Here is a 138,695-nt window from a genome sequence, read left to right as displayed (position 1 = left end):
CTGTTAACACACTTTTTATCTCTAGTATTTCATTTCCTTTTAAATACATATGCAAAATATTTTAACATGAAAACTCTAATAATATTAAATCTTACACCCATGTGTCCAGTAAACAAGCTTAAGAAATAGAATCTTTTTTTTTTTTTTGCTCTTTTTGGGGGATGGGGAATTGGGTTTATTTATTTACTTTTAGAGGAGACGTTGGGGATTGAACCCAGGGCTTTGTGCATGCTAGGCACGTGCTCTACCACTTGAGCTACACCCACCTAACCCCCAAGAAATAGAACCTTATCAGTACCTTTGAAGCCCCCAGGTGCTCCTCCCCTGTCACTTACCCCTTGAAATGTACCTTAGAGGGAACATGAAATCTTGGCCAGGAAACTGAAGAATTTGTGACTGTAGGTAGAGTTTTCATGATTTTTTCCTGTTCTAGGTTGAACTTCAGGGAGGGGGTGATCTGGGAGATAAATGGCTGAAATTCTGCTGGATTTGTGTTTACAGACCACGGCTCTGATACCAGCAAGAAGGGCCTTTGCTAGGATTAGAGTATTTCTTTCTCTCTTAATGGAGGCACTGGGGATCGAACCCAGGACCCCGTGCATGCTAGGCACGCAGCGTACCACTGAGCTGTCCTCACCCTCTGGATTAGAGAATTTCTTAAGAGGCCTGGGAAGAATCTAATTGCCCTGAGTTAACTGACCTTGTGAAGAGGACCTTCAACTGAATCCCAGCACTTCTCTTTGATTCTTAGGATTTCCATCTCTCTGCTTATATGAGCCATCTGCTCTTAAACGTTGTCTGTTTTCTCCATGAAAGTCCTTAGCATATTAATCATGGTTGTTTTTTATTTTAAATTCTTGGTCTGAGAATTCCAACATTTGTGGCCTATCTGACTCTGGTTCTGATATTCGGCCTCTTGTAACTGTGTTTTTTGCCTTGTAATATGCCTTGTAATTTTTTGCTGAAAGGTAGCCGTGATGTACTGAGTGAAGGAAACTGCAGTCAGCAGGCCTTTAGTGAGGTAGTGGTGAGGGGCTGGGGTGGGGGAGGCAGTGATGTATTGTTGTATGATTAGGTCTCAGGGTTCCGGTGGGCCTGTGCCCCTGGACTGTGAACTCCTCCAGTTCTTCCCAGTTTTGTTTTGGTTTTTCCCCCTTAAGTGGGACAAGGTGGCCAGAGGGGTCTGGAGTTGGGATAGTTCCCTCCCCGCAAAGGCTAAAATTGGCTAAAGTTGGGTGTGTCCCTACCCCCACGTCAATTAGGCACCGATAAGACGCCAGCAGGTTAGGCTCTGGTGAAATAGTTTCTCCTGCGGGCCGGCCTTGTGAGGAAGAACAGAATGCTCTGGGGTACTTCAGGGTGGGTCCTCTCCCCTCTCCCGTCTCCCTTCTCTCCTCTCCCCTCTCCCTCTCCCTCTGACCAAAGCAGTTGGGGACTTTTCTCCAGTGTTCGTAGTGGGACCAGATCAAGCCCCTGGAGGTAAAACTCAAAAAAGTGTGAGTCCCTTGCAAAGACTGGGTCCCCCTGGAGGTTTTAACTCTCAGTGTGGTGCACACTGAGCCTCCAGAATTTCGTCATCACATTTAGGTTTCACTGTTGGGCAGTGGGTCCCAGGGAGGTTTCCGGTCCAGTCGGTTGTGACCCGCCTGTCTGTCTCTACAGTTTTGGGGGCAGTGGTTTGCTCTGTGACCTCACGGCTTTGGCTCCTCAAAGAAGAGTTGTTGATTTTTCAGTTTGTTTGGCTTCTTACTTGTTAGGACAGAATGGCGACTTCTGAGCTCTTTATACGCCAAACCAGAAATCTGCTTTGTTTTATTTTTCAATCACATTTGGAAGAAAGCTGGTTGACATATCCTCAAATTTTTTTTTTCTGTTCCTTGTGCTCTCTTCTCTCCTTCTGGGACTCCAGTTACACTTAATCGAGGCTCCCGTGAGTCATTGAGGCTGTACTGTTTTTTTTTCAAAAAATCTTTTTTGTGGGGAGGGTATAGCTCTGTGGTAGAGTGTGTGCTTTAGCATGCACGAGGATGTCCTGGCTTCAATCCCCAGTACCTCCATTAAAATAAGTAAATACATAAACCTAATTACCCGCCCCTCCCCCCCAAAATCTTCTCTCGGTGCTTCAGTTAGAATTATTGCATTCACCTGTCATCAAGTTAATTGATTCTTTCTTCCGTTAATGGCCCATCTTCAGTTAATCCCAGCTGATGAATTTTTTCTTTTCCTTTTTTTTTCCCTAACGGAGGTGCTGGGGATTGAACCCAGGACCTCCTGAAAGCTAAGTAGGCGCTCTACCCTCCCCATGAATTTTTTATTTCAAGTGTTACCATTTTCATTTCCAGGATTTCTATTTGGTTCTTTTTTGTTTGTTTTACCATGTTTACATCCCTCCTGAAATTCCCCATCTCATCACACATTATATCAATTCCACTAGATTCTCTAACATAAAATTTAACATTCATCATTGATACTTTAAGCTCTGTGTCTGCTAATTCCAGCATCTGGGTTGGCTATGGATCTGTTTCTACTGACTGGTTTTCCTCTTGAGTATAGGTCACATTTTTCTGCTTCTTCACATGTCTAATAATTTTGTGTTGCATACTGGACAATTTTAGATGACTTAGTGGGGGGAAATCTTCCTCTGGAAAGTGTTGAGTTTTGCTTTAGGATGTCGCTCGGACTCACTTTGTGACTTTACCGACCAGCCAAGGATTAGAGAAGAGTATTTATAGAGTTTGCTCCCCTACGGGCTCCCTGCTTGCCAGTATTTCCTCTCAGTTTCCTCCTCCTCTGGCCATATCAACCCCAACCTCTGACTCCTCAGGCCAATGAGACTAAAGCTTTCCACTTGAGCTGTGTGCCAGGCGGAGAGGGCTGGGGTGAGCCCCTAGAGGAAGAGCCGTAAATACATGGACGTTACCCAGTGTGGTTCCCTTCTTTCAAGGGTCAGGTATTTTTCCGTTTCTGGCTGCTCTTTATCACTTTCCGTTGCCATCTGGCAGTTGTTTTTTGCGCTTTGATCTCATGTTAGTCCAAACAGCCACTCTCTTCTCTGTCTCAGCCTCATTGAGCCTCCCTCCCCGGCCTCTGTCCCTCCCACCCAACCCCCGCCGTGTCCCCGCCCACCCCCCAGTCTCTCACTTTGCGTCCTCTCTCTCCCTCCTGCAGGGGGAACCTGGCCCCAAAGGAGACCCTGGTGACAAGAGCCACTGGGTAAGCTCTCGCCCAGCACTGACCTCCCGCTGCCTCATCCTGCCCTGGGCACTCAGGAGATTATTTTGGGGTGGGGGCACCCCATCCAAATCCTCTTTGCCACCTGGTCTCCCAGGGAGGAGCCTTGACAGGTCTCAGCCCCAGCCCCCTTCCCTGTCCCATCCGTCCGTCTATCCCCAGTGGGCAGCGCCGCCTTTATCCGCAGACGCTCCACTCTCTCTGTCTTTGCCCCTGCCTCTGCCTTCCCTCTGTGGCCTTTCCGGGCCAGGGTGACCCTGCCTGTTCCTCCTGGGCAGTTCGGGCTGACCCAGTCCAGACTGCATCCCCTGCCTCCAGAGTCCCCTCCCAGCGAGGGCTTTGGCTGCTGCTCCCCTGTCTGCAGAAGAAGGGGAAACATGAAAACAATATCCACAGAGAAGGATGGGACAGGAGGCCTTAGGAAAGCCGTGGAGCAAAGGAAGGGAGGGGCAGAAATGCTGAGGTACACAGGAGCTCTTTGGTAAAAGGAACAGGGGAACTAGACACCACCAGACACATAGGAAACCCATGAATCATAGGAAGGGAGGCCTAGAAACCACCATGTACACATTGTACGTGGTACATGGGGTCAGAAGACCTGGATCCACTATACTCAAAGGACCTACAATTAACATGAGGTCCTAGACACCATCACATGCGTAGGAAACACATTAGAAGTGGGAGGAGCGGCCTAGAAGCTGTCGTACGCATGGCAGAACCATGGAAAATGAAGACGAGGGGATCTAGAAACCACTGTACACAAAAGCAGCCCAGGAAGAATGGGAAGGGAGGCCTAGAAACTCACATACAATGGAGTAAGTGGGAAAGGGAACCTAGAAACCTTCACAATCATGAGAGAGTTGTACTGAATGAATTTCAGGGCCTAGAAATCTCCCCACCCAGGAGACACATGGGGGAGGACCAAAAGCCCCACAAGGCAGGGACCTGGAAACCACTGCTGACACAGGAGACATCTGGAAAATGGCTGGGATGGGGGCAGACGGGAGAGACAACTGGGACGTTCTTTTGGAGGCTGGTTTGTGCCTCCCCGTCCCCCCACCCCTCTCCCCGGTGCAGTCTGGCTGGGCTGCCCTGCTTCCTGGCAGGCACTAGTTAATGAAGACATGGGAAGCACCCAGCGCCTGCCCTGCTCTCTCTGCTCCTGACTGTGGGGTCAGTGACGGATTCAGCCGTGGGAGCCCCCCACCCTGCACGAGCCCTCCCCCATGGCTCTCCATGACTTCTGGGGCCCTGCTACCTCTCTGGCAAGCCTCTCCCAGCCCCTCGCAGCCACCCCGCTCCCTCACCCCCCTCCACCCACTACGCACTCCAGAGCCTCTTAAGCATCCTGTCAGCATGGGGCGGGCGTGAACAGGAGTGGGGGTCAGCCAGCCCTCTACCTCCCCGAGGCCCCTTCACTGGCCTCTGCCAGAGACCCTTGGTTTGGAAACATTTTTCACCCAGCCCAGGGGAGGAGGGAGAGGTGAGATGAAGGCTGAATTAGGCTGAGCAGCTCCATCTGGGACCCCATGCAGAACAGATGCCTGAACTCTCCCAGAACAGGCCTCAAACTCAGGACCACCTGTGGGAGGGGGCCCCCCAAGAGGTAGCAGGGCCCCTGCCCATCCACCTGCCTCCCCTTCACCCATTGTCCTGCCCCTGCTTGCTGCCCGCCTGGGATGGGACCCGCTGGCCTGGGGGCTGCATGAGGCTTTGGGGGCTGGGGGACCAGCTCTGTTGGGGGCAGGTGGGGATGAGGTTCATGTGGGGAAGGGCCCTGACAGCTCCTATGCACAAATCCACCTACCAACCCCCACTTAGTGAAGCTTCTGGAGCTATTGATCTGGCTGTGACTCAGCAGTGACACCCGGTGGTTATGAGGATGCACTGCAGGCACTGCCTCGGAGCGACAGGGCTGAGCTGGCCCATCTACACCAAAGCTTCTACCCCTTACTTAGACAGGAAAAACTGACGCACAACTCCATAAAGCGACTTATTGGCAGAACTGGAGCTGAAGCCCAGGCTTTTCAGCTCCCAGGACTGGAGGAGCCATCTAACTTTCCCCAAGCACCTCCTTGATAGGTGCCAGGCCCCAGGCTAGGCACTGTGGCAATAGATGTATTTTGGACATAGTCCCCACTCTCAGGATGGTCACAGTGGGGTGGGGGGAAAACAGACCAGTACCAGCAGTGACAGGACGGGGGAGCTCAGCTGTGATGTGGGAGGATTTAGCATCTTCCTGGATGAGGGGACCCAGGCTAAAGCCTGAAAGGTGCACTAACCAGACAAAGGGTATGCAGGCAGAGGAGTGGGAACATCACATGCAAGGGCCCTGGGGCACGAGTGAGCCTGGTTGTGATTGAAGAGCTGCAAATACTTGCCGTGGCAGAGTGTGTCAGGCAAGGGGTGATACAGAGGTCAAAGGGGCTTTTAGCACATAAGAGGCCAAGCTGAGGAATTTGAACTTTGCTCTATGGACAGTGGGGAGTCATTGAAATATTTATAAGTAGAGGAATGAAGTGATCACGTTTTTGTTTGCAAAAGATCCCTCTGATTGCCGTGTGGAGAACGGATGGGAGAAGAGAGCAATGTGGTAGCCGAAAGAGAGACTAGGCTGGAGGCTGTCACGGTCATCCTGGCAAGAGACTCTGGGGGCTTGAACCGGGAGGGGGGACAGAGAGGATGGGCAGATGTCAGTGAAGCTAAGAAACGCTTGGGTGCTAGCCTGGCTGTGAGGGGGAGCGAGAAGTTAAGGGAGATGTTTACAATAGTAAAAGAGCCAGGAGATGCAGCCTGCTGAGTTTTGTCCATGGAAAATGGGAAACGTCTGTGTGACAGCCAAGTGGGGTATCCAGCAGGCCCTGGACACTCAGGCCAGGCTGGGAGGGGACTGGGGTGTCACCAGTGCAAACAGCAGGCCACTCACCAGAATTTTTTAAAATTTTTCCCCTAGATTTTTACTTTAAAAAATTTCAAACAGAAAAGCTGTCCCCTTCTACTAGACTGATCAATTATTAGTACTTTGCCACATTTGCTCTATCTGTATATATTTACAGCCCTTGTTCTAATCCACTTGAAAGTAATTTGCAAACCTCATCCATATCTCCCATAACACGTCAGTGTGTCTTGAAAGAATATGGGCCTTCTCCCAAAGAACCACAATACCACTGTGACAGCAAGGTGACATTAATTCATTGAAGTGACGCCTCTTAATATACAGCTTATGTATCCATTTTACCAGTTGTCCCCAAAATGTGTTTTGTAGCTGGTTTTCAAAAAAAAAAAATCAAGATTCATGTATTGCCTTTGGTTGCCATAAATTTCTCTCTAGTCTCTTTCAACCTAGAACAGGCCCCCTGCCTTTTTCTTCTTTTTCTTGTCTTTGTCTTTTTGTGACTATCCCACTGTCTAGATTTGTCTGATTGTTCCCTGGTGATGAGATGCAGGTTCAATACCCTTGGCCAGCGCACTGGTGGGAGATGCAGTGCCCTCTTACTGCATCTGCTCAGGAGGCTCGTGATGTCAGCTTGTCCCACTGTCCATGCCAGCAGTGGCTTAATGTAATTTGTGGAGCCCATCCATTTTTAGATGGAGGTAATGCTTAAAGAGAGATTACTTTAGGGTGCAGCCCTTGGTGACCCTGTGACCCCCCAGGCTTGATGGCCAGTTGGTGGCCTGAGGGTAGCCCCATCCATATGACGTGGACAGAACACCTGGATCATAACGGACAGTCCCAGCATGGCCTCAGTGGGCTCACTTAGAACACATTGGGTTGTTTGATGTTTTTGTGGGAACAGCAACCTTGAAGGTAGTGATTGTACCAAGATGTATATTATACAGCATCCCTTCATTTAACCTGTACTAAGTAAAGGACTGTGAGAGAGACGCCCAGATCTGTCAGGGCTGGAATAGTTTATTTGCCACCCTGGTGCTCTGTCGGAATTAAGAGTTCTACACTCTGGAATAGCTTCAGTCTGGACTAGGGAAGAGGAAGGAGTGAGGGGCTGTGGAGTTTTGACAAGACCATGGACTGGGTGCTGGGGAAGGAAAGGACAGATTGGGAGGGAGTGAAGGTGAGGGCCAGCTGTGGTCCCTGGCCAGAGCCCTAGGCAGCAGCTGGCACCACTTGAGAAAGGAGACTCCCAGAGCAGGGAGGCCAGGGGCTGCTGGCCTGTGGGCTACTGCCGCATTGCTGGGTGTGGATGCTGGAGACTCAGCTGAGAAGAGAGGGCGGGGCTGAGGCCAGGGCACTAGGAGGAGCAGTGTAGGGACCTGGAGTAGTCACAGCTCAGGGAGGTATGAGCCCAGAGGCTGTGGAGGGGGCACCTGGGCCTGAACTTCAGCTTTGCCAGCGTTTAAAGCATAGCTTCCCAACAGCGAAGCCCTCAAACATTTTGTAATTTTACTCGTATGTTCGTTTTGAAGTGAATGGGAAGGATGTTGGTAAATAGCCTGATCCCACTGACGGAGTTAATTAGGATGAGACAAACGTAGTATATAAGGCAAAATTGGGTCAATTTAAAGAATATTAGGTAAACAAAAGTATAAGTGGCCCAGGGATGTGGCAGGGATCATGCAGATGATGTGAGAACAACTGGTTTCAGGCAACAGAGCTGGGGGAGGGGCCAGGGCAGGTTCCGGGGCAGGGGAAGGCAGCGCTGCCCTGCAGACTGGCCTCCTTTGCCCCCAGCGCAGCAGGATTTGCAGGGTTGTGGGGAGAGAGCAGCCAGCTGGGTGGGATCTTACCAGGGGGCTGCTTCCGCCTGCCTTATCCCTCTCCCATCCTCCCCTGGCCTTGTCCCTGCTGTCCGTGGGCCCTGGGCTGCGGCAGGTGGTGCGGGGCTGCAGGTGCATGTCCAGGGCGGGGCATGGGCCACCAAGAAGCTTTGCAGGGCCCCTCCCCTGCCCCCTTCACGGCTGCATCTGTCTCTTTCCTCCACAGGGGGAGGGGTTGCACCAACTACGCGAGGCTTTGAAGATTTTAGCTGAAAGGGTTTTAATCTTGGAAACAATGATTGGGCTCTACGGTGAGTAGAGACAGACAGACGGACAGACAGCCCAGCCCCCGCCCGCCAGCCTTCCCCAGTCAAGAGGCTGGAGAATGGACCTGCCCCAGGCAGGTGGGGGCCTGAGAGGCCAAGACCACCCCTCCCTCAATGACTGACTGGTCCCTTGTCCACAGGTGAACGGAGGCCCTAGCAACCTGGGCCCCTACCCCTGCGGTCAGACCCGGGCCTCTGGGCATTGTGGGTAATGTGGTTTCCAGGCCTGCAGGGGAACCAGTGCTAACAGATTCCGAGTCTGAAAGGAATTATGGGCAATGGAGCCAAACTCTAGAGCAGCAGGGGACTGTGGGTAACAGCCAGACTGCAGCAGTGCAGGGGATTGTGGGTAATAAAGTCAGAGCCCAGGCCCAGCGGAGAATTATGGGTAATGGACCCAAGACTCCAGCGAGGCTTTGGCTGTAGAGAAATTGTGGGGAACAGAGCCAGTGTGCACATCCACAGGGCAACAGACATGGGGCTAGACTCCAGAAGTGCAGGGGGCTGTGGGTGACAGAGCCAGGCTCGGGCCCCAGGAGACTCTGGGGAATGTACCACCCATCAGTTCCGACCCCAGAGGCTCTCACTGAGCAGGCTCTCCTGGCCCCAGCGTTCCCCTTTAGTGGGCTGAGACCCTTCCCCAGGCATTCACCTACCAGTTCATCACCCATCTGGTCACTTGAGGAGCCAGGCCAGTCCCATCCCCACTTAGAAGGAGAGACCAGGGTCTCAACTGAGACTTGCCCAGGCTCCTGCCTAGGAGCCCTGCCCCCGCCCTTGGCTCCCTGGCCCAGACCCCGGAGGCCGGACTCGCACCGTCTGCTCTTCTCGATCTCCCATCAGGCTCCTAGCTTACAGAGCTTCCTGCAGCAGCAGGCTCAGCTGGAGCTCCTGGCCAGACGGGTCACCCTGCTGGAAGCCATCATCTGGCCAGGTAACGGCAGGGCGGGCAGGCAGGGGCAGCCCCTTCCAGGAAGGGCCTGGGGGACACAGAAGGCACCTTCCAATGCTGGACCTATGCTAGCAGACCCTTGCTCTTAGCCCTTCCATCCAGCCCTCAGACAGTGCCTGGCACAGAGAAAGCTCCAGTAACTAGTTCTTGAGTGAATGAGCACAGGCTCCAACAGATAACAGTCCTGGTCTCGTGGAGCTTAGGGTGCTGGCAAGGGAGCCCTGGAACTGGCTGTTAAACCTATGGTGAGGAATATCACAGGCAGCCACGAAAGCACAGAAGTGCTCCTGACATAGATGGGGAGATGGCAGAGGGCATCTAGGGAGAGCTTCCTGGACGAGGAAGTGTCTAAGAGGAGACATGAAAGGCAAGGACCAGGGACAGTGAACAGGCAGAGGAACAGCATGGACAAAAGCCAAGAGGCCAGAGAGAACCTAGAGGGATTGTTCCGTGAGGTTGCCGAGGGGTGAGAACAGGCTAGAAGATCTGGCAGGGCCCTGTTTGAGGTCTTCAAAGGTAGGTTGGGGAGGCACAGAAGGTTAGACACTACCTGGCTGTCACAGTGGGGCTCAGGAGGTCTCTCTGCATTAAACTGAAGCCTGTGGCTGGCCCTGGAGAGAACCAGGGATTGGCGGCCCTCGGGGCTGAGCCCCATTCCTCAGCTACCCACGAAGAGACCCCAACAGCTGCCCTTCTCCCACTTCCAGCTGCCCCATCTCACAGCCCAGTCCTAGCACATCAGTGCACATTGGCTTCAGACATCATGCCCAACCTCGCGTCTGTTTTACAGATGGGGAAACTGAGGCCCTAAGCAGGAAGGAGAGCCAAGGTTAAAGCCAAGCCTCATTCATTCAGCAGAACTGTAGGGTGTACCTACAGCATGCCAGGTCTGGGCAGGTGCTGAGGCAGATCTCAGAGTCCCTGCCTGGGGGAGCTGCCCATTGAGTGGGGGATCCCCAACACCTCTAGAGATGAGGGTCATGGGGTACAGTAGCGCCAAAGGGTGTGTGAGCGGAGAAGCCTTCCTGGAAGATGGAGCCCGTGTTAAGTTATGAATGATCCCTACGTGTGCCAGGAGGAGGTGGGAAAAGCAGCCCTTACAGAGCCTGGTGTGGGCAAAGGCCTGGAGGCTGGAAGGTGTGCGGGGTCTTGCTTCCAAAACTCCTCTCCCCAGGCCACGTGGCTTCCCTAACTTCTGAAAGTGTCACCATCTCCCAGACTTTCCCTCTCACAAAAGAGGGACCAGGGACCAAATCCCAGGCTCTCAGCTCCTTTTCAGGTGTCCCCCACCTCCCTTCTCAGGAGGATTGGGCCAGGAGGATGTGGCCTTGGATCTGTATCCCACCCGCCTTCAGCCAGCTGTCTCCGGCAGCCTGGGGAGGAAGTACCAGGCTCCTGGGAAGGCTCAGGTTCAGTGTGGCCATGAGCCTGAAAGAGCGGCCCCGCAAGCCAGTGTGCGTTGTGGGCCTAGAAGGGGCTGTGTGGGAGGAGAGGAGCAGAGGTGGTGGGACCTCCCTCACTGGCCCATCATACACAACAGGTGCTAAGGGAAGACCCAGATGGGGCTCATGTTTAGATTCTAGTCAATAATGATAATAGTTATCAGCTGTCATACACCCAGCCCACATGCGCTGGGGGATTTACATCAACTGTCTCCAGTCATTGCAACAAGCTTTCTAGGTGGGTGATACCGTGCGCACTTCAGAGATGAAGAAACAGGTTCGGAGGGCTAGCGTGACTCCCCCAGGGACACAGGGATAGTGATGGTGAGGTCAGGGATCTGCCCTAGGCCTGTCCTCTAAAGTGCTGGCTCTTTGGGCTCCATCAGCAAAGGTTCACTGACCCCTCTGCTCTGCTCAGCACTGAGTGGGGCCCAGGCAGGGGAGACCAAGGGCCTACATCTGATCCTGTCGGAACACCATCTCATGACCCACTCACAGTGACCAGACCTGCAGGAGACCGGGTTGAAAGCACACCAATCAAGTGACCATAGTGATCCAGAATTTACTGTGGAAACCACTCTCCACTCCTGGTCATTTTAAACACTTTGTGAGGGTGTGACAACAGGAGTGTCATCCCCATGTTGCAAGTGAGGCCCAAGGATTCTGGGATTTGCCCAAGGCCACTTAAGTGGGACATGGTGGGGCCAGGACTTGGCCCTGGATGATGTGGAACCTGAGCTCTGTGCTGCCCTCCTCCTGTGTTCCCTGGTTTAGGGCACGATATGTTCCTTGACTGTGACCGCAGATACCTGTCTGCCCCAGGGGCCTCAAATCTCAGCCCAGAAGTACATGGGAAGCTACAGCGCACAGGGTCAGGGCACAAGACAGGTTACAAGGGTATAGCTCATTGCCCTGGCAGTGCCTTCAGTGGGAAGCTGGTGCTCCCAGAGTCCAAGTGTCCGTCCTATGAACAGGGTTTTGGAGGCTCAGCCAAGTCCTCCATCCTGGGCCTCTCCCTTGGAAAAAGTCCATCCTCCTGACCTAACACCTCATTTAACTTTGAGAGACTGAGGTAAAAGTCACAGAAGGCTTCCTGGAGAAGGTAGGCCCTGTTCTGGGTTTTGAAGGCTGAGTAGTTTTCCAGATGGGAAGAATGCCAATTATTCAGTTTCACTCTTGGAGGCCAGCTTATTTGCAGGTTAGGTCATATCTCACCATAGCCAAGTTGGAATTGACTTCAGTAATTATTGGAGCTGGCCAGGGCCTCATTGTATTTGGAATCATCCCCCTGGTTTTAGAGATGAGAACCTGAGGCCCTGACAGAGGTCCAAAGCCACCCAGGTCAGTGGTAGAGCCTGACCTTCCTAAACCCTTCCCCACTACAGGTGGCCTAACCCGAGGAGAGAGGAAGGGTCTGATGCCTGACCTTAGTTTACCCAGATGTGAAATGGCGATGATTCAGGGCACATGTCCACCCCAAAATGTGTTAACGAGAAAAAGCCATACTTTTCATGGAACATTCACATGTGCTCATCATTTCAGAAATATGGTGGATTCGCTCATCCCCACTTGACAGAGAAAATCAGAGGCCCTGAGTGTGCTAGCTGGGTTAAGGGCTAATAACTCCTGGGAGGAGGGGCACTAACCAGCTGTGAAGACCCCCGTATTTCCCACAGCTCTGCCTCCCAGAAGCCAGGGCAGAGAGCCCACCCTCCACCCACCGTGGGCCGAAGGGAGGCGGGCCCTGCACACAGATCTCACTAACCCGGCCTCTCTCCTTCCCTCCGGCAGAACCAGAGGGGTCGGGGGCAGGCCCTGCCGGCACAGGCACCCCCAGCCTCCTGCGGGGCAAGAGGGGAGGATACGCAGCCAACTACCGGATCGTGGCCCCCAGGAGCCGAAACGAGAGAGACTGAGGGTGGTGGCGGCCCCTCCAGTATGGCCGGACCAGGCTTCCCTGCCCAGCCTGGATGTGGCCCGCTGCCTCCAGGGTCCGTGCGTCCATATTTATTAATATCCTCAGGGTCCCTTCTGCCACCTAGGCCTTTGGGGTAGGCAGGTCTTGGTTCTGGCACCCCGTGCACGTCTGCCCCATGGGGCTGGGCCGGGACTGGGGCCTGAGAGGGAGGCGAGGCTCAGGGCCCTGGGCCCATTTCCCTCTGTGAAGGGGCAGGGCCGGCCTGCGGGGAGGGCGTGGCAGCCGGCAGCTCCTGTCTCATCTACTGCCTGGCCTTCCAGGCCCCAAGCAGCTGAGGGAGTCGGAACTCCCTCAGGCACAGGCAGGGGTGATGGAGCGCAGTGTCGCCACCCCTCCTCCCCAGCCAGGCCTGGGGGCGAGCCTGTACCTCTCCTCCCTTTGTTTTCCGGTGCTGTTTTCTCTGAGGTCAAGCTACCTGATCTGACTGAGACCTCCTAGTCTGTTTTGACCCCTGAACCCTCAGCCCCTCCCATGGCCGGGTAGTGAGTGTATGGAGAGGGGAGGGCCACCTGCTCCCACAAATGCTTGTGACAGACACCAGGAGGTAGATGTATATCAGCCAATAAAGGCCCCCAGCCCGATTCCCTACCCCCAGCCTGGTCTCTGTGTGCTTAGATAGGGGCAGCTGGGCAGGGCCAGGAGCCTCTCTCCTCTTCTCAGTGGCCTTCGCTACCCACCTGCAGAACAGGGCTTTGAGGCTGGGGCTCCTAGGGGCCAGCTGGGGAGTGAGGGTCGGTGAGCAGCCCCCAGGTGTCCAGTCATGGCTACAGCGTCAGAGAGGCCAGGAGAGCAAGGAGCCACCAGACCCTGGGGTGCCACCCTCCCACCGCCACCACCCCCAAGCCTGTTTCCTCACCTGTGAAATGAGTCTGTTGGCCTGGTCCTCAGGTTTCCCAGTCTGCTTCTGGCATCTGGGCCAGAATAGCAGGGTCGGTCTCCACAGCCCCTCCACTCTGGCTGTGGCCTGGGGTACAGCCCTCACAGGTGACCAGTACCCAGGTTGCTCCAGGACCTGCAGCTCCCTGCACCACTCCTCAAAGTCCAGCCCTCTGCCCTACCCCTCCCTCAAGCCCATCAGCACCTCACACCCAGGCCCCACCCTCTGTCCTCTGGGCTCTGCTGCACCTCCCCTCCCTAGGAGGGGACAAGGACTGAGACGGGCCATGAGAGAGAGGCTACTTCTTAAAAGCTGAGGAATCCTTTCCCCTACATTGCTTCCTGCCCAAGGGGCCCAGCAGTGCGCCACCTCGAACCTCAGAGCCAGCCCTGGGCCAGGCCTGAGGAGACCAACTGAACTGGCACCAGGGGCTGTGGGCAGTGAAGAGATGCTATTCCTGGGGAATCAGGGAAGGCTTCCTGGAGGAAGGTCTCTGTGTAGGCCAAGACCTGGGGATGGGTCAAAATTAGCTGGGACACAGCAATGAAGAATGCTCTTTGGCCAAGGGTCCAGCCCAACAAGGCCCTGAGATGGAGGACATAGCTTCCCACAGGAAGAGGCTGCACAGTAAATAACACTGCGTCTCTGGACATCAGGGAGCTGCTCTGCGCAATCACTGCTCTTTCACTGCTCATTCACTCACCCATTCATCCCCCTGATGCCAACACAGAAGACTCAGACACAACTGCTGCACCCAAGGAGGTCCAGGTTGAAAGGTGAACTGGTTTTTATTCCAAACAGGACCAGGGTAGGGTGCAGAGGGGCCGCTCCTGAACCCCACCGTGACTCTCAGCAGACTTCCCGCCCACAGGCCAGGCCTCTTCTCACCTGAGGGCCTGCCTGTGCTAGGGGGGCCCGGGGCCCTCAGGGTGAGCCAGCCCACCCCTCCCCTGAGTCACCAGTGCCTCGGTGCCCACCTCCCTGCTGACCAGCAGTGACACAGCACCCTCCACACGGCCTGTGGCCGCCAGTGCCACCACTGCCTGCTCCGTGGGGAAGCCCATGCGCTCCAGCTGCTGCAGCCTGTGGAATGGAGGGGCGGGGGAGTGTCAGGGCTGCCCCTAGCCTCCAGACCAGGGGACCCCACCCCTACTCACCCCACCTTACCGCAGAGAGGAGACGGAGGACTTGGGCAGCCAGAGTGGGCTCTCAGGACCCTGGGCTGGCCCCTCGAGGAGCGAGGCCTGGATCCCCTCCTGCAGCATCTGCTCGTCCAGGGCTGCCCACAGCGGGGTCCCTGCGGGGAAGCTGGGCCCAGATCGGGCCAGTCCCACCTCTGAGGAGCCCTCCCAGAGTGGCTGCACAGGCCCCAGGCCTGGTAGGACCAGGGCTGAGCCTTCACGGCAGGACCAGAGGCTAGGGGAGGCCATGCAAGGAGGTCCAGGGGTGGGAAGCCTGGAGGGGCAGAAGGAGAAGGCCTGACTGCCAGCCACCAGCATGGCTTCCACCACCAGGGCCAATGTCCTCAGCATCACCCTCACCTCACTCCGGCAGGATGGGTGACAGGCAGCTCACCCAGGCCGCCTGGGGTGGGAAGGAGCTGGAGTGGCCAGCACCTCGCCAGGGCCCTGCACAGGACACCCTCCTGCAGCACCTGCAGCCGCCGCTCGGAGAGCTCCAGCCACCAGAAGGCCCCGGCTGCATCTGTCTGCCCAGGGCAGGGCAGCCGGTCAAGGAAAACCACATCCAGCCAGGAGTGAGCCCACACAGCGTGCCAGGCCCTGTGCCAAGTGTGTGACAGGCATCCCCATGCGTCTCCTCACCGTGGCCCTGCCAGGTCATCACCCTTGTCAGCAGTGGAGGCTCAAAGAGGAACAGGGACTTGCTCCCCAGCCAGCAGGAGGTAGAGCCTGATGGGCCTCACTCCAAAACCTGTTTCATCCCAATTCAGCCACCCCCTTGCCTGCTGTCCCCTGAGCCCTGGGTGCCCACTCAGGTCTGCGGCTCCAGGCCCACCCTTGGGCCCAGTGACACACCCCAACTGCCCTCAGGCAGGGCAACGTGCCCCCTCCAGGATTCAGCCAGGTGTCCCTAGCACTTAACAAGGAGTGGGGGTCAGCCTGTGCCCACCATTCCCTCCGACTGCACTGTCTCCCCCGACAGGCATTTAAGCACCTTTGGAGCAAAAGCCTGTGTTTAACACACCTGCACCACCAGCCACAGATCGTCCCCCACCTTTGGTGCCCAGAGAGCCCCAGGCTCGTGGTCAGCTGGGCCTTCCCACCCTCTGCACAGTCTGCAGAGCCCCAATGCTCATCTCCCACTTCTCTTCACCTGAACCTGTCATCTTGCACAGTCTTGGGGTAGATGCCACCTCCACTAGGGACATCCAGATGAGGTGCCTCCTTGGGCCCCTCAGCTTCTAGGCTCCCTTTTAAATTGTAATTGGCACCTCTACGTGGCCACGGCCCCCACTTCCCAGCCCAGAGCCAGGCCAGAGGAGGACTGGGAGGTGCTCCTGGAACAAGTGTGTGAGTTTCCTGCATGTGGGGCCTGACCCGCCCTGTGCCAACTCCTTCCCAGGTGCCCTAAGGGCCCAGCCACAGAACCACACATCCACGCAAGCCCTGGGCCCAGGCAAAGGATACAGGCCAGGCCAGCAAGGAGGCCACAGAAGAGCTGCAGGAAGGGTGGCTCAGGGCTGAGCAGTGGTGTCAGGGCGAGCAGCAGCCATGGCAGGAGCCAAGGTGGCAGTGCCCCCCGGGGCTGTCTAGGGTGGTAACCCTGCCCTGCCAGCATAGCCAGGTGGACAGGCATGTATCCGCAGCCACCGGCTGCACTGGACACCCCGAGGCCTGCCAGCAGCACAGCCATCAGCCCAGAGGCCACGGCAAGCAGGGTGGAGGCGTGCAGGAATCTCAGTGTGCCCAGGTGGCACTCTTGCCGCCAGCCCAGTGTGGGCAGGAGCAGCAGGCTCAGGAGCAGGCCAGGTAAGGCCGTGTGGCCCAGCACGTGTGTCAGCAGCCGGTGCACTGGGGGAGAGAAGGAAGGGGCTTATGTGCCAGGTTGGTGGCCCTAACCCCCAAGGCTGTCTCAGGTGTACCAGGTGGGGAATCACCCTCTGCCAGGACCCCCCACTCAGCCAGCCTCCCCACCCCAGGAGCCAAGTCTCCTGCCTCCTCCAAGGCCCATGTGGCCAGCCCTCACCCTGCCAAGGGTCCAGCAGCAGATCTGGGGCCAGGACAAGGCTGGGGCCAGCCCCCAGCAGCCACAGGCTGCTCATTAGCAGCATCAGGACGGAGGAAGCAAGAGGCAGCGCAGGGGACAGCAGGCCAGGGGGGCCTCTGGCATGCATAGCTTGGCTGAAGGTAGTCAAAGGTGGTCTTGGGGCTGTGTGCTGGGGGTAAAGGAAAACAGTAACAGCAGTTATTATTGCAGCTTGTATCAGACTTCCTTTCAGCTGCCCAACAGTGCCATTTTACAGAAGTAGAAACGGAGGCTGGAGAGGCCGGTCCAGCAATTTGGCCACAGAGGAGCTCAGAGCCTAGCCATGGCTTAGCCATCTTACTATCCACTGCCTATGTGTGAGGTTGGGAAGGGGCCAGGCCAAAAGTCCCTGAGCCCTGAGGGTCCCTGAAAAAGAGCCTGGAGTGGGAAGCACCGGGAATAGAAAGCTGAACTAGGGCCCTGGAGTCCCAAAAAGAGGGGTGCAGCCCACCAGGGCAAATTTAGGGCCATCTCCAGGTTTCCTGTGCCTCCCTCTTACCTCCAGCTGCAGACCAGCCACCTTCTGTCCTCCTCCACTCCACTGAGCCCAGACTTAGAGCTCCAGGCGGCCTCAGCTGCCCTTGACCGAGGGGGCGAGGCCAGCCAAAGGGCAGGCAGATTAGGGAGGGGGTGGAGCAGAAGGGCTGGAGGAGGGGCAGCAGGAGTCCACGCCCTCAGCGCACACAGTGACACTGGACTGAGACTTGGAGCCCTGAACACAGCCCCTCTGGCCCACCTTCTCACAGAAAGGTTCTAGTATCTGCTTCCTCCTGCCAGGTATACCTGGGCAAGTTTGGAGCCTCTTGTTCCTCATCTGTAAACTAGGGATTAAGAAAATCCATTCTTCGTAGGATAAGAAAAAGGAATGGACTCAGGCCAGCCCACAGCTCCTGCTGGATAAACTGCAGCTGTCCCGGCTGTCCCAAACAAGGGGAGGCCTCAACATGGAAGGAGCCGCTCCAGCCTAGCTGGTTCAAGCTCTGGCTCTCAAACGTGCCAATTCCCTGCCCATAAGGAAAGGCTTTCTTTTCTCTGTTCTCCTCACATTCAACCTGTCCTCCAGGCCATGCTGGAATCCCCTCCCTCCTGTACTCCACCCTCTCTCAGGACTCCCACTGAACTGATTTCATAGAGCAAGAAGCAAAATCCCAAAGACAAGAAGTCTGCCTCATCTGCTCCCTTATCAAGAGCAGCCTTGGTATGAAAACCCAACCGCCAGTTTCCTGCAGGAAAAATATAGAAAACTCCTGCCTGCAATATCTTTCCCTTCTTCTCTTTAATAACAAACTCCTATTCACCCTTTGAAGCCCAGCTCAAATGTCCCCTTCCCCTCCTCTGCCCCCCACCCCCCCGCATCATGGATCTTACTTTATCTAATGAGCACCGCTTGGTCTGCTTTTCTCTAGGCAGATGGTCTCAACTGGCGGGAGGAGAGGTTCTCCTCTTACTCATGGCCAAGTTCCGCAGAGCGCTCCTAGCACATAGCTAGTGCTTTATATGTGTTCACTGAAAGACACTAGCTTGGTTTCAGGTCCCGCTGAAGGATCTGGGTGAGCCTTGCCCTTCGCTGGTTCTGGGCATCTGCCTAGGGAGACTTGGTTGAGTCCAAGAAGTCAGGCAGGTGCCAGCCCTCCAGGGAGCCAAGGCACCAACTGCAAGCCGCCTCCTGCATCCTCACAACCATCCCCCCTGGGTACTTTAGCAAGAGTGAAGGACATGCCCATGGACAAACAGAACCGGAATTTGAATGCTCCAGGCCTCAGTTTCTTCATCTATAAAATGGGACTGTGCACTATCAGGCTTTGCCTACCTCATCAGGAAGCAGGGAGGATAGAATGGAAAAACAAGGCCGGGAAAGATTCTTCTGGGTGATGGAGACAGTGGGGGTGCCAGGGTGTGGGTGGGACTCAGCTTTGTGACTTTAGGAAAAGTACCCAAATTCCTTGGGCCTCAGTTTCCCCATCTGTAAAAATAAGGCTGTTGCATTGGGGGATGATTAAAGGGCCGTCTCAACCTCGACCGTTACTGCGGGACTCTCGGGCCGGGCGCTACGTTCGGGGCCTCCCATCCAGCCCACCAGCCTCGGCCCCCTCCCCTGCCGGCCCGGGCCACGTGTCTGGGGTACTCACTGCGGAGCGCGCCCTCAGCCCCTAGAAGGCCGGGTGGGGGCCCCGGCTGGGAGTCGCTACTCTAGCTTCCCGCCGGGGCCCGAGCACCCCGAGCCCATTCTGCTCGCACTCGGGCGCGTGACCCCGGCCAACCGGTCGTCGCGCCACCCCCTCCTTCGCCGCCCGCCGATTAGTCAGCAGTTGTTCTAGGCCCGGGTCCCTTCCCCCAGCCCTCCCGCCGGCCTCCGTTTCCCTCCAAGGCAGACTCTTCAGAGACGGTCCCTACAGCTAGCGGGCGTAACCATTCCGAAAAACCTAGCGTCGACTGGAGAATCACGCCGACTTGATACCGAGATCCGCTCACCGGCCGCTCCCGCCCCTGCGGTGCTACTTTGGCTCCGCGTCACATCCGGTGCTCTTTAGAGAGGATTAGGACTAGACTTCAGGGCGGGAAGGACGAGAAACCTGTGATTCATCCCTCCTTCTCCCACCCCTGTAGCCTGGCCCGATGGTAGCGCCCGAGGTTGCGGATTTTGCGCCTGCGCAGTGCGGCGCCTAGAGGGAAAGCGAGAGGGAGACGGACGTTGAGAGAACGAGAAGGAAGGAGAGAAAATGGCGTCCACGGGTGAGTGTGGTGGAACTGCGGTCGCGCTGGCGACTGCCGAGACTCCCAAGTGGGGGGCTGCTCGTCTCTGTGGGTGGCTGGGATGGCTGAGTGGACTTGCCGAGAAAGGTGTGCGGTACCCGCCGCGGCCCGAGGAGCTCGACGGCCGGCGTCCCACTCCACTCCCCTCCCCCCACCGGGCAGGCCGGTTCTGGAACCTTCCGGCGCCCCCAGCGCGCGGGGGGCTTGAGGCGGCGGGGGCGCGCGGGGTCTGCCTTGGCCTCCATTGTGTGGCGGCCGGCCGGCCCCGAGCGCTCTGGGCCGCCCGCCACGTGGGCGGGGCCTGCGGCCTCAGGGGCCTCGCGTGGGGGTTGGGGGGAGGGCTCGGCCAGGCCTCGAGCCCCGCACCCCGAAACCGGCGCAGGGGGTGCCGGCGGCGGCTCTAAAAACCGCAGGCCCAGTGCCCATGTGACTCTCCCCACCTAAACTTCCATTTCCAAGGAGTCAGCCCAAGCCTGGGGGTACAAGCAAATAAACAAAAAAAGGCTTTTCGGATTTGTGAGCCGAGGGGCGCCGACCTATGAGCGGGAGCCCTGTCATCCTTAATGCCGGGTCGGTTGGGGCGACCGGTCGCCGAGTTACCCCCTCGGCGGGTTCCAGCTCCAGGCCGAACTTCTGCCCGATTGGGCTTTCGACGGAGTGCCCCCCTCCTCCCATTTACAGCCACCCAATCGGCTGACTCTTCTGGCTTCATTTTTACCATTATTAATTGTCCTTCCTTACCCAAAAAGCAATTAAGTGGCTTCCCAGGGCCATTTTTCAGTAAACGCCGAGGGAGATCTCTTGTATAATAAGGCCAGCCCGCATTGTGAGGCCAGAAATCCCCACCGAAAGAAATGTTTGGCCTCTTTGACTTAGGAGAAACAAAAGGCCCCAATCGGCATATGAATTTGCTTAAGTAATCGTCTCGCACGTTTATTCATTCGCCTAGGTTAAGCCGAGAGGCTTGTTTATTTCGTGGACTGGTAGAAGAGGGGGGAAGGAGCCGCGTACTGGACTTTGAAAGAAAGCCGGGTGTGGGAACTCGAATATGATGTGTGGGGTGGTCCTTGCTGCTCGGAGTGTTTTAAGAGTGTAGCCTAAACACGACCTGCGGTTTGCAGCCTGTTCCTGCACTAACCTGCGGTTATTGGTAGGGTGGGGCATTTTTGCTTCTGGGGGTATTCTTAGGCAGCCAGACTACAGGCATTAGAAGCAGTTGGAGAAGACCAGAGGGAAGACGGGGAAAGCTCTGGGTCCTTCAGTTTTCATTTGAAACGGGTCCAGAATCCAGCAGAAGGACAGTTTTAAGAACTCTCCCCAACTGTGTGGTCAGGAAGCAGGCAGGTAGATACTGGCTATTAGTGCTAGGGAAAGGGTTCCCCTAGATGAGTACCACGATCCAAGACTGTGTCTTGGTGGGAAGTGGTTTCCTTAGAGCTCTTTGCACCTTCCTTTTCCACCTATCTCTTCCCTGCCATGTTTGAATTCTGTAAGGCGGGAGTGCTTTTCTCCCTTCCTGTTAAAGTTTGGGGAGTAAATACGTGTTCACATTTGTGTATGGCTGGACAGTCCAATTTTTTTTATCTATTTTGCTCAGACTGTTTACTGGTAACCACCTACATACTATATTAGAATTACAGTTGTGGTTTATGCAGGCACACAGTAGTTAGGCCTGGCTGGGGGACCTTTGGGGAGTCATGTAACTTACCTGGACTTTGGTTTCCTTTCATTCAGAATGAAGGAGTTAGGCTAGACCTTTTAAGAGCTTTTTGAGCCCTTAGATTCTGACCTTACAGAAAAGCGTTTTGGCTCCCACGAAGTTGTCCCATAGTGACTAACTCATGATGTAGTCTGGAGCTCTAAATCTCTACAGTTGGGACTGTGACTGCCCTAAAGTATCTTTTAAAAGCCACCACCTTGGATAATGCTAGATGGCTTTCTTCCTCATGTATAGCATATGTAGAAAAGTACTTTAAGTTTCTGGCCACTTGAACAAAAAATTACAACAGACTCCCAAGTAACCACTGGTCAGACCAAGAAATAGAACATTGTGAGCACTCTGGAGGCCCCCCTAGATCACAGCCCCCTCTCTCCTCAACCTGACCTGATTTTTTAGGGTAGTCTTCAGCTGCACGTTTAGAAATTAAAGAACAGCGTAACTACTAAATAATCTGACCAATGTATAGCTGTAGATTTTTGAAGCCATGTAATATTTGTATGCTGTAGATAGATAACATAAGTTCTCATGAAACTCTTTTGCTACCTCCTTTAGCCCACCAGTATGGGGCTAAATCAACTGGTTTCCCACTGATCTGAGATCGTTGTTCCGTATCATCTTTGCCAGTTTTACATTTTACATAACTGCACTTGTGTGAAAAAGCAACATCCTCTTGCAAACATTTGAACTTAACATGTCAGCGATTTGGAATACTTGATTTTTGATACTTCACTGGTGTGTTTATTTTGTGACTACCACGGAGAAGAAGTGATTTGCATTTACTTTTTGTCACATAGAGAGCTAAGATTATGTTGAACAAATCAGTTTGTTCATTATGGATAACCTTTGGCAGTTGATTTGATAATATTGGTGATTCAGGGTTCTGAGTTAAGGGTATACAGAGGAAGGAAAGTGGTCGAGTGAAGTGTGGAGAGGTGAAAGCCACCTTAAAGTGATGGGTTCAGCAAAATGCCCTCCGGCCAGGCCAGGTGACCTGTGAGGCAGACTTTGGATAGAGTAGGGATTGAAACCCCTCTGTGAAGAGCTATCAGATGTTCTTGCAGATGAGAGACTGCTTTGTGATTGGAAAGACCTGGTCAGCCTCAATGGCAGTATTGTCTTCTAACATAGAATAGGATGTGTAATTCTTGTGGAGAGCAAAGAATTAGGCAGGGTTTTTAAAAAATAATTACTTTGACTTCTTTAAAATATATATGTTAATCTAGTAGTGCCATGAAAACTTACTGTTTTTACTTCTTGTAGACACCTCCGTAGACTAGAGGGGGTTATAAGTCCCTTTCTGTGCATGTAAATGTCATACAAAAAGGAAAATTTTAGAATGGTTTATTCAGAAAGAGGGGAGATGGGGAAGAAAAATTGTGGGGGGGGGTTATTTTTTAGTTGAAGTCACTTGAGTTTTTAAAAGATGCTTCTAAAACCAGATTATTCCCCAAAAGATTAAATGCTTTCACCTCTGCCAGTTAGCATGATTCTGCCTGAACTCTTCTTTGCTGGGACTCATAATGCTTTTAGTTTCTTTAGTTATTCTACACATGTAGCCCTGATACAGTCAGCAAACCCTCTGGGGCACTGGATTGAGATGACTGCCCTCTTGTTTTCTGCCCTGTATTTCGCAGTCCTGAGGAAGTTATGGTTGGTCTAACTTGTTCAAGTGAGGGAGTGATTTAAAAAAAAAGTTTTTGAGGAGATGTAGCTACTAATGTAACCATTCTCATGTTCAACATTGTAATATTGTTACATGCCCTTTTGGAGGAGGGTGCAGGGGGAGGTAATTAGGTTTATTTATTTTTATAAGAGGTACTGGGGATTGAACCTAGGACCTGGTGCATGCTAAGCATGCACTCTACCACTTGAGCTATACCCTCCCCACCTACATGCCTTCTTTTTATATGAAGATAAAACTTTAGATCTTCTTGGGTTTACCTTGTTCTGTTAGTCTTAGGATGTTGATCATGTATTTGAAGTGACAGCCTGTGGTTAAGGGGGGTTTGTGGTTATGGGAACATGCAAAGTATCTTTGCCAAATCAGCTGACCTTGATATCATTAGCTAGAGTATATTCAAATTTTCTGAGGTTAACTAGCCTAGACTTATTTTTTGGTTTGGTGTTGAGAGATAAGAGGTACTCATTTGAATGGACCTGTGTTGTCCTGTAGATCCTCTCAATACAGGTTAAAAATACTCATCTTCCTGCCACCTGAATTCCTCCCCTCCTTTTTCCTTGTAAATGCTGGCTTCACCCTATTTTCTTCTCTCCTTGTTTTCTCTAGATTATAGTACCTACAGCCAGGCTGCAGCCCAGCAGGGGTAAGTCAGACTTTTACAACAGTACTTTGGATATGATTGGTTGTTTTTTTATAGAGTACAGAGTTTTGTCTAGTTGTAGAGGATTTAGTAATGGAATCTGGATGTTCTCTATTCAGTTTTTGCATTTAATTTCTCTTACAGCTACAGTGCTTACACCGCCCAGCCCACTCAAGGATATGCACAGACCACCCAGGTAATCTTTAGGATAATTATATGTGGCTGCACCCCGAAGTAAAATATTTTTGTCAGCCATTAAAACAGTAGGTAGCACAGATCTTTTTCAAAAACTAGGTAATAAGAAAGTATAATGTGCTTGTAATCATAAAATGCACAGGCATTTAAACTTTGAAAGGGGATGTCATTGTAAATGAAACTGTCCTCAAACTGGGAGTTACTAGCTCTCCTTTCCTTTCTGGTATTGTTTCTCAAGTTAGGTGCCTTGCTCCATGCTTGTTCCTTCTGCCTATTTTATTATGTTTAAATTTATTTAACTTAATCATACAGCAGTTCTGCAGAGGAAGGTGATACTATGACATTTTGCAGGTGAAAAAATTGCAGTATATGGATACTACACCATTTGCCAGTGGTTGCACAGTAAGTGATAGGTCACCTCTTATGGCTGCCTGACTAGAGGGCTTCTGAGCTCTTTCTAGTACATGAGTCTGTGTTTTAAAGCCTAGGCCAACAGATACTAGAAATTAGCCACCTAGTGTTCTCAGGATCACCTCAAATTCTGAAATTCTGAAATGACTTATGGCATAAAATGGAGACTGATAGCTCTGCCATGGAAACATTCTGGGCCAGGCAGAATGTGATACCTGGCGGATCTTACATAATTGGTCATTCAGATCTAGAATCTAATCTTGCTAACATCTGGAAGAACAGCTTATTCCTTGCCAATTTGACGTATTACTGATGTCCACATTCAGAAGATAGTATTTTTGATGTGCTAACCTTAAGGAGACATGCACTGTTCTTGTTCATTTTCTTTGAAGTGGTGTGATAGGTTTTAAATCCTAGTCTCATCTGAAAGTCCAGCTTTCGGAATTGTCTGACAGATTTTAGCCCTGTTTTCATTTTCTTTCTCTTTGTTCATTTAATCTTCCTAGCATTTGTTCCCATTTGCTAAAATTGTGCTACACTTTAAGTGCTGGCAATTATACACCTGTCGTTGCTTATCATCTGAGGGCATCTTGTATCTCCTGTATCATTAAACTGAGATTTGCCTAGTTATTTCAGGACCTTTTTTGTAGTTCATGAAAACGAGTGGATTAGTTAAGGGGAAACAAGCATGCATGATACTGTAATCACCTGGGGTTTTTTAATCTTTTTGTTAGAAAACATATTTTTGACTTTGGTTTTCCAATTTAGGAACTTAGAAGTCAGTCAGTCCATTTTATTGCTAAAATACACGGTTCATATGTGAAGTTCTTGAATCCTTTTTCTTTGAGCAGGCATATGGGCAGCAAAGTTATGGAACCTATGGACAGCCCACTGATGTTAGCTATACCCAGGCTCAGACCACTGCGACCTATGGGCAGTCCGCCTATGCAACTTCTTATGGACAGCCTCCTACTGGTAAGACTGGAGAGACTATTGGGTCACATTAGCTGGGATGTTTGCTAAGAAGCCTGTTACTTGTGCTCTTGCGTATTTATTCTGGTCAATACCTTGGCATCTGGGAATCCTTTGTTCTTAGTAGGAGCTTGATTTTTTTGTTTTGCTTTTTTCCTTTTCCTTATAGTCTCCTTGAAGGATCTTTTAATAGAATGTGGGTGGGATAAAAACTCCAAGGGAAAAAAGAACTTTTCCTTTTAGTTGTTTTATACAGTGTATTGAATAATCTCAGGACAAAGTGGAGCATATGTAAAAGATTGTACTAATGCTAATACTGGGTAAGAATGAGCCTTCTTAAACTGAGCTGCTTAAAAATCAAACTGATTTTCACATCTGTTTGCTTCATCTGATAGTGTGCCCTCTACTTTTTGTTTTGTGCTTTCCACAGTAGAAGGGACCAGTACAGGTTTGACTATCCTGCTCATTCTTGCATGGGAAATGCTTTCCATCTTGTCTAACCCTGTAATGTTAACCCTTAGGTGTTTCCATTTGTTTAACCCGCAAACTTTCTAACATCACACACAAGGCGCTAAGGGAAAGCTGCTTCAGGTGCCATTTGCAGATCCATGTCCTTTTTCTTTATGTGATTTTGGGAAAGGTTTTACTTTGTTTTATTTTACATTATTTTGTGTCAAGCCTTAATAATAGCTGTTCACCTTCCCAAAGGTATTTCAGATGACTACTCCCCAGCTGATTTCCTTCTACTCCCTAAGGGGTAGATTGCATGATTAGATTTACTTAGAGGAACAGATTGCCACCCTGCATGTATTATGTTTGTCTGTTGGTTGGTTTCCAGTCCAGACACATTTTATTTTCTGTGTAAGTGTTAATTATTTTAATCCATAATGTGTCTTAAATATATATAACACCATTCCAGGGAGCTAAAAAAAAAATTCTAAGAATTGGAATAAATTGTATCCTAATACTGGGGTTGAGAGTAGAGTGTGAAAATTTTACAATAACTTTTTTATGTGTAGTGCTGTGTAACATTTCAGGATCCCTACATTCTCCCCACCACCCATTCCTATCATTATTATAAGAATATTTAATACAAAAATCTTAAAAATGTAAAAACTTATTTTTCAAAATACCTTCAGTCCCCAAGTTATATATAGTCTTTCAGAGTCATTAGTAGGGAGAAATCCTTCTGTAATTTATCTCACTGCATGACAATGTCTTGGATTTGATGGGAGGTACTTCCTAATCTAGTTAATGCATATTGTTAAATAGGATGGAAAATGTTTACACTTTCTGTGGATGTTAGTTGGCAACTATAGGAAAAGCTGGAACTGAATGCAGTTTTTATTTTTAGTGCAGAGTTTTGAAATTGTGAGATGAACTTTACATATTTAAGCTATTGCATTTTTAATGAGATATAATTGACGTATAACATTAGTTTCAGGTGTATAATGTAATGATTCAGTATTTGTGTATATTGTGAAATGATCACCACAATAAGTCTAGTTAACATGAATCACCACACATCCTTTTGATGAGAACTTTTAAGAGCTACTCTCTTTGCAATTTTCAGATACACAGTACAGTATTGTTAACTATAGCCACCAAACTGCATGTTACGTCCCCATGACTGATTCATAACGGGAAGTTTTGAATCTTTTTGACCACCTTAACCTATTTTAAAAACAGAGTCTGAGAATAAATAATACCGTTTTGATCTAGCCTTTGGAGTCTTTGGGTCATTTTATGGGAACATGATAAAGTCATTTATCGGAAACACTCCTAGGTTCTATAGAGCTGTGTGTTCACATTGTCATCGATTGAAAAAGTCCCATCATGACTGGGCATGAAAAGTGTAGGACATTCTAGTACAGAAACCAGTACCCCTGATGAACAAGCGATTGCACTTCATAAGGAATGTTAGTGTAGACTTTATAGTTATGGAAGACCTTTTATACCTCCCCTAATTCTCCCATATACTTTTGGAGTCTAGGAACTAAAATTAAACCTGGTGAGCTAACTAAGGCTGAACCAAACCAAGTTCAGGACCCTAACAGTAGTAAGTAGGTTCAAGTACACTTATTACTTTTTTCCTTACCTCACATTGCATTGATACATAAAAGTCATTGGGTAATTATTAGAAGACATATATGAAAAAGACTCTTTTCTAGAATGTTTTTAAATTAAGGATCATGAGAAGGGGGCTATAGAAATCTCAACTCATTAATTGAAATATGAATCCTAAACTTTAGTTTTTACTGCTCAAGTTGAACAAAAATTTTGGTTGGTGTGATATTTCTTACTCATTTTTCCTTAAAGTAGTCAATGCATAATAGATGTGTTATATTTCTGCTTTTGGTCTTTTTTACTGTTGTTAAATCATATTGCTTGGCTGTTAGTGTGGGTACTACAGATTAATTAAAAGATTATTGATTAACCTAGTGTCTGTTAGTGTAATCTTCAGCATTATAAGGATCTGTTGCTGGATAGTTTTATGACATGCATTATTGCCCTTACCAGTTTCTTGTTGGTTTTTAATTGTTGTAAATCTTATAGATGGCCTGTCACGTAGGGGGAAAAATCTGTGTAGGAGTAAAAGGGTAGGTGGAAATAGATTCCAGTTAAATTTAAATAAATGAGTGCTTTATATGGTTGACATTAGGATTCTGCAAACTTTTAAATTAAATTTACAGTTCACATGAACAGCATGCCAGCTTAAGAAATTTCCCTTGCTTGTGGCTCCCCATTTTGTGAAATACGCTTTCACATACATTTCAACCCAGCAGATCTGAGAGATTACTGTCTTTGTATATAATTAATTTCAGAATTTCCCTACAATATTTGGGATGGAGAAGAAAGTATTATACTCTGCTACAAAAGGTGACACTTAAAGATTGTTCAGAGGGAAGTTGATACTTGTTTTTGGTTAGTAACGTGTACAGTAAAGACACCTTATTCTAACTGAAGTTTAAGACTAAGACCCTAAATCTTAACTAAAATAAACAATCGTCATTCAAGATTATTTTAAGTACTGAAAGTTTTTTACTTCAGTATGATTTGGATTTTCCTTTGATGGACATAAATGCTGACAACTAGACATAATTTTTTATTGCATGGGTTACTTGTGCTCATTGCCCAGGAGGGAGGAAAGCCAAACATCAGGAAAGATTGTAACACCTCTTACAGCAAAGGGACTCAAGTTAGGAGCTGCAGGTTTGAGGGAGTTGGGACTGGAAGCCCAAGTTCCTGATGAAAGGGAACTTCATCTGATTTGGCAGAGGCAGGAACTAGAGAGGAAACCTAGCTTGGTTTCTGCACACTGTGAGGGCAGATCTATAACACTTGGTTAGAGAAATAGCAAGGGGACTACAGGATTCACCTTTATTTATTGTTGAGCAGGGAAAAAGACCCATTAGCTTGTGGTAGGTAAATAAGAGAAATGGGGGGTGGGTAATTTGATGACTAGCCTAGAATCTCAGATGGTTTTATCATGTGAAAAACATTTACCTTTTCAAGGTTTATTTTGGGAGTGTTAAGTTTAATTTAAAATAATTTATCAAAAAAGTTAAATAGGATAACCTTGGTCATGTATACATAAGCAGGTATAATTTGTATATATAATATCTTTTTGTGCCATTTCAAATCCTAGTGCTGATAAGAAGCATTTTCTTAGTTGTTTGTTACCTGAAACAAAATTAGCAGTTCTTAGAGTGTTTAATCAATTAATATCTCTAACTGAAAATTAAATACATGTTTTCTTCAAGTTCCAGTTTCCTTAAACATAAACTGCCCATGGTGCTTGGGACTGAAAGCAAATAATTCCATATGATAGGTTTTAATGCTAAAACTGGTACCTGGATCTTTATTTTATAGCTATTTTAAGATGCTGTGTCATCTGCCTTTTATCTCCCATTCTGGGACATTTGATTCCTCCTGGGGAAGTTTTGGGGTACTTAAGTACTTAGTTGAAAAACTTAAGAAGGCCTGTTAGCAAAACCAATATAGAATTAGCAGAAGCAGACTTGTCTCCTATTGAATGCTTTCAAGGGAGGCAGAGGGAGCCCTTTTTTCTATACCAGCACTTTTCTATGGCCTACTCTCTTTCCTCCTGTTAGGTGTGGTTTAGAGCAAAAGAGACAGTGCTTTATAGGGAACTGTATTCAGTATCTTATAGTAACCTGTAATGAAAAAGAATATGAAAATCAATATATGTGTGTATATGTATGACTGAAACATGCTGTACACCAGAAATTAACGTATTGTAACTGACTATACTTCAATTAAAAAGAGAGAGAAAGACAGTGCTTTGCTGACAACTAAGTATTTTCAGAGAACTTAGGCTTTTAAATATTGGTTTGTTGCTACTTTTACTGAAGGGGAAATATTTAAAGGGGTAAAGTATCATGATGGTTGAAAGTACATGGTTTACAAATTGTTCTGCTAATGAGCGTGTAGGCAGATCTCTGAGGAGCCAGAAATCTGACATGGCTCTCCTTTGTTCTAGGTTATTCTACTCCAACTGCCCCGCAGGCGTACAGTCAGCCTGTCCAGGGGTACGGCACTGGTGCTTATGATACCACCACTGCTACGGTCACTACCACCCAGGCCTCCTATGCAGCTCAGTCTGCGTATGGCACTCAGCCTGCTTACCCAGCCTATGGGCAGCAGCCAGCAGCCACCGCGCCTGCAAGGTAAGGCCCCCCTCACCTGCTCCTCATGCTGAGGTGCAGCAGCATCAGGCTTTCAGGAAAGAGAGCGACCCTGTACACTTAGAGAACTCGTGACTTGGTTCTTTTTTAATGCTTACTCACATACTTAGGTCTCAACTGTTCTTCCGTCCTTAACAGTCACACCACACATTCTTCTTCATTTAGTAGAGAAATGGTGCCATCCAGGGGCCAAAATGAGGAATGTCACTGAGCGGGTTGTCTTGTTTCAGAAGAGTGGCCTTTTCTTCGGTAAGAGGAGGCTATTGTATTTACTTTGCTAAAGCTGGAAGAAAATTGAGTGGTTTCCTCACAACTGTTATAATTGTACTGTGATGCTTTTCCCTTGGTTTTATTGACCCTGTAAATGGGTAATAGCTTTCTCTGGGAAAAGCACTGTAGTTCACAGTTGGGGGTGGGAGGTGCATAGCATCACGTGTTTTCAAGAAATAGTTGCACGATCCAGTTGTCAGGAAGGGATATATCCATATCCGGAAGTCAAACATTGGTGTCTCAGCTTAAGGAGTTGACATGATTATCTCTGTATTATGTATTGGCTTGGTAATCTGATACCACAGGCAAGTATAAATTCTTAACTGGGGGCCCTGCTGTGGGGTGAATATTTGGGCAAACTAAGTTCATACTCCATGACTGATCAGCAGGTAAACAGTATTAATTACTACTTAACAGAAGATTTCAGGTCTTTGCTTTAGGCAATGCACTTAGGTGGCTTCTGCATACAGTCTTGAAGGAACATTGAAATCTGTTTGAAAGAAGACTTTTTAGGGAGTAAACAAGAGATCAACTTGTAACCTAGACTTTTTGTCTGCTGTAGAGGTAAGAAATTAGCTCTGGCAAACACTGAGATTACTTCTAAAATGCACAGTGAGTAATCAGAGCTACTCGATAGTTTACATCTTCTAGACAGCCTGTGCAGTGGTTAGTGTTAAACTAACTGATTCCTGTAGGGCCCCATTTCAGTTGACCTAGAGTGTTCTCAAATGTTTGAAGTCCTATTGCAACAGTATATCCAAGCCATAGGGGTGGGGGTTATGTATTTACTTGTCTTTGAATTGAATAAATCATCCTTTTTGGTTCTTTTTCTTAATTTTTCAGTTCTTAACACTTTATAACAGCAGTTTATCTCGTGATCAGTGACAGCTACTCCGTTTTCCACTGGAAAGAGGGGGCTTGTGACCCATTTCAGCTCTCAGAGAAACCAGTACTTCCACTTCCTCTCTGGTCTGCCTGCTGATTCTTGGGCTTGGCTTGAAATAGCTCAAGCTCACTTTTTACAGCGCTGTTATAAACTGTTAGGGCTGAGGGGTAGTAGAGACCTCTTTGTTTTTTTCCCTTGGGATTAAGATTGGTTTTTGTCACTTAGCAAGGATATTTCCCAGTTCGTGTGTGTTTGTCTCCCCGTCCCCATGTGTGCCCCTGCCTTACTCTGGTGTTTCCATATGGAGACTTTGGGACATGATTAATTTGTGGCAGTTTGTGCTAGGAAATGTTTTTTCAGTTCTGTTCTTCATAGATGACAAACATAAACCCACAGCTTGTCCAAACTTAAAAATGCCGTGGACTTTTGCAAATGTTACTCTAATCTAAAATTTGTATTATTAAAGTTTCTTATTTGTCTTTAAGTCTTTTTTGAGAAAAAGCATTTTCTTCCCACACAAACCACCTCTCCTCTCAGGTCTCTTAAATTGGCAGCACAAAATACTGTAACTGCCTTTTATAGGTGTTGATATGGAATGAATGGAACGTGTCAGTCTCTTCTGTGAATGTGATTGATTCTCCCCTGTCTTTAGTGTTCTCTTCCAGCAGACAGACCAACACTGGGTTTGATGTAGTTCACTTTACAATTGCATTTCTGTCCAAACTCAATCCTAACATTGCCTATTGCTCTTAGATTGTAGAGTTCTTACCCAAGAGTTTTGTAGTTGAGAAGAAAGAAGTCTCACTTTTTTATTTCTCCTTTTAGACCGCAGGATGGTAACAAACCCGCTGAGACTAATCAACCTCAATCTAGCACAGGGGGTTACAACCAGCCCAGCCTGGGATATGGACAGAGTAACTACAGCTACCCCCAGGTGCCTGGGAGCTACCCCATGCAGCCAGTCAGTGCACCGCCATCCTATCCTCCTACCAGGTCAGTCTCCTCATTCTTCTGCTCAGGGCCTCCAGTGAGCTAATAGAATAACAAAACAGATTTTTTTTTCAGGCTGTTGACCAGCTTGCTTCTGCTTCCTCAGGTGAGATAATGTTATCTGACTCTTCCAGTGACAAGCCTGACCACATACTGTACATTAAAACCTCAGTCCTAGGTTCCAGTAGCATTGCCTGACAGCCAGAAACTCTTCTCTAAATACAAAAACATTTTTACCACTCTAGGTTCTTTCTTTTAACTTTGTTCTTTCAGTTTATTCATGTGAGAAACGGAAGTGCATGAAAGCAGGTTAACAGAACCATAGAAGCCACCTCCTTCAATGCAGTTGAGATGGTAAAGTGCAGGGTATTGCTTAAAAAGAGAAAGAAAGAAACTTCACCTTAATCACTTTATATTCAACTTAATTTAGAGGTCCATTCATGTACCAGTCTCTTAATGGTTAGGCCCAGGCCTTTCTGTCCTTTTGACTAAGGGTTTCCTTGTTCTGCATTTTGTCTTTAACCACACCAGCAGCTGTCCAGTAAGTAGAGGAAGGACTGCAAGTTGTATCACATTTAATTTGATGCAAGTTTTCAAATGAATTTTCTGAATTGTGTCCTAAAGTGTTTGCTTAGTTTTGGTAGAATTAGCAGTTCCCTTTTGTACTCATTTCATTGGTTTATACATTAAAGTGCAGCAGACATGAGCAGGTTTAGGAGCAAATCCAGCTGGCTGGGTAAGTGTCTCTGTTCACCTCGGAGCAGCAGTGGCAGGGCTTGTACAGCCCTCCCACAGGGCCCGCCCACACTGCTATGCCGAGAGCACTAACCTGGCGCATTGAATAGGTACCCTTGGTATGGAGAGAGGCTTTTGGATCCTTACAGCTCTGGTGAAGGAGGTAGTGATAGAGGCTTAGTTTAATTGTACTTAAAATTGTAAACTGTATTGTCTTTTTGTTTTTCATTATCATGGTTTATCCAGAGTTTAGTACCAGTTCTTTGAAGCTTTATATCTGTATAAGAATGTACCTTTGGTTAGTTTCCCTGCTGTGTGGATGACATATGTAAAGATGAGTATCAATCTAATACAAATCTTTCATACAGTACCTTGATTCTGACTTCCCTTGTCTGTCTTTTCTCTATTAATGCTCAGACTTAATGGCTGATGAGCCATGTCTGAAAGTTTGAAACTATGTATACACCAAAGAAATTTGAAACCTAGACTTCTATCCTTAAGAGGCAAATGATCACACAGACACATGCTGAGTGGCCTTGTATTTCCAGAAAAATGGTCATCACTCAAGGGAATTATTGAAGACAACCTTATAATATCCCTTCCCTCTCATTCAGAGCTTTATTCTCAAAACAAAGATATTTGCTTAATTTTACATTCAATGATACGTTGATAGGTAGAAAGTAATTACATTTTGAAGGGTTTCTATGTCACATGCTATGAACGTCTCATATTACAGGACTTGAAGAAATAAGCCACTCCTTCCTAATAAGCTCTTTTTTTTTTTCTTTCAGCTATTCCTCTACACAGCCGACTAGTTATGATCAGAGCAGTTACTCCCAGCAGAACACCTATGGGCAGCCGAGCAGCTATGGACAGCAGAGTAGCTATGGTCAACAAAGCAGCTATGGGCAGCAGCCGCCCACTAGTTACCCCCCCCAGACTGGATCCTACAGCCAGGCACCAAGTCAATATAGCCAACAGAGCAGCAGCTACGGGCAGCAGAGTGAGTTGCTAAGAGAGAAAACCAAATAAGAATGATGATGTTTGGAGTTTTTGAAATGGGGAAATGCTCTTTACTGTTGCATACTTTTGAACTCCAGGATGCATCTGAGGGTCTAATATCCTGGCTTTTCTCCAACTTAGTCATTATTAGTATGCCTTACAAGAAAAGAGTTTGTAAATAACCAGAGAAATGTTTTAGACTGCCAGCCCTGCTCTCTTTGGGGAGGTCACGTGCAGTAGGTGAAGCCAGCATTCCTTGCGGCCTGCCCACCCCAACTCATTGAGAGAGAGAGAGAGCAAGTAGTTACTGAAGAATACTGCAATTTTGATAGTCATGTAAATGCTGTGGGGTTTTGGGGTTGTTTTGGGGGGTTTTTTTTGGTTGATTTTTTTTTGGTTTTTGTTTACATTCATAAAGCCAAAAAAAGAAAACCTCATAGAATATTTAGTGTTACTTATGTGGAGCAGTAACCAAAAACTCAAAGCTGACTTCACAATATAATCCCTCCCTGAATTGTTGTTGTCTTTTAATTAAATTCCAACCATTGGTATGTCTCTTTACGACAGTGAGACGAATAGTGCTACTTGATGGAGACCACCTCCTAGCAACACCCAAGAAACCTCAGCTCTTTTTGTTTCTTGAGTGTGGTTTAAAGAAGCAGCTTTTGGAAACATCTTAGGATACAGAACCCTGTAAATTATTGGCCAGAGTCCCTTTTTTTGTTTGGGAGTGATTTATTCTGACTATATGAGGTTACTTCGGCCTCGATGAACCAACAGTTCTTGTTGAACTTTAAGAAGCCTACTGATTAGGGGTGCTTAATCAGGTGTAAAGAAGATGGTGCCTTGATTAGTGCCTTGCAGTTGAGAGTTCTGTGATTCCAGGAGGAAGTACAACAGGCAGTGGTGTAAATGCTGATCCATGGCTTACAGATGTGACTCTTTCCTCAGGTTCATTCCGACAGGACCACCCCAGTAGCATGGGTGTTTATGGGCAGGAGTCTGGAGGATTTTCCGGACCAGGAGAGAACCGGAGCATGAGTGGCCCTGATAACCGGGGCAGGGGAAGAGGGGGATTTGATCGTGGAGGCATGAGCAGAGGTGGGCGGGGAGGAGGACGCGGTGGAATGGGGTAAGAGCAAACCTTTTCTCCTTTTATCTAATTTTGTTTCATCCATAGGATTTTCAATGGAAAGAAGGGACTGAAAGATATAAGAAATTTATTTCTGCATTTCCATGGATAATCTGATGAGCCCAAGCCATCTTCCAAAACATGGAAATGTCATCTGGGTGGCATATATATATATATATATATATGTAGTGGCAGTTTGGTTTTTTCCCTGCCAATCTACTTGGTTGGGTTGGGGAGAACAAAGAATGGTTTTGAAACTAGAGCTTTCAGTTCCCTTCATGGTTTCCAGAGGTCAGAAGCCTCTGTGGGTAATAGACTTGGGATGGAACACACACAACCCTTCTAACAAACCTAGGTTTTTAACTAATTGCCTCTGAATGATTGTCTTGAAATACCTGGTATATATACTGCAGAAAAGGAATGCAGCTGTTTTCCACAATGTTTGTCCCCAACTTCTGTTTGTACTTGGAACTGTTGAACATAATGATGAAGATCTTGGTCCCATAACCCTTTAACTATGACCTGAGGTGCACCTGGTACACAGAAAAATCCAATAGCTTTTTACACAGTAATGTATATAATTATAGGATCCCTCTCCCCATTGGAGATTTTGAGAAGTCTAAATCGGTTTGACCATTTTGATTGATGGCACAATCTGGTTTAGAAAACTGTTTAGATCAGTAACAAAACCCTGCTACCTGTGCCTGCCCTTCCCCTCCCTCCTCCCACCCTCTTCCCTCCCCAGTGGCTATACTTTGATGAAGGTGAGGTATAATATTGGTTAACATAATCCAGGAGGCTCAGTTCTGTGTGTGTTCTGTCCCTGTATAATCTAATAAAGTTATGCAGAATGTTAATACAAATATAAATTGGACTTGGTGCCACTGTTGGTTCAAGGGAAAACTGAATAGAATTTCTTTTTTTTAGAAATGTACTTCAAAATTAAATTAAAAAGTTGATCTTTAATTTTTATATTAGCAAATCTGTTTACTATTGAATACTGGTTTAAAGTATTGTTTTTCATATTCTGCATAACTTAAAAAGTCTTCGGTGAAATCTTTATTGGAAGAAAGTTATTTTACAATGTGTAAAAATTTATGAATAATTTGGTATAAAGTAAAATTAATCTTCTGATTTGGAGAATGTCATTCCATTATAAAGGTTTCACTTTGTGGGTGTTTTAAATAGATGTAGACACTTGAAATTACTATCATCACGTCTCCAATCACCTAGAATTCTTAGTATTTTTCTATTGCAAAACCAATTTCAAGTTTATTTATTTTAATTCTCCAGAAGTAATAATTCTACTAATTTTGCTAGTCTTTGCTAGCAGAGGGGTTCCCTCTTTCTGGATGAGAAGTTTCTCCTGAAGCCATAGGAAAAAATCATGGCTTTCCCCATAGGTTTTTCAACAGACTGTGAAACAGTCGGTTGGATCCTTTGGGGACAGGACAAGGGCCTTCCCCTCTCCCCTCTTTTTTATTGTGGTGTGGTGATGGTTTTCAGTGTCTTCTGCAGGTAAGGCACTCAATGTTGTTAACATGCCCTTTTTCATTGCCTCAGTATTTTGATATTTTCATTGGCTGTTAAACGTGGAAACTTTTTAACATGCTTTGTCGCATTTATATGCTACAGGTTACAAAGTGAGAGCCTTGTATACACTTCAATACTTAAAAAGTACCCGTACTCAGTACTCAGCCGGCAGCATAATGAAAAGTGGGACTAGACACGGTGTCCATATGGAGAGGAAAAATATACATAGAATATTTTTAACAAAATGTATTCATTGTATAAATGGAATCCTTCTGTAACTTTGGTAACTGCATACTTGTTGTTTGGTAATGAACCAGAGGAGGTATAATACTCTAGAATTGTGTAACATTAAAGTGTAAACTTTTGTGTTTAAAGAGAGAGAACATTTTATGGTGTGTACTTTTAAAAAGGAAACAAAGCTGCATGCAACAGCTTGAAATTGTATATTCAGGTATTAAAGGTGCAATACTGGTTAGAAAAAGCTCAAGGCCTCCCACTGAGGAGCTGCCTTTACTTAATTTTAAAGGAAAAAACCCAAAAAAGTCCCAATTGCTGTTTCTCCCCCCATTAAAATACATAAGGCAGTGATTTTATACTGCCACCTCATTGTTCTCAACTTATAACGTCTATAAAGTTGCACCCCCAGTCCGTGGAGCCTTGGTATTTGTTGTAAATTCTCCTTTCACAGCGATTGTTAAACTCATTAGTGCCCTGAAATGTATGGCTTTATGCTGAAGATCGGCTGGATGCGTCCTCTGGTGTGTGCTGTAGGCCTTTACTGTGGTGTCTCCTGCTTTATTATACTGTTACTTGTTAGGAAGCCCAGGGCCTCACTTGGCTCTCCCATGGGAGAGGTTGAGGGTGCACCTTTATGAACATGAAAGGTTCATCACAGCAGTTGCCCCAGCTTGCTGTTCCTCCACACCAACTCTCCCTGTGTTTTAGCTGATGGGGCGGGTGTTTAGGATGTATTTTTTCCCCAGTTTGCCAAGTATTGCACTATTAATACCAGCCCCCGAAATGAAAGGAAGCAACCACACTGGTGTGTACAATCAGACAAACAAGGTTGTATATAAAGGAAATTTGAGCAAGCTGCCCTGAAGAAAGGCATAGTGACAAGATGAGAGAGATGCATTGTTTGGAGATGTGTTTAGCCAGTGCCCTTCTTCCCCACGAGCCCCCCCAAGGCTCAGAGCGGTACTGGCTTTTAAAGGGAAAGGCCTTCATTTCTTCGTTTATCCCCCCAGCAGCGCTGGAGAGCGAGGTGGCTTCAATAAGCCTGGTGGTAAGTTTTTGAGTATTACCATGGATAGTGTTTAAAAAAAAAATACAGTCAGTTTTTAGAAAACTATGATTTTTTATTAGTTTCATAAGCGGTTTAAAAATGATCTATACAAAAGAGACTAATGGGTACTGCCGGCATTGTCTTAGGGGTAATAAGGTTAACCTATGGTTACAAAACAAAGGGTAACTTGAAGTATTGAGCAACTGCTTTTGTAATATGGGGGAGAATACATTTTTAAATTTGGTTTATTTGGAGGAAAAAAGTTGACTTAAATTTAACACTAATTTGGCACATAAGCATTGAGAGTGTATTTGGTTAATGGTTTAAAAGCAAACCAGCAAAGAAAAAGCAAACCCTAGCAAATCTTTCACAAATGTTAAAGGGGCACTGCTCCATTTTAGCAGTGCGAGTCATTTTGAATTTAAGAAGCCCCATCAAATGGTGGTGTAGTAGATAGTTATGTGTGTTTGTAAGGTTTGTAGCTTGCAAGACGTGCACTAATAATATTTTATATGATCTTTTCCTGGTTGGCAGGACCCATGGACGAAGGACCAGATCTTGATTTAGGTAATTTTGAATTCCTGAATTTTATATTGTGCTTTATAAACAAATAGCACAGAAGTAAGTGCATATTGGAATTCAGCAGCCTGGTAGATTGATGTGATGTTTTTGCTGTCAGGGGCAGTCTGGGGCTTGTTTTATCATGAGTGACTACTCATATTAGTCTTAAACAAAAACAAAGTAAACCAAAAGTTCCATGGCATTCTTTTTAGTATGGTTGGTAGTTCTCTTAGCTTTGTGGTGAATACCAGTGGGCAGCAGTGACCAGTTGGTTAATAAGCCCCCATAGGTACATGGCAATAACTCCTGTGTACTCTTTTCTGAAAGGCCCACCTGTAGATCCAGATGAAGACTGTGACAACAGTGCAATTTATGTGCAAGGATTAAATGACAGTGTGACTCTAGATGACTTGGCAGACTTCTTTAAGCAGTGTGGAGTTGTGAAGGTAAGTAAAAGCATAACCATGTCATCTGGCAGATCTTCCAGCCACAGAGCATTTTAAAGAGACTTGAGAGTTTCTGAAGTTGCTTGACTTTTCCTCCTAGACTGTCCATATATGGTTTGCTTATTAAAATACACGCCCCCCCCCAAAAGCCATTTTTTAATAGGAAAAGAAATGCTAGATATGGTTTAAGCATACTTGATAACTTGGGGTCATTTTTATAATTATCAGTTAATTTGTAAGAACACTTACATGAATACTACTTTTTTGTAAAATATAGAATATAACATAGTTTTTAAAATAATGAACACTTGTGTTTCTGTATCCCAGCATAGGAGGTACAACTTTATGAGTACCTTTGAAGTATGTGGTATATTTCTCCCCTTCCTAGTTTTATCCTTTCTCCCCACTCCCATCTTGAATTTTATCATTCCCTTTCTTCACTTTATAGCTGTACCCTCAGTAATACTTTGTTTTACATCATTTTGGAGAACATTTATTAAATACTGTAAGGCAACATTATTCTGGAATTACACTGGGAACAAACAGATCCTTGGAGTTTATATATAGCGGGGAGCATACTGTAAAAAGGAATATTGTTGTGTGTGTTCAGTGATAGTAACTGTTAAGGAGGAAGAAGTTTGGGCATCCTGTGTTTCATTTAGAAGTATATCACAAGTTACTCATACATTTTCTTAGTACACAGTTGGACTGTTTCTAGCTTTTAAGTATAGAAGCCATGCTCTAGTGAACATTCTTGTACATGTCCTTGGTGCACTAGCTTCTCTAGTGTGTATACGGTTGATTCTTGTTCGTCTTGGCAGTTAAGTTCTGTAAAGTCACTACAAACATTGAATTAGTGACTGCTGAACCACTGCTCCTAGGGGAAGTATGTGCGCAGACATACGTCTCATGTAGACCATAATCATCAACTGTAGAAACAGCTCATCCTGACAGATCTTGTTCACTTTATCTTACAAAGACAACATAAGGGTCAGAAGTGTGACTTGCCTAAGTTGGTATTCAGATTCATCCAACTAGTCCCAGAGCCAGGACCTGTCAAGAACACTGCCCCGTCCCCCTAGTCGCATCCTCTGGTCATTTCTGGAGAGAGCTAGAATGAAAGGGGAGAGCATCACCTTGTTCCTCCTCAGCTGGGAACATGTGCGTCAGGCAGTTTCAGTTTTTCATGCTCGGTGCATGTCCGCAGATAACCACTAAAAGTGCCACAAGTGTTGTTTTTGGAGTTAGAAATAAATTTTGACCAGTAGGCAAATTTGCAGATGACTGAATCCATGAATAATGAGACCTGATTGTACCCAGGTGTAGAACTGCTCGTTCTTAAGGTGTGTACGCTTTTAACCTTGCAGAACAGCTGGTCCTGCCAGTACTTGGACAGTACTCCCACCACAGCCTCACCACTCCTGGGCATCCCCTGACTTTTTTTTTAAACTTTCACAAGTCTGGTAGAAGAATGTGGAAGTGTGTTTTAATTTGCTTTTCCCTGCTTGTTAATAATGATACTCTGATGGCATGCTGTCTTTGAAATGCCTGTTTGTGTCTTATACTCGCTTTTCGTTGGGAGGTTTGTCATTTGTTGATTTAAGTGTAATTCTCTGTACTGTCTGAATGCTGATCCTTGTTGTTGCAAATGCAAGTCTCCCAGTTTGAGGCTTTTTTATTCATTTTCTTTTGAATAATAGGAGTTCTTAATTTTAATGTAGTTGAACTCATCAGTCATTTCCTTACTAGTTTGTGTCTTTTTATCTATTTGCGAGACCGTTTTAGTCTGGCAACATCTTTTAAAAGATCACCTTTTCTCCAGTGGTATGTGATGCTATCACATAGAAAGTGCTATCCATACCTGGATCTATTTCTTGGCTGTCTGGTATACCTTTGGTTAATTTGTGTGATCCTGTGCTAATAGCACTGCCAATTAGTCTATGCTAAATCGTGATACCTAGTAAGGCAGAATCTTCTGTTTTATTCAGGAATGTTTTACTGTTTACTCCTTGCTCTTCTATATATATGTTTTAGAACCAGTTTATGAAGTTCCTTAAAAAAAAAACCCAAATGGATGTTTACTGAATCTATAAGAAATTGACATCTGTATAATACTAAGTAGTCTTCCCTCCCCCACCATTAACATCATATTTCTCCATTTATTAGATCTTTGGTAAAGACCATCTCCTTAAAAGTTCTGCAGATCTTTATTAGTTTTATTTTTAGATTTACTTTTCAGTTAGTGATCTGTTTTGAATAGCATTTTCTGATCCAGTATATAGAAATAGTTGATTTCGGTAATACTTAAATCATATAAGGACATTTTTCTCTCTACTTGTGATTTATATTATGCTATTTATTCAGTATGTGGGATTTTTTCCTAGTTAAAGTAATGTTTACTATCAAAATTTGGTAAAATGAAAGATTTAAAAAATACATATCCTATCATCCACATCACTGTTTTGCCGCATTTCCTTTCAGTTCATGTATCCTTTATGAAAACCAAGGTGTTAGGATGGGCCTGTGTATATAAGTAACTGTTACCTTTTTTTAGCCCTATGAATTAGATACTGTTAAGTATCACTAGATACATAAACAAATGTGGCTACTGAATTCAAGGCACTTGGATCTGGTGTTGAGCTGAAAAACTAGTCATCCGTTCTATCTCTGGAGGAAATACTGGCTGTGCTGAACTTGAAATAATCGAGAATCCTTCTAGCACACTACATTCTGTATGTTGTACTTAACGGTTTAAGGGTAGTTTTTACTTTGTGAGACATGTCTAATGTGATGGCATCAAAGCCTTTCTGCGTCCTGAGAGGTGGCTGCTCACTGGGTGCCTGTTAGTGTGTCACACGGGGTGTTGGGACAGGTGTAAGGACAGGAAAAGATGGCTGGGGAAGGAATGGGACCTGTACTGTTCACACAGTTGGGGACTTTGGGCCTGTTTGGGTCTTTATGATAAAACACATCTTAAGAGGAAAAAGTCATGTAAGTGCGTATTTGTCATAGCAATTTAGGAAATAAGTCACCCATAATTCCACTACTCAGATAAATTAACATCCTTCTGTGTGTCTGGAAAATTGCTGCTTTTGACAGTATCAAGGACTTTGCTGAATTCCACATGGATTTTTTCCTGAAAACTAGTATATTCTTGTCACAGCTTAACTGTTATTTTACGCCTAGATGAACAAGAGGACCGGACAACCCATGATCCACATCTACTTGGACAAGGAAACAGGAAAGCCCAAAGGTGATGCTACGGTGTCCTATGAAGACCCTCCCACCGCCAAGGCTGCCGTGGAGTGGTTTGATGGTAGGGACGCTGGGTCGACAAGGGCGGGCTCCTGGCCTTCTCAGCTCTGCCTCCCCTGGGGCACACGGGGGGGCGGGTCTGGTGGCAAGTGTTGCATGTGACAACTTGTAGGTAAAGAAAGGATCTTGCTCTAATGTATTAATTTTGGCTTTTAGAATGTCGTCCTCTGAAGTGGTTCTAGGGACCAGGGACAGATAGTTCTCCCCGTGTGGCCATAGGGCGTGGCAGGGAGGAGGAACGAGAGTCGTAGGAGCAAGAAGACCCTGTGTCTGCTCTGGATGCCTGTTGGGAAGCTGCTCACCTGGCTCCCCTCAGCCATATTAGGACCTCTTTGCTAACCCTGGATTAAGAGATCCCTTATTTTCAGTCATGGTTGTTCAGATCCACCTTGCTAAAGTTGTTAGTGCTTTCCTAAGCAATGATACCAGAAGGTGCAAAAACCCCACAGCCATCTGAGCCATATACATTTACATGTATCTACGTGCATGTAAGTGCAATTTATATGCATTTACATTAACATTGATCTTGGAATTTCACTTCACACAAAACCAACTTGAAACTGTCGGGTTCTGGCTCTCCTCCCCTCTTGGCCACCTTGTGCTCTGCTGTCCCTGCTTCTCACCCTGGTTTGTTCCTTTTTTTTTTTTTTTTTTTTTTGGTTCTTTTAATGAAAGGCTTTCTTGGCCTTGCCAGTAAGAATCCGAGGGAAGATCACGGGCGAGCACACTGATGGAGTGGGAACGATTGGGTCTGATAACTGGGCGGGCTTGGTGAAAGAGGAATTGTCTACTGCCTGATCCCTCAAGGGGACTAGGAATTGGAGGTCGAGAGTAATTAATGTTCTCTTACCTTGTTCCAGGGAAAGATTTTCAAGGGAGCAAACTTAAAGTTTCTCTTGCTCGTAAGAAGCCTCCAATGAACAGCATGCGAGGTGGAATGCCACCCCGCGAGGGCAGAGGGATGCCGCCGCCACCACTCCGGGGAGGTAATAACTGGACGCTTTCTCTGGGCTGCCTCTGTTGCTTTAAGAGGTCTTTTAGTACACTTACCTTTGAGAAAGTTGATTTCTGTTTCTAGTGAAGGCAAGCCCGTTAGAAATACTGAAAAGGTGTGTAGTAGACTATCAGTGCTGACAACAAAGTTGGGAGTGAAAGGAAGAGAACAAGAGGAGGGGTCAGGGAGGCGGGAGCCATGCTGCCTGGGAGTCAGCCCAGGGCCTGCTGTTTATTCATTCTGCTTTGATCACTCGGTCTGTATGATAAAGTCGTGGAGCTGATTGCAGTTAAGGACAGAGCCCTTGGGCCTGGGGGAGGAATGGGCCCAGTGATGGGGCAGCAATGGCTGTGATCTCTTCTGAGTCCCTTTGATTCATACATCCTGTAGCACATCTGGTGTTGTAAAGAGGTGATTTGTCCTTTTATTTCAGGTCCAGGGGGCCCAGGAGGTCCTGGGGGACCCATGGGTCGCATGGGAGGCCGTGGAGGAGACAGAGGAGGCTTCCCACCAAGAGGGCCCCGTGGTTCTCGAGGGAACCCATCTGGAGGAGGAAACGTCCAGCACCGAGCTGGAGACTGGCAGTGCCCCAATCCGTATGTACTTCTGGCAGATCGATAGCCTACTAATGAAGGTGCCTGCATCTCAGCCCGTTCCCTCCCTGGAGAGGCCTGCTGGATTCTTTTTGTCTGGAGGAGCATAATGATTGCTCTGTTACGGAGCAGGTGGCCTAATCAGACCTTCCCCAGCTGCTTCAGAGCCTTCAGGAGGTCACAGGTCCACACGTACATGGTGGTCCAGACATTTTACTGGAACAAATGCTGGTCCTGTGGTGTGTTGCTGCCAGAGGCTGTGGCTTGGAAGCCACCTTCTGTGGACAGAGCCCTTAGTGGTGTTTGACCCAGGTGCCGGTGGTGGTGGTGGTGGTGCGCAGGCTGTCTGCTCAGGTGGTGCCTGTGCTTATTCAACTTTCTTAGTTCAGTAAGTGATTTTTGTTGTGATGTAACTGTGCAGGGGGTGTGGAAACCAGAACTTCGCCTGGAGAACAGAGTGCAACCAGTGTAAGGCCCCAAAGCCTGAAGGCTTCCTTCCACCACCTTTCCCACCTCCGGGTAGGTACCCTCCTCTTCTTGGTATTAAGCCTCTTCCGTTAACTTGGTGGGCTTAGTAAGTGAATTGCAGGTGCCCGTGGCCAAGAACCAGGTTGGTAGTTTTAGCAAGGGCACCCCTGACTCGGTCTTTTTAAGTCACACTGTTTGACATGGGGGTTGGGGTGCTGACCCTCTCTCTGTGCAGTCAGAATAGTCAGCCCTCCCCTCTGTAACCGCCAATTGTGTAGTGCTGTAGTTCCTATTTAGTGAGAAAATATCAAAGTTTAAGTGGACTCGCATTTAAACCTGTGTTGTTTGAGAGCCAGCTGTAGTTCCATCATCAGTTCTAAATTGTGACCCAGGTGCTGGGGTGAGCCAAGGACCTGTTTCTGCTCTGAGAGAAGACACAGATCCTGGGGGGGCCTCTGCATCACCCATTTTATATTGGCGCTGATTGTCCTCTCCTGTTTTTCCCCTTACCTTAGGTGGTGACCGTGGCAGAGGTGGGCCTGGTGGCATGCGGGGAGGAAGAGGTGGCCTCATGGACCGTGGTGGTCCTGGTGGAATGTTCAGAGGTGGCCGTGGTGGAGACAGAGGTGGCTTCCGTGGTGGCCGGGGCATGGACCGCGGTGGCTTCGGTGGAGGAAGACGAGGTGGCCCTGGGGGACCCCCTGGACCTTTGATGGAACAAATGGGAGGAAGAAGAGGCGGGCGTGGAGGACCTGGAAAAATGGATAAGTACGTGGTGGTGAAAACCAGCTGTGGAGGTGGGATGTGGCCCCTTCCTATCTGTGAACGGGTCTGACCAGCTCTGGGAAGAGGAGGCAGGAGGCTGGGCTCGGGGCTGCCAGAGGGCTTCCTTCCCTCTCCCCAGGTTAACACCTTAACCCCTTCTCCTTTCTGCCCTGCAGAGGAGAGCACCGCCAGGAGCGCAGAGACCGGCCCTACTAGACGCAGACCCCACAGAGCTGCATTGATACCAGATTTATTTTTTAAACCAGAAAATGTTTTAAATTTATAATTCCATATTTATAATGTTGGCCACAACATTATGATTATTCCTTGTCTGTACTTTAGTATTTTTCACCATTTGTGAAGAAACATTAAAACAAGTTAAATGGTAGTGTGCTGAGTTTTTTTTTTTTTTTCCTTTTAAAGATGGTTGTTTAAGACTAAACAATGGGAACCCCTTGTGAGCATGCTCAGTATCATTGTGGAGAACCAAGAGGGCCTCTAACTGTAACAATGTTCATGGTTGTGATTTTTTTTTTAAATAAAATTCCAAATGTTTATAAACAGTCATCCTTCTCAGCCTCTGTTCCGCAGCCGCTGCTCGTCTCCTCGGAGCCTCCCCCTCCACCCAGGTCGCTGCTGGCTCAGGCGCCGTGGTGGGGAGTGTGCGGGGAATCAGGGCCGTCAGGACCAGACAGCGCAGTGCTAGACGCGGTGCTGCCGCCGGCACGGAAAGGGGGTTCGCCCCGAGCCGTGTCTCAGAGCATGGGGACGTTGTAGCCCAGGCCTCTGATCTGCTGTCGGGAGCACTGTGCTGGGGTCTCGGGCTGGGAGCCCTCTGAAGGCCCTTTGTGAATGCCCCTCCCGGCAGCGGCGGGGTTGGGGGCACGTGAGGCTCCACACACTGCAGAACAAGGCAGGCCTGCCTCAGTGACTGACGGCTAAAGATGGGGGGCCATTTTTATAATTTTCTTCCTACTCAGGTTATTGGTGCTTCCTTGATGTTACGGAGTTAGGCTGTTCACTGAATTTTGAAACTCTTTAAAGAGGTTCCTCTGTGTCCACCTCCTCTCCCTTTCTAGAGCCCATTTCTAATCAGGCTTTTGCCTCTACTGCAACAGTAACGACCTCCGCGTACCAGATCAGTGATGGTTCCTTCTGAGCTCTCTGGCTTCTGCTGCCCTCCTCTTCCTGACCTTTAAATGAAGGGGGGGGGGCCCAGGCTGGTGTTGGGGCTCCTCTGACCCCCTCACTGCCTGGCTGACCTCCGGCCAACTGTGCTGCTGACATCACACCTTCCTCCCAGGTGCCAGCTCCTCCTGGGGGTCCAGTGGGCCTAAAGCTGGGCTGGATCCTGCCCTACCCCTTCCTCCACCCCATCTCAGCAAATGAAGTGCTTGTCCCCTTGTCCAGAACCTTGGAGTCTTGACTCCCGTTCTCTCAGACCCCAACCTAAACCATCACGTGCTACAAAATACAGCACAGCCCAAGAGACACCACGCCACCCACCTCCACACTGGCTGGGCTCCCTGGTTCCCTAGGCCCCTCTAGCCCTTCCACCCCAGAGGCTGAATTTTTGACACCTTAAGTCCCTGCCATTCTTGAAACCCTCCAGGGGCTTCTACCACGCTGGCCAAGACCCATGAGTCCCCATGAGAGCAGGCCTCCCTCAGGCCCCTGTGACCTGAGCTGCCCTGCTCTGCTCTCTTCCCTGCAGTCCTGCCATGGGGCCAAGGATGCCCCCACCTCAGCCTTGACAGGCATCAGAGCCAGAGTTCACAGCCCTGAGGCCCAAACATAACCAAAAATGTCAATAACCAAAACATCCCTGGGCCCCTGTGTCTAGCCAAGCACTGCCTCAACACATCCAATTCCTAACCACTCCTGTAGGTGGAGCATATGCCCCTGTTGCTCAGGTGAGAAGGCAGATCTTGCCATCGTGGGAGGATGGGGCGAGAGCTGAAGGCAGCCCCCTGAGATGAGACGCTCCCCTACTTTCCCCTCCACAAGAGTATCTTGTTGCCTAAAAGCTGGGGGACCTAGCAGCAATGGGTACCGATCAGCTACCTCCCCAGCCTGCAGCCACTGCAAGGGAACTACAAGCAGCCCTCACTGGACTGCAGGGACAACCACCACGTGCGACAGGCACTGCCCATCTGCCTGGACCTTGAGGCCGCCCAAGAGCGGCCTCGCGTCCCTGCCTAGAGAAGGGTTTAGGTCCCAGGTGCCCGGGCCTAGGGTGGAGGTGTTGATATCAGGCAGACCAGTTCCTCAGCCAAAAAACGTCTGGACTCACCTCAGATGCCCCCAGGCAGCACGGGTTCCAAGCCCTGTCTCAAAGAAGCCCAGGGATGGGGTGGGAGTGCTGGGAATCCGGTTCCACACTGTGCTCCAACCCCTCAAGTGTTCCTGGTCATTCACACTCATGGTCCCCCAGGGCCACACCCCGCAGGCCCAGGCAAAGGTCGTGGTCAGTGGGAGACTGATCTCTGCCCCACGTGTGGACAAAGGCCCGCAGGGACTGGCTCACCTGCTCCACAGAAAGGATCGTGGCCCAAGGACAGTGCAACGACAAGGCCAGACACCAGGTCTCCCAGGGGCCAACCACTGACTCTCAAGCTTCCCCATCCTGCCCCCTCCTGACAGAGTTGCCAGGTGCAGGGCAAGCAGGGAGACAAAGCGTGATGGCTGGTTGGAAAGCAGGCCTTCCTGGGCTTTCTGATCTTGCTTCTCCCTCATGGAGGACACAGGAGACAGCTCAGGGAAGCTTGGGGTCACTCACCCCACAGCCAGGGCAGAAGCAGTCGCCATGGTTGGACACACATCTGGACGGAGCAGCCTGAAGTCCCCTGCGGGTGACTCACTCATCCTGGGCTGTGCTCACAGGTCAGTCTAGCCTGGAGAGCATCAGGTGCACCCAGCCAGGACTGAGTTGCCTGGTGCCAGGGCTCGGGCCTGCCAGTGAGAGCTTTGCTTGAATCATCCAAGCTCCAGCTGCAACCAAGGCCAGTAGGCTGCTGCTCCCCAGCACCCAGCAGCGGGGGCCCAAAACCCAACCATGCACTCGCTGTCCAAGGGCCGGCCCAAGCCTGCGGGCGAGCAACAGCCTTCTGGACTCAGAGGTGGCCCTCTGGGGTCTGGGCTCAGGACAACCATAGCCCAAAACTCTCATCCCTCTAGTGGTGTCTGTGCTCCCCTTGGTCCTGCAAGGAAGAGGAGAGGTCCCCATACGACAGAGGGAGTTGAAACCAAGGCCCTCCATGGCCTGGGCTGTGGGTCTGGCCACACTGGTGGGCACCACACCTGCCACGTGTCCTAGAATCAGAATGTTGACGTATCTGGTGAGCAGTGGGCCTCTGTGATGGAGGTGGAGAGGAAAAAGTCCCCCCCAACACACACACCCCATCACCACCTCCTCAGAGGAGTAGTGGACACAGCTCTGGCTGCACTGGGCTAAGTAATAACATTTTCACAATTCTATAATGAAACTACCACTGTTGCCCCATTTTGCAGATGGTCCAGCTGAGGCTTAGAGAGCTTAACTGTCTCAACCAATGACCAACAGCAGGGCTTAGGTTCAGTCTGACCTCTCCTGTGTCTAGGTAGACATGAGTAAGAGTCAGATTCCCACACAGCTGCTAACCACGCACATCCCTTGCCCTCTCTGGGCCTCAGTTTCCCTAAATTGTAAAAGAACACACAAAAAAATCCTCTCACATAGGATTATTTTGAGAATTAAATTTCTTACTATTCCGCAACTATTACTACTTTTAGTTGCTGGCCTTCCTTGCTCTGCACGGGGGAGGGGCTGGAGGAAAGGTAGAGTGGGATCTGCACCAGCTGGGTATCAGAGAGAGAGCCCATCTTTTGAAAGGTCATGAGGACTTAGTCCAGATGATGTACATAAACAGCCTGGCACCAGGAGGTCAGGCACACAGTAGGTCCTCAACAAATGCCCCTGATCCTCAAACGAGGGTAATTGTTTAAATCTCGGCTCCACCAGCTACTCTTCTGACTGAGCCCAAGTTTGGGCATAAGAAGTGTCCCTCATAGAGGTGACCCATTGGTTTCTTCAGGTCAAGGGCGCATAGCAGGGCTGACACACAGTAGGGGCTTTATTAAAGTTCTTAGCATTGACCTTTGGTGGTGGTGCTTCCCCTCAAGCAGCCCTGCCCGCCTGGCCAGCAAGGCCGCTACCTAGCCAGGCCTGGCGCCCCGCCCAGCCACAGCTGGGGGCAGGATTTCCCTGCTGGTCCCAGCCAGGGCCAGATCCCTCCTCTGCAGTTTAAAAAGAAACAAGCTCTTCTTAACCCTCCAGAGCCAGGCTGCCGCCCATCCTCTGCCTTTATTCTGTGCCCAACCTGGACAGCCAGAGGTGGTCCAGGACTGGCCCTTCCCTACCACAGCTGGGGCTGCAGCAACAGACTCATGGGCCTTAGCTACCCACCTACCGTTCTGAGCCTCAGTGTCCTCATCTAAGAAACAAGTTCCCCTAAGGTCAGGGTTAACAAAGCGCATTCGATGAGGAGCCAGTCGCTGAGTGGGGGTAACAGAGCCATCTTCCCCTCCCAAGGCCAGCCCTGGGGGTAGGAAGCCCGCCTCATTTATCTGACCTAAGGAGGTCTACTCCACCGGAGGTGACTTTGCAGCCCCTGCCCCTATCGCTTCCTGAGTTGTCTTGGAGACAGGCCGCAGGGCTCACCCAGGGAGTCCATTATCTGGGGAAGGGGTATAACTAAAAACACCCAAACTGCTTCCCAGGAGACCAAGGACGGTGGAAGGGACCCAGGGAACTAGCATGGGTGAGATGGGATGTCTGGGCTGGTAGGGTCGCCTGGGGACTCTGGTCCCGCCTCCGCCCAGGGCTGGGCTGAGTCAGTCCCAGGCCCGCCCCCTAATCAGGAGACTCCAGTCCCTCCCCAACCCGCCCTGCCAGCCCGGGAACAGCGTGGCCCCTTTAAGAGCGCTCAGCCCCGCCTACCCCTCCGGGCCGGATCCGAATTCCAGGGAGGCGGGGCGGAGACGGCGGGCGCGGAGGACGCGGTGGTGGGACCGGATCGGCTGTGACTCGGGAGGCGCCTCCCTGCGGCAGCCCGGCCTGGCTCCGGCCCGGCCGGGGCGATGCTCCCCGAGGCCGCGGGATGAGCCAGGTGAGCGCGGGGACCCCCAACACCCCCTACCCACCGCACACTCATGGGGACCTGGTGGCGGCAGCCACGGCCTCTGTTCCCAGGGCTGTGTGACCTTGGGCAGCCCCGCACCCTCTCTGGGCTGAAGCCCAGAGGGCACAAGGCTGGCAAAGGCTGTTCTGAGTTCCGGCCCACACTCACCAGCCTGGGGCGCCAGGGAGGCTCCTCGGAGGAGGCGGGGCCTGGCCCAGGCGAAACTGGCCGCCAAATAACGCTCCGGATCAGCGATGAGGTGCCGGTCCGCCTGGGCTCCGCTACCCACTCCTCTGCGACCTTGAGCAAGCTCTGCTCCTCAGTTTCCTCATCTGTGAAACGGCGATAATATCACTGCGCACTCAAAGCTGACTATAGTCATTGTGATTACTTTACTATTGCTGCCGTTATGTCGTTGTTATAATGACACAATCCTTAGGGAAAGGGGGCTGAGGGTGGACCTAGGCTCTTTCCGGAGGAAGTGGGATCCACCAGCCCTGAGCAGTGGAACTAATCCCTCTTAGGTCGCGACCAGGGTTCCTACTGTGAGTCCAGGGCTGTGGGCTTCATCTGTCTAGGGCTCAGCTCTTCATCTGTCACTCAGGGCAGTAAGGATGGGTGCCTCTCTGCCCTGGCCGGAGGACTCAGCCAAGTCCCCCAGTCTGCCCCCACACCCCCGCCCCACACAGAAGAACCAAACAGCAAACACTTGAGGACACTAAATCATTTATAAAAATTATCCATTAGTTCCTCTGAGAAACGGAATGTTGTTGTACCCACTTCACAGATGGGAAAACTGAGGCGAGAAGTGTATCATAGCCAGGGCTCAAACCCAGGCATTTGGTCTGAAATGACTGATGGGTTGGGGTGTTCTGCGGCTTAGTCTGTACTGAGCGCTTGCTCGGTCATCACAGCAGTCCTGACCAGCATCCCTGCCCACAGTGACTCGGCTGGCCCGGGCATGGCGGACCCAGTGGCGGGCATCGCGGGCTCGGCGGCCAAGAGTGTGCGGCCATTCCGCTCGAGTGAGGCCTACGTGGAGGCCATGAAGGAGGACCTGGCCGAGTGGCTCAACGCCTTGTACGGCCTGGGTCTGCCCAATGGTGGCGATGGCTTCCTGACGGGGCTGGCCACAGGCACCACCCTGTGCCAGCATGCCAACGCTGTCACCGAGGCCGCCCGCACAATGGCCGCTGCCCGCCCGGCCCGTGGGGTGGCCTTCCAGGCACACAGTGTGGTGCCTGGCTCCTTCATGGCCCGGGACAACGTGGCCACCTTCATCGGCTGGTGCCGAGCGGAGCTGGGTGTGCCCGAAGTGCTCATGTTTGAGACTGAGGACCTAGTGCTACGAAAGAATGAGAAAAGCGTGGTGCTGTGTCTGCTGGAGGTGGCGCGGCGTGGAGCCCGCCTCGGCCTGCTGGCCCCTCGGCTCGTGCAGTTCGAACAGGAGATTGAGCAGGAGCTCCGTGCCGCACCCCCGGTCCCTAACACCCCCACTGCTGGGGAGGACACCGCCGAGACCTCTGCCACCCCTGGGGCTCCTGCACGGGGGCCCCGCATGACACCCAGCGACCTGCGCAACCTCGACGAGTTGGTGAGTCCCCGGATTCAGGGCAGGTGCCCGGCTTGAGTACCCAGCATTGTGTGCTCGGGGCCAAACCGCAGAGCTGGTGCCCACAACCTCCCAGGGCCCACCCGCGCATCTGCAGGACAGCTTGCCCCATGGGAAGGGTGCATGTGTTAAGCACCAAGTGTATATACCTGGCCCCAAGGAGATGAGCAGGCCCAGAGAGGGAGAGATGCTGGGTGAGGCCCTGCCTGGTAGAAAACTCAGCTCCACTGCATGATCTCCTGCTTCCTTCATGTGCTAACTATGCACCAGATAAGTGCTGGGTGCACCTTCATCCAGGGGGCTGCATGATTTGAGCCCCTCCTGTATGCCCTCCCTACACTCAGCTGCTAGACAGTTGCATCTTCATCACTGAGCTTGAGGTTGAATGGGTGCCCATGTGGTTTGGTCCTGCGTAAGGCACCTGGCACACAGTAGGCACTGAGTGAGTGCTGAGGGAGGCTCCCAGGGACTCCCACTCCCCATGACCCTGCTGCACATCACTTATCTGGGAAGCCAAGCCCAGCCTGGCTTCTGCTACTGGGAGTGGAAGTCCTATTAGGAGCTGCAGGATTAGTTCTACTCTGAGCATAGGAGGTGCCAGACCATGCCCTCAGCTCCCTCCTCCTCTTCCTGGGACCTGGATGTCCCTGACACCCCCACAGCTGGGCCAAGAGTTTCCTTCTTATCAGAAGGTTAGGACATGCTGTGCATGTCCTGGAGGTGGGTAGCCGGATGGCTGTGGGCAGAGGCTGCCACCCCACCTCATCCTGGGCCAGGGTCATCCGAGGCTCCACCTGCTCATTTTCTCAGGCGGCTCCGCTGTGGGCGAGGAGGCGGTCAGGGCCGCCCACATAGCCATCCTGGCAGCTCCCCGGGTGGGGAGCATGTGGGCAGATGTGTGCTCGCCGGGCGAGGGGCCTGGTGTGCATGTCGGTGTGTGCATGTGCCCCATGAGTCTATGGCACTCCCGTCTTGTGGTGGGGGTCCCCTGCGCTCGTGGCCTGTCACCTGCCTCCTCCCTGAACCTGGCCTTCTTGTGGGCCTCAACATTCATGTCTCTGAAGTGGGTGAAGGGGGAGTGAGGATGGGCACAGGGACTTCAAGGATGTGCCTTGTTGGGGTCCCTGGCCTGACCACAGCCCCTCTGTCTTATCCTGGCTAGCTCTCTAACCCCTGGTAGCCAATGGGGAAGGAGAGCTGGTGAAAGGCCAAGTGCAGAGGCTGCACTCAAGTCTGGGGCAACACAGTCCATGCCCCTGTTTCCCAGAAGGACTTAACCTCCTCCTGTCCCTGGAGTTGCTGACATCAGGCCCCAGGATGGACTTGACCCCTGACCACCAGCCTCTCCTCTCTGGCCTCAGGTGAGGGAGATCTTGGGCCACTGCACCTGCCCAGACCAGTTTCCCATGATCAAAGTCTCAGAGGGGAAGTACCGCGTGGGAGACTCCAGCCTGCTCATCTTTGTGCGGGTGAGAGTGAGGGGCTACCTGAACAGGCGGCAGCCCGGGAGGTGGGGGTCAGGCCGTGACCTGCCCACGCCGGGCTCCCACAGGTGCTTAGGAGCCACGTGATGGTGCGTGTGGGCGGTGGCTGGGACACGCTGGAGCACTACCTGGACAAGCATGACCCCTGCCGCTGCTCCTCCACCGGTCAGTGCCCACTGTGGGGGCAGGTGGGCGGGCGGGCACCTCTGTGGCTCCAGCCCTCACACGTTGCCTGTCCTCTGTCCCTGCAGCCCACCGCCCGCCCCAGCTGAGGGCTGGCACCTTCTCCCCACAGCGGGTGTCACCTACCCCCAGTCCCCGAGCTGGTAGCCCAGCTCCAGGGGCTGAGCGCCGGGGCTCCCGCCCCGAGGTGACACCTATTAGCTTACGCAGCTCAAAGGAGGGGCTCGAGACCCCACTCAGGTAAGAGGCAGGAGGACTCGGGGGTGAGGGGACCGGGGTTTGCCCACCAGGGCCTGGATGACTGTGCTCCAATGACTCACACCCTGGGAAAAGTTCCCGTGGGTGGGGGTGGGCCTGGCTTCCCGTCTCCAGGGCAACGCAACCAAACGAACAACACAGCTGGGCGGGCCCTGGGGGCTGGGTGGCGGCCAGTCCAACCCTGCTTCCCTCTGGCCTGCCCAGGAAACCAGAGGCCTGGGGAGAGGGAGCTTAGAGCCTTGCTTCTTCCGCTGCTTGGGGTGGTGGGTGGCCCTGGCTGCCGGAAGCCGTGGCAGAGTCTCTCACTTCTCCCTGGAAGTCCCCAGGACGGACGGAAGCCCTTGGCTCAGGCACTCACACACACCACCAGCACCGCAGGTGTCTCCCCTGCCCCCCAAACACGCGGAGGCTCGTTCCTCTCCCTGCCCTTTCTGCGCGCCAGTTGCCTCTGCATTTCCCCATCTCTCTCTTGTTCCCCTGCCCAGGACCCGGGACCAGCTGCCCCCCAATCCCCGCTCCCGCCGCTACTCCGGGGACAGCGATTCCTCAGCCTCATCAGCCCAGAGTGGCGGCCCCCTCGGCCCCCGCAGTGAAGACTCAGGCACTGGCCCCCGGCGGGAGCGGCCTAGCCGGCGGGTGACCACAGGCACCCCGGCCTCGATGAGACGGCCCCCTGCCCCACGCAGCCAATCCCGAGACCGGCTGGATCGGGGGCGGCCGCGTGGGGCCCCAGGAGGCAGGGGAGGCCAGCTGTTGGCCTCCAACCCTGCCCGGCGGGCCCGGAGCCAGAGCCGCGAGGAGCAGGCTGTGCTGCTGGTGCGTCGGGACCGAGATGGGCAGCACTCGTGGGTGCCACGGGGCAGGGGCAGTGTGGGTTCGGGCCGGAGCAGCCCCCAGACTCCCCGTGCCCACAGCCCTGCAGCACTCAGGCCTCCCCGGGCCCTCAGCCCCAGTCCAGAGTTGAGCACCACCCCGGCCAGTGTCTTCCGCACCCCCTTGCAGCTTGACCCAAAGCAGGAGCAGCAACTCTTCCGGCGCCTGGAAGAGGAATTCCTGGCCAATGCCCGAGCCCTTGAGGCTGCTGCTGGCGGGACCCCCTCTGGACCAGCCCCTGACCCGGTTCGGGCCCCAGACCCTCAAGCTCCTGACTCAGCCTACTGTTCCTCCAGCTCCTCCTCTTCATCCCTCAGCGTCCTGGGTAGCAAGTGTGGCCAACCTGGGGACTCTGGCAGGATGGCCAACGGGCTGCCCGGGCCCCGAGGCCCAGCCCTGTCCAGTTCCTCCGATGAAGGCAGCCCCTGCCCTGGTGCAGGGGGCCCACCAGATGCACCTGGGGGCCCCCTGGCCGGTCCAGAGGCCCCAAGGACCTGGGCACGAGGCCGGATGGACACACAGCCAGACAGAAAACCCTCACGCATCCCCACACCCAGGGGCCCCCGCCGCCCATCTGGACCCACGGAGCCTGGGTCCTGGCATGCCCTGCACTCAGTCAACCCAAGGGTGGAGCCAGATTCCTGGATGTGATGGACCAGCCCAGCTGACCCCAGTCCTCCATTCCTTCTCCTTTTCCTTTGTGGCCTTAACCCCTCTGCATCAGGGAGCCCCCTCCCCTGCCTCTTGGGGACCAGACCTCATGGGACCAGACCCCTTGGGACCACATGGCACAATGGGACCTGTTGTACATTCCGGTTGGGGGATGAGCATTGCTATTTAATTACTAATATTATTGAATGCCTTAGAAGAGGCTGGGCCAGCCCAGTGAGGACCTCTCCTGAGGTCCTGTGGCCCTGCAGAGCCTGACAGTAAAGTTTTGTTCCAGCTACTTGTGTCTGCTTCTTGGGGACTCAGCCATTAGGCCATCACACCCATTTGGGGACCCTGATTACATGTTGGGATTCTGGAGTTAACTGCCAGGGGCCAGTGCCTGGCAGCTCTGACCTCTAGGCTTAAGATTATCCTGCCCATCTCAGAAATGCCCGGTGCACTTGAATTGTTTACCCTTTTATTACCTCCTGAGAGGTGTGACTTAACAGTTCGTCCAGTGAAACTCCAAGAGCAGTCTGCGACTTTCCAATCACGTTCATAGCCAAGCCCCTCCATCCAATCGGATCATGACCCAATGAAATCCCAGGAAGGACTAATCTTGTCCAATGGGGCTTGGGGCCTGGCTGTGTCCAATGAAATTCAGAAAGAGGTCTGTCGCCCAGGTGACTGGGTGGGAGCGTTCCTCAGCCAATCAGGGAGGAGAGTCTGTCCTGTCCAATCCCGACAGAAGTTGGGCGATCTCATCCAATCCGGGTCCCCGGTTGTTCCAGTCAAATGGAGGCTCCCCCCGCAATTGGCGGCGGCGTCCAATTCAGTCACATGAGGCTGCAGCGCGCTGGATGCAGCGCCCCCTGCAGGCGCAGAGCCGGGTGCGCAGGGCGTGCGCGCACCAGAGCGCAGCGCAGCAGCTCACGGAAGAGACGCAGCACGTGCCAGTTGTACTTGGCGGAGCACTCGAGGTAGCCGCAGCGCCAGCCCCTGCGCACCAGGGCGGCCAGTGTGCGCCGAGGGCCGAAGCGCAGCCGCTGCCGATCCCGCTTGTTGCCCACCACGAGGATGGGCGCCTCGGGTGCGCCTGCCGGCCTGCGAGCCAGATGGAAATCAGGGTCGCTGTGCCATGGCCGGAGAAAACCTCTGTCCGTGGGTATATACACTCAGGAGCATCCCCTCCCGCGGCCAGAGATCCCCAGTAAACACTATACCCGCTTGGCCCAAAGACCGCACGAGACTGGAGACCTCCCACGGACAGAAGTCTGGCTCGGAGGGCTTGACACCAGGCCCAGGATGGCGGAAGAACCCACCCACTCGCCTCCGGCAAAGGCCCAACCAGACCAGCAAAGGCCCAACCAGACCAGCAAACACTGCTCCCCTCCCCATACGCAGCTCCGACCGCCCCGCACCTGGTCTCCGCGATGCGCTGCCGCAGCGTCTTCACGTAGTCAAAGCTGTCCGGGCTGCAGATGTCATAGACTAGCACAAAGGCGTCCGTGTCCTGCAAGTTCCAATCCTTAGGGTCTGGCCACTCCTGGGGGCGGAAGGCGGGAGTTTCCCTAAGCCCCCTTCCCACTATCCGACGCCTGGACCTTCTGCAGGGCCTTTGACGCTAAATCCACAGTTCATGCTCAGGCCTTGGCTGTCCTCATCCTTGTCTGTGCCTCCTCTCCCCCAAGTTCCCTGGGCCCTACTATCCTCATGGCCGCCTGGGTATAAATTTCCAAACCGTGCCTGAAGCAGGTCAGCCACCAGCCCTCCTTCACTCTTGAGTCTCCTCTCCCCTCACCCCTAGCATCTTCCTTCTCCTTCAGTTTCCCACAGCTCATCTCGGGTCAGGCCCCACCCCTTCCCAGAAGACTTCACTGGTAACTACTGCCTCTAAGCCTAATTACAAAGCCTTGGGCCCGTGTTCCCCGAGCCCACAGAGACCACTGACTGGCGGCAGCTGTACATGGTTAGGCCTTCCTACCTGGAATGTTTGTGCTGCTTAATCAAAACTTCAATCATCCTTCCAGGTTTATCCCAAATACCACCCCCTCTAGGAAGCCCTTCTTAATCCTGCCTACTCTTTCCTCTTCACTTCTCGAAGACATTGGCTCCAAGTATTCAAAGTCTGTCCTGGACTTTGCACAAATTACTGGACGAACCTTTGCTGCAGGTCACAGGAATGAAAGAGCAGAGAATGACCCCCTGCCTAGAAAGTACATCCCTGTGCCTGGCTTCAACCTCTCCCACTACTGCTCAGGGAGGCAAGGCCATGCTCCCCCAGGCATTCATCCTCACCCACCAGCGGAGGCAGGCAAATAGAGAGGCATTTAAGAAGGAAAAAAAAAAAAGCCACTTTGCAAAATCGCCGGGTCTTGGGCCTGGTTTAAGGCAACTTCAGGCGGGCAGAAGGGGTGAGACATACAAATACCAGGACAGACATTCATCCTTCAATCCATGAGCACAGTCGGGCACCCTGGGACCGTCCACGCGGACACGCACGTGTGTGCCGAGCATCCGCACCCAAATGCTGTCACACGCCCCTGCCCACCCCTCGAGCTGCTACCTCTAGACCCCCGGGGCTCTGACCGGGGCCAGCACCATCGCCGTCGCGGATACTCAGGTCGTAGACAGCGCCGTCGAGCAGCACCGCGGGCCGGTAGAGGCGCGGCCCGTCCGTGGGACGGTGGCGCTCGGGGTAGTCACCGAAAAGGAACTGGCGGATGATGGCTGTCTTGCCCACGCCGGGGGCGCCCAGCACGGCCACCCGCAGGCTGCCCCCCATGGCCCGCGCGCGCTGCTGCGCCCCGCGCTGGGAAGCCTCATGGGCCGGCGCCGCCCCGCGCACCCCGCGCGCCCTGCCCCGTGCTCCACGGCCCCGCCGCGCTCTTCATCGCCCCTCGGAGCACCTGGGGCCCCGAGAGGCCAGGACGGAGGACCGATCTGGCGGTGGGCGGGCAGACAGACAGCCGAGCAGGCCGACGGCAGACGCACGAGCAGCTCCAGCGGGTGCCAAGCTCGGGAGAGAGCAAACCCAGCGCGCTGCGTTCAAACACGGCCTCCGCCCCGTAACGCGACCGGAGGCGCCGCTGGCAGCTCCGGGCACCGAGGTCGGACCTCCTCGCAGCGCGGGTCCGGCGGCAGAGCGGGGCGCGGGGGGCGACGCTGCCTCTCGGCGTCTCCGTCCCTCCGTCCTTCTCTCTCCGGCGCCCGGAGTCGCCGCCCCAGTCGGCCGCGAGAGCGAGCGAGGAGCGAGCGGAGCCTCCTGGAGGCGGCGATGAGGTAACCGCCTGCCCGCCCGCCCCTCCCACCTCCCCGCTACCCGGCCAGGACGCCCCTCCCGGGAAGGGTCGCGGGAAGGTGACTGGGGTGCAGGGATCGCAGGAAGGGACCCAGCCCCCTTCGCACTCTGTGCTCCTGTCACCCGCTCCAAAATAGAAGTCCCTTCCCGCCCACGCCCCCGTCCGCTCCTCCAAAACCGCTCCTGCAAGCTGGCTCCTCACAAACCCGGCCCGCTGGAGTCAGCCCGCGCGGGTCGGATTCAGCCCAGCTGTGTGACCTTGGGCGAGTCGCCCGCACTGCACTGACTCCACTCCGCATCCATCAAAGGCAGACACCGTTTCTTGAGACCCTAGTACGTGCCAGGCCCTTTACTAAGCTATTACCTACATGATCCTTACATCGACAGCTTCAACCTGGTGTCTCTGAGGCGGGAGAAAACTGAGGCGGGACAGGGGACTCTGCAAGGTTGAGGGGCAGCAGGTGGCCCCTGACATGCAGCCTTGTGGTCTCCTCTGAGGAGTTCTTCCACCTCTGTCCTGCCCACAGGGGTAAATAGCCAGCACTAAGTAATGTGTCAAATGGCTTCATGGAGGGGGGCTGGGATAGACTGCTGAATCCAAGATGTACCCTGTCACAGCAGCTCAGCCCCAAATCCCTGCCCCAACAAGGCTGAAAGATCAGAAATTGGTCAACACCACCTTCGGCACTGCTAAGGCCAAGTTTTCTGCCTGAGGGTTCACCTGTAGCTTCCCTCAAACCCTGCAGCCTGCATGCTAGATTGCCAGAGCCCTGCTCCCTGGAGCTGGAGGGAAGCTCCTTCCCCATCGGGGCTTGGGAAGTCTGGCTTTACCAGCCTCATCCTCTGCCTCTGCTTGCCTACCCACTGTGGGGTGCACCCACATCTCTCACCAGATGCCCAGGTACTGGACGAAATGCACAGACATCTGTTTCTGCGCTGACCAAGGATTTCACTTCTCTGTCTCTTCAACAAACATCCCCAATCTTACTGCTTGCCAGTATGCTGAGATGGATTTTAAAAAGAAAGAAAAAATCCCTGCCTTAATAGAGAATGTTTTAGAATACATGGGATCCTGGAATTTTATGAGCACAGACAACATGCCCACCCCAGGCTGGGGTAAGTGGAGGAGGGAGAAGGAGCAAGATTCTGAAGTAGGGAAGGGGGCGCATCCTCCAGGGAGCAGGTGATGGCAACCAGAGTGCATTTTCCCAGAGCACACTGGATCAGGGACCTCGGTCTGCTTTCACTCTTCTCCTCAACCACCAGGGAGTTCAGAGTCAAGAGTTGTGGCTACATCTGGCAGGTGTTCCAGGTCTTCAGGCCCAGGGAGTGGGGACCCTTGGCTTTATCTTCCTTTCCTGCTGTGATTTTTCCCTTCACCCGGTTTCCCCTCTGACTTCTTTTCAGGCTTCTTGGTTTTGTGAGCTGCCTCAAGTTCTTTGAGGAACAAGTCAGGGAGTAAATAAACTAGGTCCCCTTTCCCTGTTGGCACTGAGCAGGGTGTGGGGCTGACATCAGGATCCTTAGGGCTGTAGGTGGGGCCCACCCCTGCCTGGAGCACCCTCTCTTCTTGCCGTCACATGTGGGAGCCAACTCTGGGCATCCCCTGGTCCTTTCTCTGGAAACCTTCCTCATTTCACTTTCAGACAGAGCACCCTCTTTCTTGGGCAGGGCTTCCCTGGGAACCACAAACAGGGCTGTGTGTGAGGCACCTCCAGGCCCCAGTGCGTGGACTTGGGATGATGGAGGACACTCTGGACAGGGTATGTCTGAACGCTGCCACAAAGCGGACTCCACAGGGGTGACATGTTCCCGAGGAAGCTCTCCCATCAGCGGCACCAGAGGTCATTCCAGTTTATCAAGGACCTGTGACATGCCAAGCCCTGATCATGGCTGCATGCTCATTGAGGCTCAGACAGACACAATGATTTGCCCAAAATGATCCAGCAGGAAAGTGGCAGCATGGGGACCAGAGCCCAGAACCTTAGGCCACTGAGCTTGACTTTGTGAGAAGCCCAACTTCATCAGGGCCCAGGAGCCCAAAGGGCTTCAGGAGGAGGTCCTGTGTGGAGGGACTTTGAGGAAGCCCCAGTTACAAGGGGGCTGAGCTGAGCTGTGACAGGAGTGGGCAGTCTGGTGCCAGGCTTCCCGAAGACTAGCAAACCAGGGAATTTGGGCTGCCTGTCGGCCTGCGATGTGAATTTGGAAGTTTCTCTCATCGGCCCCCACCCTCTTCCCCAACGAGAGGCAGTGGGCTGCCATCTGTGCCACCACTGCTCCCATGCCCCTCCCATCCAGTGCTCCAGGGAGCATCCACCAGGCATCCAGGCATCTGCTCCTTCAGCACATGGGAGCTGGCCCTTGGCATATGGTCTGCCCTCCATGTCTTGTGAGGGAGACAGACATTCAGCCAGGTGCAGACAGATGGAAACGGTAGCACAGGGCTGGTTCAGGCCTGGGGCGCTGAGGGGACCCAGGGGAGGCACAGCCTGGCTGAGGCGGCGCTTGGGAAGGGCCTGATGACATGCTTCAGCTGAGCCCTGAAGGGCTGAGCCCTAGAGGACTGCACCACAGACAGTGGGTGGCTGAGAGGCAGCTCTGAGGGCCTGGGCAGGGACAGGGCTGGGAGGGGAACTGTGTCCCCCGATTCATTGCCCACAGCCTCCCGGCGCCAGCTGGGTGTCCACCTGCCACCTGACCTTTGTCCCCACAACTCTTCCCCATCCTGCCTGATCCCAGCCCTTCCCTGGGGTTGAGCACTGTGGACTGTGTCCAGCTCCCAGGGGTACTTGCTCTGGACTCCTCAGGCCCAGTCATTTGGGTCAGTCCATCGACCATTCATCATGGTCTGTCCTGCCTGTTAACCCCTTGTCCCAGCTTAACTCACCCCCTGAGCCCTGAATGGGGAAAACCCTTACCACTCAGATGTCTCACGCACGGTGGGTCCTTGGTGGCCATCGTAATGCCACCCACTGATTGTAGCCAGTGCGCCCCCTGAAGGTGGCGGGATCTTACAGCTATCGGGACACAAGGAGGCAGTGTAGGGCGGAGCTTCCAAGCCTGGGGAGTGAGACTTCTTGTGTTTGAAACCTCCTCCCCAGAGGTGTGTCATCTGCACAAGTTACTTAAACTCTCTGAACATGTTTCCTTCTCTAAACAGAGTAATAATGGTCTTGACTTCACAGTTGCGGGATGACACGAGATGATCCAAAGGGGAAAACGAGACAATTCAGTAAGGCTGGGGACTAAATTTACACATACAAAATAATTTCATTTTATATGCAAATAGCCGCTAGTTTACAAAATATCAGGGAGGTGTACGTGCACACACAGGATGTAGCCATTTCCTGGTTCTGTTTACTGAGAGGGACTGGAAGTGCCACCTCACGAGCAACTAGCACACCTGGCACCCAGATCTTGGTTTCTGATACTGAAAAAGCAACCAGGCTCCCTGGAGAAATGGCTGATGTGAGGCCTGGAGCAGGACAGATACAGGTCAGCCTGCAGCAGCTCATGATATTGGAAAGTAAGGAAATCTCAAAAGAAACCAAAGGATGAAACCACGTCAAAGGGACACAGCCAACTTGAAAGAGGTCCCAATCATCACAGCTTGAGCAATTTAAGCAACAAGATAATTAATGCACTTTTGGTTTAAACCCAAATTATATTGTCTTTTTTTTTTTAGTGGAGGTACTGGGATTGAACCTAGGCCCTTGTGCATGCTAAACATGCACTCTACCACTGAGCTATGACCCTCCCCCAAAACCCAAATTATAAAATAAATATCCATGAGTCCAAGCTGATACAAATGATTGAATTAATAAATAAATGCAGAAGAAACAAATTTTCCTTACAGAAGAATTCCCAATATTTTATGTAGCCGCTCCCTGCCTCCATACTCCTCCATGGGTGTCGGCTGCACTTGGTGACTTGCTTCCAAAAAATGGAGTTGAGGAAGGGGAGGAAGTCCCTTCACGGCAGAGGAAGCTGGAAACGACCTTGGCCGAGTGATCCAGGCTAATGTGACTGTGATAAGTCATGTTGATAGCGTGTCCCCCGACACCTTTGTGGTCTCCTTCCTAAAACCCTGTAACCCTAGTCTCACCATAAGAAACATCAGACAAACCCAAACTGAGGGACAGTCCACAGAATACCTGACCAGCCCTCAGAATTGTTAAGGATAAAGAAAAGCTGAGAAACTGTCACAGACCTGAGGAGGCTCAAGAGATAATGACGAGCACATGGAACGTGGGATCTGGGAACAGAACGAGGACGTGAGTGGGAAAACGAGTCAAATCTGCATAAAGTCTGGCGTTTAGTTTACAAGTTATATGTTATATAATTTACGTTATTTATTTTATATTGTAAATATATGTTATTCCTATACTTGTGTGTTTTATATTGGCAAATATATATTTACATAAACATATATATATATATAGAAGAGAATGGAAAAGATCCCACTTATAAAAGGAACCAAGAAATAGAAAATACTCAAAAATCTATGTAAGAATAAATGTTCATGCAAGCACTTGTAAATGAAGAAAATTTAAAATATATAGATGTAAAAAGAAAGCAACGGAAAGACATATACTCCTATATTCGGGTATAAAGATTAATATTATCACTGACATCCCCATGAGGATGTCAATTCTCTGTCAGTTAATATAAACATTTGATTTGATCCAAATAAAAATAACACCATCACTTAAAAATTTAGTTCTAAAGTTCAAATGGGACACAAAGGGTGAAAGAGAGGGCACTATAAATTAAGAAAATACAAAGGTACAATGCTTTAAAAAAAAAAACACAGGGGCCAATGAATACACAAATTCTCTGGTTCAGAACAGAGTCCAGAAAAGCACTCATTTGTGTATGGAAACTGAGTATATGATACCAATGACACTTCAGATCTGTAGGGAAAAGATAAATTATTCAGTAAATGGTCTGGAGACAACAAGGTAACCAACCATCTGGGAAGAGAGGAAGCTGGATCCCTACCTCATCCCTAACATGAAGCCCACGTGGAACAGGCTCCAAATGCAACAGCTAAGACGAGCCAAGTACTGGAAAGAAAGAAGAGATGAAAAGAAGAGAGAAAAGAATTATACAACACAATTTCAGCATGGAAAAGTAAAAACAGTAACAAAACGGGAGAAATAATGACCAACCAGAAAGCCAAGGACCAACAGCCATCTCGCAAGATGGCAGAAACCATGGAGACAGCTCCCAGAGGACAGACAAATGGCTCGGTAACATGCGAACGGAGGTGTGTTTAAAACACAGTCAGATACTGTTTTTTGCCTGTCACTTAAACACGTATCAACATGCTGAGTGTGTGAGGGTGCGGGGGAGCAGGCGTTTCATTCCTGGCCGCTGGGGGTGTAAACTAGAGAATTTTTAGCAGTAGCTATCAAGTGAGGAACACACCTACCTTCGACCCAGCCATTTCCATCTGAGAAATTTATCAACATATGAAAATGAACGTTCTCCGCAGTATCACTTGTACTAACACCACCACCGACACAACTCTGGACATCACGGCAAGGGACGGGTTCATTATGGTGCCTCCACTTGACGGAAAACCACACAGTTGTTACAAAAAGGCACAAGGACGCTCTTGATAATGGATTAATCATGGAAAAGTCTCCAAGATAAAAGTACAGTGCCAATCGGGGCGTGGTCCATGCCACCCTTTGTGTATAAAAAGGGAAAAGACCATATTAGACATTGTTGAGTTTCTTTGGAAGGTAACACTGGTTCCTTTAGGGAGAGGAATGAGAGAGAGGATTATTTCACTTCGATCTCTTTTTGCCTTTTGGATTTTGAACCATGTGAATGCATTACCTTTTCAATACAAGAACAAAATTTTAAAATGTAAAATGCTTCTTTCCACCCTCTGGTCCAGCAATTCCAGGGCTGAATCCTGCAGTTTCATGTGTGTCTACGAGCAAGGATGTCTGTAGGAAGGTATTCGCTGCACCTTTGCTTGGACTCACAGAAGATGGAAACGGCTGGAAAACCCACCTGCAGACACCTGCCCTTCTGCACAAGAGATCCCGAGGTGGGTCTGCTCTACTGATAGGGAAAGCAAAGTGCTGGTAACATCTAGGGTGTGCTGCTATTTATTTAGTAAATACCTCCCTGGATTTGCTTTATACATGCACAGAATTATTTTTGGAAGAAAGCCAAAATGTAACAGAGACCTTTGCCTCTAGGGAGGAAAGCTAAGAACTGGGGAAGTATGGAAGGGGGAGCTTTTAACCTTTGTGTGACTGATCTTACCATGGTCCAGAATCACTCTCTCCATTTAAAAAAAACCAAAGAAACAAGGAGGGGGAGGGTGTAGTTCAAGTGGTAGAGCGCATCTTCAGCACACACAAGGTCCTGGGTTCAATCCCCAGTACCTCTTCTAAAAATAAATAAGCCCAATTACCTCTATCCCCCGTCAAACCCCCCCCAAACCCACAAAACCCCCAAACAAAGCAAACCACTACTTGAAGATAAAAAACGTACAGTGAGGTCACACCGCAGGCCTTGGCACGTGTTGGGTACACAGGGAACCTGTCAGGCCCGTGTTTGGGGGACCCTCCCCAGGAACTGATTGCTGTTGTTGAACTCCCCGACTGGCTGGGAAGACTCAGGACCCTGGAGGATCTTCTGCAAGATGCCAAGGCCCAGAGAGGCATCGGGCGCTGAGACTGGGAGGCCTGAGCACTGAGGACCAGGGAGGCACGTGAGACAGGGTAGGCACATGAGGAGGGTAACTAGGGGGAGGGAGGGGCAGGGAAGCTGAAGGGCACAGACTGGACGTCCCCTGGGGCACTTCTCCTAAAGGCTGGGGCCCCAGGGGCAGCGCCTGGGGCTTGTTTTCCTGATGCAGTGACAAGGGCAGGCCCAGGCTGGGGTTCTTGGGAGTGAGACGGCAGTCACCCTCAGCTGCTCCCTGAGTGCGTGAAGGCGCTGCTGGGTCTCCTCGTGCGGGCACTGTGTGGGTGGTGGTGGGGCGGAATCACGACAGGGTCCCTCCCACAACTACCTGAGGCCCAAGTACAACGAACCCAGGGTGTCCCATGATAGACCAAGGGCCTCTGTCCGACTAGGCCAGCCTTTCTCATCAGCACCTCTTTGTCATCCTGGGAATTTGGTCCTGGGCCTCAGGTCACTGTTATCACGCCCCAGGACAGCTGTCCTACTCTTCAACTCTGGCCCTCGGCAATGGCAGAGTAGGGACAGCAAGTTCCGTGAGATTCCTGGAGGGCTGAACTGACATGCAGCGGGGTGGCCCTGGTGGTGCATTCACAAGGTTGGGTGGGAGCTGGGCCCCAGCAGGTCAGGGGTGGCAGGCAACAGGGCAGGCCAGGGTGAATCCACAGCTGAAGACACTCCAGCTGTGTATGGGGCCTTCTGAGCCGGGGACTTTCAGGGGTTGTGCAGTCAAGGGCCTTGGTTGGTTCTAGACTCTGGGGTTCCGGGGCAGTACGGTGATACACCAGAGGTGACAGGAGGGCCAGGTGTCCCTGCTGATGCCTGTCTTCCAGCCCTGGCAGCTGGGAAGGCGGCAGTATATCTGGTGGGGCAGCTCTGCCAACGGAGCCATGCCCAAGGTCTGCCTGCTCCCCAGGGAACCAGGCCAGTGGCCACATGAGGTATCCTCGGTGGTGGCTGGGGGTGGGCGCCAGCTTAGTCCCCGCACTTGGCAGCCACAGACGCAGGCTGGGGCACAGCCCACCCAGACGAGCCTGGTGCTGGGCCTGCCTGCTACTCCCCCTCCCACAGCTGCCCCAGCGGAGCCCCTCCCCACTGCTCCCAGAGTAGAGGAAAACCAGGTTCTCCAAATCTGCCCTCCCAACATCAAATGGCAAGGTATCGGCTGGGGTGGAGCTAAGGCCAAGGGTGGGAGAGGCGCTGGGAGAGCAGCAGGCCTAGGCAGTCAGTTTTCCAAGGATAGGAGACAGAAAGTCAACAGTGCTTGGGGCAGGGCTGACACAGCTCAAGTCCTTGACCCTGGACCCCAGGGGACCCGGGATCCTGCCCAGAAGAGCCTCAGGACCTGACACATTGGCCAGGGACACGCTTGATGTCATCATTTTATTCACTTTCTCTTTTTGAAAATAAGAGTAAACATACAATATATAGCTCTATTTATATATATTAGACGTCATTCCTGCAGGGCTCAAGAAAACCATCCTCAACCACTTAGAGGCAGTTTTTAATCCCGACATTTGATGGAGGGGGAAAAAAGTGTCCGTGATTGCCAAAAGCAGAATCTTTCTTTATTATTAAACAGCAATAACAGGAAAACCTAATGCTCCATCAGACACAACTGCAACTTGGGAGGCCCGGAGGTGGGTAGCAGACGCTAAGGAGAAACCCCAGACAGGAAGCAGCCCCTTGCCCACGTGCTCCTCCCTCAGGCCTGTCTCTGCTCCGGGAATCCACGGGACACGGAGGAATGTATCCAAGGCAGTGACCATCCTCACGGGCAAGATGGGGAGCGGGTGTGCACGAAACTGCCAGGGGAGTCGGAGCCCGCGCACAGCCCTGGGAGCTTCTGCCTGGAAGTGCAGGTCAGCGCTCGGGAGGGTGGCGGGGGGCAGGCCCCAGGAGCCCCAGACACTGTCAGAGCAGCTCTCCCAGGACCAAGGGGACCCTCCATTCACACCACAACAGCCTGCCAGGGCCCATCCCACAAGAGGGGTGGGGGTGGGGGGCCTATAACACCAACCCAACAGAGGCTGCAGGGGGCTTCCCAGGCTGCACGCTCATCCTCAGGCACTGGCAAAAGCAAGAGAAGAACCTGGGTCTCCCCGTCCAGCTCCTGCTGCAGCTCTGGCTCTGGCTACTTTGGTCCCCTCCTCACCTGACCCCCAACGTCAGCAGCAATGGAAAGAGGAGAGTCCCAAGCACAGGAGGACACTGAGGTTTCACTCTAGGAGGGCTGCTGCCCCACCCCGAGGACCCAGGTGGGTCCTGCAGTCAGGACCAGGGGCCTTGCCCCGCCCCTCTCGGGAGAAGGAGGTGCTGCCACCTCCCAGTGGGCTCCTGGACAAGGCTGGCAGAAGGCGGGGGCGGATGCTGGACGGGACCTCAGTTCTTGAGGATGGTCTCGTAGGCCTGGTACACATGCTGTGACACCTCTGGTGCTCGACACTTCAGAGACAGCTGCAGGGAGAGTGGGTGGGGGGACAGGGTGCGCTCATTCCCGGGGCTCCTCCCCGAGGCTGAACACTGAGGGAGGGAAGAGAAGGCAGAAACCAGATGGGAGAGTGTGGTGCGCACATGTGGCCTGGTGGCAGCCGCGCGGCTAGGGCAGATGTGCAGTAAAGGAGAGGGGGCGGCCACCTCAGCCAGCCCGGCGCCGACCAAAAATACCCGCAGCCCACACACCCGCTGTCCGCCAGCCATCACGGCACCCAGCAAGCAGCGTGAATCACAAGTGGAGGCTGCAGGCAGTGCCAGCCCCACCCTGTAGGCTGCTGGGCCCCCACGGCCCAGGGAGGGCGAGGTCCCTGAGGAGGTACGGGGGCCCGGGGGTGGGACAGTGTGGGCGCCAGGGGTTCTTTCTGATTTCCTGCACTGAAAGCAGGCACATCAGACTTGGCTCATCTCTAACTGCAGTAAGAGCCCAGAGAGCACAGGCAGGAGAGACAAGTGCCAAAATCACTGCAATTTTGGCAGAAGGGATGCGATCAAGAAGGGGGAAGGGCACGTGGCACTCCAGAAGCCAGGGCCCCTGGCCTCTGGAGGCCTCTGTGCACTGTGTGTGGGAAGTCGGGCACCAGCACCTCAACTGGGGCCACCAAGGGGGTCGGCAGGGGCAGTTTGTCCTCTGGCCTGCAGCCTGCGTGCGTGTCTGCCCAGCTCTGGGGAGCAGCAGGGGGAGGTAAGGCCAGGAGAGCCAGGCCAGGAGACAGGTGTGCAAGGTGTGGCCAGGGAGGGTGGAGGGGAAGAGGAAGAGAAAAGCAGTCCGCTAACCTCCAAGTCCTGCATCACGGGCACCAGCAGGGAAGGTGGACATGCAGCAACCAAACACAGGGAGACGGAAATTACCACCACTGGAGCCTCTGCCGCAGCCCCACCCAACCGCGGGGCCTGCGCACCCTGGCCACCAGCATGGCCGGGGAGCAGCGTCCGGAGGCTCATGCCTGCCCAAGACTTGGCTCAGGTGCAGGCTGAAGCAAAGCCTGGGCTCTCTGGGCCTGGGAGAGCAGCACGGCCTTAGGGACAAGCACATGCTCTGCAGAAGCCACGTCCTGACCGGGGTTAGACAAGCTGCTCAGAACCCGCGTCCTCCAGGGAGGGCGCTCAGGCAGGGAGGAGTGGGAGGCGCGGGGGCCCAGCAGGGCCACTTCCCAGTCAGGCAGGCCTCTGGTCAACTGTGTCACCCCACAGAGCCCAATTTTACAGAATCTTCTAGTCCAACTCACTGTTCTGAGATTCAATTTGGTGTCTTATCTGGATAACTTCATGGGATTGTGCTGGAAGCTTTCTAAGATCAGATTTCTGGTGTGCATTCATACTAGGCTCAAAAGGACCCCAGTCCAACTGGGCTAGAGTGTTCCCCTCAGAGCTAACCCCTGGCCTGGTAAGGAGGGGGCAGGAGAGGCTGCCCAGGACAGGAAGGCAGAGGCCCCAGGGTGGGCAGTCAGGAGTAGGGGCCTCACCGTGAAGCTGGGGTTGCCGGGCTGGACGCGCAGCTCCGCCAGCACCCAGATGCCGTTGGTCAGCTTGAGGGACTGGTAGAGCATGTCCTGGCCCTCCACGTTCCTCTTGGCAACTGTGAAGATGTTGCTGCTCTGCAGCCTGCTGCTGACAGCCTCTGCGGGTCAGAAGGCCCCCCAGTCAGTGATGAGAGAGGCCTGGGGTACAGGTGAGGGGCAGAGTGGACTGGGGGCAGGCTCGGGAGTCCTACCGGCATTCAGGGGGCAGTCTCTGATCTGGAACTGGGCTTCATTCTCGTTGGGAATGTCCTTCCACGTGGCCAGGAACATTTGCCGGTCTGGAGTGGGTAAAGGTGTGACCGCGATGAACCTGTGGCCCGGCTCGGTAACCCTCAGCAGAAGTGGGTCGGGGGTGGTGTCACCTTGCAGCTGAGGACAGAACTAGCTCTGCCATGGTCCCTCCCGCTTCCCTGAGCAAAGCCTGAGCCCTAGGAGGGTGGCCAGCGGTGCTGTTCCCAAAAGACCCCAGCTTCCCACCTCTGAGCCTTAGCTCTCTCCCCACCACCACCCACATCCACCCTCCTCCTGCTCTGGCCCCAGGCAGCCTGCTCATGAGTCAGTCTGCTTTACAGGGCTTCTGTGGGGACAGAGATGATGTGGGCAGGAGTGAGCCCTCTGGGCGTCGGGTGTCTTCTCAAGGGTTCCAGCCGGGGCATAGAGGATGGGCATCAGGTGTGAGGCATGGCCTGGGTTCCCTGCCTCGGAGGGGCCTGTGAGATGACTGTCTAGAGGCTGCAGGCAAGGCTGAGGGGCAGAGCAGAACCCAGGATGAGACAGCTCCCACATGGCATGGCCACCGGTGGGCAGAGCTGGCCAGACAAGACCCCGGGGGCCCCGGTGAGGGTATGACCCTCACTCCAGGCTCTGCAGGGGAGCCAGTGATTATGGACTCCATCATGGGGCAAAACCAATCCATCCATTCTAGGGACCCCAAGGGCGCCCTCATGACTCACCCATCTTCCCGTCCTCCACAAAGAGGATGTGCAGCGGGTACAAGGTGCTGAAGTAGAAGACGTCAATGTTGTTCTTTACGGCCACCTAGGAATAAGGGGGTCCCCAGTTAGCCCCTGATGCTCAGCACCACGTGTGAGGCCCCAGGAAGCACCTGTCCCCTGTGAGCCCACTGGAGCCAGTTCCCTCACGCAGCTTCCCTGGTAGCCACGACCCTCCACCCCCGTAACCTGGCCTCCCCTGCCAGGTCTGTGTCCAAGAGTGCGACTCCACAGCCCAGCCCAGCCCAGCCAGGCCCCAGACTGCTCCCCAAGGCTCCTCCTCAGGGCAGACCGTTAAGGACTGTGGTGCTTGGTCTTGCCCGGAACACACCTGCAGGTTGTTCAGAGGCTCCATCTTCATGACCGAGCCCACCGTGTTGAGAGGCAGGGAGATCTCCACAGTCTGGTTGGGGCTGAGCGGTGCATGGACCTGGAGGGGGGCGGCGGGGGCCAGGCCAAAGCTGGGGAGAGAGAAGCCCCCGTGGGGACGGCAGGGGAGCAGATGCTGACACAGGACAGGTGGGCTCTGGAGCCTGGGCAGCAGCTGGCAGCAAGCCTCTCCAGTAAGCTGGCCTCATCCTAGGCCTTGACCCAGGCCAGGAGGACAAGCTCCTAACCCTCCCTCCACCCCTCAGCGGCCACATGGACAGAAAGTCAGCCCTGGGCTGGCTGCAGGCCTAAAGCCCATCTCTGCTCCTCTGTGTCCTCTGGGTGGCTCAGGCTAGTGCGGCCCAGCCCTGACCTGCCCTCTAGGAGCTCCACGTAATACCAGGGGTCTATAAGCTTCTTCTAACTTGTAAGCTCAGTGACCACTCAAGACTTGGGAGCAAACCCCCACCTCCCAGGAGGGATCCGACCGTCCCAAGCGAGATGCCGGTTTTACTGACTAGGCCAGAGCAGATCATAAGATGACCACAGAGAGATTCAGGAAGCCCTAGTTCTCGGTAAAGCAGCAGGTGGACACATCAGAAAACTGCCCAAGAGGGTGTGGGTGAGAGACACCCCAGCCACAGGCTCTGGGAAGGTTAAGTCTCTACAGTATTGACTGAGACCATGAACTGGGCGTTCACTGGGCCCAGGCTGGGCATTTGATATTAGAATAGTTCCTATCATCATAAAAATAGCAGGAGGTATACAATCTCCCACCATCCAGGACACGGAGACTCAGGGAGGGGCAGGCCTATGCCCAGACTCTACAGGGTAAGTGGCACCGCTGAGATTCAGCACTTGAGCTGCCTGACCCCAGCCTGTGCTCTGTCCATGACAGCGATCAGGCCTGCCTGGGACACAGCAGGAGATGACCTGCTGTGGGGGTGGGGGAACCCCAGGCCATCATGGTGGCCCAGTGCCCCAGGCTTTCCTGGGAGCTCTACCACTGCCCACTGTGACCTTGGGCAAGGCATTTGCCCTCTCTGAGCCCAGGTGTCATCACCTACTAAAAGGGAGGTAATAGCATCGACCTCACTGGGTTGTCAAGGTCTCAGCACAGGGCCTGGTACCCAGACAGTTTTCAACACACAGTAAGTTTGTTATGAGCGATAATCAGGACCACCCCTTGGAGCCTGGAGTGTTTTGTGGCTTCTAGGGTCACCTGAGGGTAAGTAGCAGAGCTGCCACCACCCTCCCGGGTCTGACAGAGGGTCGGGAACCACTAGCCCACAGGCTCTCCCTGAGGAAGCAGCCCCTTCAGTCAACTTCTTAGAGGCTCAGTTTGCTCATCACTAGAGCCGCTCAGGAAGAAGGATCATCAGGAGAGGCTGCTTAGGTTCCCCAGAGCCCTGACCTAGCTGGCCTGGTCCACGAAGACCCTGGGTGCCAAGCAGGAGACCTTCCCCACGACCCCGGGAGCCTGGAGCAGCCACCACTCCCAGGGGCCCTGCCTGACGGTTTAATCCTGTCATGTAGGGGAGGCTGGCAGGCGGGCCTGCTCCACATCAGCCTTCTCGGAGCTGATGCGAGCCACTCAGGCCTGCAGAGGAGGCTCTGAGCTCCTGGCATGTGGGGTGCTTACTAAAGGCAGGCTCCTAAGCTGGAGCTGGGGATTTTGTCAGTAAAATACCCCTCTGGGCACTGGGGGAAGGCAAAAATAAAGGTACTCTGTTGTCCACATAAAGAGGTCATGGGGGTGCGGAGGGTATCACTGCTTTAGAGAATTTTGACCTGAGATGTGGTTGCGAGGAACATTCTTCATGAGAAAAGAGGTACTGGGCCCCGGGAGCCCTCAGCCCCTGCCTGCTCTCACTGGCGTGGGCTCCAGACAGGAAGCCTCGGGGAGCTCACCTGTTGCGGTTGAACTGGATGGCGAAGTCGGTCATGACCTGCAAGGCTTTGTTGGTCAGCTGTAGGTCCATGGAGATGGAGCCCACCTGGCGAGTGAAGGTGCCCGAGATCTCCAACCCCTTGGCCTTCATAGCCGGGAGCCAGACCTGCAGAGAAAACAATGGGACAGGGGTGGTGTTCATCATGTCCCAAAACTCGACAGCCCACCTGAGAGTCCCTCCCCTGCCCCCTTCTTCTTCCACCTAAAAGGGCCTCTCGGGTCGACCACATCTGCCTTTACCATTAGGGGATGACTGTGTGACTCCCGGGAAGCGAGGGAGGACTCTGCATGGCCCGCCCAGGGCCCCCACCCCCGTGTGGCTGGAGCAGCGCTGGGTAGGGAGGCGCCTGGCGTGCCCGAGGGCTGACCTGAGTCTCCGGAGGTCAAAAAAGGAACACTCAGAAGTAGGGCGGAGGGAGGCGATGAGACAAGTGGGCCCCTGCCAGCCTCCTGACGAGCCAAGGAGAGTCGAGAGCCCAACGGCACCCTGGGCCTCAGCCAGAGCCTGAGGCCTCCCTGGCTGCCACAGCCTGTCCTTCCTCACAGAAGGCAGGGCTGGCCTTTTAACTGCACAAACTGGCCTGGCCGAGGACAGTACCTAAGGGGACCCCTCACCTGGCAGGCCTTCTGCTGTGTGCTTTGCTGCCCTTGTCATTTGAGTCTCAGCCCAAGAGCCACCTCCTCTGGGAAGCCCGTCCCCAGGCCCCTTCCCTGGGCTCCCACCTCAACGACGTTTCGGCAGATACACGGTCTCCTCTGTGCCCAGACAGCTCTTTGAGGGAAGGGCTCTGCTTTTCTGTCCCTGGATCCCTGCTCAGAGCTTGGTGTGGGACTGGTATTCAGGAATGTTTGCTGAGCGAACAGCATGAGTTAGAGCCCTGCCCACAAGAGACACCCACGGGGCATCATCCTGCGGATGCGAAATGCCTCTCAGGCTGTCATTCTCACCTGGACGGTTTGCAGGCCCTCTCTGGTCAAAATTCTCAGGCCCCCAACGGCTTCACCAGGGTGCCCCCTGTCAGTGAACATGCCACTGTCTCTCAAGTTGCCCATGTCAGGAACCAGAGCATCTGGGCACCAGTCTTCAGCCCACCTGGACCCCCACACCACAATCACATAGCCCTGGTCCTGTCAACGCCACCTCCTCCCACCTGCCACCAAATCCGCCGCTCTCCCCTCTCCACAGGCGCCACCATCAGAGCTTCCCAGGTGAGAAGGCAGCTACCCATGCAGCTGCCCAATTCTTCTGCCCCAAATTTCCACAGTAGCGAAAGCCATCTTTTAAAACGCAAATCTGATCATGGTGCCTTTAACTCGCCCACCCCCAATCCTGCAAAGCTTCCACTGCCCATGGCCTCCTGGCCTGGTGCCCTGCCCTCCCCAGGCTCAGTGTGAACCAGCTCCTCTGGCCCCCTCTCATACACTGTTCCCTCTGCTGGGAAAGGACTTCCCCACCCTCACCCCGTCACACTTGGTAACCCTGATCATCCTTGGCTTCCCCCAGACAAATCTATGAGGGCAGAATCTCATGGCCTTAGTTCTGAGCCGTGACTTGGCACACAGACAGCACTCAGGCTCCCACGGTGACGTCCCTGCTCCCCGCCCCTCCACCAGGCTTCCTTTCCCAGGTTCTTGCAGAACTGGCTCTTTCTGGCACTGTGACCATCATGACTGCTGAAGATGGGGACCTTGACTCTCTCAGTCACTGAAGGTTTATAGAGTCTAGAACTGTCAGCACCTGCTGGCCCAGATGCTTGAGGAACTCCAAGTTCTTATACAGAGAGCCTCATCCAACCTCCACCAGGGGGATGGAGAATGACAGGTGGGTGGGGAATACTCTTGCAACAAATGATCAGAGGTAGTCACTGCACCATGAGGAAAATGTGGCCCACACAACTACTGCTTCTGGAGACACCCACATCCCAGAACTCTCCTGTAACTACAGTAGCGGGAGACAGTCCTGTCCATGTTGCAAGGACTCCTCCTCCAGGCAGCATGCCCTGATTACTCCTAACCTGGCGATCCCCTCACCGCTTCCAGTCAGTACACTCATCTGGCCCTCCACTAAGACAAAGCAGGGATATACCTGTTAAAATACACACAAGCAGAAGGCCAGCTGATTCTGACAACCCACGACATTAAGGCAGGCTCATGGAGGTTCTCAAACACTTTGAGAGGTGATCACGTAAGGGTCAGGGGCAGAGGCATTGGTGCCACAGTCCTACATTCAGTTCCAGACTCTGTCACTTACCAGCCACGTGACCTTAGGCAAAAGCACTCAGTTTTCTTAACTGCAACAGCACCATAAGCTGCTGGGAGAACTTGGTGGGAAGGTGGCTGTGCCTGGCCCTTGCAGTCGCTGGCACAGAAGTTGTGGCTGCAAGCACTAGACTCGCCATCTGCTGGGTGCCCCTCAGGCCCAGATCCTGCCAGGAGGCCTGCCCGGGGGCTTGGGCTACTACCACTGCAGGGGTAGCAGGCACACCCGGGGAGGCTAGGCCAGGGCAGGTGCTGGCTCACAGCTCCCCAGTCATGAGGGAGATGTCACTGTGCTCCTGAAGCCCCGCTGTGTCCTGCTCTGGGGAGGGGACCGCAGAAGAGAGGGAGGCTCACTCTGGTTGGGAATGAAGAGGCAGATGTGGGGTCTGACCCGAGGGTTTGCGAGGGGATCAGGCAGCTTGCTCAATGCTGAGGACACAGCCTACGCTGTGCTATCTTTTGTGCCAGGCCTGCGTGCTCTCACACCCTGGACTCAGCCTCCCTTCCTTTGCCCCGCCCCACCCAGCAAACAGCACTCCTCTTGCCCACTGCTCAAACCAGAAGCCCCTCCCCACCAGCCCTACATCCTGCCCTTCCTACCTCCAGTCCAGCCTCTTATCTCCATCCCTTAAAATCCCTTCCTTCTTTCCTTCTCAGGGCTGCCATCAGCCCTCGTTAGGGGAGAAGGGGTGCTGCCCTGGGTGGCCCAATGGGCAATGAGGGGCATCTTCACGCAGCCCAGTGTGGGGAAGGCACTGCATTTAGCCAGCCAGGGTCAGGGATGCTGGACATGCTGTCTTGGGGACAACAGTCTTCACAATGAGCCACTGTCCTGTAGCCCTTGAGTATCTTCTGCATAGTTTCAACATGCCCTGAAATTTCCAGGAAACTAAAGATAGTGAAAATCAAGCAAAGCCTATTCTTTGTTTTGTTTGGAACGTTACTGGGAGTCAGTCACCATTTCAGAAACTAATGGCACCTCTGGCCACACCACTCCTGACACCCGAGCCACAAACGCTCCCTGTAGCTGTGGCATCAAAGTGACTCTGCACTTCTGCCCACACCCGACAACGTCATCAGGTCTTCTGGGGTGGGCGGGCCCAAGCCTTCACAGCACTGAAATACATAATTCTAGTCTCTTTCTTTTATGTCTCCTTTACGCAGTGACAGCATCTTATCATTTTTGAAATTATATGTGTAGGTAGGATACATAGTCCACACATCTTATTTAATAGGAAAGGAGAGGGTGTTATAAAATGCTTATTACCAATAAGGGGCATTGGGTCAGACAGCACCGAGAACCACTGACCCAACTAGCTGAGACTTCCACCAGTTTTCTGGAAGGTGCAGGCTCTCTCTCAACCCAGGCCTGGAGCCCTCTCCCCATTTCTGCCTCACTAATTTTGACTTCAGCAGGCCTGAGCTTCAGTGACAGCCCCTCTGGGAAGCCTTCCTCAGGCCCCCACTCCTGACTCAGCACTCCTTCCCTGGGCTCCCACAGCCTGTGCCGCCCTCGGCATCGCACTGGCCAACAGCTGCTCCAGGAGCCCGTCCCCGCCGGCCTGAGCCGACTCCCCAGGGTGGGCCACTTAAGGAGCCCACATGTCAGCCTCTAACTTCTCTCTGCTCCTGCCACGAGAGGAGCCATAGTACTTACTGCTTTGGGAGCCACATATGATCCTGACAAGGTGCCCACGCCACTGGTCAAGTCAAAGAGGTCACTCAGGCCACTGCCCATGGGTGCTCCTAAGTTGGCTGGTACTGTTGCTGCTGGGGGTGCCACGAAGTTGGGGGCCCCGATCTGGAAAGGAAGGGGAAAGCATCAGAGGCAGATAGCAAAGGCAGGGACATTAGGGGCCTGGGATGAGTATGGCCACCTGGCCCTCTAGAAAATGGGTAGGGCAGAAGGGGGTACCACAGGGCTGCATTCATATTAACTTTAAGTCGCAGAAACAAGACAGAGTGGGGTGGGTGGAGAGGAGAGACTGAGCCCTCCTGTACCCTGCAGGCCTCGAGCCTTTGGGGTGACCTCTGGGAAAGGGCTGGTGACACCCACAAACTAACATTCAGCCCACAGATAAAAGGGGTACCTGAGACACTGCTTGGAAGGGTTATGCTCAGCAGACTGGAGCATGCCCTCCAGGATGTCAGAGATGGGCGTGGGGACTGAGAGGGCCGGCAAGCCTCAGGATGACAAGGCAACTTTGTCATAGGGTAGTGAGGACAGGGTGAGGAATTAATGGATATGGGGGCCCGGTGGCAGCTGGACGCCAGGCAGTCAAAGCAGAGGCTTCCAGGACACTGGACAGAGGCCAGGGCTAGCAGGGAGGGACTGCGTTGACATAACCCGACCCTTGGGATATTGGGTGGGGGATTAGGAGCAGGGCCGAAGGCTTGGTGACACAAGGGTTGAACCGTACCCCTTCAGGCTCATCCCCCATCTCCAAGCAGAAGCAGGCAGGGTGAAGAGAACAGGCAGCCACATGCAGAGAGAAAAGTCAAGAAAGAAGACACAGAGAGATAAGAGAGGGAAAGAGGGAAAAGATTAGTCACTGCTGCTCCACCCAAAAGGGGCCTGGAGCAAGGCTGTGTGGGGCCAGAGGGGCCCAGACCGTCTGTCTCTGTGTAGGACTCTACCCCCGGGCCTCACTCAACCATCTCTGTCCTGTGTCAAAGCCCTTCCTACCCTTTTCTGTGCTGCAGCCTTGGAGACCTGAGCCAGGCATGGCCAAGTGACAAGGGACCTGCTGCCTCCTCCACCTGGCTCTACTGGCTGCCCGAAGAAGTCCCAGGGCAACACCCAGGCTAGTCTTACCACCCCCTTCACAGGGGAGGAGAGACTGGCTCTGATCTCTCATGAGCCCCTCAGACCTGCTGGGCTGCAGCCTCCCACCGCTGCAGGGTGCGGGGCGAGTGGACACAGGTACGGCTCTTCCAGCCTTACAGGGCCAAGGTGCCTGTGGGGCTGGACTTGGGGGAAGAGGGTAGGACAGGCCCTACCCTGTCCCAGGTCTCTTGTGCTTCAGCAGCCAGGCAAGGGGCTAAATCCTGTGTCTGCCACTTAGCAGCTGTGTGCTCTTAAAGGGAAGGACATGACCCCTATAAGCTGCAGCGTCTCACCTACATGTAGAGAGCTACATGACCACATCGAAGGCAAATGTACCTGAAACCCATGGTTGACGTCTGGCAGAGAGGGTGTTCAATGATCGCTCGCTCCTCTGAAGACTATTATCAACCTCACCCAGAGGGGGCCCCGGGACGTACCAGGCTATCTAGGCCACCGCCAAGAAGGTCCACAGCTCCCATCTGGACCGAGGAGGTGGCCAGGGGTGGGCCACTCACTGGCGGGCCGAGGTCCAGGTTGAGGAGGTCGCCCAGCAGGTCACCCTGGGTGGGGATGACATCCAGCTGCTCACCAGGGGGCGCTCCAGCAGGGGCTGTCTCAGGGCTCTCTGTGCTCTCACTCCTGCCAGGACACGGGGGAGAGGTTCAGCAGGGTAGGGGGTCATGCTGTCTCAGGGAGGCCAGAGTTCCCAGTCTCCAGGATCCACCCCCAGGACAGGCACCTGGTCTCCTCACTGTCCCAGAAGTCTATGTCCCCCTTCCTCCCTACTTCCCCGCCTGATTCATCTTTTCGGCTCTCCAAGAGCCAGCTTCAAGGGCTGAGTGAAGGGAGAGCCGTCTGTATTCCCAGCACTCAGCCCACGCTAAAGAGAAGGCTGGATGCTGGTCCCTGGAGGCCTGGACAACCAGGCCAATGACCCCGAGAGTGGCAGGAGGAAGACGTGAAGAACAGGGCTCTAGAATCAGACAGAATGGGGCCTGAGCCCAGCTCTGCTGCACCGGACACCGATGCTCTCCATGCCTGTTGTCCCCGTCTGTTAAGTGGGGACATCTCTCAGAGCTGCTGTCCCCTAGTCAACACCTGGTGTGTAGTAAGCAGTCACTGAAAGGTCGCTAGAATTGTAACGTTCCTCAGAGTTGGGCCTCACGGGGACATCACGTGAGGCCTGAGTGCCCATGCTCCTGAACGGAGGGACGGGGGAGGCTCTGTCCAGCACCCAGCCCGCTGCACTCACGAGGCGGTGCGGGGCGGCAGGCTCTTGTGCACAACGCCCCGGCCTCCCTCCACGAAGGCGCTGGGCGGCTTGTGGTAGACAGAGGCCAGCGTGCCAATGTAGCAGATGAGCTCGTCCAGCAGTGTGGGCTCGATGAGGTCCGTCTCCTCAGAGATGAGTGGCTTCTCAGCCAGCACCACCTCCTTGGCAGCCACAGGGTCCGTGGAGAGCAGGCGCCAGTAGATGTAGCCGCGGTCCCGCAGGTCCGGGTTATCTGAGTCCTGGGAGGTGACGAGAAGACCATGAAACTCAGGACAAGCAGGTGAAAGGAAGGGGAGCGCCCTTCCTGCAGTCCCCAGACACTGGCAGGATCACAGGGCCTCTGATGACAGCAACCTGAGCACTCCTGGGAGCCTGTCCCTAAGCTGCTTGAACAGACACAGCCCATCCAGTTTCCACTCCAGCCCGGCTGCGAGCAGGCCAGCCCACCTGTCTCCATGTCCTACCCTCTCCACTGTCTGCCTTCCCTGCTTCTCACCCACTTCTCTCTCCTCCCTCGTTTATGGTCTGGCTCAGTGTCACCACCTGCCCCTGCTCCACCTTGATTTGTTTGTGACTGAGCTTCCTGAGAAGGGATCTGGGGTTGCTCTGGGGACAAACCCCAGTGGTGCCAGTTTTAGGGACAGGATCAGCCAGGTCTGGCTTCTTGGACCGAAGCTGCCTCCGTGGAGCAGGGGCTGCGCTGGGCACAGGGGGGAGGCTGTGTACCCACCTGAGTGGCCAAGCTGAGGACCTGCTGCACCAGCTCCTGGGTCTCTGTTGGTTTCTTCAGAAATAGTTTCACAATGGCTGTTAGCAGCTGCAGCTGGACCTGCGGGAAGACAGAGAGGAGATGGGGAAGGAGTGTGAGTTTCCCGTGGGGTCAGTAGGAAACCAAATGAGGACCTCAAAAAGGAAAAAGGGTGTTCAAGGGCAGAAAATGACTTTTCTGGGCTTGGGGTTGGCCAGGCAAACAGGCCAAGGCCAGCAGGGGTGTTGGTAGTGTTGAGTAGCCTGGACCTTGGCATCACCACTCAGGAAGCTGGCCATGGTACTATCTGGCAACCCCAGGCAGGCTGGGGGCTGCTGCCCAGCCCCAGGGTCCCAAGAATCTGCCAGGGCTCTGGGACCCATAGTGCCTTCAGGAGCTCACAGCTTACAAAGGCAACAAGTGTGGTGTGCCTGATACACTTATAAAAGACCCTTGGTCAGCAAGTGGAGAGAGTGCCAGGGAGCCCAGCGGACGGGTCAGCAGGGCCCGCCCACCAGCTGGTGGCTGAGGAACTGTGCTGTCACCTGCATGTCCTTCCTGTTGCCCCCGCCCCGCTTCTGCAGCCTGCTGCACCCCCTTATTGGCGCTACCCCACGGTACTGGAAATGCTTTCCAGCCACCGGACTGTCCCATGGAGAGACAGGGACTGTGCCTGTCACTGCTGCATCCCTGGTTACTGTTCATTCCAGTGCCTTGTGCTGAACAGGCACTTGAGAAAAACTTGCTGACTGGGAAAATTCCTCTGAAAGAACAATTCTCTGTACATAGCCCTTCCTTAGCCTCGTCTCATTTTTGTCAGCCCTGGGACAGGAGGACAGCCTGAGGCTCCTGAGCCTGGACTGTGCCAGGGACAGGCCTGGGCAGGGTGGAAATGGGGCTGATGGCACCTCCTGGGCCTGTCCAGCAGGAGGGCACTTACAAAACAAATGGCTTAACTGCCCTGATAACATGGGGCGGCCGACAGAGGGAGGCAGGACTGAGGGGACTGAGCATCCACAGTCCCTGCGATTGGTGACACCCGGGCCAGTGGCAGAGGAGCAGGCTGGCCGCTTCCGAGGCAGGAGGCGGCTCAGGGACTGGCTTCCAGACCTGACAGGGTGGCCGAGGAAAAGCCATTTACCCACAGTCAGTGAGGGAGCTGCAGGGCCTACCTTGGGGGGTTCTTGTTAGCTGTGAAGATGGCAACTCATGGCACCTTACTTGGAGCCAGAGTTACCTCACGCCGCATCTGAACTCTGATCTACCGCTTCCCTGCTAGTGACTCCGGACATGTTATATAACTTCTGAGTCTGTTTCCTCATCTATAAAATGGGTGTAGTACCTCACAGGTTGACGGGAGAAGTCAGTGAAGAACCTATCGTGTCCCCTGCCCAGGGCACAGCAGCTGTCATCATCAATGTCACCACAACCACCACTCGGGGACTCTCTACCAGGTTTTCCCCAACCCCAGGCAGCCACTGTGCTGCCTGGGAACAGGCCGCGCTCAGCTCCCTCCCCGGCTCTCTCACCCCAGAGCCAGTTCAGGGCAGCCCCCCTGCAAAGATGCCACCGCCCCTGCCCTCCAGACAGGCCAGACAGCGCTCCCTGCCCCATGGCTGGAGAGGACTACCGGGCTCAAAGAGACAATCTAAAATGAGTTCTCCAATTTATTATCTTACAAAAGCTCTGAACTTCTGCTGTGAACCCAGGAGGCAAAGGAAGCAGGCCACCTAATTAAAACATCACCACCCAACTCCTGTCTGCTGAGCACTGGAGCAGACAGTTTACATACACCATCCAATAAGCTTTGCTAGAACCCTGTATGAGAAACAAGGAAATGGGCCTAGTGGGTTTAACGCTCCAGGACCCAGAGCAGGGGAGGAGCCACGGCTAGAAATGCCCCCAGAGGGCATCCTCTGCAGCCAACCCGACAGGACTTGATTGCAGGAGCAAAACCAGCCCAGGTGGGGCTTTGCTTCTCAGAGACAAGGGAGGGAGGCTGGTGGGTGGAAGTGGAGGCGGCCCTGGGGCAGCCTGGCAGCTGGACTTGGCAGGTGGCAGTGGGAATCGGTGGGAATTACTACTCCTATTTTGTGATGGACACCTGTTGTTTTTGCCCACCCAGCATCCAGTGAATCTTCTGGTAACAAAAATGCTGGCTTTCCTTCATCCCTCTCTGTGCCCCTCAATCCACGGAGACTGGATATGCATCTGACAGACTTGGCCATCCCAAAGACACAGTGACTGGCTCAGGGTAATGCGAACAGGCCTGGACTGCTGCTGGAACTTCGGAGGCGAAAGCAGTTACAGGGCCCACTAAGCGGTAAGAACACAGCCTGCAACCAATGACCCTTCATAGGCCCCACTGGTTGGAGCCTGACCAAGGGAGATGCCACCCAAGGGAGGCTGCCACCATCCAAGCACCTTTCACCCAGGGGTGCAGGAGAGAGCGCACTTCTTGGACTTAGCTACAGGAACGTGTCAGTCCCCTTTTCTGCCTGGGCAAGTATGCTTTTAAACCAATTCTGACCAACACCACCATTAATGAGTGCTTATTATGGGCTGTGCATGTGTTGGGGACATTACACAAAGCATCCCACTTAACTTTCAGAGCACAGGATGAGGGAAAGTCTTATGACTCTCATTTGGTAAATGAGGAATCCGAGGCTCAGAGAGGCAAAGGGTTAGCATAGGGTCACCGAGCCAAGGGGCAGACGTGGGGTCTGGACTCTAAGGTCCCTGATTCAGAGTCCAGGCTCTGATCCCCTGGGTTCCACTGCTCCAGTTGGGCAGCTAAGAAGTCTGTGCTCACAGACATTTTAAAGGCCCCCATGCACGAGCAGACAGTTCACGGGAAGAGGGATGCAAATGAAAAGATGCTCAACCCCACTTGAAACAAAAATGTAAACAAAACTATCCTGAGGTCCCGCCTGCTATTGATCTGATTGGCAAAAATAAAGTTTGAGGATGCACTTGGCTTGGAAGGAGGTGAGGAGAGCGCTATGCCACCTCTGAGAAAGGGGTGTAAACAGAGTAATCCCTGAAATCTGCTTGCAGCCACCCAACCTCCAGCGCGCAGGCCAGGCCGTCTCCTGCTGCTCCTGCTCCTAAGACTGCCCTCCAGCTGAACCTGCGGGTGTGCTTCATGCACATTATTCACAGTAGTGCCGCTTAAAAGCACAGGAGGGCTGGGCGCCTAACTACCCACTGGGAGGGTAGTGTCGAAGAGCTGGCTAGTGTTCCTAAGCGTGAGAAGACTGTGATGTGCCTTTTGGAGAAAACACACATTAGATAAGTTTTGTTTGGGCGTGAGTTACAGTGCTGTGGCCGTGAGTTCAATGCTAGTGACTCAATGGTATATATTGAACACAATGTCCCTGAACAGAGACACACACAAAACAAGGTTATATATTGACCAGCTAACAAAAATGCTGTGACCAGGGGCTTGTAGGAACACAACTCTCTATTTCTGCTGAGAGCGCTGGTTTAGTACTTACCAAGTCAGCATTTGTGGTGACTTCATAGAAGTAAGTACCACAAATGATGAAAACTGACCATTTATGTCTATGTGGAGGACCGGGCTGGTGCGTTCCTAAACTATCTCTGCAGGTATCCCCTAGAAACCAGTAAATAACACTGGTGTTCTCTGGTGGGAGAACTCATAACCAGGAAAGTGGTAGGAAACAGAATTTTCATGACATGTCCTTTTGTATCTTTTCAATTTTGAGCCAATTCAATGTATTACCTATCCAAAGGTAAACACAAAATTAAAACGAACCAAAAACTTGCCTGCCTTCAATGTACACCATCACAGACTGTCCTCACGTGTTCCCTTAGGTCCTGTAGCGTGGGAGGAAAGGGGGCTACACCTGTCACCTGTACGTCACTTACCTGTCTGTCCACACTGTCAGTGCAGTCTCAGGAGGGCAGGGCCCTAAGGTCGGCTGGCTGAGGGGAGGGTTTCAGGGCAGGATGGACTGCAGCAAGCCCGAGCTGCTGGTCACGACCCCGAGCCGGCCCGCTCGACAGCTCACCTGCGTGCTCTCGTCATGGAAGCCCTCAAGGAAGCTCTCCAGCAGCTCGTCCGCATTATCTATCCTCTCGGCATACTCGCCCACAATCCAGATCATGGCAGCCCGGGCCTCAGGCTCATCCAGGGAGTCCAAGTTCTCACACAGTGTGGCGATCACGCTCTCGTACCTGGAGACCGGGCACAGCCGGCGTGTGAGCACTGAGGGAGCCTAGGCAACCGGGGAGGTCCAGGAGGGGCTGGGACAGACAGGCCGCTGCCCCACAAGACCTCGAGAGGATCTGAGTTCTACCTGTTACATTTTAGTACTTATTTGGCTCTGGGAGCAGAGCAGTGGCAACTCAGGAGAAGTAAGAAAAACCAAAGGGTTTCCATTGAGAATACTATTTGGGGCGGAGCAGTAAGAAAGAGGGGAGAGGCTCCTTGCTTTCCCGTCTGCCATCCCCATCCCCAGTAGCCACATCACCCTGACAGGCAGGGCGGCCACGTACTTGTTGGGGTACTTGCGGAAGATGTCCTTGATGACCACGATGGCTTCCTGGACCACATAGTTGACCTTGGTCTGGATGAGATCGAGCAGTGTGCTCACGCAGCGCTCGGCAGATTGCTGTGTGGGAAGAGGAGCGGGTGGGCAGGGCCTTGCACCCATTTCTAACAGAATCTATGCCCAACATGGGCTCAGTCACACCTTGTCCACCTGCCTTTTCAACAGCAGGAAAATAGGGGAACACCCTGCAGGTAACAGGTGGGAGAATGAGTATAAAATGATGGTCTTGGGATGGCAGGAACATATGGAGATAGAATTAGACTGAGCAGAAGGCCAGCAGAGCTTCTGAGAGCAGGAGCATCTTTGGAGCTCTTTCAGGCCAAGACCTGAGGGCAGTGGGACAACGCTCCAGCCTGCCCCACCTCACAGCTACTTGCTCCACAAAATGGGCTCCTGTGACAAAAACACTTAGGAAGTCTCTGCTTGACTAGCCCTCTCCATACCCCGTCACTCCAACATGCTGCACTAATGCTCTGTGGCAGAGATTTCTCAGACTGCCATCACAGGAAGACATCTCAGGGGCTGGGCTGAAGTGACCAGCTGTCCCAGATCCCCTACCCTGCAGTGGACCCATTTAAGGAATGTCAGATCAGTGGTCAAGGAACATCTCCACAGTCAGAGGATGGGAGGGCTGAAATGTCAGGACACAGGGATCTGAATGACCCCCAGAAATTTGGAGACAAGGGCATCTGGACAGCTGAATCATATTTGCCAAAATGCAAAGCCCCTGCCCCAAAGCTCCAAGAAATGAAAGCTAAGTCTACCAGGGCCACAGCCAGCTTGAAGCTGCCCCACTGCTGTAGCTAATGCTGCAGGAGAACCTATCATCTGCAGCAACTCAAAGGCCTAAGGGAGATTACAGATGAGAAGGCGCCCAACCAAATCTGCACCATGGGTGTCTTAGGGGCTCCAGTGGTGACCCTCAGGTCTTCCTGGACCACAAGCAGCTGGCAGAGTCTGCTTGAATCAGACTGGTTTCCGAGTTTCAGCTTCCTTTCCCTTCTTTCTTCCCCCAGGCCAAGAACAGAGCCTCACCTCCACCTTGATGGCGCAACGGCCAATGGCTCGCACAGCTTTCCGTACAAAGTCCACATCCACCTCTGTTGCATACTCTTTCAGCTCCGCCAGCACCTGTAGCCCAAACAAAGAAGATGGAGCTAGGAGGATCTCGCTGGGCAACCTCCTGAACACCCCTGGGCTGTGGGTATGCACAGACTCCTAGAAGGATGGGGTTTTGCCTCTTGTTCGAGGTGGACGTCCCAAGGGAGGGAGACAGCTGACAGGTGCTCCCAGAAGAAAGCAGGAAGGACTAGTTGGCCAGGCTAGACAGCCCTTGTTCCAGCTGATCTAGCTAACACATCCACCTCACCACCACTTTCCAATGGGTGGATGACAGTAACAACAGAGAACAAACTCCTTAATCACAGAAACATCAGTTACTGTTTGCTGAGTGCTGGGCCCCTGGCCGCCACCCCCTGCCGACCTGGGCGATGTTGGCCTGGGAGGCTAGGCGGATCATGATGTCCAGCTTCTCCAGCTTCACGTAGATGGGGTCGTTATACTTCACAAAGAACACCTTCATCTCGTGCTTCAGGATCTCAGGCCTGGTAGTGGGGCACGAGTGCCCGAAGAGCAAAGAGCAAGTCATAAACCCTGTGAGAAAACCCCCTCCACGTCCGCTGGCACATTTCTGGGGTCTGACATGGAGCCTGACACCTGTGAAGGTGGTCACCCCTATGGCCGCACGCTCCTGGGCAGAGGACCTGCTGACCAAGGTTCTGACTGGCCCCTGCGTGTCCAACCACATCCCAGGAAGGGAAGAGGAAACATGAGCAACAGACAGTTCATGTTCAAGAGGCTGCAGGCACCAGGTGACGGGCTTGGGGATCAGGTCTCAGTTTCAGTCCTAGCTTGTGACCCCAGGCCTGTTTCTCACTCGCAAAATGGGAAGTGTTCTGTTTTGGAAGCATAACCACTGCAGGCCTGGGTCTCTGGTCTTAGAAAGGCCTGGTGTCTGGACATTCAGCTTCCAGGAGCTCTCTCACCATTCCCTAAATGACAAAGGTGGTTATACATGCCTTGACCATTTGTATACACAACATGATTTATGCTGAACACCTTCTTTCCTTCCAGGAGCCTGGGATTTTGGTGGGTGCCAGGCGGAGGGTGCTTATATGACTTGCCCCCGGTAAAAACCCAGGGTGCTAAGTCTCGAACAGGCATCTCTGGGCAGAAACACTATGCACATGTTGCTGCATTTTGTTGCTGGGGAGGGGTGTGCTCTGTGTGCCCCACCAGGGGAGGGAGGGAACACAAGGAAGTCCACACGAGGATTCCTCCAGACTCCACCTATCTGTCTCCCTCATGACCCAGCTAGGCAGCCCCACTAGGTCAATAAATCACGGCTGTGAGAATGATGTGCCGACTCCCGTGAGTCCTTCCAGTGAATCTCTGAACGTGGGGGTCCTGGGAACCCCAACAGACACCTACACAACAGGGCCGCTGTGAGAGGTGGACAGGAAGCATCTAGCACCATTCATGCCTGCCTCAGAGAAGGCACTTGCCAGGCAGGAGCTGTCTCAGCGCCACTGCTGCTCCAGGCACTACCCACCTCATTTTCCATAGCTGAGGAACCTGAGCGGGGAGGGGCTGGCGCTCGGTCACACATCTACTGCTAACGAGGGTGGGTGGAAGCAAGATGAGAGTTACTGCCCCCACCTGACTCCTACTCCCATGCCCTTTCCAGGACAGAAAGGAGGAACAAGAAGAATGAGGACAGATGGTGAAGGGGAGAAGATGCAGCAGAGAGAAAGGAGGGACTCCGCCCAGGGTGGTACCCAGCGCTGCTGAGCAAGCTGCTGGAGGTCCCGGCCCAGCCAGGAGCCTCTGTCGTGCCCGGTGTGGAGCAGGATCCTGAGCAGGGAAGCAGGAGGATGTGGTTTCTGCGATCAGGACTCATCACAGCTGCCCAAGCACATGTTGGGCCTGGGCCTGGTGGCGCCTCAGCAACACGCACAACGTCTCAGGAGGTTTGCCATGTTGAATACGGCACAGGGAGCCCTTCCTGCTGGGCAGACCCACAGGTCACTGCACCTTACTAACCCCAAGCTGCAGCTGGGACCCCTGGTCTCATCCCTTCGCCTAGGCACTCGGAAAGCTTTTCAAAATGTACACCCGAACCTTCACAAATGTCCCAATTCCACTGATGTTTCTGGGCCCCGACGTGTGTGCCAAGAACCAGGCTGATGTTACAGGGACAGGGAGCAGGCGCCATCTTCCAAGAGAGAACGGTCTGTGAAGGGCCCTGGGTCAGCTGGTGAGTCAGTCACTGAGTGAGCCATCTGACCAAAGAGGCTGGAGGCTGGCCCCACTCCAGGGAGCTGCCGGGCCCCTCACGGGATCGTTCCTGAGAACCTCTTCTGCTCTGCACCCCTTACTTTTTAGCCCCATCCATGCTGGGTATTAGGTCCTTCCCTTAGGAGCAGTGGGGTTCTGCTGGGGTCATTCCCTACAGGTGGACAGAAACAGGCTGCACAGCATTCTGAATGGCCCCAAGGCTGATATAAAGTCCATGGGGCCTCACCTCGGAGTCCTCCAGCCTCAGGAAATTTGACTTGAGCTACAAACTCTTTTCCCAGGAAAAACACACACAGTCTTATAGCCCATTTCAGGAGAAATCTGTGGACTGTGGAGCCACCCACTGTCCGTGGTTAAGAAGCACCATGCTAGCCTTTACCCAGCCTGCTACCTGGTAAGGCTAAGTCAAGGTTTCTCAGCCTCAGCACTACTGACATTTGGGGATGGATGGTTCTGTGGGGGCAGAACTGTCCTGTGCCTTGTAGGACGTTGAGCAGCATCCCTGCCTTCCACTCACTAGATGCCAGTAGCATCCCCCACAGCGACAACCAAAAATGTCTCTAGACATTGCCAAATGTCCCCTGCAGGACAAAGATGCCCATGGCGAAGAAACTGTGGGTTAAGCTGTGGAGATGTCCTGCATGGTGACAGGCTGGATTCCCTTCAGAGCCCCTGTTCCTGGCAGGAGACCCCCTGGGTGCACACCACCCGTATGTGGCAGTCCCCGTACCTTTTCTGCACGATGAGGTTGATGTTTCGCAGGGCCACGTACTGCAGCTCAGGCTCGGCCGACAGCAGCGTGACCAGGGGCGGGGCAAGCTTCTTTAGCAGCGTGCCATAGTAGTCCAGGTCCTTGGACAACATCTCCATGAACTTCATCAGCACCTTCACAGCGGACAGCACCACAGCAGAGTTGGCGTGGGAGAGCCTGGGGGTGACCCGCTCACAGATGCTGTGGTCCATTCCAAGGGGGGCAAACAGGAGAGACAGACAAGGGGAAACACTGTTTTTAGTTATGAAGATAGCATGTCTTCTGCAGGAGGATGATCTGGATCCTGGTTCTGTTTCCTGCTAACTGTCCCCAAACAGGTTAAAAACCACTCTGGGCCTCAGTTTCCTCATCTAAAAAATGGAGATGATGATGCCAACTTCACAGGGTTGCTGGGGGCTTAAATGAGACAACACAAGTACAGTACTGAGCAAGGTGCCTGGCCATCAGTAAATACTGGATAAACGCCAACACCCTCCCTTCTCCTGCTGTAAAGGCATTCAAAAGGGGCAGGATAGCATGTTGGTTAGTATCAAGAGTCAGAGGAGACCCAGCTGGGTAGCCTATGTGATTTCCTCCACCTCCCTGAGTTTCCTTATCTGTAAAGTGGGGATGATGGGGCTGCCTTCACAGAGTTGCTTTAAAGATTATCTGATACGTAGGAAGCACCCAACAGAGCCCCAGGCACCCAGTGAGAATTCAGCCAATGGTGGCTCTTACGCTGTCCGCCTCCTTACTCAGCCCGAGGTGACCGAGGTCTCTGTCAGCTCCCAGGTCAGGCCCTGGGTTCTGTTCTGTGCCCTCGGCAAGCAGGGAGCTGACTGCCCAAAGGAACACCACTGTCAGCCTGGCTCTGTCTGAGGATGGCCTGTGAGGCAAGGCCCTGGAAAGCAGCCCACTAGGAGCCTAGGGCCCAGCTCCCTGCCTTTCCCCTCAACCCCAAGGGCCAAGCCAGAGGGAGCCTCTCACCTCTGGGCCTCACGGTCATCCTTGGGCGTGTAGTTGGCCAGGCAGTCCAGGATGAAGATCTGGCCCCACTCAGTGCACTCGTTCAGGGCTGTCAGCAGCTTGTTAATGGACTGTGGGTTCAGGTCGAGCAGGTTGCTGCTGGGGTGAGACTCGGCGATCTCTGAGAGGGCAGCCACTGCATTTGCCACCACCTGGTTGAGAGGGTGGAAGGGGCAGAGGCTGGGGCACTGCTCACAGGCCTGGGTGGCAGTGGGGCTAATGATGCTGGCCAACCAGAGCTCAAATATCCTGACAGGAATGTGACCAGATGGGCAGGGTCTGGAGCAGAGACCCACTCCAACACTCACTCTGCTGACTCCTGTATAAGCTGAAACTAAAGTGCACCCACCATTAAAGAAAAACACAAAACCAGAAAGATCTAGCTCCAAGTTCCTGGCAACAGAAAGCACTCCCTGCTACCTAACACAGAGTCCTGGTCCACCTGCTTCAGCAGCTCACTTTGGGGGTTGACAGCTGTGCTTCTCAGAGCTAGAAGATTTCTGCAGAGCCCCTTGGGGCTGCTGGGGACAGATAGGGGCTGGAGCACACAGGGATAGCCAGGTGAAACTGGGCCTGCAACCCATTTCCACCAGAGCAGCTGTATTTATATGTGTTCTGCATGGTTTTCAACCTTCCCCTAACCAAGCAGTGCACCAATGGCCATCCCTATACTGGTCACTTGGCAGCCCCATGTGATCAGTGTTTCAGCAGGACACAGAAAGGGATGGCTGGGCAGTTGTACATTTCATCTTAAGCACGGCCCTACTGAACTGCCCTCCAAACTGCTGCCATCACCAGCCCTGAGAAGACCAGTCCCCCTCCCAGCGCATCCTGGTGCTGTCCTCCAGGCTACACTACTTCAGGCATGACCCTCCACAACCTGCAAAGAAGTGGGGGAAGGGTGAAGCACTTCATATTCAGAACTCACTGATGGTCTTGAGGAGAGGATGGTGACAACGACAGTGACAGGAAGGGGAAGGAGGGCACTAGTCTTGGGTGCACACGGACTGTGTGCCAGGCACATTACCTTCACCGCTTAAACCTCACAGCATTCCTGGCAGCCGTGTAGAATTAGTTCCATTTTACTAATGAAGAAAAGAAGGCTCTGGAAGGCTAGGCACCTTGTCCAGGGTCACAAAGCCCATTAGAGAGGGCTACGCAGAGAAGGGAATCCAGGTCCAACTTACACCAAAGATGGCGCCAAACCACTGCACCCACAAGAACAGTTAGCCGCCCAGCAGGGCTCTGACTTCCAGGAACTCGGGCTGCCTGGTGAGGGTCAAGCCAAGGTCTTCCCAAGCAACCCTGGAGGTGGTGGAGGTGGCATGGTGGGTGGCAGCGGCTTACCATGGGGTTCGAGTCAGAGATGAGGTCTTTAAGGGTGTCCAGGAAGCCCTGGTCCTCCACCAGCTGGGCGTTGATGTCATGGAGCTTGGCCACGCACACAGCCGCCGTCTTGCGCACATATGGGTCCTCGTCCTTCAGGCACTTCCGGAGTGGCTCGCACAGGTACTCCGTGATCTTGTCAACGCGGATGCAGCCCATGGTCCGCACAGCCAGGGCCCGGATCAGGGGGTTGGGGTCCTCACAGTCCTGAGGGGAACCAGCCATTGGCCAGGGCGGGGGCGGGCTGAGCAACATCAGACAGCCGCTGTGGGATCTCCCACCAACAGTGGCCAACAGCACCACAACTAAGTGCCACATATGCCAGACACTGTGCTGGGGCTTCGCCCTGTTCCCTCTGATCCTCACAGTAGACACACAGCACCGTTCCCATTTACAGGTGAGGGAGCTGAGGCTCTCAGGAAGGTCAGGAGCTCACCTAGTCACAGCAGAGCCACAATTCAAGCCACTCCACCCAGCACCACACTCCTCAGTCTCTCCACTGGACCACAGAACCCTCATGTCTGAGCATTAATGGGGCTCGGGGAGCTAAGGTTCTAAAGGTGCACAGAGCTGTCAATGCAAGTCCCTGCCTCTCCTCAATCTGGAGGAAAGAAAATGCAAAAAGGAGCTTAGTCTAGAAGGGAAACGCAGCTCTCAGATGCCAGCTGCATCCTGCACTGGCCAAGGACGCAGAGCAATGGCTCACCCCAGGGCACAGGGGATCAACAGGCCTGGGGCGACCTCACATGGAATGAGTTAGCAGAGTCTATAGCATCTGATTTTCTGGAGAGAGTGGGAGCCCTCTGCTGGAGGAAGAGGCCCCCAAGCTGGGAGTCAGAGGACCTGGAAAGGAGCCTCTGTGTTTCTACTCAGGGCCACAGTGCCCCACCCTGGGGGACCAAGGGGAGATGGAGCAGTGGGCACCCACACTCCTCCTCCCACCAAGGTCCTACTCACCTTCACAAAGGTGTTGACAGCCATGATGGCCATGTCGGGCTGACTCTTGGCATAGTTCATCAGGTACAGGTACACCAGTTTCTTCAGTTCCAGGTTGTCTGTCTGCATACAGTTCACCACGTCAGGGAAGAGGGCACTGGAAGGTCAAAGTGTGTCAGTGCGGGGAAGGCCAAAGAAAAGAGGAGGACTAAGAGGTGGGGAGGGGGCAAGAGGGAAGAAGAAAGGTTACAGGACCTCCTAGTAAAAGGCAGGGCGACAGCTCTGTGACCATGAACATCTACTGGCAGAAATGGAATTCCAAAGGGTGATTGTAACAGCCAGAAGAGTCTTCTGTTTTTTTCACAGGGTTCAAACATGAGCTCTAGAGCCCATCAGAGCTGGCTCAAAGCCAGCTCTGCCTCCTGCGGGCTGTATGAAATTGGGAAAACTCCTTTATCCATAGAGTTCCAGTTTCCTCATTTGCAGGGAAGACGTAACAAAGCCCCATCTCACAGGTACCCCACAGTCCCAGAGTCACAGGCCCCTCGAGATGTGATATATGGTTAGTGATCAAATTTCCGTCTCTGGAATTATCACCTTCCCTCTCAATTGCCGCTCTGTTCTCAGCACGTTTCTCTGCAGAACTGTTTCTCCTGTGGTGCTGTCAGAATGTCCCTTGCTGAGCATGACAATGGGTTATGGCAGTCCATGGAGAGGTCTGGAGCAGTGGAGTCCTGCCAAGGGACCCGGAAGGGGAGCGGCCCCACATCAGCACCCAGGCCTACAAGGCACATGACTGGGCACAGACGAGAGGGCACGTGAAGAAGCACCCTGGGTCTGGGTTTCGGAAGGGCTGAATAGAGTCCGGGTTCTGCCAAGAACCATGTGACCACTGGGCAGTCATCATTTCTGGTTTCTTTGGCAGGAAAAACATCCTTACCTACAGTATGGGAATGATAAGGAACTGCCAGGAAAACATAGCTAAAAGCGTTCTACCAACTCTCAAACACTGTGCGAGTGTTAAGTTGTTACAAAATCCAGCCCTGCCCTTGGGGACTTGATAGTGTGGTGGGCAGGTGAGCATAAGTACACATAAGAAGAGGACCATTTAGAATAAGTGTAAATGCTGCGTGTTCAGGGCAGTGTGCTGGAGTGATGAGGGAGGCAACCGGGCATGTGGAAAACGGGAAGGGATATTCCAGGCCGGGGAGATGCATGAGCAAAAACCAGTGGCCACAATTCTGCACGTGATCCGCTCTGCAACAGATGCAAACCAGAGACTGCAAGCTGATGACAAATTCAACACGCCCAGCCTGCAGGTGTGTTTTACCTGCACAGTGTTTGTTTAGTATCATCTGACAATCTAAAACAGGGAGGATTAAAATGAAAAAAATCCAGATTCCCTGTTCTTTTTAAAAACCAAAAGGCCTGGCGCCACTGGGTCATTCTCCCCTGTGGGCAGCACCCTCCGCAGTTTCTGATCCATTCATGCTGCATCTCCTTCACTGCCTGTTGCCTTTTTGACCCAGTCCACTTCACTTGCTCCATTACTGCCTGACCCCTTCAGCATCTGAGCGCGTGACCCCTCTGCAAACAAAACCTTCCGTTTGGAAGGCAGGTTTGTGAAGGGAGCCATACAAGGGGAGACACGGGTCCCTAGGGATACCTTAAAGGAGAATTCTGACCTGGACCCAAGCTATAAAGCCGCTTCCAGCTGCCACCCAGCCTCCTGCACACCTGACGTCCTTGCCCACGGTCATTGATGCGATCACTTTCTTCACCGCCTCCTTCTTCTTCTCCTTCTTGTCACTGTTCAGCTCTGCCTTCAGCTCGAAGATCTCCCCTAAAAAGGGGGGCAGCATGAGTGATGAATCTCTGCCCTGCCAGGGGGCGAGTCTCAGTCCCTAACTTTCAAAAGAATGGGAGGGAGGCAGGGAAGACATTCCGTGCTGCCTGCTGAGGGCATCTTTAGGGCCCTCACCTTGCGGGAACAGGCAGCAGAGGGGAACAACTGTTAGGGGAGGAATTATCAGGATGGAAGCTTGGAGGTCACGCTGGATTGAGGGGAGAGGAACCATGGAAGCTACAAGGTTCTGAGGGAAACAAAAAACATGCAGACAGTTCCTGCTCCGCCGGACGGCTAAAACATACAGAGGGAAGCAAAGTTCTCCTTGGCCACCCTCACCCAAGGCTCTCAAGGCAGCATGGGATGGAACCTGGGGACTTAAGGTTTGAGGGGAAAGGGCAGGATTTGCTCAATTCCCATACATAGGCTCTTCCTGTTTTCCTAGACCCTCCAGTTAAAAGAGCTCACTCAGGGTTTCACTTCCTGAGCTACAAGTAGTTGCTCAGCTCTGAAAATGGGAATTCAGCTGTGTCATGAGGGCTCTAGCACTTACTGAACTATTCTTAAGAACTTGATGATCTGGAAAAAGTAAATGAGGAAGTGGAGCTGTTCAGGGCCCAGCCAGGGAGAAGGAGTCAGAACCCTGATAAGCCCAATAACAGGCGAAGAGTGTAGACTGGAGTCAGACAGGCCTCCCACCTTCAAAACAGCCACAGCTAGCCTTTCCTGAGCCTTTCTCTAAGCCAGTGCCTCACTGACATCTTCCCACGCCTTTTCTTATTTCATCCTCACAACAACTCTACACTTCGGCCCATTTTGCAGATGAGCAAATGGAGGCTACAAGGTTTGGGAACTTGTCTAGGGACACAGCTCCAAGGAGGTAAGCCAAGATTCAACACCAGGTGCATGAGCTCCAAAGCCCACATGCTCTGGCTGATCTGACTGACATTCACTCTGCTTCTCTGAACCTATTTCCTCATCTGGATGCTACCTTGGCTGGGGCACTGAATTTTCTCATGTAACAGATGTGAAACGCTCAGCTCGGTGCCTGGTGCTCAGTGGCCTGCGTTAGAGGTGGCTGCTGTTATTATTAATTTGCCATATGACCCTTTGGCTTGGATTCTTCTTTTGTAGGAAAGACCCAGGCTTTCCCCTCAAGTTAGTTGGGGTGAGGGTGAGACAGTAACTACCATGTGGGGGCAGTGCTAGGCGAAGTTCTAGATGGATTTGCAGTGAGAAAAAGAAAACAGGTCGTTTTTTGTTTTTTTTTGTTTTTTGACTGAACAACATGATGTTCAGCAAAGAACTTAAGATGAGAGACAGTAAACAGGTTAATTAAGAACAATCATGCAGCACAGCCCGGCCACACTGAGGATATTGCTCAACAGAGCCAGGAGGAATCTGCAGACCTTGCAGTTCAAATCCATGGCTCTGCAGAGCTGAAGGAACACATGTCCTTCTCTTACAAGAGACTGAGGGGGCTTGTTTTCCTGCTATGGGATCCAATAGACCACATGACTGACCCTGGGCCCTGTTGCCAGGCTGCCCCTGCCTTGCTTGAGGTCTTTAGCCAGATTCAGGACAACTGGCAGTCAACTGATGGATCTAAGCCTGAGTCACCTTGGCCCCAAGGCTGGGGTGAACCTGCTTCTGAAGTACCATTCCTATAATGGGCCCCAAATAGAATCAGTCACCAAGCCTATCTCCTCAGTCACATATGAGGCATCCAATTCTATCCCCAACACCCCCCACCTTCCTCCCTAGCTCAGGTACCATCATCTCTCATGTGAGCTGTAGTTCTGGCCTCCCTGCCTGCCCCCAGCCTCACCCACTTCGATCCTTGATTAAAATCTGCCTGACTTTTCCTTGCCTAAAACCACTGATGTCAGATTTGGTCCCAGACATTTCTCTAGACATCTTCCTCAGAAAACGCACCAAAACCCCACTACTGACACCCAAATACACTCAGTGCTAACTTCACCTCTCTCCAACCTTCCTTCGATCACATTCTTTAGTAATTTGTGCCCAACGGCTTTCCGTCTGGAGGACCAGGGGCCGAGGATGCGGTCCCCTCCCTTTCCCTCCCCTCCCCTCCCCATCTTTATCAGGCCAGCTCCACCCAGGCCTCCCACGGACCCCTCCCTTATCATAGCACCCACTGCCAGTTAGAGTGATTACTACTTAATAAACTGTCTTCTCTGCTCAACAGCAAGCAAAGCCAGCTCAGAGACTCCGTTTGTCTCCTCTACTGCACATGGAGGATACTCTGAAAAACTGGCTGGACTGATAAATGAAATGCCTGATGAGGGGACTGCAGATCCTGGTTCAGCTGTTTCAGCAACACACTCTCCTCATCTGGTCAGTAGGCGTGTGTCAATCTCACTTGGAGGGAAGGAGGGAGGAAGGAAGACAGGGAGGAAGGAAGGGCCAGTCAGAAAGATGCTTCCAGGATTAAAGCACATTTGTCAGCCTCTACAACACCATTCCCGAAAAGCAGGAAAAAAATCACAATACCCAACAATACATGACTAGCTTAGCAAATTTCAATACTGCAACTCAACAGATTGAGTCTTCAGAACTGGAGGGAAACATTTAAGATAATGTCAAATGAAAAACAGGATATACACTCTGACTTCAACTAAGTAAAACATGTGCCCAAGGACAAGGACTGGACACACACAGATACCATTGTGGGACTGCTGACAGAATGTGTACTTTCTTTCCTGGCGAGGGGAGACCATCATTTTTAACAATTTAAAGCCATGGAGAACAAAAGAGAGCTTTTTTTCTATACTTGAGCTAACATTCCTCCCTTCTGAAGTTCTAGAAGAAGTGGTCAATTTCTTACTCCATCAGCAGTTCAATTTTCTGCATCCACAAGGTTAAAAATGCTCTGGGTGATTCCTATCACTGGCTTCCAGGCTCCACCCACCCCTCAACTCCCCACTCCAGCAGGGAGCAAGCAGAAGGGCAAGCAGGGAAAGAGGAGGATAAGACCCCACAATGAAACAAACAGTACCTTTCTTGGTCGTGGTGAAATATTTTGAGTCCGTCATCTTGGTCCCTTATCTGTGGCCAGACTCTGCAAGACAAAAGAGACGGTGACTCACTCTTGCGTTCCGTTCCTTTTCACTTCAGTAGAGGAGAGAGGGCTCCAGCGGGCACCTGGTAAGCGGAGACAGCTTCTCTTCTCTTTACTGGAGAAATGAACTACAATTTAATGGCTGATGGGATTTTGGAGGGTAATTCCAAAGAATCTTTTAAATTTTTGAATGTACATATTCTCTGATCCAGCAATTTTATTTCTAGGAATCTCTCCCACAGAAATACCTGCACAGGATATAAGGGTTTTATACCTAGAGCACTGTCCACAATGATGCACCACTGGAAATAACTTAAATGCCATCAATAAGGGAATGGCTCAATACTTTGGGAGAGTCCACAGATTAAAAAGCACTGAGCCATTATGCTGTACACCAGAAATTGACACATTGTAGCTAACTATACTTCAATTTAATAAATAAATAAATAAATAATAAAACCATAAATAGATAAAGTTACTACAAAATGATGGCAAAAGAAAAACAAAAAAAGAAGCACTGAACCATGGTTGCAGCAGCCCCTTCGTGGTGCTCACTCTGCCTAGCACTAAGTGCTTTGCACACGTTAACTCATTAAAGCCTCATCACAGCCTCACAGAGATAACGGAGGTACTATCATTTTCTACACAGTCAAAGGAGCTTGAAAAAAGCTGAGTTTAAAAAGCTAGGGAGATTTCTTCTCTCCCCAACTTTTCTAAGCTTCTCTAGCAGTGACAAGCATCACTCATCTCTAGAGAGGGCTAGAATCTGCACACTGCAGACCCTGCAGCACTCCCCAAATCTAACTGGCCAGTTTTCTCAAAGTACCTTTCAGGACTTCTCCTAGTGTAAAACTCACAGTGTAAACTGCTTGTCTAAGGCAACAGGGCAAAGAAGGTACCAAGGCCCCCTCATTCATTCAACAATTTGCTGACCATTTACTATGTAATTTCAATCGTTCTTACTCAACAGATGAGAGATAAAAAGCTACTACACAGGAGCCACGTACACTGGGTGCCTGGCAGAGGCTTCTGGAGCTGTTGTAACATGGATTAAGAAGCTACCATGTACTGAACCCCTAGTAAAGCCAGGGGCTTTACACATTATCTCATTTAATCTTACCAATTTTATAGGTAAGGAAACCGAGGCCCAGAGATGTTAGGTAACTTGCCCAAGGTCACATAGCCTGTAAGTGGCTGGACTGAGAGACCATTTCAGGTCTGAGCTCAGCACCTGTGCTTTACTGATGAGGGAATTCTGCTTCCCCCATCTGAGAGGAAGGACAGAACCCTGACAAGTGGACTAAGGACTCAGTCCAAAAACCCATGAGACTCTCAAGTGCAACCTTCCAGTCCTACCTGAGGTTTCAATTGGTCCAGAAAACCACACAACCCACACTACAAACATTTGAATGGAGAAAACTCACTTTGTCCCTCTGTTGCCTCTATGGAAGAGACTCAAGCATGTAAACTATTAACATCTTCTTTCAATTCATCACTACATGGGGGTGAGACAAAAGTTACTGGTAGGACAGATGTGAGGAGTCGAGGATCATTTCAAATGTCTCTGGAAACAAAGCCAACATAGCTCCCCTCCAGCCCAACTGTATTTTTCCGGTTAAGCTTGTATTTAAGACAGGATGGCATTAGGGCTGTTCCCCAACGGACACGCCCATAGATTTTGTTCCAGTCATCAGCGGGAGACCAATGCATACTGTCTCAGGGCTGCCTTAAAGCCTTTGTGGATCCTCTTAGGATAAAGGAATAAAGGCTTCGCTGACAAAAGTATAAAGAAGAAGGCACAATTCCACATTCCTTTTGCTTTGCCAGGTTGAAAAAGGATGACAGCGCTTTTTTAAGGGAGCTGCAGGGAAGAACATAAGGGACTGCTGCGTCCGAAGAAGCCAGTGCTGCAGCAGGGGCTCCAACTGCCGGTCCTGGCAGCAGGAGTCAGGGCTGTTGACCAATCCACAAATGGAGGACCCACGTCGGTCTGGTCCACGGCTGCATCTGTCCTCCGCACATGGCCAGTGTCCAGTCAGTATTTGTTGAAAGAAATAAAATGTAGCCGCTGAAAATCCCAGGGAGTCTCAGCCTGCTCTCTGACAGCTTTGTTAGGTAACAATTTAAGCATTTGTTTCTTATAGGAGTTTACGTACATTAAAAATAATTTCCTTTTGTAGGGGGTAGGGTATAGCTCAGTGGTAGAGTGGATGCACGAGGTCCTGGGTTCTTTCCCCAATGCCTCCATTAATAATAATAATAATCATAACAACAACAACAACAATAATAAATAAATAAACCTAATTACCTCCCCCATCAAACTTTTTTTTAAAATTTCCTTTTGAGCACACAGAAAGCAATTTTCTCAGAGAAACCTCACCAACTTAGAAGTTCTTTCTGGAGCTGTGAGAATGAGCAGGTAAAGAAGATACTGGCATGTCACACAACAAAGTGCGGTATGGCTTCAGAAGTCAGTCCTGAGAGCATAATCGCAGAGGTACCCATAGTAGAGTGCCCTGCTTCCCAAGGTTAAGTTCAGTCAAAGAAGAGGGATCAATGAAGGCAAGAGGAGCTAAAAATCACAGGCCAAAAGAATCACAGAAAGTAATGTACAAACCCCTTCACTGTTAAATCTACAAGGAAATCAAAATGAACAAAGCAAAACTACCTTAGATGTCTAACTTCGGTGCGGCCCAGAAATTCTTCCTTCTCTGGAAGAGGACGCTGACAGGTGCTTTCTCCTTATCTGCAGGCACACCACCACATCCCAGGGCCCTGAATTTCCAGGACACAACCTGACAGGTCTGTGTTGGATGCAACCACCCAGGTAGAGGAAAGGGTGGGAAAGCTTCTCTTTGAAGAATTAAAAAAAGCAACAGAGCTGCAGAGTCAGCTAGTGAAGCCACCACAGAGGGTGATGTCCCTACAGCCGAAGCTTTTGATGACACTCTTCCTTACACAGGTCTACTTACACAGAACTTCCTTACACAGAACTACTCACAAACTTAAACTGCCATCCTGTGTGCCGGCTGAGGCTGGCGGCCTCTTTCCTCCGCAGTATCTATTTCGCATATCCCTCTGCAGAGGGCCCAATGGGACTGGTGATGCAGAAATCGTTTCCCTCTGAAGCTGTTTCATACACAGGAAATTAAAGTAGAGGAGGAAGGGGGCATGGGGAGAAGTGAAAACGCTTTGCAAAGCCACCCCAGAGCACCAATTAAAAAAACCTCACCTCCCCGTGAGAGATCACCTGCACCCGCAGATCTACTGAGGGGGCTAGCTCCTTGTGTCCTGACACCGCAGCTGCCTCTTGGATGTCAGCGCACAAGAGATTTTTCGTTCTCTCTGCAGGAATGGAAAAAACCCTACGGTTCACGCAGACTTTGAGCTCAGTCTTGTAGATGACACAGGAAAGACTGGTGCTTTCCCTGGCCCGGCTCAGCTGTCACCATGCATTGCATCCCTGCTAATGGAGGCCACAAGGGCCAAGACCTTGATCATGTACATGAGCCACAACTGAAAGCAAGCAGCCAATTTAGGAAAGAAAAAGCTTAGGGTTTGGATTCCATCTTTGGAAGTGGCGGGGCGCATTTAAAAAAGCAATAATTGGAGGGAATTTTTGTTTCAGAAGCTGCTCTGGTAAGTGTGATGAGTCACTTTTGCTAAGGAGACGGCATCCTGGGCTGGGATATTCCTCAATTTCAGCATTTACAGGCCAAGGAATGCCTCCAGGGGATGGCACAGCCCAAACTCAAGGAGGGCCACAACTGGAAGGACCGGTTTGTCTTTGAGGAGCCACTACTGCTGTCCCCACCTCAAGCTCCTCCTCTCCACACCCATCCTCGGAAGATGGCTTTGATGCCACAATCCCAGGGCCAGTTCCTATTAATCTCACTATTTTTTTTGTTTTAAATCCTATTGACAAGGCTGTTTCCCCTGCCACTAGACATAAAGAAAAGGAACTGAGTAATAAAACCTGAAACAGAGTAGTTTTCTCTTATGTTTTCTAGAATTAAAAAGAAGTCTTTGGTGAGAATTGCTAATACACTGGCCAGGGACAAAGCTGTAATTTAATTTAAGAGTGGAAAAATGAGGTCCTAGGAAAAAAAGGAAAGGGAAAAAACCCATAAAAATTTTCCCAGCTAAAGACTTTGGATTTAAGCCACTGGAGTTAGAGTTAGGTTTAAGAAAAACACAGTTCTCAACACTTCAAAATTTTCAATCCTCACAAATCTAAATGTAATTTTATGAACAGGAGTTTTAAAATACCCTTTCATGTTTTAAGCTTAAAAAATGAATTTAAATCTATAAGAAATAAGAAAATATTGAATATATGTTAACTTTTCTCTAAGGTCTCAAGATTGCTAATAATAATTAAAAAGTACTGAGCTAAGATTAGTTTACTTCATCTCTACAATTCAACTTTCTCTTTAAGAAATGGGGAACTCACCACTGACAGGGGACAACAAGAGAATGAAAAGACACTAAGAAATGTAAACATCAACATGGTAAATATGAAATTCCAGAATAAGTAGAGGCAAAATTAACCAATGGTGGCAGAAGTCCGATCAGTGGATGCTTCTAGGTGGGAAGGACTGACTTAAGGGGGCACAAAATAATTCCAAGGGTGACGAATCTGTCCTGTTTAACACTGTCAACCCAGTGACTGGCACAATGCTTGGCGCATTCTGAGAGTTCACCAAATGTCCACTGGCCAAATGAAAAGACAGGTTCCCAGAGAAGCTAGAAAACCAAGGGCCCGTAACAGATCAAAACAATAGGACTCCTTGATGACTGCCAGACAGCAATGGCTGGGCAAACTGAGAACATAAGGCTCTCCGGTTAACTTTCAACAAACATGGCAAGGCCAGTCTAATGCCAAGATGGCTACCAGGAAATCCGGCTTTGCTATCAACAGCTGTGTGACCCTGGGAAAATCTCCCCCATCTCTGGGCCGTATTTTCTCCAATTGTCGAACAAGAGAATTCAATGGCTTTTCAAGCCACCACCCTCTAATATAAACTTATATTAGTTTAAAATATAAGTGGAACTGCTCTGGTTGAAGTACAGATTGGGACTCATTCCCCTATGCCCACTTCTCCCCTCCTCACCAGGGGCCCTTCAGACAACCCATAGTTCCATGGAACAAAGTTTGAAAACCAGTCTATCAAATGACAACATCCCTCCCACATCTCAGCATCTATGATTCCCTGCTAGATGAGAAACCACTTCCTCACCAATGAGTGTTCCACCTGGGTATCAAACAAGAGGAAATGGAGCATGATCATTCACAGAGCAGAACAGAAGACGTTTCCAAGGGGACAAAAAGGAAAACAAATTCAGAATGCAGCCAGAGCCAGTAAACCTTATTAGGTCTTCTGTAGGAGGGAAAACAGTAACAAGCCAAGCAATTCCCCAAATGGCCAGCCAATGGCCAGGGAGAGGGCTCTCCTAGTCTCAGGGCAGTGATTCATGCAGAGCAGCCCATGCTGTGCAATTGGACAAGACCGTGGAGTGGGCACCCCTAGCACAGCGCCCTGCACACTGTCGGCACCCAGTGAATCAAGCAGGGAGACAGTCCCTGGTGCAGTGAGACCAGCCAGAGGAGAAGCTTAGGAAAGGAAAAGGGGAAAGAAACATTTGACAAGGTCTGATTCAGTTGCCAAGACATCTCTGAATTCAAGGCTATCTGGGCAGGGAAAACTGATCTTCAAAAGTCTTCCAACTTCAGTGCTGAAATTGTCACTGTTAAACCCTTGCCTGATGAATAAATTTTAGAAACCTGCTCCAAGGCAAGGGTTAGCCAAAGGACAGTCAGGACTAAGCTAGGAAGAGTGAATAAAAGGGGAAGGGTAGTGCCATGGTTTCTTCTTCACTTGGAACACAAAAGCCAAACTGTAACCAGTTCACGTGTTTTGCTGTCTTCAGTTCTGTCTCAAGGGCCAAGGTTGATTCATTTCATAAATATCCCCCTACTCTTTGCCATGCTCTGGACTGCATCCCTGACCCCATTTAATATGGACAATGTTTAATAGAAACGATGATTTTACTCACCACCTAGTAATTTTACTCACTGCTCCTGACCTGACAGTCTCCTTTTAAAAGGGAAAAGTTGCTCACACGTAAGTAATAAAGTTCACATACAGACAGGGAAACAGGTAAGGCCACCTCGAAGATTACAAGGTGAGTCAGCAGTAGAGAAACCAGATTTCAGACTTCCTCTCTGAGACAACGTGGTCACCAAACTCAGACAGGCTCCTTCAAGTTAGTTCAATTACTATGAGAAAATAAGCTGCATTCTTCTTTGGGCTTGGCACAATATTTGAAACAGAAGTGGCAGTGGCTGTGGTTAACAACAAATGGATGTGCATTATGGGCCAGAAACTACAAAAAGAGTTTTAAAATTAATCCTCACAGTAATCTGTGAAGAAGGTAATGATAATATCATGTTTACAAATGAGCAAATTGAAGCCCAGAGAGGTCAAGGCATTTGTCTGGAGTCACACAGCTAGAAAATGGGAGTGCTGACACTCTCTACCCTTGCCCTGTAATGAGGTCACACACGTCCCACTGTGTCCAGCAAGGCAGCTCCTTTCTGGCGAAGTCCTGGCAGAAGCACACACTCCAGGCTAAACAGTATGCGAAGTATGTTGCCACACATCCCTGCCGAGTCCCTCGAAGGCTGAATTACAGGTTATTTTAGAGCCAGTCTGGACAGCAGGAATGTCAAGTTTGGTAATGGGCCTAGTGAAAGCCTGTCTGGATGAGCTCACCGAGGTACAGGCCTCCTGGGATGTGAGTAAAAACTGATTGGTCGAAGTCAGTCTTCTGAGACCCACTAACAATTAAAGTCTCAAAATGAAAAGGAACTAAAGGCAGGCAAATGGCACGTGCAAATGTTCCTCTATCAGCACCGAGTCTCCAGGACTGAACTCTAGCATCAAGTGCCAGTTCTCAACTAATCTATGAGCAGTAATGCGTGGAAAGATCTGCTGCCAAGAAAAAGAAAAAGTTCCTTAAAAAAAGAAAACAATAATAGGGCCTTCTTCTGAACAATCCTTAAATTAATGAAGATAAGAAAGACGCCCAAGACTACAGAACGAGGCTCCTCGAGACCTCGGTTTTCCGGCCTACACAGTGGGAACACTCTGAAAATCTGTCCAGTTTTAGAGTCACTTGTATATATAGCATGGGTAACAGTGTGGAGCACTGTCAGCCCCAAGCATGGGACTGTGCCCCACACAGGAGCACACACAGCGTAGACAAAGAACAGTCAGTGCCTGCTGGCTTTCACAGATCCTGAGGCCAGGTGAAGGACTTCAGGTGAATAGCAGAGTAATCACGCCCTCCAGATAACTGCCCCAAAGCTCAGAGGAGGAGGGTTTAGATGGGTGGGGCATCAAAGGAAGCCTTCCTGAATTAAAAGGGGCTTGTCTGGACATGAAAAGATGTGTCAGAGTTGGAAAGGGAGGGGTGAGGGTAACATGGAGAAGACCCCCAAGATGCCTGCATAACAGGGAGTGAATGAGAATAACTAAAGCAGCACACTCATTCACTGGGGCAGAGGCTCTGAGCTAAGTAATTTATAGCCCCTGTATCATTTAATTCTCAAGAAACCTATTTAAAAATGAAGAGTTAGAGATGCTGAGAGGAGTGACGTATCCAAGGCCAAAACAAGCTCACAGCACATGTTTAGGAGTCTGATAGACCCCTGCCTGGCTGAAGGCAAGATCTTGGCAGGGAAAGGAGCCGGGGAGGTTAGGCAGGGAAGGATGAGATTCAAAGTCAGTGCTGGATGCCAGGGTGAGTCGGACCCTGCCGGCAGAAGATGCAGCGATCGTATCAAATGACAAGTCTCATGCCGACAAGCATCTGACACTACTGATCACTTCCTTCTCCTTGAAACACTCTCTCCCTTGGATTCCAGGATGCCATGCTCTCTGCTTTCCCTCCTACCCCCTTGTCTAGTTCCTCTGTTCCCCCTCCACTCCTCCAACACTTGGAGTGCCCCAAGGCTCAGGCCTGGTTTCTCTGCCCCTTTCCAGAGACTCTCTTCCCTTCTCCAGCTGTGTTTTCTTGCCTCCTCCAGTGTCATGGCTTTAAGCACCATCCATGTGTTACAACTCACAACTTTATATCCCCAGGCCCAACCTCTCCCCTGAACTCCCAGCTCATATATTTAAACTGCCTGACATCTCCACTTGAACATCTATATGGCAGCTCAAACTTAACATGATAAAAAACTACCACCTGCTTCCTCCTAGCCCCCAACTGGCTCATCCTTCAGCCTTCATGACCTTAGTTACTGCCATTACCATCTTTAACAGGTTCTCAGGCCTCCAAAACCTCAGTTACTCCTGACAGCACACTCTCTCTCACCTCCCATATCTAATCCATCAGCAACTCCTGTTGGGTCTACCTTCACAATTAACTTTGAATCCATGAAGGTGCTTCCCACCAGCTCCATCACAACCACCTAGCCCCAGGCCACCATCCTCTCCCATTCTAGGAGGGGAGACAGACAAGGAAGACATAGAAAACAAATGTAATAATTAGAAAACCAGAAACATCATGAAGGAAATGGAGCATAGCAGCTAGCACCTGTTAAAATGTAAGCCAGGCAAGTAGGACCTGCTCAAAAAATACTTGCAGGACTAGTGCTCAACTCTCCTCGAAGGGAAATTTCATGTTTTGTAAACCAACCTCAGCTAGAGAACAGCTTCCCAATGTTCATTTCAAGGGTTTGCCAGGGTCAGAGCTGCATCTGTTCTGGCTGTCAAGCTATTTTGACAAAACTGAAATTGAGAATGCCGAACACCCTAGCCCATTTCACAGCCAATAAATAGAAGGTAAGTAAATAAATGATAAGAGAGAGAAGAAAGGGCAAAGGGTAGAAGATCAGGTGGCACCATCTCCGATGGAAGAAATGTTCAGGCGCTTCCCTCACTGAGGCCAGATCACCATCCCTTACTCTGGGCATCAGCTCAGAGTGACCAGAGCTGCAGAAGGTGGTGGGTACAATGCTGGGGAAGGCGTGCGGAGGGGCCTGTGACACAGGCTACGATGTGAGCTCAGCTAGGCCCTCCCCTCCACCTATAACCCTCCAGGCTCACAGGCCTTCTGTGTTCCTCTAACTGCCAAGCCCTCCACTACCTTCACACTTGCTGATCCTTCTGCCTGGATTACCTCTCCGGCTTCTAGAGTGGCTGCTCCAACTTATCCTTTAAATCTCAGCTTAGATGGCATCACTGCAAAGACATCATCCCTGCACACACTAGGTAGGTATTTTTCTGTCCTCACAGCCCAGTATTCCTGTTCACACACTTACACTCAGCCATAAACAGGTCTACATGCTGGACATGCAGCACTGAATGAAACAGATAAAAACCCTTCCCTTCTTAGAGCTTACGTCCTAATGGCAGAAGGGGACTATAGGCAAGATAAATAAATTAAATATATAGTATCTCAGATAGTGATAACAGCTATGGAGAAAAAAAAGCAGGGAAGGAGGATAGGGAGCATGGGGGAAGGCGGGTGGGAAGTTGAAATTTAACCACAAAAGGCCTCCTTGAGAAGGTGGCAGGTGACACTGCCTGGAGAAGAGCCTTCCAGGTGTAAAAAATTGTGCAAAGGTGGGAGTGTACCTGGCCTGTCTGAAGAACAGCAGGGAGGCGATGTGGCTTGAACAAAGTGAGCTATGAGGGGGTCTGTGGGTTGAGTGGTCAGAGGAGAATGAAGGGGGGCCTTACAGGTCAGGTAAGGACTCTGGCTTTTACTCTGAATGAGCTGGGAGCACTGGAGCGTTTCAAAGCAAGAGTCCTGAGATCTGGCTTACATTTTAACAGGTGCTAGCTGCTATGCTCCATTTCCCTCATGATTTATCTGGTTTTCTAATTATTACATTTGTTTTCTATTTCTTCTTTGTCTCTCTCCCCTGCTAGAATGTGGTAAGAGACCCAAAGGCAGAAACTGTCAGACTTGTTTACCTGTCATCACATTTAGCCCAGTGCTAGGCACACAGCAGGGCTCAGTAAATACTGAATGAATGAACCAAGGCTGGACATATGAAGGCTCTGTCCTCAGCATCTCAACATCCAGCCACCCAGCCCTTAGAGATCAGAGAATGAAGACCACAGAAACAGACTCAACAGCCGGCTAAAACAAAATTTTGTCATTCCACTGTCAGTATGCTCAGGACCCTTAAAGCAATTAGAGAGTGATATAAAGTATGTGCCAACCAAGTCTAGTCCTCTACAGAGTCCAGCTGTAATGAATACTGAAAATCAACACTGAAGGGTTAGTTTTAAAGTTTTTGAGACATGACTTCCAAACCTACCATCCTGCGGCTCAAGCCCACAGAGGAGAGAGTGCATCAGTGACTAAGGCACTCTGGCTGAGGATGAACTCTGGGCATTCTGCAGTCAGCCAGCCACACTGTCATCTTAACTAGAAGGGGCCGCCCAACTTCACGGAGATCCTCTTAATGGCGGTCAGAGGTCAAGCCCAAGGCTAAAGATCCCAAAAGCATGAGGCCTGGGGGTCTAGAACCATGGCCAAACTCCTCCTCAGCTCCATTAAATAACAGAAGAGAATTCAAAAACAAGGGCTTGGGAAAGGAAAGGTGGCCATGGCAGGGATGTGCCTGGGCTCTCAAGGGGTCTTACACAACCGAACCGGCACAACCATACCACAACTGTAAAATGAGAATTACAGCGTCACATACCTGAGGGGTTTGTGAGACTAAAAGAAGTGAATACATACAAAGCCCTCCGCAGCGCCCAGCCCACCAAGTTAGCCACTTTTACTACTATACAGGGAGAGCTGTTAGCATCGGTACCTCCCTGGTGCTCCCCAGCCCCCAGGTCTCTGGAGGCCAGAAGTGCTCGGGCGGCAGGCTAGCTGGGAGCATGAGTAGCTGGAGAGTAGTTAATCCCACCATCGGTCAGATTTCTCCCTATCCCTCTTGGGTGACATGAGGATGGACAGATCATCTGGAAAGTGATTCGAATTCCTCAGGAGTCAAGGAATCCTAACAATTCAATGCTATATTCATTCACTTATTCACTGAACATTTACTGAGCACCTACTATGTGCCAGATATTTCACTAGGTACTGGAGACACAGACATTTAAGTCCTCTCCAAGGATTAAGAGCTGTTTACTTAGAAGACAGCCAAGTAAACAGTCAATGACAACCTGCTGTGATCAATGCCCCAGGACTTCCAGTTCAGGCCAGCAAGGTAGGGGAGATGGTCAGATAGGAAGCACCAAGTAGCAGCCTAGCAAAGAAGGGGGTGTGACAGGAAATGTGTTCAGTGGCGTTTACACAGAGGTAAACAGTTGGGGCTTGCAGAAGTGACAAAGCAGCTGAGTTCACCCAGAGCTTGGAAGAGAGTGGGAAAGATGAGGCAGGAGAACCTGGCAGGGGTCGGAGCTCAAAAGGCCTTGAAGGCCATGCTAAGGAATGTGAGTTTTAGCCCGAAAGCAATGAGGATCTGCTGATGGATATTCAAGCAGAATTGCTGTAAAGGATTCCCCTCCTGCTCAACAGTATTTTCTCTCTGGGCTTATTTGTTCCTCTCTGTGTGAAGAGAAAAAGAACACAAAAACCCTTTCTGGCCTGTGACAATTTGTCAGTGACCTATCTTAGGCAAAAAGACCTGTTCAGAAAAAGAAATACCTACAAGAAACAGAGGGCCCTTCGGCTTCTGGAAATACACCAAAGAGCAGAACTCACACCCAAGCCAGATTGGCTCACTGTCAGCACATCAGCTTTGGTGCCAGACGTGAGGGTTTTCGGGAAGTCAGCAGTCAAGAATGCAGTTTCAGAGGATGACAAGAAAAACATGAAGGTTCAAGCCCCAAGCCTGCAGGACCAATGGACTGAACTTCTTCTGAAACGCTTTTAGGAAGTGAAACAAGGATGGGAGAAGTTCTGTATACATAAAGGTCTCTGTTTGCACATGAAAGTAACATCCCCAAAACCAGGGGGTAACAGCCTTCCTGACAGCCTTCCTCAGACACAGGCCCCCAGTGGGCATCAACTGCCTGGGGTCAAGGCACCCATCACCACAGTAGTGGGCTCTGCACAAATGTCCCTGTCCAATCCCCAAATGCAGCAGCGCTCGGCAGGGGAGGGGAAAGTGGTGGTCAGTACCATTTTAGAGCTGAGGTAGAGAAGGCTCAGCCTAAGTACATCATCCAGGTCACACCACACAAAGCTGCTGAGCTGGGACTGGAACCCAGGGCTGACTGACAGGGAGCCAAGCAGTGCTTTTTTTAACACCCGCTGAGCTCTTCAAGCCACTCAGGTGAAGCCTCTTCTCAAACCACATTCAACAGATACTCTGTAGACAACCTCGGAGGGATCTGATTCTGTGAAAACTAGTGAAGCTGCTCTAAGAGGTCGAAGGAGCCCAGTGGGCTCAACTTGGGACAGGGAGCCAGCTGCTCTGAGCTCTGCTCACGTTCCCACCATCTGTGACAAGTCACCTCATCTTAAATCCTCCCATGGAAGGATGGGGATAAGGTGACAATATTAAGTTTCCATGAATTCAGTGGAACTAGGAGAACAGATCATAGAGATTAAAAACGGGTACTACAGTAATATTTATATCACAGCTTTCTTCAGAAGCACATGGAAAATCTTACAGGCTCATTAAGGCTTCATTAACACCCAGGAGTGGGCAGAAGTCAGCAGGTCTGTGCTGCTCTCTGGGAAACTGAGGCAGAACTGGAGCAAGTCAATGTCTGCAAAGAACAGACATAGGTCACGGTGCCTAAACCTCCGGCCATCAATCTACTGCACCATTTCCTAGGCAAGATGTGTGCTCCCCAGCCTAGAAGCCATAGGACCCACACTTTTCTCAGAGAGACACAGACCATTCCCCTGAGAATGTTCTTTAAGAACCTAGAGCCAAAAGATCCCGTAGGAGTCATGTGGTTCCTCTCTTTACTCCAAAAAGAATGCAGTTCAACCACTCTCAAGAGAGGTTCTTGATATTCTTACATTAGCTTTGTGGATAGCCTGTTTTATGTCTCACAGTTCCCAACAATCAGGAAAACTTCCTGACTTGCCCTGGAAGGTAATCACTCAGGGCAACAGCCTGCAGGACTGTTTCATCCTAAAGAAAGTGAGTCAAATGCTTCTTATGAGGATGAGACGAGAAGCAATAAGGCTACATCTTTACTCCAGTCTCTTTTGTCTCTGCACTTTACAGGTCCCTGAGAGACTGGGTAGGAACCCCGGCGCTTACCAAAACTACCTTATTGACCTTACAGGTGTGATTTAACCTCTCTGTGCCTCGGTTTCCTCATGCATAAAGTGGGGGTGACAACAGTAGGTATCTCACAAGGGTTACTGGGAAGTTTAAAAATCGGCATTGTAAGTGCTTAGCACAGTGCCTGGAAGACAGCAGTAGCTCAATAACCAGTAGCTAGCATTTTTATCAGTATTTTTGGCATGATTACAGGTGTCCTCGGTTAACTTATTCCAGAGGCGCCAACGGACAGACCAAGCCCAATCCTACCCCAGAGTAGGCGGCACCGGGTTGTTTCTTAATTTTTCTTTTTTTCCCTTTTCGAACCTTGGCAAAGAGATAAGGCCCTCAACGACGAGGAGGCCTTAGGATGGTCATGGGGGTGAGTGTGCAGGGGGAACCAAGACCCGAAGAGAAGTTTCCTGTCTGGCCAGGAGCAGGCTCCCCGGGGCCTAAGTCCAGGAGTCTTTCCTGGAGGGCGTCCCGGGAGGGGCTGAGGACCTGGGACGCCTAGGGTGCAGGCCGGCGGCCAAGGGGGCGCGAATGAATGAACCCACAGCCCTTCTGCCTCGCCCGGGCCTGGGAAGCCACTCTAGCCGCTCTAGCGCCCCGTCCTCTCCGTGACCTCTGACCCCAGAAACCGCTCACCTCAGACCCTCGACTCCCAGCCCCACTTCTTTTCCAGCCTCGCCAGGCTCCCCACTTCCTCACCCGCAGGTCCGAACGGCTCCCGGCGCCACGGCGTGGCTCGGCTCGGCAGTAAAAATGTCCGCGGCCTTGTCCTACTGCTCTCCCGGTGCGTCCGTGCCGCCGGCCGCTCGGAGCCCCGCGGCTGTCACCTGCCGGGCGGAAGTGAGCTGCCAGCGCGCGGGCACTTCCGGTGGACGCACGGCCTGGGGGCGGGGTCAAGGGTGCCACCAGGGCGGGGGGGTGGGGCCCGCGGGGCGGGGCCAGGAGGGGCGGGGTCAGTCGGAATTAACCCCTCCCCCGACGCGGCGCTGCTCCGCCACCGCCTCCCGTAGAAGGCTTGGGAAAACTAGCCAGCTGTTAAGTCATTAACGTAATGGAGATGGAAAAGGTCGTAGAGGCTTTGAGGTCCATCTCCCTTCTGTGTTACAGACGGGAAAACTGAGGCTCTGAGACGGGCAGGTGTTACCTTATGAATGGAAGAGTTAAACTAGAGCTTTAAGTCTAGTCTAGCGGTTACTGCCCTTCAGTGCAGCCCTTTGGGGAATTCCGCGTTGTAGGGGAAAACCTCAGACCCTCCAGGAGAACTTCATAATGTCCATTTCCCTTTTCACTGGGTCGGCCAGGACCTCAGTGGCTCTAGCCCTCTTACTCCCAACTCTGGTACTATTAACTTTCTCCTCCTTTGAGATAATTTCTAAACATCCTCTTTAAAATAATAATTTATCTCACTCTTTAAAAATGTTTATGGGGCAAATAATATTTGCATTGTAGAAAAATGGAAATATACTAGTAAGCAAAGAAGATTAAAGATCATCTGCAATCCCACCGCCCTGAGATAATCATTTTTAAGATTTTGGTTTTTATCCTTACAGACGCCATATATCATTCGATATTTTTAACTTACCAAGATATTGGTAAAAACTTTTCCAAAACAATAAATACATTTCTATTTGGTGCTTGCCAATAACTGCACAGAATTCTACTGTATGGATGGCATCACTGTTCTCAAAACAACCCCCTACAGTTGTACACTTAGGTTGTCACCAATCTTTTAGTATTATTTTTTATTTTTAATTCTTTTTCATATTCTTTTCCATTAGTTTATTACAAGACCTTGAATATAGTTCCCTGTGCTATACAGCAGGATCTTGTTGTTTATCTATTTTATATATAGTAATTTGTATCTACTAATCCCAAACTCCTAATTTATCCCTCCCCCTTTCCCTTTAGTAACCATAAGTTTGTTTTCTATGTCTGAGTCTGCTTTGTAAATAAGCAAAAAAAAAAAAAGTAAATACAAAAAAAGAGCCAGGTCTCTTGACTCCCTGGTTAATCTTATATATATATTTATATATATATACACCAAGAAATTGGGAGGAGGGAGGGATAAATTAGGAGTTTGGGATTAACAGATACACACTACTACAGATGAAATAGATAAACAACAAGGGCCTACAGTACCTACTGTATAGCACAGGGAACTATATTCAATATCTTGTAATAACTTATAAGGGAAAGGAATCTGAAGAAGAATATATATAACTGAATCACTTTGTTGTACAACTGAAACTAACACAAAATTGTAAATCAACACTACTTCCATTAAAAAAAAACCAGGACACTGGCATTGGTACAATACCATTAACTAAATTTACAGACCTCATTCCATTTTTAAATCCTTTTCCGAAGTAGACAGGAAACAAGTAGAATTTTATATGGATGTGCCATGTTCCACGTGCTATGCACAGCTGCCTGGAGGAAACACCTTTCGCTAATGATAAATGTTGGCAAATGCCATCAGCCTCATTGAAAAACAAAATTCCATCAGGAATATGACATGGAAAGAGAAGAATTGTCCAACCAAACAAACCAAGCAAGCTGGACAGCTTACGTCAAAGTGACAAATTATTGGCAGAAGCAGTCGGGGCTTGAAGATTTCCAAGGAGACACAGTCACAGCGTCAGTTTGCTCAGGAAGGACATCTGGGGGAAGGTGACATTTGTGCTAGGCTTTGTCCAATAAGAACACAGTTACATAGGCTGAGACAGAAGGAAAAGGTGATCCAGGGACAATAGTACAGAAGCAGGAAGGCAAGGGAGCCAGGCATCGGGGTCCTTCCGGAAGCGCTTCCCAAGCCCTTGCTCTGAACATTTCCTGGGCTGGGTGTTGGATAGTCACATGGCTGAGGCAAAGGCCCTGCTCTTGCTGGCCCTACAGTTTGTCTGGGGAGGGTGACAGAGGGGCAGACATCCGTGTGATTGGTGCTGTGATGGGGGCTATGGGAGTCCAGAGTAAGACAAGTAATGTTTATGGAGCACCTGTGGTGGGCCAGGCGGTGTGCCGAGGGTCTCACTTCATTCCCACATCAGCCCCACTTTTTCGGGGAGGGGGATTGTTGCAACTCCAAGAGCTTAAGCCACACAGCGTGTTAGTGGCAGAGCTGAGAAATTGGTCCCAGAGCCCCAGGATCCATGCTCTCATAAGCCTCACTTGTTCACCTAAAATATATTTGTCACTAAGCCAGGTGTATCGGGGATACAACAGTGAGCGAAAGGTGGCCTAACCCCTCCTTGGGCTACTGTTGAATGTGGGAGAGAGACAAACACCACTCAGGGTCGGCTTCCTGGAAGGCGTGACAGCCTGAGCTGTGAAGGATGATGTTCCTGCTACGAATAGTTACCGTGAACCAGTCCCTTCGTGAGGCTCTTTCACGTATTCACCCACTAAATTCTCCCAGCAACTCGATTCCATGACTGTTCCCAAGTAAAGATGAGAAAACTTAGGCCAGGGGGCGGAGCCGATTTCTCCCCGACTTCCCTGTGGGCCTGGGCCTTCTCTGCCACAGCTCAGCCTGGCAGAGGAGCTAAAAATATGCTGCTAATAAGAGGAGGCCCAGCTGGATCATTACAGCTTGGAGAGGGGGGAGACAGAAGTAGGGAAAAGTGGCCTCTTAGGGGCTTCCCTCTCCACCCCAGCACCAAAGAGAACTGGCTGCAATCACCAGTAAACGCTGACAGCTGTGGCTAGAACACGTGGCCCACCCTGGTCCTTGCTCCAGGATGGGTGGAGCAGAGCCAGTGCCACACAAACCTGGAGAGAGAACCAACTTCTCCCAACAAATACGCCGTTATTATCAATAATATCCCCTCCTGCTTGGAGGAGGAAGCTTTTAAACACTTCTCCAAGCCCTATTCATTTCCTTTTATTCTGTTTTTTAATTAAAAATTTTTTGAAATTTTATTTTTGTGGAGGTAATTAGTGGAGGTACTGGGGATTGAACCCAGGACCTTGCACATGCTTGGCAGGCACAGTACCACTGAACTATTTTATACCTACCCCACCTTGACATTCATTTTCTACCCTGCCCTACTGAGCTGGCTGATGATGGACAGGACTGTCCGCCTTTTTGGGCCTCAATTTCTCCTCCCTCTGAACCTATCATGGGCCAAGTACCTTTCAATATGCTTGACCTCCATCACTTTATTTAACCCTTGCCATTCTCAAGAGGTGGGTGCTTCGATAACCCCCACTTTACAGATGTGCACGCTGAGGCCCTGAGAGGCTGAGGAACTTTCCCAGCTTCACAAGACTCCGGGCCAGGGCGGAGAATCCCTGGGCCCCCACCCGTCGCCCCAACCCTTAATCTACCTATGAGGTTTCATCCAGTCAGAGGATAGTCGGAAGTTTTTGTGGTGTCAAGAAATCATTAGGACCTGCTGCTGGTGCTGTGCAATCCTCAGCAAGTCCCCTCCTCTGGCACACTGACTCTCGGAGCCCTACCCACCCTCCCTCCACGCTGGTGCAGAATAAATACACCAATTGAACAAATTTAAATAGTCTTTCCATCCATGCCCACGAGAGGGCGCACCGGTGCCATTAACGGCCACCCTTCCCTTCCAATGTCACTATACAGGCCGCCCCACATCGTGCCTTTCTAGGTCCTGACCTTCTTTCTAGATTCTTCTTCCTATGTGATTACTATTCCTCTACTTCAATTTCTGTGTGCTTGCTGTTTTTGTTGTTTTTATCATACACGTTTCTATAAGTTACCACAGATCCTGTCTGAAAGGAAGCGGGAGGTGACTGTCCACAGCCACACTGATGAGCCAGTGCCCGCCCTGCTGAGAGTGGGCTGCTTGGTACCCTTCCCGCCTGGGCCGGGACTCCCATGGCCCCCAGGGAAGAGGGGCCTGGGACCCCTCCTCAACCCTCTCCCTACTGCAAATATTCTCATGACACCATCCCTGGGCTTCCAGAAGCAAAATTCTGCTCACGCCTCCCAGATCCACCGCTTCCCCAGGCTGCTTCTCGAAGGGCCCTGCCCTCCTGCTTCTGGGAGGGCTGAACCACCCTCTGCTGGTGCCACCCAAAAGGCCCAGACTCTGAGCCACACCTGGGTTCAAATCCCCAGGTGGACCTCACTTTCCAGTTTGGAAATGGGGCTGATTGGGCCTCCATGCAAAGTTGTTTCAGAGATTAAATTGTAGAACTTGCATCTGGTGCCTGGCAACCTATAAACCCTCCTTCAATGGTAGCTGTTATTGGCATTAATATTAGTTCAGTTCAGCCACTTCTTGGCTATGCCAGTAAGCACATAACTTAGCTTCTCTGAGCCTCAGCTTCCCCATCTGGAAAATGGGACTAATACCCTACTTTATACAGATGTCAAGAAAATTACAGTAATCTTGTAGGTAATGTTCTGAGAGCAACACCTAACAGGCACTAAACAAGCATAGAGATTATGATTATGAAAGGCCATAGATTAGGGCACAGAGAAAATATAAACTCTAATACAGAACTGGAGTTCATACGTCATGTTTTGATCACAATCTACAAAACTCAAAATTAATAATAAAACCAGAGAACCACTCCTACACCTGGCAAATAAAACCCTTTCTTTAAAAAAATATTTTAATTAATTTTAATTGAAGTAAAATCAGTTACAATGTGTCAATTTCTGGTGCACAGCATAATGTAAAACCCTCTCTTTTAATTAACTTCTGAGACTTCGGGGTCAGGTAGTGGGTTTAGCACAGGCCTGTAACTCTGCTTCCTTCTGAAATCCCACTAAAATGAAAGCAGGGGAATTTAAAATTTTTGATAAAATATATATAATATAAAATTTGTCATTTAAACAATTTTAAGTATACATTTCAGTGGGATTAAGTATACTCACATTTTCGTGCAACCATTGTGAATGAAAAGCCGGGCTGGGCCTAACTCGTATATCTAAGTTAATAAGTGTTGGTTTGCTGATTCCCTGCGGTTTTTTTTTTTTTTTTTGCTAGCCAGCTGGATTTTCAGAGAGACGTATCTGGCCTTGGGATGTCAGTTTGCTGCCTCCCTGCCTCTGCTTTTGTGGTAATGATGCTGCTAAAGCTGTTCCATGCCTATTGCCCGTATACCCCAAGCTTGTAATTAACCCTATAAAAACCTCATGCACACGATATGGAGGTGCTCAGAGCTTCAGAGCAGAAGCCCCTTTGAGTCAGTCGGCATACTAAATCTGAGTACTCCAACCCTCCAAGTGGTGCTTGTTCCTTGGCTGGCCTGTTGTTTCCATAACACCATTACCACCATCCATCTCCAGAACTTTTTCATCTTCCCAAACTGACACTGTAAATCCATTTAGTGCTAAGCTCCCCACTTACCCTTCCCTCAAGCTCTCACAACCATGATTCTATCTCTTTCTGTCTCTATGGATTTGACTATTCAAGGTACCTCATATAGGTGGAATCATACAGTATTTGTCCTTTGTGTCTGGCTTCATTCACTTAGCATCCACCGCTTTAGCATCACGTCCTCAAGGTTCATCCATGTTGTGGCATGTCTCTGAATTTCATCCCATTTTAGGAATGAAATTGAATAACATTCCATTATATGGAGAGACTACATTTTATTTATCCAGACATCCATTGATGGACATTTGGGTTGTGTCCACTTTTTGGCTATTGTGATAATGCTGTAGAAATATCTTGGTGTACAAATATGTGCTCAAGTCCATGCTTTCAATCCTTTAGGGTATACACCTAGACGTGGAACTGCTAAATGCTATGGTAATTCTATGTTTAAGTTTTTGAGGAACCACTGTCCTGTTTTCCACAGCAGCTGCACCATTTTCCATTTCCACCAGCAACATACAAGGGTTCTAATTTCTCCACATCCTTACCAACACTTATTTTTTGTTTTGTTTTGTTTTGTTTTGTTTTACTTTTTAAAATAATAGCCATCCTAATGTGTATCTCATTGTGGTTAAGGGGATTTTTTTTCTCCAAAAGTGTAAATCTACAGGAACCATGAGAATAAGAGAGGAGACAATGCTGACTACACTAGAAGCAGGAAGCAAGCGGCTAAAAGGTTACTGACTTAGCTGAATCCTAAGCCACAAGGAGGGAAGCCAAGAAGCAATCCGGCTTATACGACAGAACCCTTTGAAGATTCAGGAACTGGTGGCACCAGAAACTTCTGGAAGTGGGAATGAAGAATGAACTAAAATTTGGAGGATTAACCCAAAGTCCACAGAATCGTTAGACACCCCTAGATTTTCCTCCAACTCTGTCAGACTTACGTGCCCCTCACCCAGCAGAAGACTGAGATTTACTCTCAGAAGAGTAAAACGGAGCGTCCTGGACCACAGAGCGCCCCCTAGTGGAATGGAGGCATTACAGCAAAAATAGCACGGAAACAGGATCACAGACAGCGGCGACCACAGTGGACAAGACCGCTCAGGACAGAGCTGTAACTCCGCGCTCAGTGCCTCACTTAAGACTGAGGAAGCAGCCAAGGTTCACCAGGCATTTGAAGAATGTGGGTGTCAGAAGCCAAGAAGACAAACAAATAAAACAACACAGATACAACCTAGTTTAGGTGCTGCGGACACGTAGATTATTCTGGAAGGAAACATTAAGAAACTGGTAACAATGATTCCTGTGGGGAAGGGACCTGAGTAGCTGACGGACACGGGAGGGAAGGAGATTTTTCCACGGAACTTCTTTAACTGCCTTTTGAACCTGTAAGGTTATTTTAAACTTTTCATTTTGAAGTGCTTCTGGACTTACACAGAAGTTACAAAAATGAGAGAGTTCCCACTTATCCTTCACCTGGCTTCCTCTCATGTTAACATTTCACCCAACTGGAGTACCAGGAGCAAAACCAGGAATCAAAACTATTCATGTGATGCTATAATGAAACTATAGACTTGGTTCAAATCTCACCAGTTTCCCCACTAATGTCTTTTCTGTGTTCTACTCCTCTGATCTGTGACAGTTTCTCAGTCTTTCCCTTGATTTATCAACAGTAAGCATCATGCACGTTTGGCAATAACCACAGAAGTGATGTGCGCTTCTTGGTACGTTCTATCAGAGCTATACGGTACGTGATTTCCATATGTCTTATTACTGGTGATGGCCACCTGGGTCACCTGGTTGAGGTTCTGTCTGTCATGTTTCTCCACTGTAAAGTTACTGTTTTCTCTTTGTAATTAATAAATACCTTGTGGGGAAATACTGTGAGACTATGCAAAGTCCTATTTCGTATCACACTTTTGTCTACCAGCTAGCATCCCTCAGTGGTTCCTGCCTGCAACGATTATTACTATGGTGTTTGCCTAAGGATTTTATATTTCCCTCCTGTCTTCTACATTTTTTTAAATTTATTTTTTAATCTTTCTTTGTTTGTTAATGGAGGTACTAGGGATTGAACCCAGGATCTCATGCATGCTAAGCACATGTTCTACCACCAAGTTATCACCGCCCCCAACTCCCCATTTCTGCATTTATTAATTGGAATGCTGTGGTAGGGAGAGCTGCCCTTGCTTCACCATTAATTTATTTATTCAATCATTTATTTCTATCTATATTCAGTTACTTGTTTGATTAAATTCAATTATCTATTTTCCCTAGGAACTCATGAACATTTCATTCTGAGTTATAATCCAGTTCTCTTGTTGTTTATTTTGTGGATCATTTTATTCCAGCTTTGGCCCTTGGGAATTCCTTCAGGTTGGCTCCTGTTAACAGCCCTGATCATATTTTCTCCCCAGCACTTCCTTACTTTCTGGTACCTTAAGAAATTTCCAGGCTCTTCTTCAACAGATGAATGGATAAAGATGTGGTATGTGTGTGCGTGTGTGTGTGTATATATATATATACACACACAATGAAATACTACTCAGCCATAAAAAAGAATGAAATTTTGCCCACTGTAACAACATAGATGGACCTGGAGAGAATTATGCTTAGTGAAATAAGTCAGACAGAAGAAAGACAAATACTGTATAATATCACTTATATGTAGAATCTAAAAAATACAGCAAACTAGTAAATATAACAAAAAAGAAGCAGACCCACAGATATAGAGGACAAACTAGTGGTTACCCGTGGGGAGATGGGCAAGATAAGGGTAGGAGATTAAGAGGTACAATTATGTATAAAATAAGCTACAAGGATATATTGTATAACACAAGGAATATAGCCAATATTTTATAATAATTATAAATGGAGTATAACTTAAAAATTGTGAATCACTATATTGTACACCTGTAACATATAAAACCGTACATCAACTATATTTCAATTTTAAAAAATAGGGTTATAAAAGGAGTCCTTGTTCATGGACGATGCAGTGCTCCAATAAAGTGAAATACAATTAATTCAATGGATTAAAAGATCTGAAATGGTGTCTCGTCCCCACTGGCCACAAACTGAGCTTTGAGATTAGAGTTACCACCTTTCCCTGGCAAACCCTTCAGGTACCTAGCCGCCATTTGAAAGAAAAACTGTTCTAAATGTAATGTTATTCATTTTGGTAAGGTTAAACATTTCTTCCGTTAAAAAAAAAAAAGGCAGTTTCCAGGCCCATCTTGTATTTTCTCTGCCCCAGCACTGGAATCAACGATTTCTCCAAACAGATTACCCTGGGATCACCATTTTATTAACCACAGGTTAAATGTGTTCATTGTGCTTCCTTCAGGTTAATATTAACTAGGTTACCTGAACCCAGCATCCTGTGTGTGTTATGACCTCTGCAGGCTGTGTACCATCATTGTTCCTGTTTCACAGATAGAGAAACTGAGGCTCGGGCTCAGTTGGTACATGGCGGGTTGAGAGTTTGAGCCCAGGTCTGTGGGCCTCCAAAGTTCAGGCTCTTTTCCCCAGTAGAGACTGGGAGTTAGAGAAGGCATGAGAGAGCCAACAAATACATATCAACATCTAGAAGGATCTAGACGGATCTAGAAAGATCATGATGGATGCCTCCGAGGCCATGGTGGATCTGTGATGTGGCAGTCTGGCTAGGCTGGACGGCATGTCCCAGATTTCCCTGCCCTGGGTTGGCCACTGGAGAGGTTCTCACACAAGATTTGTAGGGTAGAAGCACTCAGTAGTACTTCTTGTAGCTCACACCCTTAGAGGCAGATTAGCTGGCTCGCTTTGTCTGCGAGAGGCAGGGGCAGGCCTGTTACTGCCCACCTTCCCTAGAGCTGGGCTTTCGGCTTCGACTTCCAATTCCTGAGTGTGTGTGTTCAGGTCTATGAGGAAGACCCATGGCTTCTCCAAAACCCCCACACCCACTATCAGGGTGGGCAGCAGTCAGAACTGACCTGGGTTTCAGTCTGTCTGCCGGGGCTTGTGCTTGTGGATCCCAGCGTGTTCTTGCTGGGAAAGCCGGAGGCTCATTATGCAGGGGGGCAGGCTGGGGGTGGCGTGAGGATTTCTGTTACTCCTTTGCTGCTTACTAATCATGTGACCCACCAACCCCCTGGTCAGTCCTTGGTTTCCCCATCTGTACAATAAGGGGGTGGACTGGATGAGCATTCAGGTGGCTTCCAGCTTGCCAGTGATGATAGTGACAGTGGTGGCAATGATGACAGCGGCACCGTTGGCCAAGAATTCATCAAGTGGCAGACTCTACACAATGATCGGTTAACTGGAGGAGGGTACAGCTCTGGTAGAGCACATGCTTAGCATGTATGAGGTCCTGGGTTCAATCCCCAGTACCTCCATTAAAAAATAAATAAGTAAATAAACCTAATTACCTCCCCAAATTAAAAAAAATCATTTAATTGAACTGTGTCCCTTAATCTGCACAACAATCCTTATTTCCTAGGTGAGGACATAGAGTCTCACACAGCTGGAAAGGAGCAGAGCCGGGAGACAGCACGGCCAGGAAGAGCCTGGCTCAGAATTGCATGGCCCTGGGCTTGGGCCCAGGTTCTGCCGTTTCCATCTGTGTGACCCTGAGCAAGTCACAGCCCTCTCTGTGCCTCTGTCTCCTCTGAGGTCCACTCCACAGGGCTGCCGCGAGGACCAAAGGAGGTAATGCCCAATACCTGGGCAGTGGAAGGAGCAGGTGAGCATCTGGGGGGACACTGTGGACATCAATCATTGTTCCAGACTAAATGCATCATTATCTGTGGTTGGGGTTGAACCACAGTTCATTTGATCCTACAGCCCTGGCCCTCCACCCTCTGGGTAAACCCCTGCAGAAGCTGGATGTGAGATGCCGCCTGGCTTAGGTGGAGGACTCTGATTTTATGACAGGTTCAGGTCATCCCCTAGGGAAGTCAGGTCACCACAGCTGCACATCAGGCCAGCCAGGCACTCAGGAAGCTGCCTGCCCAGCCCCCCAGCCAAGTGGGGCTGCCCCCGTCGCTGCAGAGGCATCCTATACTGGCAGGCTCATAGCCAGCCTCTGCCCCCAGGAATCCACCAGACTCTCAGCCCCCTCTGCAAGGCCCAGCTCACATCCTGTCTCTGCCAGGTCCTGGGGAGCCCTATGACCAGACCCCCAGCAGTTACCCCATCCTCAGAGCTGCTGACCCCAGATTGCTAGCACAGGTTGGGAGGTACATATACCAATCTTCTGTGGTTCTTAGAGAATGAAAAAGACTTGGTAGAAGCTGAGGAATAAAAGGAGGCACGTTTAGTATAGGAAAAACCTGAAGTTTTTCCGCTCAGGGTGTCTTTTATACTCAGTCCTGGGATCCACTCCACGTTCACTGTTTTTGACCACAGCTGGGTGTTCACACAATATGAGAATGTGATTCTTTTTATGCAGTGCATATATTTTCCTTTGCTTAATTTAACATGCCCAATAAATGAGTTCATCAAATAAAATTGCTTCTTTCATACTTAAAAAAATGGTAAATGCTATGGTATATGAACTGTATCTCAATTTTTAAAAAAGAGAAAGAGGACTTGGGCTGCAGTGCTGGCTCTAGTCGTGTGGCCTCAGGTGAGTTTCTTACCTTTCTGGGGCCTCCTTTCCGTCCCCTATAAAGTGGGGACAAAAACATTTCCCTTTGGAAGTCGCTGGGAGGATTTACCTTGTAACGAATGTGGGGTGCTCAGCACGGGGCCTCACCTGCGGCAGATCCCCAGTGGTGGACGTGGCCACTGCGGTGGTGGTGAGCGCCAGGGTGACAGCTCCTGCCAAGCCACAGCGTGAAGTCCAGAAAGAGTACACTTTCTTCGGCCACTCACTGTACAGCAGGATGTCAGAAGCCAGATGACTGGGCCTGGCTGTGTGATTTGGGGCAAGTCACTTGTCTTCTCTGAGTCTCTCTTTCCCCATTTGCTCAATAGGGATGAAAACAGCGCCCTCCCACCTGCTTTATGAGACAATGTGGACAGAAACCCAGAGTGAAACTGCCAAGTAATGCATAGATACCTCCACTGAAAACAGCTGTGGTCACAGCTGTGAACCCTGAGAGGGGAAAAGTTGGCTCCTGGCCACGCTGCTGGCCCAGTTCTCAAGCCTGTCCCCCCAGATGCTCACCTGCTCCTTCCACTGCCCAATCTCAGCCCACAGAGCTGCCCTCTGCCCACAGGCAGACACTGGTTTTGCTGGCCAAGCTCTGGACAGATGGGGGGGACTGCACTTGGGGCCACAGCACTGGGGACATGCGGCAGATGCTCCAGAGGCCTGGAGAGCAAGACAGGAGAGCATCTCCCAAGCCTTACTGGGGTGGCAGAGTGACTTGAACTCAGGCCAGAGTTGGGAGTACCTATGGCACCCCTGCTTTGTTGGGTGTCTAAGGTGAGGAGGCACTTGTCTACCAGAGCCTCAGTGTCTTGTTTCCCAAAGCTACAAATAATGGAACCCTTCGCAACCTCTCACGGGCTGCCCTTTGAAAGGTATTGCTTTGGTGTCCCCCCAGCCTTGGCTCCTACCTGATTCCTCACCCAGTGACCCCCAGACTGGCTGACCCCCGTGCCCAGACTTGGTTTACCTGCCTGGGTACCAAGCAGACACTGTTCTCAAAGAGGACATTGCCGGCGGCTGTGTCAGGTCCCTCAGCAGTAGCATCTGGTGGATGCCGTCAAGGTGGCTGGCAGTGGCCCTGGTTTCCTGGGACCCCACCACCCGGCTGCTGCTGAAGCTCCTTTGCACACAGAGTTAGGGTAGCCCCTTGGGAGTGCCGGGGCTGCTGCCTGTGTTCCTCCTGCTGCCTCCCCAGTGCCTGGCAGAGCAGCTGGGGCTCAAGAGTGTTGATGAAGGAAGGAACAGCCATACAAGATGTTTGGCCTTTGGATTTCGGGGACTCAGGGGCACTCAATGGAGTGGGACCCTGGATTTGGGTCCTGGCTCTCCTGGCCCCAACTTAGTGGCTGTGGGACGTTGGCCAAGGTTCTCAACCTCCCCAAGCTTCAGTCTCCTTTTCTAGAGAACCAGTAGTTCTAGAGAGGGTCCAGGCTGGGTCTGAGGACAGCGGTGCCTGGGAAGGATGCCCACAGGCAGGAAGCCTGTGGTATCCAGATTGAGAGGGTCTTTATTGAGCCCCACATGTAAGGCACTAAGCTAAGATATTTGCTAATCATTTCAGAAATACAGATTTTAAAAAAATGTTTTCCCCTTAACTACAAATGTTAACGTGTGCCTGTGAAAAAAAAAAAAAGTTTACACAAAACAAAAATGCCTCCACTTTCACCTCGCAAGGGTCACTTCTGCGCCAGGATGAGCACCCCCACCCCCACCCCGGGAGGGCAGAGGAAAGAGGCAATGGTGGAGGACGGGCTCAGGCATTGGACACACGAGACTCAAATCTGCACTTTGCCACTGCTGACCGCACTGGCCTCAGGCAGGCTCTTGGCCTCGCTGAGCCACTGTAAGGTGGGGGGAATAACAGGACCTCCTCCCCGGGGGCGGGTTGAAGGCTGAAGTGCGTGCAGCCTTGCGCACTCGGAGCAGGGCTCACATAGGAGATGTGCCAGAGGGATGGCGTCCGTCGTTATTGGTGGTATCAGGCCCTCCTGCGGCAGCTAGAAAAGTCCTGAGCTGCCAGGCTCCACAGAGCCCGCTCACTGCACAGATAATACACCGCAGTAACAGGAGCCCGGCCAGGCCCTGTGCTCAGCGCCCTCCCCAGGGTCTGGGACCCCGCGCCAGCTGCATGCGCATGCGCGTGCATGCATCCCAACAGCGCCCTCTGACCCCTGCCCCTTGCCCACCCCGACATCTGCGCTTTGGAGGACTTTTCTCAGCCTGGAGGAGCCAGTCTGGACCAGAAGCCGACCCACTGCAGGCCCTGCAGGCAGCACCCTTCCGAAGTGCCGCACCGGCTTTTCCTCTGTAACCTCCCCGAGCTCCTGGAGGCCGTAAATCTTCTCCCCGCAGGGACTGCAGAGGCCCCGCCTGGCAGCTCAGGCCAGGCTGACTCCCTTGCCCTCCTCCTGGCTCCGCAGGGCACAGCTCCTCTTGGGGGCCAGGGCATGACGCCCAGGACCAGGCGACTGCAGCTTTCTCGTCCTCATCCTTCAAGGCCATCCCGAGGGGCTGGGCTCCCCACTTACCGCGCCCTTCCCCGCCCCCCCCCCCCCCCAGCCTCGCTTTCTCCAGCTGAAACGCAAGAGGCTTCGGTCTGAATCTTTTTTAAGTTTCTGATGAGAGTCATGATCACTACCCCTAAAAAGCGCTCACAGACACTACACACAATTGTACATAAAACTCCCACAGCCACTCCCCTGAACCAGATCCACAAGGACTCTGGACTCTGCCTGGTTAGGAACCTCTGTGTTTCCAGAACTACTGTTATTTCCAAAAAGCAAGTTTCAAAACAGAATGTATCATGTAATCTTTTTAAAATATAAATATTAACACTTACTTGTAAATGAATAGAAAAATCTAGAGGAATATATATAATAAATGGTTCCAGAGCTTGTCTGTAGGGAGTGGGGTTTCAGGGGATGTCCCCCCAGATATTTTTGTAACTGAATATTTTTGTAACAAGCGTGTGCTACTTTTAGGGATTTCTTTTATTCCTATATAAAATATGATCCTATAATATTATCACCAACAACCCCACATCCAGCAGGGCATTGATTCTTTTGCTGAGCACATCAAGTCAACCAGCGACTGGGATGGTAATGAGGACTCAGGCTTCTGAAGCGCCATTGGCAGTAGATCAACAGGATTAAGACCATGACTTGACACTTAACACTGGGTTCCCACGGGAAAGGCAATTAGCAAGTCTAGGCCTCAGCTTACCTTCCAAAGTGGGGTTTACCCTTAGTTTACTCCTCAAAGGGTTTCTTACTTTGGTAAGAAGAAAAAATAATGATTTTCTTTTTTTTAAAGAAAAGAGTCTTGAATGAGGCAGGCTCATAAAGACCCTGCCCAGGTCCCCTGGGGAGTGGAGGCGCTGGGTCTTGGTACTGCTTTCATTGGTCCCTCTCCTCTAAGCTCTTCCCAGCTGTTGGGTCTCAAGCTATACCCCGAGAAGGTCCCCACAGGACCAGGAGCCCAGAGGATGAAGGCAACTAATGGAGTCTGGCCTGGATTCCAGTGTCTGGCACCAGTTCAGCAATGGGATATAAAAAACCCAGACATCACCTCATCGCTGTTTCATCAAAAAAGGAGACTATCTCCCTGCAGAAGACAAATTCCTGCTGGCTGTGGGGCCTGGGAGGGAGCAGGAAAGCACAGAAGGGGATCTGGGGAGTTCTCCCCATCTGGGGGGGAGGTCAGAGGGCAACCCTGGGACTGGACCCTGCGTAACCATGACAACCCTGCTCCTGACAAGCACGAGCCCTTCTAACCCCTCCCCACACCCCCTGAAAGAGGTGCTTGTCTCCCCTCCTAACGAGAATCGAGGAGGCTTGTCCGAGGCCACTGAGCTACACTCAGGATTTGCCCCTGCTCTGACTGACTCCGGAGCCAGTGTTCTCTGCTTCCTGGGAGCCGAGGGGCCTGTGGTCCAAGCACATCTCTCTTCAACGGCCGGCCATGTGTGACTTTGGGCAGGTCTGAGACCCTTCCTGGGAGTGTCAGTAGCCCCCTCAGGGATTTTCAGAGGAAAACTCCAGGCTACCCAATCTCCTCCTCCAAGATAGCTCTACCAAGAGTTTACATGTTGGGCTTTCCTGGAAGATTTGATCTGAGCACAGGGCCTGACAGCCTCAGAAAGAAAACTAACACAACTACCAACCAACCAACCGACCAAACAGAACCCCCGCAGGACCAGACAGTGTCCAGGAGGCACGACAGGAAGGTTCCCGCGGCCCCAGATACCTGATGCGCTCTTTCTAGGGGCCGGTCCTGCGTGGTCGGCTCCCTTGGCCTTGCCTGCTCAGTCCACCTGTTACAGGGACCTCATGCTCCTCCCCCATCCCTGCTCTAGAGGACCTGGGTTCCCCTCACGCCTCACTGAGTAGAAGTTAGAACACTGGGGATGTGGGCTTCCCGGGACTCCTCGGCAGGACCCCACCCATCCAGGCCAGTGCCCCAGCACGACTAGGCAGAGGTGGGCCTCACCATCCCCCACCCCTGTCTTCCTTTCCTTTCCCAGGCTTCAGAGTGACTGCTTGGACAGGGGCCCCAAGGGTGTTTCCGGAGAAGCTATGAATCCAGATTTTTATGCTAAATCACCCAGTTATTAAGTGTAGACCACTGCCCCAGTCATCTGTTATGTGATCTCAGACTTATTTCCTGCCCTTTCCCTGCTCTGCTTGGCATCCCATGGGGCGGGGGTGGGGGCAGGGAGGGGGTGACCCCCATGAACTACATTTCCCAAGCTCCTTTGCCAACAGGCTCTGGTTAGGTTCCGCCAGTGGGAGGCACCAAAGGAAGACTGGCAGGTGGGAAGAGGCCAGGGTATTTCCCCCTCTCTGCGCAGTGACTGGGTCCCCTCCCAAGCTCCATTGCCCCCCAGGCAGTCCATTCTCCATGATTCCAGGCCATGAATTCAGGTAAACCTCCCCCACTTCCTGATTGGCTTTTCAAAACTGCCTCTATGGAACCCCCTAAAGTGGGATCTTTTTCTGACTGATACAGTAACTTAAATCCTCTTTGTTCCCCTACATTAAAAAAAATTGTGATAAAATATACATCACATAAAATTTACCATTTTAACCATTTTTAAATGTACAGTTCAGTGGCTTTAATTACATTCACAATGTTGTGCAACCATGACGACTATCCGTTTCCAAATTCTTTTAACACCCTTGACGCTGAACCAAGCTGGTCTTCAGGCTACATCAGCCTGTGTGACCTTGACTTTGCAGGTGGCAAATACCCACGCGTGTATTCTCCCACCTGAGTATCCCAAACCCCACGACTTAAACGGGAGAGGGGCGAGGACCCCCATTTCACAGAGGAGGAAACTGAGGCTTAGGCAGGCCAAGGCTGCTGACCAAGACCCTTGATTCCAAGCCCTGTGCTCTGTCCTGTATACCACAGCTTCCTGTTAATTCCCATCCCCCACTCTCCAAACCTGTGCACACATCCCCTGCTGCCCCGCCCCCAACAGGGATAAACTCCCGCCATTGGGCTTCCCCACGAAGTGTCATCCCAGAGAGCTGGGGGTGGACAGGGATCCTTGGAGTCTGCATACCCAAGGACACCATGGAATTGGGTACCGTATAAGAGTAATAACAATGACAACAGTAATAATACTACCCAGCGTTTATTCACCCTCAATTCCTTCTGCATGTGGGAAGGAAGAGTTCTGAGGGTCTGGTGTCTGTGTTTTCCAGGGGTCAGATGGAAGTTGAGGGTGGTGGAAAAGCTCAGAAAAAAGCAGAGTCCTCCCTAATGAAAACACAATGACCACTTATCAAGGGCCTACTACCTTCCCCAGTTTGAGGTGTTTTGTCTCTTAATCCTCATGAATGAGAAAACAGGGGCTCCTGAGGGAGGCGGGTCACCTGGTTCCATAGCAGGAAGGGGCGGAGCCTGGATCCACACCCAGATCAGTGTGGCCCCAAAGACCAAGGCAGCCGCCTGCACTGACTGCCCCCTGTGTTCCCTCCGGCCTCCTTGCCCTTGCACAGGACATTCCCTCACACTGGGCCACCTCCATGAGGGACAAGAAAGTGGGTCTCAGCCTGGGCTGAAGGGGTCTCCCCAGGCCTGCCGCAGCGCCTCCTGTTTGTGGGGCAGGGCACTGGACCGGTGCCCAGGCTCTGCTGCAGCCGGAGGAGCAGAGCCAAGCAGGAGGCTCTGCCAACTGCTGGGGAGGCACGAAGGCAGTTGGGGACGGGCCCGGGCTGAGGGACAGAGGCCCCACATCCCTCCCAGGGCATGGTGGGCTTTCTGTGTCAAACCCTGTGGCACTCAAGCCTGGGTTTAAACCTAGCTCTGAGTAACAGACATTCAGGTTTGTCTGTGAACACACAATCCTGCTCTGAAGGACACTTGAGAATCACCCTGGTGGCCTCCAGGGGAGGACCTGGGTGACTGGGGACAGAGGTGGAGGGAGGCAGACTTTTCACTGCCTATCCTTTGGGCCCTTGGACTTTTGAATCATTAAAACATAATTTAAAAAATTTAAATCCTGGATTGGTAAATCACTGCTGTGTGACCTTGAGCAAGTCACTTAACCTCTCTGAGCATCTAGTGCCCCAGCTGTAAAATAGTATTAATTACACTCACTCCATAGGGTGAGGGTAAGGCATAAATAAAAGCATGCAAAGAGCTTAGCATGAAGCCTGACATACAATAAGAGCTCTTAGAACGGGATTTTTACTTTTATTATTATTATTATTATTATTATTATTATTATTATTATTTGCCATTTGACCAACAGACCCCAAGCAAGGGCTACTGCCACAGTCTTCTGTCACCTTCTAGGATCTTATCCTCAGTAAGGAGGCCAGCCCAGCAAACGCCAGCTATGTTACCACTAGCTCTGTGACTTAAGCTGATCACATCACTTCTCTGTGCTTCAGTTTCCTCCTCTGTGAAACAGAGACACCAGAACTTGCTGACTATCCACAAGACTATTAACAATCAAGATTAGTCATTCTGCGTTTCCCAGTGATCTCTCTAATGCTCAGCACAGAGGTGCCAAGGTGAGGGTGAGGGGCTCCCAGTCTGGTGGGGGAAGCCGACACATTAACAGAGGCTTATAAGAGAGAGAAGTGGAGGAGGGAAACAGAACTAAGAGAAGCCAACAGAGGAGCCCAACCCAGCCTGGAGTGGGAAGGACAACAAGGAAGCCTTCCTGGAGGAGGTGTTGCCACAGCTGCGCACTGAAGAGTAACCCAGGGATAATCAGTCAGAGGAGAAAAGGGGTCAGAAAAGGCACTGGAGGCAGGAGAAGCAGTAAGAGCAAGGGCTGGAGGTGGAAGACCAATGGGTTGTTCCAGAACAAGCAGGACTTGATCACCCCAGGCTGAGGGGGGCTGGGCTGGGCCTCAAAGGGGAAGGAGACCCTTGTTTATTGTCATTGGCTAGTATTGTGTCTGGCACTGAGATCCACTTCCAATAACTCAGGTCTGACTCTCCGATTTTGTGGATGAGGAAGACTGAGGCTCAGAGAGGTGAGGACTGGCCTGGAGGGAGGGGGCGCCCTGCCCAAGGTGGTGGGGCTCCACCACCCCCGTCACCCAACCTGTCTTATCTCTCTCCTGTTTGCCTGGCCTGGCTGCCGACGTCCCTGTTCAGACACCCAGGAGACTCAGTTCCAAGGTGAGAGATTCAGGGTCTGGGTGGGGGAGGGGAAATTAGAAGCAGGATGCCAATGAGGACAATTTCAAGACCATTCACACTGCACACAGAGGGAAACTGAAGCCCAGAGAGATTCCATAAGTCACTTTGGGCTGCCCAGCCCACCCACAGCAGTGCTGGGATGAGACCTGGTCCTCTCTCCCAATGTTCAACCTGCTGCGTTGTCCAGGTGCCCAGGGAAACCTGGCAGGCTGTGGCCTGAAACCACCTGGATGTCTGCAGATGGGAACCAGAACAGAGAGGGAGTGGTTTGCAGGCAGTTTTGCTGGAGAAGAGCCCCGGGGAAGCTGTAAGACTGGTACCGCAGCTGCAGGTCCAGAGCAGGGACTAGTGCCCAGCAGGGAAGAGACCCCCCACCCCCACACACACCCGTGCCCTCTGCCACCACCAACGGGATGCCGCAGAGGGTGCTGCGGCCCTGGCTGAGTCCCCAGCCTGGCTTGCAGCTCTGCAGAGGGTGGAATGTGGGAGGAGGTGCTGAGTCGGGCTTGGCTCGCTCCTGCTCCAGCCGCAGTGAGAGCTGAGTGCCTGGAAAGGCCCGCTGGGGGGCGGCCGGCGGCCTGACCCTGCACTCAGGCCCAAGGAGAGGGTGGGGTGGAGGGGGCTGGGGCTTCGGTTCCCTCCTTGATCAGGCCTGCAGGTCCGGGGTCGTGCCTTTAGTGGCTAGACCAGGAGAAAGGGATTAGGCAGGGGACCTGGGGCCTCCCAGAGAAGTTTCTTCAAACCCTGGGGCTTGGGTGGAAATGGGCAGTGCTGGGAGATGGCATCCAGGCGCCCCTGAGGGAGCTGACTGATGGTCTGGGGCAGGGACAGGGGAGATGTAGCCCTGACACAACTCACTGTGTGACAGGACAGCTGAGGTTGGATGAAAAAAGGCACCTGATGGATGACGATAATAGTATTAATTGTAACAATAGTGACAATAATGATTCCAGGGGAGACTCTGTGAGGCTCAGCACAGCCCTAGGAAGGAGGCACTGTTTCCCCTCTTACAGAGCAGGTAACTGAGACCCAGAATGACAGTTTGTGGCCTGCACAGCCGGCGTGCTCCCACCTAGCGCCCAGAGACCCTTGTGGGCCCCGCTCTGGGGCTCTGAGCTCCAGGCGGGCAGGGCTCTGTCTGCTGTGGTCCTTGCCCTTTCCTTGCCGGGTGCCTTCAACACAATCTGCACTGGGTATGCAGGATAAGTGGGTGTGTGAGGCCAGCCCTGCTGGGGGTGGAGAGAGGGCATACCCAACCAACTGCTTCTCCATGTCCATGGAGACACAATCGACCTTGTATCTGTATCTGGCAAAACCTACGGTCTGATATGAGCCTCAAGGTGTCAAGAGGGGGCCAAGACCTGGAAAATCACCCCCTCCAATTCACTGATGAGAAAATTGAGGCTCAGGGAGGTTATATGCCTTGCTTAGGGCCCCCAGCCAGCAGTGGTGGGCCAGGCCCCTTCCCCTCCTCTGGGACCTATCAGTCCTCTCCGATGGACAGCTAGCTTCCTACGAGGAGTAAATGACACCAGGGACAGTAAACATTTCAGGAGCACTGACCATGTGCCCAGCATGTAGCATCTTGTCTAACTTTCCCAATGACATTTTGTTTTTTTGTGACAGTCTGTTAAGATATAATTCACATACCATGCAATTCACCCATTTAAAGCACACGATTCGGTGATTTCTAGTATATTCAAAGTTGTGCAACCATCACCACATGAAAATCAACTGTAGACCATTTTCATCCCCCACAAGAGACCCCGTACTCTTTCATGTCGTCCCTCAATCCCCATTCCTCCAGCTCTAGGCAACCACTAATCTACTTTCTTCTCTATAGATAGCCCTCTCCTGGGTATTTAATATAAATGGAATTATATAATATCCAACAATCTTTTGAATCGGGTGTTATTATTACTCCCATTTCCCAGATTAAAGTGACTGAGGCTTGGACAGGTGAAAACGTTACTAAGGGCCCTCAATGAAGCAATGACAGGAAGGAATGAAACCCAGGTTCACCTGACCCCAGAGGCCCTGCTCTTTGTCATTAACTCCCTTAGTCAGGGAGCCTGAGAGCTCCTCCCTCCCCTCCCTTCTACCTGAATCCAGGGTCCCATTCCCAAATTCCTCCAGCCCGCCCCAGGGATTCTACCAGGGAGACCCCAGGCCCAGGGACTCCACCCAGTTTTCTCATGACCCCTGCGCTCAATCCTCCAGGCCTCAGCTATGCCACCTCCTCTGGGAAGCTCTCCCTGATTGTTCACCTTTCTTGGTGCTTCCACTGCTCACATGCATTTGCCCACAGAAGGCTGGCAGCCTGGCTCCCTCTCTGTGGTTGGGAAACTGAGGCCCTGGGGAAGTGTCGGGGGTCACCTAGTAAGACCAGGCAGAGGGGGGACCAGGGCCAAATCCCTGACTCCTACACCAATGCCTTTCCCCTTGGCTATTCCAAATGGAAAGTCCTCATCTCACCACCTTTCTCCCATCCTGAAAGTGGTGTCATCAGGCCCACAGGAGAGAGGAGGAGACTGAGGGTCAGCAAGCCAGCGATCTGCCCAAGGTCACGGGCACTGAGCCAGGACTCACCAGCTGACTCCCCAACCCCCCGCACCCCTCCTGACGCTAGATCAGGAGACCCAGTTTGTGGCTCCCACTACTCCTGGACTCGTCCTCTATCAGCATTGTAAAATTGGCTCCTTACTTGTTGGGGATGAGGGGCTCTGGGATTCTGGCTTCTTTGTGACTGAATTCCCAGTGCAGCTCTGGGCCTGGAACAGGTCTCAAGAAATGGTTGAAAGGAGGATGAAGAAGGGAAGGAAGGGAGGAATTGGGGTTGAGGGGCAGGGGTGGGCGGTTCATCTCCTCGCCTAGAATCACAGGATGCCATTTACCAGAATCACAAGGTTTTACACCAATTCTTCTGACTCCTAAATCCAGAACTGTTTTTATATTTGGGCATCTTATGCCTCTTGGGGAATCACCCACACCATCCTGCACACGGTTCTGAGGGCTCCCGGCCCCCTGCAGCTCACCCACAGGTCCCCAGGAGTTGTCTCAGTATTGCAGGTTGAGAACCCTGTCCTGTGCCACACAGCCCTATCCTGGGGACACGACAGGCGTGGATGCACCTCACTAGAGCCTGAAGCACAGCACGCACTCGTCTCCAACTAGCCTGCACTGAGCTGCAGCCCCTGGCACAATGCGGCAATTCTGACAACATTCGGTCCTCACACGGCCCACTGCCCCTCCCCAGGGGCTGCCGCCAGCCAGGGACGTGCTGGAACGCTCGTTAATACTAACTACTTCAGCTGCCATCAGGCCTGGCAGCCTGCACCTGCAGCCTCCGGGGCAGGACAGGGACTGCCTGCATCCCATATCTGAGTTCCCCCGATGACTCAGCAAGACCCAGCCTCTCCTCCCTTGTCCCTAACACCATCTTGGTCCTGGGGGCAGATGCGGGGCAGAGGGTGGGCAGGGTCCAAGGCTCAGGAACTCTGCTAGTGCCCAGAACAGTGCTACAGAAACAATCGGTAACAGCTGTGTTTATTGAGTTTTCCAAGCCAGAAAGTGTATTAGGCATTTTGCATGTTTTTCTACCCAGTCTCAAATGAAGCTGGTCCTATTAGCACCTCATTCTACACATGCGGAAATTGAGACAGGAGAGGTCACTTGTCTGAGGTTCTCCAGAGGGAGAGCTAGCGTTCAGTGTTGGGCTGGTCTGACCTCAGGGGTGGATGTGAATCATTAGGAGACCGGCAGTTACTGCTAACTGTCTGGAGGTGGCTGATCCCCTTCGCCTGTGGAGGTGCCTGTCCTTGGAAGCCCAGCAGTAGGAATGTTCTGAGTAAAGTGACAGATCCACAGTCTTTAGAATATCTCAGAAGATGCACAGTTTGCTGAACTTCAGCTTGTCTCTTCCTTTGCAGTCATAAAATATTAAAGCTGGAAAGTGCCCTGGTAATTGAAATTGTCTAGTCTCTATGTATACATCTATCAAAATTCATCAAATTGTACATCTGAAATATGTGTAGTTTACTGTACAGGAATTATATCACAATGAAGGTCTTTAAAAAAGAAAGGAAAAAGAAATTGTCTAGTCTCCACATTTTACGAAGGAGGAAACTGAGACTCAGAGATGCAAAGGACTTGGCCAAGGCATTTCCAAGTCACAGATAATCAGGAACAAACACAGGATACCAGACGTCATGTCAAGGCTCCCTAAAATCACAGAAGGTGAGCTCAGGAAACAACGTCCAGGGTTTTCCATTCCAAGCCCCTCCTTTTACAGAAGGGAAAACTGAGACTCAGACAAGAGGGGGGCCTTGCTAAGAGTGATATACAGGCAGGCAGAGTGCACACTGATGAACCCAAAAGTTCCAGTTTTGTACTAGCAGTGTGACCAGAGACATATGAGATGACCTCTCAGATCCTCATTGGTGAACTGGAAATAACAAAACCTTTATTATAGGGTCAGGGGTATAAATTATGCCAGCACCCAACACATACCAAGTGCTCAATTCGTGGTGTGTATTATTAACACTGGTAGGTGCTTGTCACTTCCCCCCTCTGCCACATGCCTTTCAGATCAAATGTTTCTCAGCACAGTACAGTAAGACTGTGGACTACTGCTTCAGCTACTTGTTAGCTGGGTGACCTTGGACGGGTTACTACTCTGTGACTCTGGGCTTCAAATGCCTCATCAGTAAACTGGGAATGGCAAGAACAGGACTTACCAGACAGGGCTGCGGGGAGGTGGAGATAATACATGTGATAGTCTTCATGCAAAGCCAGGCATACAGTCTGAGTGCTCAATATATCTGAGCTCCTACTGTTATGTATTACTTTCACAGCCATGTTTCATGTCTGTCAAATCCCAGGCTGCAGGGAGCCTGGTCCACCAGTAAGGAGCATGTCTCCAGCCTTCAGAACTCTCCAGTGTCAGGAATGCTAATGCAGCAAGGGGAGATCTCAGAGCTCTGAGCGTCCACACTGATGCAGCTCTGATTTCTCAGTGTCTGGAGATGGGAATTCTGAGAATGCTGGATGAAATTCTGATGTTTGCAGCCGTGGAAATGTCCTGGAAGAGCCCCCATTTGACAGGTGTAGAAACTGAGATCTGGGGTTAGAAAAGGTTGCTGCCCACAGTTGCACAGACGTCCGGACACAGGCTCAGGGCTTGATGCTCCCGTGTCTTCGCTTGCGGCACGGTGCCCCGGGGACGATCTCCTTCCCCAGGAGCCCTGCCCCCGAGGAAGAGCGATGGCCACGCCTCTCCCAGAGCCCCGCCTCCTTCGTTGGAGGCTGCGCGTCCCGCCCTCTCGGTGGCTATCGGGGCGTTTCTCACTATGAAGGAAGCAATAGCAGCCAAGGCTGCCGCCACTTTTCCGCGCTTTCCAGTGATGCCTCTGACCCGACACCACGGCGGCCAAGGCTGCGAGGAAGTCAGGCTCGAGTTGTAGGAAGCACTCCCGGCTTCTCCGAAATCGGGCCTCATAGGAGCACCGGACAATCTTCGGAAGCCGGAGGGAGCGCTCGGGCATTTCCGGCACCAGGGGGCGGGGCTGACCTGACTCAAGCGTGCCGGCCTCCGCCTGTAGAGGGCGCTCTTGGGGGCACCGGCTGTCTAGAGGGGGAGCTGCAATAGGAGGTGCAGAAATAGGTTCTGTAGTCCTGGAGCCTCAGTTTCTCCCTCTGGAAAATGGGCCTGATGACAAGCCTTGTGAGGCGCCAATGGAACCCGTATAGGTTTATGAAAGAAACTAGAAGACACATTGATAAATATGCAAGCTGCTTAACTTGCCTCAGTTTGTTTATCTGTAATTAAAGATAATTGTACCTTCCTTCCCTTTGTATATTGTGAGAATTGCAAATTGTAGGAAAGATACTTATAGAAGGCCTAGCACCTTGTAATCACTCAGTAAAAGGCAATGATTGTGATAATGGGCAAAGCACCCTGCCAAGCCAGGAATTAACATCCATGTCTCAGTTCCTTCTTCCAAGGATCTTCAGTGGCAGAACCAGAAGCAAGGTAGCTGTGAGCAGCAGTGAAAGCACTGATTAGGAATCAGACTGCCACTGACCACTTGGGCCTCAGTTTCTTCATCTGTACAACTGATGGCCTCTAAGGCCCTCTAGCCCAGCTTCCTTGGACTCTAGCTGGTGAAACACAGTCCAAGATGGCTTATAATTATAGATGAATAAGGTGGAGGAGAGCCTGTAGAAAGAGCTATAGATCACTGCTTTCGGCATTTATTCATTCAACAAACTTCACTGAGCTAATACGCTGGTACCAGTTTCTAGGGAAGCAACATTGAATAAGAGATGCCCTTGCAGAGTGCAAAGTCTGGATAGGAGACAAATAGCCCTTTAGAATACAGTGTTAGGCTAGAATGAGGGAAAGGCAGGGACTATGGGAGCCATACCTGGGGGTTAGGGAAAGCTCTGTGAAGGTGAAGGTGATGTAGAGTAGCTGAAGGATAAAGAGAACGTTGTGTGAAGTGGGGGGAGTAAATATTGGGCTGGGGGAAAGGATTTCAGACAAGAAGCTCAGGGTATGAGAGAATATGGCAGAATGAAGAATTTCACGGAAGTGGGCCTTGAAGGTAGGAAAGATTTGGGCAAAGAGGGATGTGGGCAGGGCAGGGCATACCAAATCTCTCTGTCCTTTCTGTCCAGCCCTGCCCCCTCCAAAGCCACTGCCAGGGAACATTTCTATGTCCTTCTATCTGTGCCTCAAGTGTTTATGTCCCCACCGGTTGTTTACCCACTGCACACATCCTGAGCCCCCAGGTACAAGTACCACTCCCTGCACTCAGGGGCTCATGGTCTAGGAAGGATCCAAAGCACCAGGGCACAGGCACCAGGGACTTCAGCACATGCCATCACCTAGGTCCCAGGACATGCACTTAGGTAATGAGCAGGGCTCAAGGCAGCAGGGAGGACTTGGAGGAGGAGGGAGGCTCAGACTGAAGAGATAAGGCAGGGAAGCATTACTGGGAGGGGTCCAGCTGGTCCAGTTGTGAGCAAAGACAGGGAGGTGGGATGAGGGTGGCATTCTAGAGTCAAGTTTTGTGCTTGGCAAGTGATTTAGCCTCTCCAGGCTTCAATTCTCTCATCAAAGCTTTTTAGAGTGGATGTGACACCTCAACGAGATAACGTTTGTAAAAGACTTAACAGCAGAGGCTCAATCAGTAAACATGGAAGGTTGGTTAAGACCAGATCAAAAATGGCAGTTCTGCTATAGGCACACTGGCTCAGAATATATGTCCTCAGGTCCCTCCACTGGAAAGTAACTCAGAGGATGTGGTGGGCCCTGGGGATTTGCTTTGCTGACTAGTACTGAGGCAGAATTTTTTTTTTAATTTAATAAAAAGCACATTTTCTCCACTAACTCCCCCTGAGACAGCAAAGACCTCAAGTTCAGCTCTGTCTCCTTCCTTCCTTCACCACTAACCTCCCCAGAAGCCAGAAGGCAGTTCAGGGGCCCAGGAGAGATTTTACTGGTGTGCATGACCAAGTCCCCCATCCAAGTCTGCTCTGGGCTCCTCAGTCTTCTGTCCATGGCAGGCAGGCACCTGGCTCAGGGCGAGGAAGAGGTTTCAGAAACCTCCCTGGCATGTCTCCCCGCTGCTGGTGCTTGCTGCTTTGGGGTGGTGCCAGGCTGCTGCCAGACCCTGTGTGTCCTCACGCAGCCTGAATTCAGAGGGGCGGGCCAGGGTGCGGCTGCCCCTGAGCAAAGCAACCTTCCACCAACCACAGGCTTTCCCCCCTTGCAGGGGCCTCTTTTAAGGGCCAGTAATGCCTCATTTACCTGCTAACTGACCGTCAGAAATGAACTTTTATCCAACTGATAGTTCTCCCCCTAAGCCGCAACACTCCAATTTAAACTCATTGGCATAAACTCTCTCTAAAATGTGCTACAGACAGCCTTCTCCTACAGAATAAAGTGATGAAGCATCACTGAAATATTTTCTTCTGAGAGCAAATGTGGATACTGGGAAGTGCAGGAGGCCTGGGTGTGAGCCACAGCCCCTCCACCACCTTGCTCCTGGCCTTCGCAGGTCACTTCCTTTCTCTGACCTATATGTCCTACTCTGTATTGGAGGATGGTCCTGCAGACCTAGGCCAGTTGTGGACACTGCATAAGTAGGCGGCTAGCATGCAGGAGGCAGGTGCTCACCACACAGAGGTTGCCAAAATTGTTTTCTTGATGATTTGAGATCTACACTGTGACCATCAATCATGGTGCCATGACTGCTGTCTGCTTATCGGTCTCCTCAGGCGAGGCCACCCAGAAAGCTGAGTCGGCTGTCATCTCAATTTCCTGCCTGTACTAACTGGGAAGCCTGCTCCCCCAAGACAGTGCCAGTTCTCAACCCATCTTGCTTCCACCAAGATGCCGGAAGGAACCCCCACAGCAAAGCCCCAATCAGGTGTGATGGGACAAGGAAAGAGCTGGGTCCAGTTCTCAAGCAGTGGTCCTGTGGGAACCCAGCTGGGCTTCCCTATGAATGTATGAGTGGTAGCACAGTCCTGTGGTTTGAACACACCTGCTGTGGAGCCCATCGGACCTGGCTTTGAATCCCAGCTCCACCACTTACTAGCTGTGCCCTGGGGCAAGTTACCCAATCTCTTTGAGCCTCCATTTCCCATACCATGAAGTGGGGATAGTAACAGTATCTACTCCACAGGGAATGAGAGAAGCCAGGTGTAAAAGGAGAGGTACCCCATCCCCTCCTCAGTGGAGAGTCTTGAGTCTTATTATGGCTTAGCCTCTTGCACTAGGTAACACGAATAAGATGGCCCTAGATAAAGCATGTGTAACTTGGCAAGCCTCACCCAGTTGCTAGAACAGTTCCTTTAGGGAAGACCAATTGAACCATCTCACTCTCAGACTCAGGAACCACAGCCAGAAAATCATTCATCCATAATTGCTGACAAAGGGAACTGGAGCAGGGGAGTTGGGGCAGATCTGTAAATCCACCCACCAGCTCCTGACCTTTGTGGCAGAACTCAGCCTCCCACTCAGTGTCGTTCCAGGGTGGCAGACGGGTGGGCAGGCAGGCAGTCCGCTGCACGCTTTCATCAGCTTGGGGCCAGTCCCCTTGTGGTTACAACTGTGGGTGGACACTAGGAGGGGGAGGCTTATAAAAAGCTGCACGTAGTTCAGTTTTTGCTGTCTGCTTCATAAAGGGAGTGTGTGTGGGGGGTGGGGGAGGCTGCCTCCCTTTTACTATAAATCAAGTCGTGCAAAAATAGGACACCTCTAAGGAGCAGGAGGAGGAAGAGGGGAGGAGGGAAGGGCTAAGGAGGACAGAGAAACTGGGAGTAGGGGAGAGATGCAAGA

The 138,695-nt window shown here is 51.3% G+C and overlaps 6 protein-coding genes and 1 non-coding gene across 36 annotated transcripts in view; 3 read left to right on the top strand and 4 right to left on the bottom strand.

The window, feature by feature from the left end:
* EMID1 (EMI domain containing 1) overlaps positions 1 to 13,233 on the top strand; it is a 34,277-nt gene extending 21,044 nt beyond the window's left edge. Inside the window, exons 14-17 of one of the 4 annotated variants that reach the window (XR_012066193.1) lie at positions 3,169 to 3,213; positions 8,174 to 8,258; positions 9,117 to 9,207; positions 12,459 to 12,483. Coding sequence is in view for 3 of the 4 variants with exons in the window: in XM_072952997.1 (XP_072809098.1) it covers positions 3,169 to 3,213; positions 12,459 to 12,722 (309 nt within the window). In the remaining variant the exon portion in view is untranslated. Of the gene's footprint in view, positions 1 to 3,168; positions 3,214 to 8,173; positions 8,259 to 9,116; positions 9,208 to 12,458 lie in introns of all 4 variants that reach the window. The other 3 variants (XM_031692625.2, XM_072952998.1, XM_072952997.1) reach the window with 3 other exon arrangements.
* A 1,052-nt stretch (positions 13,234 to 14,285) lies between these two features.
* On the bottom strand, positions 14,286 to 19,737 carry RHBDD3 (rhomboid domain containing 3). 20 transcript variants are annotated; one of them, XM_072953323.1, is made up of 8 exons: positions 19,623 to 19,737; positions 19,389 to 19,452; positions 18,158 to 18,374; positions 16,730 to 16,919; positions 16,171 to 16,554; positions 15,064 to 15,226; positions 14,690 to 14,977; positions 14,286 to 14,605 (listed from the first exon to the last, which is right to left on the bottom strand). In XM_072953323.1, exons 4-8 carry the CDS (start codon positions 16,875 to 16,877, stop codon positions 14,428 to 14,430), a joined length of 1,161 nt encoding a protein of 386 aa, XP_072809424.1. In that variant the 5' UTR covers positions 16,878 to 16,919; positions 18,158 to 18,374; positions 19,389 to 19,452; positions 19,623 to 19,737; the 3' UTR covers positions 14,286 to 14,427. The 20 variants fall into 20 exon arrangements, with proteins under 20 accessions (XP_072809424.1, XP_072809430.1, XP_072809431.1 ...); XM_072953329.1 differs by having other exon boundaries at positions 18,158 to 18,305; XM_072953330.1 differs by having other exon boundaries at positions 18,158 to 18,295.
* Positions 19,328 to 45,234, top strand: EWSR1 (EWS RNA binding protein 1). 4 transcript variants are annotated; one of them, XM_072953315.1, is made up of 18 exons: positions 19,328 to 19,522; positions 23,551 to 23,587; positions 23,729 to 23,780; positions 24,131 to 24,181; positions 25,042 to 25,165; positions 29,667 to 29,853; positions 31,853 to 32,020; positions 33,544 to 33,755; positions 34,706 to 34,886; positions 37,670 to 37,704; positions 38,239 to 38,271; positions 38,593 to 38,711; positions 41,898 to 42,027; positions 42,887 to 43,012; positions 43,454 to 43,616; positions 44,035 to 44,132; positions 44,597 to 44,849; positions 45,023 to 45,234. In XM_072953315.1, the coding sequence occupies exons 1-18, from the start codon at positions 19,510 to 19,512 to the stop codon at positions 45,060 to 45,062; spliced, it is 2,022 nt and encodes a 673-aa protein (XP_072809416.1). In that variant the 5' UTR covers positions 19,328 to 19,509; the 3' UTR covers positions 45,063 to 45,234. The 4 variants fall into 4 exon arrangements, with proteins under 4 accessions (XP_072809416.1, XP_072809415.1, XP_006213604.1 ...); XM_072953314.1 differs by having other exon boundaries at positions 37,667 to 37,704; XM_006213542.4 differs by lacking the exon at positions 24,131 to 24,181.
* Positions 45,235 to 49,843: 4,609 nt separating this feature from the next.
* On the top strand, positions 49,844 to 55,364 carry GAS2L1 (growth arrest specific 2 like 1). 2 transcript variants are annotated; one of them, XM_072953007.1, is made up of 6 exons: positions 49,844 to 49,993; positions 50,948 to 51,599; positions 52,979 to 53,086; positions 53,170 to 53,266; positions 53,353 to 53,524; positions 54,028 to 55,364. In XM_072953007.1, the coding sequence occupies exons 2-6, from the start codon at positions 50,967 to 50,969 to the stop codon at positions 55,064 to 55,066; spliced, it is 2,049 nt and encodes a 682-aa protein (XP_072809108.1). In that variant the 5' UTR covers positions 49,844 to 49,993; positions 50,948 to 50,966; the 3' UTR covers positions 55,067 to 55,364. The 2 variants fall into 2 exon arrangements, with proteins under 2 accessions (XP_072809108.1, XP_072809109.1); XM_072953008.1 differs by lacking the exon at positions 52,979 to 53,086.
* Positions 55,365 to 55,527: 163 nt separating this feature from the next.
* RASL10A (RAS like family 10 member A) lies at positions 55,528 to 58,258 on the bottom strand. 2 transcript variants are annotated; one of them, XM_006213538.3, is made up of 3 exons: positions 57,633 to 58,258; positions 56,488 to 56,612; positions 55,528 to 56,170 (listed from the first exon to the last, which is right to left on the bottom strand). In XM_006213538.3, the coding sequence occupies exons 1-3, from the start codon at positions 57,849 to 57,851 to the stop codon at positions 55,903 to 55,905; spliced, it is 612 nt and encodes a 203-aa protein (XP_006213600.3). In that variant the 5' UTR covers positions 57,852 to 58,258; the 3' UTR covers positions 55,528 to 55,902. The 2 variants fall into 2 exon arrangements, with proteins under 2 accessions (XP_006213600.3, XP_072808956.1); XM_072952855.1 differs by having other exon boundaries at positions 56,488 to 56,579; positions 57,633 to 58,118.
* An 8,363-nt stretch (positions 58,259 to 66,621) lies between these two features.
* AP1B1 (adaptor related protein complex 1 subunit beta 1) lies at positions 66,622 to 110,594 on the bottom strand. Of its 3 annotated transcripts, none has more exons than XM_006213534.4 (22): positions 110,441 to 110,594; positions 96,409 to 96,471; positions 93,281 to 93,386; positions 91,565 to 91,700; positions 90,569 to 90,814; positions 89,183 to 89,373; positions 88,175 to 88,396; positions 85,571 to 85,691; positions 85,123 to 85,218; positions 84,032 to 84,147; positions 83,545 to 83,710; positions 79,493 to 79,591; positions 78,742 to 79,001; positions 77,927 to 78,128; positions 77,083 to 77,103; positions 76,320 to 76,463; positions 72,364 to 72,509; positions 70,415 to 70,544; positions 70,045 to 70,129; positions 69,283 to 69,369; positions 69,035 to 69,189; positions 66,622 to 67,532 (listed from the first exon to the last, which is right to left on the bottom strand). In XM_006213534.4, exons 2-22 carry the CDS (start codon positions 96,443 to 96,445, stop codon positions 67,458 to 67,460), a joined length of 2,841 nt encoding a protein of 946 aa, XP_006213596.1. In that variant the 5' UTR covers positions 96,446 to 96,471; positions 110,441 to 110,594; the 3' UTR covers positions 66,622 to 67,457. The 3 variants fall into 3 exon arrangements, with proteins under 3 accessions (XP_006213596.1, XP_072808901.1, XP_015102819.1); XM_072952800.1 differs by having other exon boundaries at positions 110,378 to 110,587; XM_015247333.3 differs by lacking the exon at positions 77,083 to 77,103.
* On the bottom strand, positions 71,755 to 71,851 carry LOC116276637 (small nucleolar RNA SNORD125). The gene has a single exon (XR_004186123.1). It is a non-coding gene; the product is annotated as a small nucleolar RNA SNORD125 (small nucleolar RNA).
* Positions 110,595 to 138,695: the final 28,101 nt, after the last annotated feature.

This window comes from Vicugna pacos, chromosome 32 (assembly GCF_048564905.1).
Source record: "Vicugna pacos chromosome 32, VicPac4, whole genome shotgun sequence".
Lineage (NCBI taxonomy): Eukaryota > Metazoa > Chordata > Mammalia > Artiodactyla > Camelidae > Vicugna > Vicugna pacos.
This window is presented reverse-complemented; position numbering and strand designations above follow the sequence as displayed.

Coding starts and splice junctions, on each gene's coding strand:
- RHBDD3 (XM_072953323.1), bottom strand. CDS start 16,877: ATGCATGCCAGAGGCCCCCCTGGCCTGCTGTCCCCTGCGCTGCCTCTT. Junction 14,978..15,063: donor ACCCATCCTGCCGGAGTGAG/GTGAGGGTGATG, acceptor CTGCCCCTCCAG/GCTTCCCACCCCTGGACCTC. Junction 14,606..14,689: donor TCCTCCGTCTCCTCTCTGCG/GTAAGGTGGGGT, acceptor TCCATTCCACAG/GCTGCAGCAGCTGGAGCGCA.
- EWSR1 (XM_072953314.1), top strand. Junction 25,166..29,666: donor TTATGGACAGCCTCCTACTG/GTAAGACTGGAG, acceptor CCTTTGTTCTAG/GTTATTCTACTCCAACTGCC. Junction 38,272..38,592: donor AGGACCAGATCTTGATTTAG/GTAATTTTGAAT, acceptor CTTTTCTGAAAG/GCCCACCTGTAGATCCAGAT.
- GAS2L1 (XM_072953007.1), top strand. CDS start 50,967: ATGGCGGACCCAGTGGCGGGCATCGCGGGCTCGGCGGCCAAGAGTGTG. Junction 51,600..52,978: donor TGCGCAACCTCGACGAGTTG/GTGAGTCCCCGG, acceptor CTCTGGCCTCAG/GTGAGGGAGATCTTGGGCCA. Junction 53,087..53,169: donor GCCTGCTCATCTTTGTGCGG/GTGAGAGTGAGG, acceptor GGGCTCCCACAG/GTGCTTAGGAGCCACGTGAT.
- RASL10A (XM_006213538.3), bottom strand. CDS start 57,851: ATGGGGGGCAGCCTGCGGGTGGCCGTGCTGGGCGCCCCCGGCGTGGGC. Junction 56,613..57,632: donor AGAGCCCCGGGGGTCTAGAG/GTAGCAGCTCGA, acceptor TTCCGCCCCCAG/GAGTGGCCAGACCCTAAGGA. Junction 56,171..56,487: donor CAGCGCATCGCGGAGACCAG/GTGCGGGGCGGT, acceptor TCTGGCTCGCAG/GCCGGCAGGCGCACCCGAGG.
- AP1B1 (XM_006213534.4), bottom strand. CDS start 96,445: ATGACGGACTCAAAATATTTCACCACGACCAAGAAAG. Junction 89,374..90,568: donor TCTCTGACTCGAACCCCATG/GTAAGCCGCTGC, acceptor CCTCTCAACCAG/GTGGTGGCAAATGCAGTGGC. Junction 77,104..77,926: donor GCGGTGGCCTAGATAGCCTG/GTACGTCCCGGG, acceptor TTCTGCTTGGAG/ATGGGGGATGAGCCTGAAGG.